A 127,386-nucleotide genomic window follows, 5' to 3' on the forward strand; every position below is an offset into this window, starting at 1 on the left:
AATGCTGTAGATAAGCCCCCCCCCTGTGTATCCTAAAAGATAAGAAAAAGAGGTTAGATTATTATACTCACCCTGGGGCGGTCCCGGGCCGGTCCGATGGGTGTCGTGATCCGGTCCGACAGAATGCTGTAGATAAGCCCCTGATGCCGGTGGGCTTAGCTCACCCTCGATTTTGGGAGTGACAGGTTCCCTTTAAGTGCAACAGTATAAAGTGCTTGGCAGTTAGACAATGGCAGTTGGGCAGGAGACAGGTAAGGTGCATAAGTTTTTCAAACAATCATGCTTCTTGGTCAATCATACCACATTATGCATTGATCATATCTATCTGCTTCTTATTTGTTTTTACTTTTGCTTTCTCACAACTCGCCCGCCCTTTAACACATTCTATACATTCTCTCCATATCCACCCCTCCCTTCTCCCCTCTCCCATGTATAACTTTGAGGCTCTACTGACATTTCTTACCCACTCCAAACCAGCCACTACCTCCATGCAGCACTCAAAACGTTCATACAAATCATCCCACCACCTGCTCTTTGTTTTTTCTCCTTCTACTAGTTGCAGGAGACATCTCCCCCAACCCTGGGCCTCCCTTCCCCAGCATACATTACTTTCCTCCAGCTGCATATAGAAATCATGCTAATTTTATTAACATTCAGTGCATGCCTTCTCCTATCGCTTTCCACTGTGCTCTCTGGAATGCACGGTCTGTGTGTAATAAACTAACTTACATTCACGATCTTTTCCTCTCTGATTCCCTTAACCTTCTGGCTATTACAGAAACCTGGATCCAGCACTCAGACACCACCGCCGCTGCCGCTTTCTTGTTTGGTGGGCTGAAATTTTCACATACCACCAGACCTGAGAACAGACAGGGTGGAGGTATTGGTTTGCTCCTTTAATCACAATGTGCCTTCCAGGTCATCCCGCCAACCCCCCCCCCGTTCCCTCACATTTCCTTCCCTTGAAGTCCACACCGTCAAACTCTTTAAGTCCTTCTCCTTGCGAGTGGCAGTTGTTTATTGCCCTCCAGGCTCCTGCCGCCTGTTTCTAGACCACTTTGCCACCTGGCTTACTCACTTTCTTTCCTGTGACATCCCCACCCTCATCATGGGAGACTTTAAAGGGACTGTCACCCCCTCCAGCCGTTAGAAACTAAAAGAGCCACCTTGTGCAGCAGTAATGCTGCATTCTGACAAGGTGGCTCTTTTAGTTATTGGTGCAGTCAAAGCAGAAATAAAGCGTTTTATAATTTCGCAAAAATACCGGTCTTTAGACAGGGAGGCAGGTCTTAACCCCCCTGCTGCAAACGCCACACTTCCGTCACTCAAAGCTTCTTCGGCGCCGCCCCCTCCGTGTTGTTTTCCAATCAAATCTGGCGCCTGCGCTGTTTAGTTCTGCCAGGGGCAGGCGCAGTGAGCGCTACCCGTCTGACCTCAGATGCAGTCTCGCAGACTGCGCCTGTGCGGCCACCCAGCTTGTGAATCCCAGCCCCGCAGTGTGTTATGCTTTATTCACAGTGCGGGGCTAGGATTCACTGTCAAGAATGGTCTCCTCACCCGGGACACCCCCACTTACCACACTTATCGGAATACACGTACCATTAATACCCAGCAGCTTATGGACAATCTCCACACATCTGTAGCCCCAATCTCCTCCCTCTCCTGTCCAGACTTAGCATTGTCACAGTTCAATATTACACTAAAGAATGCCCTAGATCAGGGGTCCCCAACCTGTAGCTCGGGAGCCACATGTGGCTCGCGGTCCCATGAATTGTGGCTCGCGGTTGTCTGCCAGCTTGGTGCATTATCTCCATATCTAGCAAGCGGGTATGAAGAGCACATTTGAAAATGGTGAATTTTGTGAGCAGCTCTACACGAAACAGCAGATCTGCATGCACATATACTCGTCTTAGGGGTTTAGAGATAATTTAAGTATGGTTCGCTGGAGACTGGATGACAAACCTGTCAGCGGAGGTTTTTGAAACTACAGGCCCCCATCACCAATCTCAGTGGTGAGGATCTGGCCACTTATTTCCTAGAAAAAAATCAACCACATCCATCAGGATATCTCAGCCCAATCTCCTCAGTGCCTGGATCCTTTTCCCTGCCGCACCTCAAGCTCACTAGACATCTTTGAGCCTGTTTCAGAAGAAGTTTCCAATCTCCTCACTTCTGCTCAGCCTACAACCTGCAAACAGTGACCCCATTCCTTCATATCTCCTGCAGTCTCTTTCACCAGTGGTCACCACTCACCTGACTAAAATATTTAACCTCTTTCTTCAGGTATCTTTCCCTCCTCATTTAAACTTGCCATCATGACCCCTTTACTTAAAAAGCCATCCCTGGACCAGAACTGCACTGCTGACTACAGACCTGTCTCTAACCTTTCCTTCATCTCTAAACTCCTGGAACGCTTGGTCCACTCCCGTGTAATCCGCTATCTCTCAGATAACTCTCTTCTCGACCCCTTACAATCTGGTTTCCGCTCTTTACACACCACTGAAACTGCCCTCACTAAAGTCTCTAATGATCTAATAACATCTAAATCCAAAGGTCATTGCTCTCTGCTTATTCTCCTGGATCTCTCTGCCGCATTTGACACTGTGGATCACCAGCTCCTTCTCACTATGCTCCGCTCCATAGGCCTCAAGGACACAGCCCTCTCCTAGTTCTCCTCCTACCTCTCTGACCGCTCCTTCACTGTATCTTTTGCTGGCTCTTCTTCCTCTCCTTGTCCCCTTACTATCCGGGTTCCGCAGGACTCGGTCCTTGAATGCGGCAGCCAGGGTCATATTTCTGTCCAGCCGCTTCACCGATGCCTCCATCTTGTGCCAGTCATTACACTGGCTACCCATTCGCTACAGGGTCCAGTATAAACTCATCTCTCTCACCCACAAAGCTCTCCATAGTTCTGCACCGCATTATATCTCATCTCTATCGCCCTACACGTGCCCTCCATTCTACAAATGACCTAAGACTAACATCCCCCGTAATCCGAACCTCGCACCTCCGTTTCCAAGACTTCTCTCGTGCTGCACCAGCTCTGGAATGCACTTCCCCAGACGATCAGACTGATACCTAGCCCCGACCTATTCAAGCGCGCTTTAAAAACCCATCTCTTCAAACAAGCCTACCACATCAACTACTCAGTAAACTAAGTTTGCCCTGTTCCCTCCTTCCAAATATTATTCTGAAACTGCACCCTACTATTCATCTGTCTCCACACCCTCCATGCACATGATAATTGCACTTGATACTTGACTATTGCACTTAAACACATGGGCTGATGACCGGATCATGCAGCTTTATATGAAAATCCCTATTTATTATAATTGCCAGACCTGAAATAACAAGCACTTTTCACCTATTGTGTCCCCCCATTTCCTTGTAGATTGTAAGCTTGCGAGCAGGGACATCACCACAATTGTCACTGTTTAAATTGTTCTAACTTGTACTGAATTTATTGTCTGTACATGTCCCCACTTAATTGTAAAATGCTGCGGAATATGTTGGTGCTATATAAATAAAAAATTATGTAGAGGGGCATCCAGGAATTGGTGTGAGGGGAACATGGGGTATGTAGAGGGGCATCCAGGGGGCTGGTGTGAGGGGGACATGGGGTATGTAGAGGGGGCATCCAGGGGGCTATGTGGCTGGTATGAGGGGGCATGAGATATGGATATGTAGAGGGGCAACCAGGGGGCCTTGTGAGAGGGCATGGGGTATATAGAGGGGTATCCAGAGGGCTTTTGTGAGGAGGTATGGGGTATGCTCATCTACATACCCTATGCCCCCTCACACCAGCCCCCTGAATGCCCCTCTACATACCCCATTACCCCTCACACCAGATGGGATTTGTATCTCTTCTAGCTCATAGCTCCCTCCCTCCTTTCAGCTGTCCAGTGAATCTGTTCCACTTCCGCAGTCCTTTGTAAGCGATCAATGGGTGGAGCTGTAGTGGTTCCAGTAGGGTTCTCCACTTCGCCGAGACCTGCTCCCCCATAGTCGCTCCACTTTGCAGTCTTGCAGTGTTCCCTCTTATTGCTGTTTTTTTGCTTTTTTTCCTTCTCTGCGTGCCGGCCAATCAGTTTACTTTTTTATCTCAGCCAAAGTTTACGCCAATGCCCCAAGTGCAGCACCTTCGTTATGCAAGCCCCCCTCCGCTGCCCAGGATTTGAGCACACCATCTCTTCCTGAAAGGGTCTCTGATCTTGCCAAGGTGTCCCAATCTTTGCTGTCTGTGATACATCGATTGGAGGTGCTGGAGGAAGGTTTCACTGGTCAACAGAGGATGGGGACGAAGCTGAGGCCCTGGAACTGCTGTGGGAGGCGGTTGCAGTGGGGGCTGCCATTTTCCATATGCCTGCCTTCATTCCCAAGCTGCAACTTGACCTCTAGCGTCCAGACTTTCAGAAAATGGCTGTGGAGGCAGATCGAGATCCGCGGCAATGGACACTAGAGGCTGAATTGCAGCCTGGCAATGCAGGCAGGCAAAAGGAAAATGCCACTGCGACCTTTCTCTCCCCCCCCCCCTCCCTCTCCTGCAGGTCAAGGGCCTCAACTTTGCCCCCACCCTCCGTGGATCTGTGAAACTTGCATCCTGCATCACTGCTCCACCACCGCAATCTCCCTCGGTAAGTTTTTTTTTTTTTTTTTAAAGATTCAGATTATAAGATGCACCCTATTTTCGCCCCAATTTGGGGGAAAAAAAGTGTGTCTTAGGCCGGGTTCACATTGTGTTAACAGCAACCCGTTCAACACATACGTTAATGGGCTGCTGTTAACGCAAGTGCCGACATTCCATCGCGCTAGCGCAGATAGAGCTAGCAGATGCTCTATCTGCGCTAGCAGTGACTGACCCGGAAAAGCTGCAGCCCGCGTCTCAGGGTCCGTCACTCAATGACAGCACATCGCTAGCGCACGCTCATTGTGCGATGCATCCGACATAGGAATTAATGGCGGCGTTAACGGACTGCGTTACACCGCGTTATGCCACAGTGTAACGTAGTCCATCTAACGGACACCATTAACACAATGTGAACTCGGCCTTAGGGTATATGCACATGTTGCAGATTTGCCTGTGGAATTTTCCGTGCAGTTTCTGCATATCTTGGCAGAAAACCCAGTTAAAAATCCATGTGGATTTGATGCATTTTTTATGCTGATTTTCATGCGGCTCTGTGTGCGTTTTTGTAAGCTAAATAAATATCTATTATTTAACCCCCCAAAAAATTGTGATGTCATTTCTTGTCCAACCTCTTCATTTACATACTCCATTGAAGAATAATGTTTACACACACAGACCATTAATAGATATATAGATAATACCAAGCCCGATGTTTAGTAATAAACATAATAGAGAGTTAAACAACGACACACACACGCACACTTGTGAGAAAGTCACATGAGTCTCGCACCTCAATATCTGGCACTGCCGCCAGTAATCGGGACCGGAGCGTTCAGGTGCATAGAAATACATGTAGCCGCACACTCCAGACCCAAGTACCGACGTCAGTACCGGGTATTGGGGTGCGAGACTCATGCGAATTTCTAGCAAGTGTGACCCCGGCCAAAAACGAAATATCTGTTTAACCCCTTCAAGACCCAGCCTATTTTGACCTTAAAGACCTTGCCGTTTTTTGCAATTCTGACCAGTGTCCCTTTATGAGGTAATAACTCAGGAACGCTTCAACGGATCCTAGCGGTTCTGAGATTGTTTTTTCGTGACATATTGGGCTTCATGTTAGTGGTAAATTTAGGTCAATAAATTCTGCATTTATTTGTGATAAACACGGAAATTTGGCGAAAATTTTGAAAATTTCGCAATTTTCACATTTTGAATTTTTATTCTGTTAAACCAGAGAGATATGTGACACAAAATAGTTAATAAATAACATTTCCCACATGTTTACTTTACATCAGCACAATTTTGGAAACAAAATTTTTTTTTGTTAGGAAGTTATAAGGGTTAAAATTCGACCAGCGATTTGTCATTTTTACAACGAAATTTACAAAACCATTTTTTTTAGGGACCACCTCACATTTGAAGTCAGTTTGAGGGGTCTATATGGCTGAAAATACCCAAAAGTGACACCATTCTAAAAACTGCACCCCTCAAGGTACTCAAAACCACATTCAAGAAGTTTATTAACCCTTCAGGTGCTTCACAGCAGCAGAAGCAACATGGAAGGAAAAAATGAACATTTAACTTTTTAGTCACAAAAATTATCTTTTAGCAACAATTTTTTTATTTTCCCAATGGTAAAAGGAGAAACTGAACCACGAAAGTTGTTGTCCAATTTGTCCTGAGTACGCTGATACCTCATATGTGGGGGTAAACCACTGTTTTGGCGCACGGCAGGGCTTGGAAGGGAAGGAGCGCCATTTGACTTTTTGAATCAAAAATTGGCTCCACTCTTTAGCGGACACCATGTCACGTTTGGAGAGCCCCCGTGTGCCTAAAAATTGGAGCTCCCCCACAAGTGACCCCATTTTGGAAACTAGACGCCCCAAGGAACTTATCTAGATGCATAGTGAGCACTTTGAACCCCCAGGTGCTTCACAAATTGATCCGTAAAAATGAAAAAGTACTTTTTTTTCACAAAAAAATTCTTTTAGCCTCAATTTTTTCATTTTCACATGGGCAACAGGATAAAATGGATCCTAAAATGTGTTGGGCAATTTCTCCTGAGTACACCAATACCTCACATGTGGAGGTAAACCACTGTTTGGGCACATGGTAAGGCTCGGAAGGGAAGGAGCGCCATTTGACTTTTTGAATGAAAAATTATTTCCATCGTTAGCGGACACCATGTCGCGTTTGGATAGCTCCTGTGTGCCTAAACATTGGCGCTCCCCCACAAGTGACCCCATTTTGGAAACTAGACCCCCCAAGGAACTAATTTAGATGCCTAGTGAGCACTTTAAACCCTCAGGTGCTTCACAAATTGATCTGTAAAAATGAAAAAGTACTTTTTTTTCACAAAAAAATTCTTTTCGCCTCAATTTTTTCATTTTCACATGGGCAGTAGGATAAAATGGATCATAAAATTTGTTGGGCAATTTCTCCCGAGTACGCCGATACCTCATATGTGGGGGTAAACCACTGTTTGGGCACTCGGCAGGGCTCGGAAGAGAAGGCGCGCCATTTGACTTTTTGAATGGAAAATTAGCTCCAATTGTTAGCGGACACCATGTCGCGTTTGGAGAGCCCCTGTGTGCCTAAACATTGGAGCTCCCGCACAAGTGACCCCATTTTGGAAACTAGACCCCCCAAGGAACTTATCTAGATGCATATTGAGCACTTTAAACCCCCAGGTGCTTCACAGAAGTTTATAACGCAGAGCCATGAAAATAAAAAATAATTTTTCTTTCCTCAAAAATGATTTTTTAGCCTGGAATTTCCTATTTTGCCAAGGATAATAGGAGAAATTGGACCCCAAATATTGTTGTCCAGTTTGTCCTGAGTACGCTGATACCCCATATGTGGGGGTAAACCACTGTTTGGGCGCACGGCAGGGCTCGGAAGGGATGGCACGCCATTTGGCTTTTTAAATGGAAAATTAGCTCCAATCATTAGCGGACACCATGTCACGTTTGGAGAGCCCCTGTGTGCCTAAACATTGGAGATCCCCCAGAAATGACACCATTTTAGAAACTAGACCCCCAAAGGAACTAATCTAGATGTGTGGTGAGGACTTTGAACCCCCAAGTGCTTCACAGAAGTTTATAACGCAGAGCCATGAAAAAAAAAAAAAAAATTATTTTCTCAAAAATGATCTTTTAGCCTGCAATTTTTTATTTTCCCAAGGGTAACAGGAGAAATTTGACCCCAAAAGTTGTTGTCCAGTTTCTCCTGAGTACGCTGATACCCCATATGTGGGGGTAAATCACTGTTTGGGCACATGCCGGGGCTCGGAAGTGAAGTAGTGACGTTTTGAAATGCAGACTTTGATGGAATGCTCTGTGGGCGTCACGTTGCGTTTGCAGAGCCCCTGATGTGGCTTAACAGTAGAAACCCCCCACAAGTGACCCCATTTTGGAAACTAGACCCCCAAAGGAACTTATCTAGATGTGTGGTGAGCACTTTGAACCCCCAAGTGCTTCATAGAAGTTTATAATGCAGAGCCGTGAAAATAATAAATACGTTTTCTTTCCTCAAAAATAATTATTTAGCCCAGAATTTTTTATTTTCCCAAGGGTTACAGGAGAAATTGGACCCCAAAAGTTGTTGTCCAGTTTCTCCTGAGTACGCTGATACCCCATATGTGGGGGTAAACCACTGTTTGGGCACACGTCGGGGCTCAGAAGGGAAGTAGTGACTTTTGAAATGCAGACTTTGATGGAATGGTCTGCGGGTGTCACGTTGCGTTTGCAGAGCCCCTGGTGTGCCTAAACAGTAGAAACCCCCCACAAGTGACCCCATTTTAGAAACTAGACCCCCCAAGGAACTTATCTAGATATGTGGTGAGCACTTTGAACCCCCAAGTGCTTCACAGACGTTTACAACACAGATCCGTGAAAATAAAAAATCATTTTTCTTTCCTCAAAAATTATGTTTTAGCAAGCATTTTTTTAGATTCACAAGGGTAACAGGAGAAATTGGACCCCAGTAATTGTTGCGCAGTTTGTCCTGAGTATGCTGGTACCCCATATGTGGGGGTAAACCACTGTTTGGGCACACGTCAGGGCTCGGAAGTGAGGGAGCACCATTTGACTTTTTGAATACGAGATTGGCTGGAATCAATGGTGGCGCCATGTTGCGTTTGGAGACCCCTGATGTGCCTAAACAGTGGTAACCCCTCAATTCTAACTCCAACACTAACCCCAACACACCCCTAACCCTAATCCCAACTGTAGCCATAATCCTAATCACAACCCTAACCCCAACACACCCCTAACCACAACACTAATTCCAACCCTAACCCTAAGGCTATGTGCCCACGTTGCGGATTCGTGTGAGATATTTCCGCACCATTTTTGAAAAATCTGCGGGTAAAAGGCACTGTGTTTTACCTGCGGATTTTCCGCGGATTTCCAGTGTTTTTTGTGCGGATTTCACCTGCGGATTCCTATTGAGGAACAGGTGTAAAACGCTGCGGAATCCGCACAAAGAATTCACATGCTGCGGAAAATACAACGCAGCGTTCCCGCGCGGTATTTTCCGCATCACGGGCACAGCGGATTTGGTTTTTCATATGTTTACATGGTACTGTAAACCTGATGGAACACTGCTGCGAATCCGCAGCCAAATCCGCACCGTGTGCACATAGCCTAATTCTAAAGGTATGTGCACACGCTGCGGAAAACGCTGCGGATCCGCAGCAGTTTCCCATGAGTGTACAGTTCAATGTAAACCTATGGGAAACAAAAATCGCTGTACACATGCTGCGGAAAAACTGCACGGAAACGCAGCGGTTTACATTCCGCAGCATGTCACTTCTTTGTGCGGATTCCGCAGCGGTTTTACAACTGCTCCAATAGAAAATCGCAATTGTAAAACCGCAGTGAAATGCGCAGAAAAAAACGCGGTAAATCCGCCATAAATCCGCAGCGGTTTAGCACTGCGGATTTATCAAATCCGCAGCGGAAAAATCCGCAGAGGACCAGAATACGTGTGCACATTCCTAACCCTAACCCTACCCCTAACCCTACCCCTAACCCTAGCCCTAACCCTAACCCTACCCCTAACCCTACCCCTACCCCTAACCCTACCCCTACCCCTAACCCTAACCCTACCCCTAACCCTACCCCTAACCCTAACCCTACCCCTAACCCTAACCCTATTCTAACATTAGTGGAAAAAAAAAAATTTCTTTATTTTTTTATTGTCCCTACCTATGGGGGTGACAAAGGGGGGGGGTCATTTATTATTTTTTTTATTTTGATCACTGAGATAGATTATATCTCAGTGATCAAAATGCACTTTGGAACGAATCTGCCGGCCGGCAGATTCGGCGGGCGCACTGCACATGCGCCCGCCATTTTGGAAGATGGCGGCGCCCGGGAGAAGACGGACGGGACCACGGCTGGATCGGTAAGTATGATAGGGTGGGGGGGGACCACGGGGGGGGGGATCGGAGCACGGGGGGGGGGATCGGAGCACGGGGGGGGGAATCGGAGCGCGGGAGGGGTGGAACGGAGCGCGGGGGGCGTGGAACGGAGCACGGGGGGGCTGGAATGGAGCACGGGGGGGTGGAACGGAGCACGGGGGGGGGTGGATCGGAGTGCAGGGGGGGTGATTGGAGCACGGGGGGGTGATTGGAGCACGGGGGGAGCGGACACGAGCACGGGGGGAGCGGAGCACAGGGCGGAGGGGAGCCGGAGCAGTGTACCGGCCAGATCGGGGGGGTGGGGGGGCGATCGGAGGGGTGGGGTGGGGGCACACTAGTATTTCCAGCCATGGCCGATGATATTTCAGCATCGGCCATGGCTGGATTGTAATATTTCACCCGTTATAATGGGTGAAATATTACAAATCGCTCTGATTGGCAGTTTCACTTTCAACAGCCAATCAGAGCGATCGTAGCCACGAGGGGGTGAAGCCACCCCCCCTGGGCTAAACTACCACTCCCCCTGTCCCTGCAGATCGGGTGAAATGGGAGTTAACCCTTTCACCCGATCTGCAGGGACGCGATCTTTCCATGACGCCGCATAGGCGTCATGGGTCGGATTGGCACCGACTTTCATGACGCCTACGTGGCGTCAAAGGTCGGGAAGGGGTTAAAAAAAAAAAATGGTGTGGGCTCCAGCACAATTTGCATGAGAGGGAAAGCCAGTGACTGGGGGCTGATGTTTATAGCCTGTGAAGGGGTTAATACCCATGGGTTTTCCCAGGGAATGAATCTCAGCCCGCAGCTGTATATTTAGCCTTTACTGGCTATTAAAATAGGGGACCCCCCCCCAAAAAAAAAAAAAAAAAAAACCTGAGGTCCCCCTTTAATATCCAGAAAATGCTATGCAGACAGCTGCGGGCTGATATTCATTCCCAACAAACACCAACTCGCAGCCACCCTAGAAATGGCACATCTCTAAGATGCACCAATTCTGCCACTTAGCCTCGCTCTACCCACTGTCCTGTAGCGGTGGCATATGGGGTAATACAGGGCCGGCTCCAGGTTTTTGAGGGCCCCGGGTGAAAGAGCCTCTGTGGGCCCCCCCACCCTTTAACACATACCACAATTCATGATCGCATATAACACAGCCATGTGGGATATAACACAGCCACATAGGATATAACACAGCCATGTAGTATATAACAGCCCACAATGCATATAACACAGCCTCGTAGTATATAGCACAGCCCACGTAGTATACAGAACAGCCATGTAGTATATAACAGCCCACAATGCATATAACACGGCCCACGTATTATATAGAACAGCCACGTAGTATATAGCACGGCCCACGTAGTATACAGCACAGCCCCCCTCCCCCCCAAGAATGGCCCCATAGTCCTGTACTGACTGTTATTGTTGCAAAAAAAAAACACTCCTCACCTCTCAACGTGCCCGCGCTGCTCCAGGCTCGGCGGCTGCCGCTGCACTGCCTGACACACAGCGAGTGCGCGATGACGTCATTGCGCACCCGCAGCGGCAGTGTTAGAGGCAGAGTGGGAAATGATGGGAGAGGGAGCATCAGGTGACGCGCTCTCCTCCATCATTTGCTTTGAACTTTACCAGCAGACGCCGGTATAGTTAAGTGTGGCGGCGGGGGAGTTGGCGCTGGCGACAGGCAGGCCCCCTTGCCTCACAGAAGCCCCATAGCGGCTGCGAGATGTGCCGCTAGCTGAGGGCCCCTAACACCGGCCCTGAATGGGCCCCCTTGTCTCGCCAGGGCCCCGGCACTTACCCGGGTGCTGACGCCGGCCATGGGGTAATAGGGGTTGATGCCTCCTTTGAATTGTAAGGTGATTTAAAGCCGGCTCTGTAATGAGAGCCTTCAATAGTTGTGAAAGGGTTAAATAAACACCCCCCCCCCCACCCCCCCCCGAATAAAGTATTTTATTCCCTTAATAACCGCCAATGTCTTTTAACTGACCTGAGATATAAGAGAATAGCATCCCCTGACAGGTGACAACCCAGCAGCTATCGGCTGTACACTATAGCTGACAACTTGCTGCATCAGCCACGATCAGTGTTAACCCACTGTTTAACCCCTTAGATGCTGCTGTCAATAGTGACTACATCATATAAATGGTTAACAGGGTGTGGGTCTTCCTATTTATTCTAATTGATGTCCTCAGATCATGATTGTGTGGTCCGGATGTTTGCCATGGCAATTCATGACCAAATGGTGGCCTAAGGGTATGTGTCCACGTTCAGGCTTGCTTCAGGCTTTGGTCAGGATTTTATGCAGGTAAAATCCTGACCAAAACTGCACGTGAGGTCACTGGCAGGTCACCTCCGGTGTTCTTGCGTGTTTTGCTCATTGTAACAACATGCTGCGTTCTGAAAAATCGTGCCGTATGTGCGTTTTCACGGCTATGCCGCATGCGTTTTTTCCTGCATAGTGGAGACGGGATTTCATTAACCCCTTAAGCCCATATGACGTGCTATCCCGTCAAGGTGCCCTGGGACTTAATTCCCAGTGACGGGATAGTACGTCATATGCGATCGGCCGCGCTCACGGGGGGAGTGCGGTCGGGTGTCAGCTGCCTGTCGCAGCTGACATCCGGCACTGTGTGCCAGGAGCAGTCATGGACCGCTCCCGACACATTAACCCCCGGCACACCGCAATCAAACATGATCGCGGTATAGGGAAGCATCGCGCAGGGAGGGGGCTCCCTGCGGGCTTCCCTGAGACCCCCGCAGCAACGCGATGTGATCGCGTTGCTGCGAGGGTCTCCTTACCTCCCTCCCTGAAGCAGGCCCGGATCCAAGATGGCCGTGTCATCCGGGTCCTGCAGGGAGGTGGCTTACCAAATGCCTGGTGCTTGGTAAGCCTGCAGCCCTGTAAGTCAGAACGCTCATCTGACAGAGTGCTGTGCAAACTGTCAGATCAGAGATCTGTGATGTCTCCCGAGCCTCCATACAGCATCATCAGCAAAAAAGTAAAGTTACAGTCCTGAGAATAAAGCGATGCCAAAATAATTATTTTTTCTATAAAATAGTTTTTATCGTATAAAAGCGCCAAAACATAAAAAAGATATAAATGAGGTATCGCTGTAATCGTACTGACCCGAAGAATAAAACTGCTTTATCCATTTTACCAAACGCGGAACAGTATAAACGCCTCCCCCAAAAGAAATTCATGAATAGCTGGTTTTTGGTCATTCTGCCTCGCAAAAATCGGAATAAAAAGCGATCAAAAACTGTCAGGTGTCAGAAAATGTTACCAATAAAAACGTCAACTCGTCCCGCAAAAAACAAGACCTCACATGACTCTGTGGACCAAAATATGGAAAAATTATAGGTCTCAAAATGTGGAGACGCAAAAACGTTTTTGCTATAAAAAGCGTCTTTTAGTGTGTGACAGCTGCCAATCATAAAAATCTGCTATAAAAAAAGCTATAAAAGTAAATCAAACCCCCTTAGTTAGGGAAAAATAATAAAATTAAAAAAAAATGTATTTCCATTTTCCCGTTAGGGTTAGGGTTGGGGCTAAAGTTAGGGTTTGGATTACATTTACGGTTGGGATTAGGGTTTGGATTAGAGTTAGGGGTGTGGTTAGGGTTACTGTTAGGATTAGGGTTAGGGGTGTGTTTGGATTAGGGTTTCAGTTAGAATTGGGGGTTTCCATTGTTTAGGCACATCAGGGGCTCTCCAAACGCGACATGGCATCCGATCTCAATTCCAGCCAATTCTGCGTTGAAAAAGTAAAACAGTACTACTTCCCTTCCGAGCTCTCCTGTGCGCCCAAACAGGGGTTTACCCCAACATATGGGGTATCAGCGTACTCGGGACAAATTGGACAACAACTTTTGGGGTCCAAGTTCTCTTGTTACCCTTGGGAAAATAAAAAATTTGGAGGGCTCAAAATCATTTTTGTGGGGAAAAAAAAGATTTTTTTATTTTCACGGCTCTGCGTTGTAAACTGAAGTGAAACACTTGGAAGTTCAAAGTTCTCACAACACATCTAGATAAGTTCCTTGGGAGGTCTACTTTCCAAAATGGTGTCACTTGTGGGGTGTTTCTACTGTTTGGGTACATCAGGGGCTCTGCAAATGCAACGTGACGCCTGCAGACCAATCCATCTAAGTCTGCATTCCAAATGGCGCTCCTTCCCTTCCGAGCTCTGCCATGTGCCCAAACAGTGGTTCCCCCCCACATATGGGGTATCAGCATACTCAGGACATATTGGACAACAACTTTTGGGGTCCAATTTATTCTGTTACCCTTGTGAAAGAACAAAACTGGGGGCTAAAAAATCATTTTTGTGAAAAAAAAAAAATAAATAATTTTTATTTTCACGGCTCTGCGTTATAAACTGTAGTGAAACAATTGGGGGTTCAAAGCTCTCAAAACACATCTAGATAAGTTCCTTAAGGGGTCTACTTTCCAAAATGATGTCACTTGTGGGGGGTTTCAATGTTTAGGCACATCAGGGGCTCTCAAAACGCAACATGGCGTCCCATCTCAATTCCAGTCAATTTTACATTGAAAAGTCAAATGGCGCTCCTTCCCTTCTAAGCTCTGCCATGCGCCCAAACAGTGGTTTACCCCCACATATGGGGTATCGGCTTTTCAGGACAAATTGCACAACAACTTTTGGGGTCCAATTTCTTCTCTTACCCTTGGGAAAATAAAAAATTGGGGGCGAAAAGGTCATTTTTCCATTCGCCACGACAGCACCCACGAGAGAGAGGGGATCCGCCCCTAGGAACAGGAAACCTACAGAGAGATAAAAGGGGCGGCCCCCCCTCGCTCCTCAGTTGGTTTCCTGTTCCTAGATGGAAACCCTCAGAGAGAATCTCTGCATCTTTGAGAAGAGGAAAGCTCGTCTGGACTGCCGCCTGTACGTCTCTGCTGAGCGGCAGGGGCTCCAGAGCGAGTATCAGAGACGGGGGAATGTTCCTGCTGGCTCCCCCCTCTCCTGATTACGTCAGAATGGATGTCCGGAACAACAGTCTCCCTGCTGGGAGAAGGTTGTAGCGCTCCTCCGCAGAATGGCCGGTGAGTACCTGTGTTGCGGTCCCCTCCCAGAGGCTCCGGTGTGCGGTATGGCGATGTCTGCAGGACGCCTTTCTCCATGGCGGTGGGTTCAGCCGCATGGGAAGCGCACATGTGCGGTATGGTCGGCATCCCGAAAGTAGTTCGTTGAACTTCCGGGGGCGCGGGGTCAGACTGGCGTTTCCTGTATGGACGCCATTGAAGAAAGAAGAAAAGGAAAAAAAAAAAAAGCTGCGGTGGACGCTATGTCTGAGGCCCTTAATGCAAGAGGTAAAAAAAAAGGAAAGTGTGTGTCCTCCGGCGCTATAAATTACAGCGCAGCTGTGCAGGGGGTGTGTCAGAATGTCTTCCCACGAGGAGGTTTGTGAGCACCCTGTGAAGGAGGTAGTTGCACCTAGTGTCACTGTTAGGAAAAAAGGCAGTGGATTATCCAAAGTGAGCGACTCGACTGACAGGTCAGGAAGGAGGTCGTCTCATGGCACACCCCAGGCCGAACAAAGGAGCCGAAACCCGGTATACAAGTATACTTCAGGGTGAGTGGTTGTTTAAGCTTCATGGAAGCTTATGTGGGTCTCCCCTCCTTATGTTTTAATAGGCGAAGAGGACTGAGAAGACCAAGCACAAGCAATGTGCAATATGTACTAAGCCCTTACCTGACTCTTATACTAAAAAACTGTGTCAGGCTTGTATAGAGAACACCCTGCGGCAGGAGGAGTCCGTTAGAATGAATGACATACAACTTATGATTCGGGAGGAACTTCAGAGTTTGAAGGGAAGCAGTCCATCCATAAATATTGGAAGGAGAATTAGCAGAGCATCCTCGCCTAAAGCCGACACGTCGGAAAAAAGTGGGGAGGTTGAGTCAGATATGTCTCAATTATCGGGGTCATCAGATGAGGAGGACTATGTCTGCTTTCCTACGGATGGCATAAATAACCTGGTTAAGTCCGTAAGGAGTACCATGGGGGTTTCAGAATCAAAAGAACCCCAGACCCAGCAGGAGGTGATGTTCACGGGTCTTTCTCAAAGAAAGGGCCATGTGTTTCCAGTAAACAAGGCTATAAAAGACCTGGTCAAGAAAGAATGGAGTAAAGGTCTGAAGGGTTTTGTGCCAGTGTCCTGTAAAAGACGCTACCCCTTTGACGATGAGGACTTGGCCACCTGGGCTAAAGTACCGAAAGTTGATGCAGCTGTAGCATCTACCGCTCGCCGCTCCTCTTTGCCAGTAGAGGATGCGGGTTCTTTGTCCGACCCAATGGACAGAAAATCTGATGCGCTTCTAAAAAGATCATGGGAAGCCTGTGTTACTGCATTTAAGCCAGCAATTTCAGCTACATGTACTAGTAGATCCATGTTGGTCTGGCTGGAACAACTGGATCAGAATATCAGGAGTGGCGTCTCCAGAGAGAAGTTACGGGCCTCCATTCCATTGATTAAGGGGGCTGCGGCATTTACAGTGGGGCAAAAAAGTATTTAGTCAGTCAGCAATAGTGCAAGTTCCACCACTTAAAAAGATGAGAGGCGTCTGTAATTTACATCATAGGTAGACATCAACTATGGGAGACAAACTGAGAAAAAAAAATCCAGAAAATCACATTGTCTGTTTTTTTAACATTTTATTTGCATATTATGGTGGAAAATAAGTATTTGGTCAGAAACAAAATTTCATCTCAATACTTTGACCTCTGTCATTGCCAACAAAGGATATATTACAAACGTTTTCTGTAAGTCTTCACAAGGTTGCCACACACTGTTGTTGGTATGTTGGCCCATTCCTCCATGCAGATCTCCTCTAGAGCAGTGATGTTTATGGCTTTTCGCTTGGCAACACGGCCTTTCAACTCCCTCCAAAGGTTTTCTATAGGGTTGAGATCTGGAGACTGGCTAGGCCACTCCAGGACCTTGAAATGCTTCTTACGAAGCCACTCCTTCGTTGCCCTGGCGGTGTGCTTTGGATCATTGTCATGTTGAAAGACCCAGCCACGTTTCATCTTCAATGCCCTTGCTGATGGAAGGAGGTTTGCACTCAAAATCTCACGATACATGGCCCCATTCATTCTTTCATGTACCCGGATCAGTCGTCCTGGCCCCTTTGCAGAGAAACAGCCCCAAAGCATGTTTCCACCACCATGCTTTACAGTAGGTATGGTGTTTGATGGATGCAACTCAGTATTCTTTTTCCTCCAAACACGACAAGTTGTGTTTCTACCAAACAGTTCCAGTTTGGTTTTATCAGACCATAGGACATTCTCCCAAAACTCCTCTGGATCATCCAAATGCTCTCTAGCAAACTTCAGACTGGCCCGGACATGTACTGGCTTAAGCAGTGGAACACGTCTGGCACTGCAGGATCTGAGTCCATGGTGGCGTAGTGTGTTACTTATGGTAGGCCTTGTTACATTGGTCCCAGCTCTCTGCAGTTCATTCACTAGGTCCCCCCGTGTGGTTCTGGGATTTTTGCTCACCGTTCTTGTGATCATTCTGACCCCACGGGGTGGGATTTTGCGTGGAGCCCCAGATCGAGGGAGATTATCAGTGGTCTTGTATGTCTTCCATTTTCTAATTATTGCTCCTACTGTTGATTTCTTCACTCCAAGCTGGTTGGCTATTGCAGATTCAGTCTTCCCAGCCTGGTGCAGGGCTACAATTTTGTTTCTGGTGTCCTTTGACAGCTCTTTGGTCTTCACCATAGTGGAGTTTGGAGTCAGACTGTTTGAGGGTGTGCACAGGTGTCTTTTTATACTGATAACAAGTTTAAACAGGTGCCATTACTACAGGTAATGAGTGGAGGAAAGAGGAGACTCTTAAAGAAGAAGTTACAGGTCTGTGAGAGCCAGAAATCTTGATTGTTTGTTTCTGACCAAATACTTATTTTCCAACATAATATGCAAATAAAATCTTAAAAAAACAGACAATGTGATTTTCCGGATTTTTTTGTCTCCCATAGTTGAGGTCTACCTATGATGTAAATTACAGACGCCTCTCATCTTTTTAAGTGGTGGAACTTGCACTATTGCTGACTGACTAAATACTTTTTTGCCCCACTGTATATCCGATGCCTCAATAGACTCTCTCCGCCTGGCGGCTAGATCAGCTAGCCTCTCTAATACGGCTCGTCGGGCATTATGGCTAAAGAACTGGAAGGGAGATGCCCAGTCCAGGTCTAAGTTGTGTGCCATACCCTGCCAGGGTGAGTACCTCTTTGGATCTGTCCTGGATGACATACTAAAGCGGGCGAAAGGAAAAAGGGGTTTCCTAATCCCTTTATTCCTTCCTACAGAAGGGCGTTCAGGAAGCCACCATTTGGAAGGAAAGGAGGCTTTAAGGACCGCTGGAGTAACAGGGAGTTCAGGCAGAAGGGCAATTTGTTCAACAAGCGCCCCTTCAGACCAGCGGATAAGTTCCGAGAGCCCTATTCCACCGGTGGGCGGTAGACTACTACAATTTCTTGAGCAGTGGAAAGAGATAACGGCCAATACATGGGCCTTAAATTTAATTTTGTCAGGTCTCACCTTAGACCTCATCCGGAGGCCTCCGGATTCTTTGCTTCTCAGCTCCCTAAAATCCAGGCTACAGCAAGAGGCACTGGAAACTGAAATCAAGTCTCTTTTGTCCAAACGAGTACTAATAAAAGTTCCATCATCTGAAATAGGAAAGGGCTTTTACTCTCTATTTCTAGTAACTAAGCCTGATGGGTCCTTTAGGACTATATTAAATTTGAGGAAATTGAACACCTTCATAAGACCTAAAGCCTTTAAAATGGAGTCCATTCGGTCAGCCATTAAAAATTTATTTCCCAACTGTTACATGGTGGTGCTAGATCTTAAGGATGCTTACTACTATCTGCCTATACACCAGTTACACCAGCAGTTTCTTAGGGTAGCAGTTGTAATAGATGGTCAGGTGTGTTATCTGTAATACTGGGCAATGCCCTTTGGCCTATCCATGGCTCCGAGGGTCTTTACTAAATTATTGTTGGAAGTAATGTCATTTTTACGGTTAAGAGACACATTAGTCATCCCGTATCTAGATGATCTACTAATAGTGGGAAGAGACTCCCTACAGTGTGAACAGAGATTAGAGGAGGTAGTTTTTTTCCTTACAATCTAGTAACATAGTAACATAGTTAGTAAGGCCGAAAAAAGACATTTGTCCATCCAGTTCAGCCTATATTCCATCATAATAAATCCCCAGATCTACGTCCTTCTACAGAACCTAATAATTGTATGATACAATATTGTTCTGCTCCAGGAAGACATCCAGGCCTCTCTTGAACCCCTCGACTGAGTTTGCCATCACCACCTCCTCAGGCAAGCAATTCCAGATTCTCACTGCCCTAACAGTAAAGAATCCTCTTCTATGTTGGTGGAAAAACCTTCTCTCCTCCAGACGCAAAGAATGCCCCCTTGTGCCCGTCACCTTCCTTGGTATAAACAGATCCTCAGTGAGATATTTGTATTGTCCCCTTATATACTTATACATGGTTATTAGATCGCCCCTCAGTCGTCTTTTTTCTAGACTAAATAATCCTAATTTCGCTAATCTATCTGGGTATTGTAGTTCTCCCATCCCCTTTATTAATTTTGTTGCCCTCCTTTGGCAATCCAACTCTCTTGGTTGGATTATTAATTGGGAGAAATCCAGACTCCGGCCTGTTAGATGTCAGAAGTTCCTTGGTCTCCTTTTGGATTCGGTTGATCAAGTATGTTGGCTGCCAGATAGTAAAAAGACCTCCATTATTGATAAAGTAAACTTAGCAATAAATAGGCGTAGTATGACCTTGAGAAGCGCCATGTCATTGTTGGGGTCTTTAACTTCTTGTATTCCTGCAGTTGAGTGGGCACAATTTAATTCCAGGCAGCTACAGAAATTTGTATTACAAGAGAGTATTAAAGATCAGGGACGTTTAGATCAGATAGTTTTTCTTCCGTCAGAAGTGGTACACTCCCTTACATGGTGGTTAGATTGGGGAAATCTGTCAAAAGGAGTCCTATGGGTACTCTCCTTCAAATATAGTCACCACGGATGCCAATCCTGAAGGTTGGGGAGCACATTTTCGAGATCTGTGGGTTCAGGGTCTCTGGTCCAGATCAGAATATAGTGATTCTTCTAATGTTAAAGAATTAAGAGCTATATATTATTCCCTGCTCCACTTTCTTCCTCAGCTGCGAGGCTCTGACACAAAGGTCTTCTCCGACAACACCTCTGCGGTGGCCTATCTAAACCGTCAAGGAGGTAAACGGTCAGACACTCTTATGAAGGTGGCATCAGACATCATACTATTAGCCGAAGGTCATCTGTTGTCCTTGTCAGCGGTACACATAAGAGTGATAGACAACTGTCAGGCCGATTTCCTCAGTCATATTCTTCATCAAGGAGAATGGATGCTCAACAGGAAGATTTTCAAAATGATAACAACTCGTTGGGGCATGCCTCAAATAGACTTGTTCTCAACAAGATCCAATCGTCAGGTCAGAATGTTTGCCTCCCTATGCAGGCTAGACAATCCAGACATACTAGATTCCCTTCAGGTACCATGGACATTCGACCTGGCATACGCATTTCCCCCATGGAATCTTTTGCCCATGGTGATAAGGAAGATAAGAGAGGAAGGGGCAAGAGTTCTGTTAATAGCCCCCTTTTGGCCCAAGAGGCCATGGTTTTCATGGCTCAGAGCCATGTCAATTACAGACCCGTGGATTCTGCCTCTGACCGACAACATGCTGTCTCAAGGTCCGTTTTTCCATCCTCAGGTGAAGGGCATGAACTTAACTGCCTGGAATTTGAAAGGCAATTACTAAGCAGGAGAGGGTTTTCTAGTGGGTTGATAGATACCCTTATGAAGAGTAGAAAGCCTTCTACCACTAAAATTTATGTTAAGGTCTGGAAAAAATTTCTTCAGTTTCACACTACACAAATTTCTTCAGAGGTACCTATATTTTCAATACTGGAGTTTTTGCAAAAAGGTCTAGAATTGGGACTTTCAGTTAATACTTTGAAAGTTCAGGTTTCAGCGTTGGGAGCCCTTTTCAGTTATGATATCGCAGGTGATAGATGGATATCCCGTTTTATATCAGCATGTCAACGGTCGAAACCAATAAATATACCACAGGTGCCCCAGTGGGATCTATCTTTGGTCCTGGATGCATTGACACAAAGCCCGTTTGAGCCTATTCATGCAGCCTCATTAAAGAACATCTCGTTAAAAGCGATATTGTTAGTAGCATTGGTATCAGCTAGAACAGGGGTCCCCAACTCCAGTCCTCAAGGCCCACCAACATGTCATGTTTTCAGGATTTCCTTAGTCTTGCCCAGGTAATAATTGCATCACCTGTGCAATGCAAAGGAAATCCTGAAAACATGACCTGTTGGTGGGCCTTGAGGACTGGAGTTGGGGACCCCTGAGCTAGAAGAGTGAGTGATCTGCAGGCATTGTCAATCGATCCTCCATACCCATCTATAACACCTGATAGAATAGTTTTCAAAACAGACCCATGTTACCTACCTAAGGTGGCCACTAGTTTTCATAGATCCCAGGAGATCTTATTACCTACCTTTTATAAGACCACTCATCTCCAGAGGAAGTAAGACTTCATACCCTAGACGTAAAAAGGACTATTCTGGCCTATTTAGAGCGAACTAGGGACTGGAGGAAGAGTAGGACCCTGTTTGTGTCTTTTCAGGGTAAAACCAAAGGATCCAGAGTCACGAAGGGGAAGTTATCTCGTTGGATCAGAGAAGCCATAGTCTTGGCTTATAGAGCCAAAGGAAGAGATCCTCCAATGCATGTGGGGGCGCATTCTACAAGGGCCTTGTCGACTTCCTGGGCAGAAAGGGCAAACGTGCCCATAGAGCTTATATGTAAGGCCGCAACTTGGGCTTCGCCGGGCACCTTTTATAGGCACTATAGATTAGACCTATCAGCTGCTTCTGATCTAACCTTTGGGGTCTCGGTTCTTGACGCAGTTAACCAACCCAATCTATAGTCTCTGAAAATCTCTCGTGGGTGCTGTCGTGGCGAATGGAAAATACCGGATTACTCACCGGTAATGCTCTTTTATAGAGCCCACGACAGCACCCATTCACATCCCTCCCTTTTCTTTGTATAGTTGCACGTGGTGCTTTTTTGGTGAGGTGTAAATATTAGAAAGATATAGTATAAGGTTGTAAATATGTATATATGCCTAAAGCCTGTTAACTAAAACCTGGCGGCGGTTCCTCCTATTCTCTGTAAAACAACTGAGGAGTGAGGGGGGCCGCCCCTTTTATCTCTCTGTAGGTTTCCTGTTCCTAGGGGCGGATCCCCTCTCTCTCATGGGTGCTGTCGTGGGCTCTATAAAAGAGCATTACCGGTGAGTAATCCGGTATTTTGTGAAAAAATACTTTTTATTTTTACGGCTCTGCATTATAAACTTCTGTAAAGCACTTGGTGGGTCAAAGTGCTCACCACACATCTAGATAAGTTCCTTAGGGGGTCTACTTTCCAAAATGGTGTCACTTGTGGGGGGTTTCAATGTTTAGGCACATCATGGGCTCTCCAAACGCGACATGGTGTCCCATCTCAATTCCAGTCAATTTTGCATTGAAAAGTCAAATGGTGCTCCTTCGCTTCCGGGCTCTGTCATGCGCCCAAACAGTGGTTTACCCCCACATATGGGATATCGGCATACTCAGGACAAATTGTACAACAACTTTTGGGGTCCATTTTCTCCTGTTACCCTTGGTAAAATAAAACAAATTGGAGCTGAAGTAATTTTTTTGTGAAAAAAAAGTTAAATGTTCATTTTTATTTAAACATTCCAAAAATTCCTGTAAAACACCTGAAGGGTTAATAAACTTCTTGAATGTGGTTTTGAGCACCTTGAGGGGTTGAGTTTTTAGAATGGTGTCACACTTAGCTATTTTCTATCATATAGACCCCTCAAAATTACTTCAAATGTGATGTGGTCCCTAAAAAATATTGGTGTTGTAAATGAGAAATTGCTGGTCAACTTTTAACCCTTAACTCCCTAACCAAAAAATTTTGGTTCCAAAATTGTGCTGATAATAAGTAACATTTCCCACATGTCTACTTTACAAGTATTTTGTGTGACATATCTCTGTGATTTAAGGGCATAAAAATTCAAAGTTGGAAAATTACAAAATTTGCCAAATTTCCATTCAAAAACGCAGCGTTTCCTGAACGTGGAAACATACCCTTAGAGTCTGACAGCTATAGTAATCTGTTCAGAAGTTAGAGGAATTTAGTTGGTAAAAATACACATTTTCATTTCTCATGTCACTTGGATTAATTCCTGAAAATCACCTGAAAGGTTAATAAGCTACCTGACAGCAGTTTTCAATGTTAGGGGGTGCTTTTTTTTAAAAATGGTATTACTTTTGGGGGTTTCCCAATATAGGGGTCACTTCAAACATGGAAAGGACTCTAAAAAAATAAATTTTGTAAATTTCCTTAAATGAAAAATTACTGCTACATTTTTAAACCTCCTAAAATGCTAACAAAATTTAAAAAAAATTACAAATGGTGCTGATGTAATGCAGACATGAGGGAAATGTTATTAATTAATATTTTTGTGTGTTATGACTATTTTGATTAAAGGGATAATCATTCAAAATTTAAAAATTGCCATTTTTTTTTTTACATTTTTCTCAAATTTCTGTTTTTTTTTTGTTTTGTTTTTTTTACAAATAAACACAAAACATATCGACCTAAATTTACCATTATCACAAAGTATAATGTGTCACGAAAAAACAATCTCAGAATCACTGGGATATGTTGAAGCATTCCAGAGTTATTACCACGCTAGATGGTGGCCCGATTCTAACGCATCGGGTATTCTAGAATATGCATGTTCACGTAGTATATTGCACAGTCACGTAGTATACAGCACAGAGCTACGTAGTATATTGCCCAGCCACGTATGTCACAGGTTAAAAAATAAGCAATAAACATATACTCTCCTTCCGAGGGCCCCTTGTAGTTCGGTCACATGACCGTGACGTCATGGCAGGTCCTAGGCGCAAAGGGCCTGTGATGACGTCACGGTCACATGACCGTGAAGTCATGGCAGGTCCTTCTCCCATACCATCCTTGGCATCGGAAGCTGCCGGAGGTCACCGGAGCGTTGCGAAAGGTGAGTATATAATGATTTGTTGTTTTTTATTTTATTTTTAACATTAGATGTTTTTACTATTGGTGCGAGAACGACCTGCCATGACGTCACGGTCATGTGACCGAACTACAAGGGGCCCTCGGAAGGTGAGTATATGTTTGTTTATTTTTTAACCTGTGACATACGTGGCTGGGCAATATACTACGTGACTGGCCAATATACTACGTGGCTCTGTGCTGTATACTATGTCACTGGGCACTATACTACGTGGCTGGGCAATATTACGTGGACATGCATATTCTAGAATACCCGATGCGTTAGAATCGGGCCACCATCTAGTTGACTAATATTTCTTGTGCACTACACTACGGATTTGATGCAATTCCGCAAGTCCAAAAACGCTGCAGATTCACATCAAAATCCACAACGGGTGTACATAGCCTTACAATCCAAAAAAAACCTGTAATTTTTGAGCAGCCCCTGGTGTTCTGAACGCTCCACGAGGTTTGTCTGTTTCCCTTCTGATGCACTCCGTCAGTGCCGATTACATAGAAGATCCAAAAAGCAGATACCCTCCAGTTACTCTTCTGGTTCTCCCTGGACTTCCACATTTTCCAGGTTGACATCTGTCTGTTGCTCTTCATCGTTCGAGCCACAGACTTCTCAGGCTTCTGACTAAGTTGGACTCTGATATAGACTCTGACAGGGCCATCAAAGCTTCAGGATATGGTGAACAATCTGATCCTGGTAGTCAACCAGACTCTCGAGGTCAAGGAAGATGATGTGCATCCCACAGAGCATTGGTATCCTTTAAAAAGGCAAAACGTACCCCTCTGTTGTTTTCTTACCACAAAGAGTTTGAAACAATTTCATCCAGGGAATGGAGCCATCTGAAAGGGCATTTTCAAAGTAGGCTAATAGAAATCCTATTTCCCTTCCTCTTAATGGACTAGGCCAGGGATGGGCAGCCTTTTTCCAGCTGTGGGCCATTTTACTATCATTCAGGGTCCTCACAAACTTATCACCTTTAGGCTGTGTGCCCACTTTGCGTTTTTATGTGTTTCTGCCACAGTGAAAACGCTTAAAATACGCATTCCCATGCAATCCTATGGGATTCCGCAGTTGCTGTGCCCATGCTGCGGATTTTCCCACTGCGGAATGTCCCCATTCGGACATTCCTTTGCTAACTGGCAGCCACATCATCCAGATCCACCATGTTGCTGCACATTGGCTAGTTTCAGCATGTAATGACAATTTGGTCACTGTATTTAACTCATTGCACTCCTCTTCCATTTCTGACACACTGAAGAACCAAATTTTGAAAATGTTCAAACCACTTTTCCACGGCAGTAATAAAATTCTGGATGTTACAATTATGTGTTGCCAGAAACAAAATGGAGAAAATGACACTGGGCTTTTTGCAATTGCCAATGCAGTGGCATTAGCGAAAGGTGTAGATTTAACCCCTTAGTGACGGAGCCAATTTGGTACTTAATGACAGGGCCAATTTTTACAATTCTGACCACTGTCACTTTATGAGGTTATAACTCTGGAACGCTTTAACGGATCCCGCTGATTCTGAGATTGGTTTGGTTTTTTTGTGACATATTGTACTTCATGTTAGTGGTAACATTTCTTCGATATTACTTGTAAAATTTTGCAATTTTCAAACTTAGAATTTTTATGCCCTTAAATCAGAGAGATATGTTACACAACATGGTTAATAACATTTCCCACATGTCTACTTTATATCAGCACAATTTTGGAAACAATTTTTTTTTCTTTTTGTTAGGAAGTGATAAGGGTTAAAGGGAACATGTCACCTCAAACTGGCGGGATATTAAAATTAGTTTTTATTGGTCAGATGAGCGACGTATCCTCGTCATCTCTCCACCCCGTCTGTCCCTGTTTTCCACAATATATTAGTGAATGAGAGTATGCGTGTGCCATGCAGTCTTCGGTGGCACATGCGCAGTATGCTTTGCCCTACTGTGGGCAAAGCCGAAAAGCATTATATTATAAGATAATATCTAGAGTGACAACAGTTATGGATATACATCAAACAGTGAGTAAAACGTACAATGCCACAAATGAATTATACCAATCATTAAGGCAACGTTCACATTAGCATTTCCCGACGCTGCGTCGGGAAACGCTGCGGCAACGCATGCGTCATGCGCCCCTATATTTAACATGGGGGGCGCATGGACATGCGTTGTGCTGCGTTGTGCGACGCATGCGGTTTTTTTGCCGCAAGCGTTGGGCGCAGAAAATGCAACAAGTTGCATTTTTCTTGCGTCCAAATTTCGGCAAAAAAGGACGCATGCGTCGCAAAACGCAGCGTTTTTGCGTGCGTTTTGGTGCGTTTTTATTTGCGTTGTGCGTTGCGTCGCCGACGCAGCGGCGCACAACGCAAATCTGAACGTAGCCTAAGCAGGCACATTAAAATATGTTGCTAGATGGTAAAGTGGCAGATGAGACAACAAGCAGAGGTGGGAGGTTGCACTATTAGAGTCTATTGCAGCAGATGAGACAACAAGCAGAGGAGGGAGGTTGTACCATCAGTCTATTGCAGCAGATGTGACAACAAGCAGAGGTGTCATGAAGCTGCAGTGCAATACAGCGCAACCTTCACCAGGGGGAGTTTAATAGGTACGCGAGACTGCACACACTGAGAAGCTGAACAGATGCCACCTAGTGGCAAGAGAGTAGTCAGAAAAAGCCGAGTCAGGGCACAAGATAACACATCCGTACAAAAAGGATTAAAACAGAAAGGATAGTCAGGACTTAGCAAGAGATCAGTAAACCAGGGCGAGCAAAATACAGTACAATAGGGACAAATCAAGACAGAGTCAATAGCCAAGCCAGGAGATCAGAATCAGAGAATCAATCAGAACAGACAAACGCAGGGAAAGGGCAGACAGAGGGGGATAACAGACACTGGACAATTCAGGGTTCACAGCAGGACAAACCAAGGGTTTCCAGAGTCAGGTTCACAAGCCGAAGACAGAACTATAACTGACACTGCCAGCAAGATTCATGGGAGCTAAATAGCAAACCCGAACCCAGAATGAGGCAGAGCAAAGTTAACCCTTGATATGATCTGTCCAAAAAAAGGGCAGACGTTCATGCTATGTTCCCGGTGATCCCAGATGTCTCTTGGAGATGTGCAACAGAAAAGGGGACATATGTCCATATCTGGTGGGAATGCCCGCCTATAAAGAAACTGTGGACGTTAGTCTTTGATCTTTATAATTATCTATTCGCAAAATACAGCCCACGGTGGAACTAGCCCTTTTGTCTCTGTGAGACCTATCGATCTCTGGGTTTAAGAGGAGTCTTCGCAGACATTTTCTCACAGCAGTCAGGAACTTGATCCCCCGATATTGGAAGCAGGATCGCTACCCCTCAAGCTCCGATTTTGTTGCGGAACTGAATGATATTTACAGAATAGAACAATTGATAATCCAGTCCACTGGGGATCCCGAAAAATTTTATAACGTTTGGGCTCCATGGATTGTATTCAGGGAGACCTCAGAGCTGGACACGTGGCTATCCAGGTCCTAACCTACATTTGAAACCGCTCCACATGCGTCCATAATGTGGATGCTGCCCCTTTGCCCCAACTTGCCACCATGGCTTGAAATCAATGTCAACAATATATTGGCTTCTCCACTGCTGCATGGGGACTGGGACCCACCCAGGGGAGGGACCGCATTCCCCGTACTTATCGCACCCTTCTATTTTTACCCGCATTCCCCTCTTTCCCCCTCCTTTCTTCTTTTCTTTAACTTTCTTTCTAACTGCCTTTTCTATTTAGTGACGTTCTCTATTAAAATAAATGACTCAGTATAGTGAGTAATGAATAGTTTTCTTCGTTGTTGTTTACTTGTTACAACAATGAAAGTTATTATTACTATATCGAAAGTGATGGCATTGGCCAATAGCACTCGGAAACCGCTGGGACTTTACCTTCATGTCTGAATTATGGGTTGTATCCTAATGTTTCAACCAACTGTGTTTCAACGTTGTTCCATTTCTGTATTGTTCATTTGCTTCAATAAACTTGATTTATACAAAAAAAGGGCAGACACTAATAAACTCTGGAACGGATCGTGACAGTACCCTCCTCTCAAGGGAAGGCCACCGGACCCCCAGGTTTCCCAGGATAACGTGCATGAAATGCCCGGATCAATCGATCAGCATGGACAGATAGCACCGGTACCCAAGATCGATCCTCAAGACCATAACCCCTCCAATGGACCAAATACTGAAGTAAACTACGGACCATACGAGAATCCACGATCCGTTCAACTTCAAACTCGGTCTGACCATCCACAGAGACAGGAGGTGGAGGGGATGGAGGTCCAGCGAAAGATGGTACAAAGGACTTAAGAAGGGATTTATGGAACACATTGGGGATCCAAAGTGACTGAGGAAGGCGTAAACGAAAGGCAACTGGATTCGCCACCTCAGTGATCTCATAAGGACCGATAAACCTAGGACCAAGCTTGGCAGAAGCAATCTTTAGATGAACGTTCTTGGTAGACAACCACACTTCATCTCCTACCAGAAATATAGGTCCTACAGACCGTCGCTTATCAGCAAAAAGTTTGTTTGCCCTAAGCCTTCCCAATGTTCTTCTGGACCTCCCTCCACACCTCCCCCAACTGTTGCACTGCCGTATCAGCCCCTGGACATCCTGAATCCAGCCTAAAAAATTCACCAAAATGGGGGTGAAAACCGTAGTTACAGAAGAATGGAGAGGTGCCCGTGGACTGGTTAATCCGATTATTAAATGCAAATTCTGCCACGGGCAACGAAGAACACCAATCATCCTGCTGAGACGTAGCAAGACACCTCAAAATCTGTTCAAGTGACTGATTGCTTACCATCCTGAGACCAATGGGCAGACGGAGAGAACCAGAGGAGAAGGTCAAACAAATACCCAATCTTTTACAAAATGCCCTCCAAAATTTCGACACAAATTGTACCCCTCTATTAGAAACCACACTCAAAGGCATGCCATGCAGCCGTACCACATGCTCAACAAACAATCTAGATAGTGTCTCAGCATTAGGCAATCCTGCCAGAGGTACAAAATGCGCTTGCTTACTGAATCTGTCAACTACTACCCAGATTACAGTTTTGCCATTGGAGGGAGGGAGATCAGTGATAAAATCCATGGACAAATGAGTCCAAGGTCTATCCAGAATTGGCAATGGCATCAATTCCCTGGCTGGCCGGTTATGGGAGCTCTTAGCACGGGCACAGGTATCACAAGCAGACACAAACACAATGATATCAGAGTTCATGGAGGGCCACCAAAACAGCCTAGCAATAGCTTTCCGGGTGGCAGAGATCCCCGGGTGACCACTAAGAGCAGAATTATGGAACTCACGGAGAATCCTCAATCAGTAGTGAACTGGGACAAAAAGCTTATTGTCAGGCAAAGAGGGAGGAGCAAGAGACAGCCTCTCAAATCTCCTGCTCCAATTCAGAGGATACCCCCGCAACAACCACCCCGTGCTGAAGAATGGAGGAAGGAAGTTCGGGGGGTGATATCAAATCAAAACTGCGAGATAAGGCATCAGCCTTGACATTCTTGGAACCAGGCCGAAAAGTGATTGAAAAATGAAAACGAGAGAAAAAAAGCGACCACCTAGCCTGTCTAGGAGTTAACCGTTTGGCAGTTTCAATATAAGACAAGTTCTTGTGATCAGTAATCACCGTGATCCGATGAACCGCCCCCTCCAAAAAATTCCTCCATTCTTCAAAAGCCAATTTTATAGCCAATAACTCCCGGTTCCCAACATCATAGTTCCTCTCAGCAGAAGAAAACTTATGGGAGAAAAAGGCACATGGTCTCAAGTTGGTCAAAGTAACGGGTCCATGAGACGACACCGCCCCTACTCCCACCTCTGATGCATTCACCTCTACAATGAATGGTTTAGATGGATCGGGCTGACCTAATACAGCAGCAGACATAAAACACTTTTTTAATGTAATAAATGCTTCAACTGCCAAGGATGACCAAACTTTGAGATCAGCCCCCTTCCGAGTGAGATCGGTGAGTGGCTTGACTACCTGAGAGAACCCCTTGATGAATTTCCGGTAATAATTGGCAAAACCCAAAAAACGCTGCAACCCTTTGAGGTCTATGGGTTACACCTAATCAACAATGGCCTGTACCTTTCCGGGATCCATCCGAAACCCATTCGCAGAAAGGATGATCCCCAGAAAAGAAAGCTCCTGGATGCAAAGCAAACATTTCTCTGGTTTATCGAACAAAGAATTTCCCCCTAACCTGTAAAAAACAGCGCGTAAATGACCAATGTGAGATTCCTTGTCAGGCGAGAAAACAAGGATATCAACCATAAAGTGCCCGATAAAATCAGAAAAAACATCATTTATGAAGTTCTGAAAAACCGCGGGCGCGTTCTTGAGACCAAAGAGCATGAAAAAATTTTCAAACAGGCCCTCGGAGGTGAGAAATGCCATTTTCCACTCATCCCCTTCCTGAATGCGGATAAGGTTATATTCTCCCCTAAGATCGAGTTTGGAAAACCACTTAGCCCCAGACATTTGGTTATAGAGATCAGGAATGAGTGGGAGAGGGTAGGTATCTCTCACCGTAATTTTATTTAGTTCCTGGAAATCGAGGCATGGACGTAAACCACCATCTTTTTTCTTGATAAAAAAAAATCCCGTGGCCACAGGTGAGACAGAGGGACGGATGTGACCTTTGCGTAGACTATCTGATATAGTTTTTCATAGCAGTACGTTCTGGGCCAGAAAGATTGTACAAACGGGCTTTGGGCAATTTAGAACCCGGAATAAGATTGATGGTACAATCATAAGGACGATGGGGTGGTAAGACCTCAGCCTCTTTTTCGGAGAACACATCACCAAAGTCCTTTAAGTACTCCGGAATACCTTCCGGACACACAGACAGCAGAAAGACAACCATTGAAACAATTAGGACCCCATTTAACAATATCGCAAGATCCCCAGTCTATAACAGGATTATGCCTCTGCAACCAGGGGAACCCCAACACCAGTCCTGCAGGAAGATTATTCATAACATAACATGAAATTCGTTCCTGGTGCAAGGAACCCACCATGAGGAGGAACTCAGAGACAAATTTAAGGACATTTTGAGCCAACGGTGTCTTATCAATGGAAACTATATGGATGGGAGTCTCTAGCCTAACTGTCCCTAACTTTAACTTGGACACCAGACTATAGTCAATGAAGTTCATGGAAGATCCACAGTCCACAAATGCTGAAGTGGATGCAAAAACACCTCCATAACCCAGTTCCACCTCTAGCAAAACTTTTTGAAATGACGAAAATGGTACCTGAGAGTCTGGATGACCTAGACAATCACCCAATCTCAGCAGCTTGTTACTTAATGGACAAGAGAGGCAGTCTTTCTTCCAATGTCCTGGATTTCCACAATAAAAACATAATTTCCCATCACGTCGCCGTTTCCTCTCCTCCTTGAAATTGATGGCACCAACTTCCATAGTCTCCTCAGACTTGACAGGCAAAATAGGAATCTCACGCTGGATAATTCTCTCCCGTATTCTCTGGTCCATACGAATGGCCTCCACCAGGGAACTGGGTGGCGTATGAAGGGCCAGTGTGTCCTTGAGATGATCAGAAAGTCCTCTCTCAAACAGGCATCTCAGAGCAGAGTCACCCCAGGACACCTCAACGGACCACCGCCTAAACTCAGAACAATACTGTTCAGCAGTGAGTTCATTCTGGGAGAGACTCCTGATCATGTCCTCTGCAACCCTGACCCGGTTTGTCATAAATAAGTCCCAAAGAATCTATCCACAGACACACGTTCAGGGGCAGAAACAGGAAAAGAGAAAGCCCATGATTGAGGTCCCTCCCGCAGTAAGGAAATAATTATCCCCACCCGCTGACTCATCTCCAGAAGATTGAGGTCTAAGAGAAAAAAAAGCTTACAACTCTCCTTAAAGGGACACTGTCACCTGAATTTGGAGGGAACAATCTTCAGCCATGGAGGCGGGGTTTTTGGGTGTTTGATTCACCCTTGCCTTACCCGCTGGCTGCAATATTGGATTGAAGTTCATTCTCTGTCCTCCATAGTACACGCCTGCGCAAGGCAAGATTAACTTGTGCAGGCATGTACTACGGAGGACAGAGAATGAACATCAATCCAATATTGCAGCCAGCATGTAGCCAGCGGGTAAGGAAAGTCACCAGGTAGACTAACACTATGAGAGGTGTCTCCCTGCATGGTCATAACAATCTCAGTCAGTTTTTTCTGTAAATGTGTATGAGACGTGACAAGGGACTGATGTTTCATAGAAAAATCCAGCACCATCTGTGTCAGACTGGACACTTGATCCGCCAAGTTATGCAGTGGATCCATGACCAGAGGGGAAAAAAATGCAAAATCCCATTTAAATGGATGGTCAGTTATAATGTCATGCAGCTACAGTGCAGTACAGTGCACCCTACACTAGGGGGAGTTTTATAGGGACGCGAGACTGCACACACTGAGTAGCTGAACAGATGCCACCTAGTGGCAAAAGAGTAGTCAGAAAAGCCGAGTCAGGATACAAGATAACACGTCAGTACAAAAAGGATTAAAACAGAAAGGATAGTCAGGACGTAGCAAGAGATCAGTAAACCAGGGCGAGCGAAATACGGTACAAAAGGGACAAATCAAGACAGAGTCAATAGCCAAGCCAGGAGGTCAGAATCAGAATCAATCAGAACAGATAAACGCAGGGAAAGGGCAGACAGAGGGGGATAACAGACACAGGACAAGTCAGGGTTCACAACAGGACAAACCAAGGGTTTCCAGAGTCAGGTTCACAAGCCGAAGACAGAACTATAACTGACACTGCCAGCAAGATTCATGGGAGCTAAATAGCAAACCCGAACCCAGAATGAGTCAGAGCAAAGTTAACCCTTGACATGATCCGCCCAAAAAAGGGCAGACACAAATAAACCCTGGAACTGATCATGACACCCTCACTACTTTCAAGACCACACTCGCCACAGCTAAACAAACCTACTTCTCATCTCATATCCTCCCTCTCTCACAACCCTAAACAGTTATTCAACACCTTCAATACTCTCCTCCGTCCCCCAGCACCTCCTCCCTCCCCACTTATCTCAGGTGAAGACTTTGCCTAATTTTTCAAGCGGAAGATTGATAACATCAGAGACAGTTTTGGTCAACAACGCCCAGAGCCCTTCCTCCCGACTTCCCAGCCCTCCACCTCCAAAAGCAACTCCACCATTACAGAAGATCAACTCTCCACTCTCAAGATAGCATCTCACCATCTGTGCACTCCATCCCACTTCATCCCAAACCTCACCACATTCTTCATCCCAACCCTAACCCATCTCTTCAACCTATCACTAACAATTGGTGTTTTCCCCTCAAGCTTTAAACATGCCTCCATCACACCTATCCTTAAAAAGCCCTCTCTTGACCCATCCTCTATATAGCTATCGCCCTATATCACTTCTCCCCTATGCCTCCAAACTACTGGAACAACACGTCTACCTTGAACTGTCCTCCCATGTCTCTTCTTGCTCCCTCTTTGACCGCTTACAATCTGGCTTCCGGTTACACCATTCCACTGAAACTGCCCTAAGTAAGGTCACCAATGACCTCTTAACGGCCAAGAGCAAGCTCACTACTCTGTCCTCCTCCTCGACCTTTCGGCTGCCTTTGACACAGTGGACCACTCCCTATTATTACAGACCCTCTCATCCCTTGGCATCACAGACTTAGCCCTATCCTGGATCTCATCATACCTAACAGACCGGACATTCAGCGTCTCCCACTCACCACCTCCTCACCTCGCCCCCTATCTGTCGGAGTCCCACAAGGTTCAGTCCTAGGGCCCCTGCTCTTCTCCATTTACACCTTTGGCCTGGGACAGCTCATAGAATCTCATGGCTTTCAGTATCACCTCTATGCTGATGACACAGATCTACATCTCTGGACCAGATATCACCTCCCTACTATCCAGAATCCCTCAATGTCTGTCCACGATTTCATCCTTCTTCTCCGCTAGATTTCTGAAACTTAACATGGACAAAACAGAATTCATCATCTTTCCCCCATCTCACGCGACCCCCCCTAACAAACCTATCCATTACAGCAGGGGTCCCCAAACTACGGCCAGCGGGCCGCATCCGGCCCCCGGAGGCCTTTTATCCGGCCCCTGCCGCAATTCACATGTTCCTCTCGCTTCTGAGTGCCTGGCGCTATGCAGAAGCGAGAGTTCGGCGCTCATCTTCCAGACAGACTCCAGACCTAGATGAGCACGTCGCACGTAGTGACGCGTGATGTGCGCATCTAGGCCTGACGAACAGCAAGGAGCGCGGGAGCGGCTACGCTACAGTGCACTGCTAGGTAATGTATAGTTTTCTTTGTTTTTTAAGCGGGGATGGGGGAGAGCATGGGAGCTGGACCTATATGGGGAAGACAGAGCATGGAGCTAGACCTATATGGGGGAACACAGAGCATGGGAGCTGGACCTATATGGGGGAACACAGAGCATGGGAGCTGGACCTATATGTGGGAACACAGAGCATGGGAGCTGGACCTATATGGGGGAACACAGAGCATGGGAGCTGGACCTATATGGGGGAACACAGAGCATCGGAGCTAGACCTATATGGGGGAACTCGGCATGGGAGCTGGACCTATATGGGGGAACTCAGAGCATGGGAGCTGGACCTATATGGGGGAACACAGCATGGGAGCTGGACCTATATGGGGGAAGACAGAGCATGGAGCTGCACCTATATGGGGGAACACAGCATGGGAGCTGGACCTATATGGGGGAACACAGCATGGGAGCTAGACCTATATGGGGGAACTCAGCATGGGAGCTGGACCTATATGGGGGAACTCAGAGCATGGGAGCTGGACCTATATGGGGGAACACAGAGCATGGGAGCTGGACCTATATGGGGGAACACAGAGCATGGGAGCTGGACCTATATGGGGAACACAGCATGGGAGCTGGACCTATATGAGGGAACACAGCATGGGAGCTGGACCTATATGGGGGAACACAGAGCATGGGAGCTGGACCTATATGGGGAACACAGAGCATGGGAGCTGGACCTATATGGGGGAACACAGAGCATGGGAGCTGGACCTATATGGGGGAACACAGAGCATGGGAGCTGGACCTATATGGGGAACACAGCATGGGAGCTGGACCTATATGGGGGAACACAGCATGGGAGCTGGACCTATATGGGGGAACACAGAGCATGGGAGCTGGACCTATATGGGGAACACAGAGCATGGGAGCTGGACCTATATGGGGGAACACAGAGCATGGGAGCTGGACCTATATGGGGGAACACAGAGCATGGGAGCTGGACCTATATGGAGGTGATTGTTGGTATATTGTTTTTGTAGGACTGTATATATATCTATTGGTATTTTACGAATAGCAATTTGGAATCCCTAGGAAACAATGATGTCAAGAAAGAGAAAAATTGACTCGGAGTGTAGGATATTCAAAGAACAGTGGACTTATGATTACTTTTTCATGCAGTACAAGGAAAGAGCTGTGTGTTTGATATGTCAGAATATAGTGGCTGTGTTTAAAGAATACAATTTGCGTCGACACTATCAAACTCAACATAAAGATAAATATTATTGTTTGGTTTGAGATGTAAGAAAAGATAAAATATTAAAACTGAAACATTCATTGACAACTCAGCAAAATACTTTTGTGAAGCAGAAGCAGCTAAACATTTCATCACTGCGAGCAAGTTTTGAAGTTGCCAAGCTAATAGCGTGCACTGGCAGGCCATTCGTGGAGGGAGAATTTGTTAAAGAGTGCCTTCTTTCTGTCGCCAAAGAGATGTGTCCAGAAAAGTCAGACTTGTTTAGTACAGTTAGTCTTTCAGGAGCTACAATTACACGAAGGATTGAAGAAATGGGAGACAATTTGCATCAGCATTTGCAAAACTCTGCAAGAAAACTTTCCTATTTTTCCTTGGCACTTGACGAGAGCAATGATTCTGCACAAGTTCTAATTTTCATTCGTGGGACGAATGACAATTTTGAAGTCACAGAAGAGCTTGCTGCACTGCAAAGCATCAAAGGAACAACTACAGGAGAGGATATCTATGAAAAGCTTTCCCAAACTGTGAAGGATTTGGAGCTAGACTGGGCTAAACTAGCCAGTGTGACAACTGATGGTGCGCCTAGCATGGTGGAAAGGAGTAATTGCTCGCATTAAACAAGAGATGGACAAATGTAACCATTCTCATCCAATAGCCATACACTGCCTCATCCACCAACAAGCGCTATGTAGTAAATCACTGAAGTGGGACTCTTATGAAAATTGTGGTATCTTGTGTTAACTTCATTAGAGCTAATGCACTAAACCACAGACAATGCCAGGAATTTCTGTCTGAGCTAAATGTTGCCTATGAAGATGTTCTGTACCACACAGAAGTCCGTTGGCTGAGTCGAGGCAGAGTTTTGAGACATTTTTATGACTTGCTTCCACAGATTACAGATTTTATGCTGTCAAAAAACAAAAGTACCAGAGCTCAGTGATGCAGAATGGAAATGGCACCTCGCCTTTCTGACAGATGTAACAGAGCTATTCAACAGTTTAAATGTGCAACTTCAAGGAAAAGGGAAGCTCATCTGTGATATGCTCTCACATGTGAAAGCATTTGAAGTCAAATTAGGCCTCCTTATCAAACAAGTGAAGAAGGAAAATTTCTGCCATCTCCCCTTAACTGAAAATCTGTTAGCAGAAAAACCCATGGTTGCATTTCCAAAAGAAACATGTGTGAATTCACTGGAAAAATTGCAAAAGGAGTTCCAATTCAGATTTAAAGAGCTTCATCTCCATGAATAGGACATACAGCTTTTCCGTAAAACATTTTCTATTGACATTGAAAATGTGGATGCAATTTACCAAATGGAACTGGCTGAACTGCAGAATTGTGACTCTGAAAGACGCATTCAAGTCAAGCAGCTTGTCTAACTTCTATGCATCTCTCCCCTCTGAGACCTATCCTAATCTCAGGAATCATGCACTCAAAATGGCAACCATCTTTGGCAGCACTTATGTTTGTGAACAGACTTTTTCCTGAATGAAACATCTGAAATCTCCAACCAGATCTAGACTAACTGATGTGCACTTGCATCACTTGTTACGGCTAGCAGTGACAAATATGGAACCAGACATTGACCACCTCATCAGTCAAAAGCAGGCCCATAGTCCCCATTGAAATGGTGAGTATGTTGATTTAAATTTACTAGTTCTTTATTTTGAATATTGTATTTGTTCCCTGTATGCTTTTTTACTTTAAAATGAGATATGTGTAGTGTACATAGGGATTTTCACAGTTTTTTTATAGTCCGGCCCTCCAACGGTCTGAGGGACAGTGAACTAGCCCCCTGTGTAAAAAGTTTGGGGAGCCCTGCATTACAGTAAATGGCTGCCCACTCTTCCCAGTCCCACAAGCTCGCTGCCTCGGGGTAATCCTTGACGCTGATCTCTCCTTCAAACCACATATCCAAGCCCTTTCCACTTCCTGCCGACTTCAACTCAAAAATATTTCACAAAACCGTACATTCCTCGACCAAGAATCTGCAAAAACCCTAGTCCATGCCCTCATCATCTCTCGCCTTGACTACTGCAACCTCCTGCTCTGTGGCCTCTCCTCTAACACTCTCGCACCCCTCCAATCTATTCTAAACTCTGCTGCCCGACTAATCCACCTGTCCCCCCGCTATTCCCCGGCCTCTCCCCTCTGTCAATCCCTTCACTGGCTCCCCATTGCCCAGAGACTCCAGTACAAAACCCTAACCATGACGTACAAAGCCATCCAAAACCTGTCTCCTCCATACATCTGTGACGTCGTCTCCCGGTACTTACCTACACGCAACCTACGATCCTCACAAGATCTCCTCTACTTGCCTCTTATCTCCTCTTCCCACAATCGTATACAAGATTTCTCTCGCGTATCACCCCTACTCTGGAACCCTCTACCACAACACATCAGACTCTCGCGTACCATCGAAACCTTCAAAAAGAGCCTGAAGACCCACCTCTTCCGACAAGCCTACAACCTGTAGTAACCACCGATCGACCAAACCGCTGCATGACCAGCTCTATCCTCGCCTACTGTATTCTCACCCATCCCTTGTAGATTGTGACCCTTTGCAGGTAGGGTCCTCTCTCCTCCTGTAAAAGTTATGACTTGTATTGTTTAAGATTATTGTACTTGTTTTTATTATGTATACCCCTCCTCACATGTAAAGCGCCATGGAATAAATGGCGCTATAACAATAAATAATAATAATAACAACAGATAACAGACTGTATAATTTTTGTTTGTTTTTTAATTTTGGAATAAAAAAAAATGGTTGAAAAGTTCCAGGGGGCCAAATACTTTCGCAAGGCACTATAACAGACTGATCTAAATGTGGCCTTGATTTTTTTGGGCCCAACAAGTTGGCTATGACTCAAAAAATGAAAAAGGAGTACTAAAATTGTAAGATATTTGGAACAATTATATGCAATGCGTGTGACGTACCACTCACAGTGATAAATCTAAGAACTAACTATTTTTAGACCAGCTACAGATTTTTGGGGAAGCAAAATGGTGCCCAAAAATGTAAGACACTACAAAATATTGCATAGTACCCCAAAAAAACAATTTTTTTTGGTACACTCACATCTGATAACTGGGACAAAAAAAAATTACAATTCTTAGATTTGCACGCTCTTCAGTTACAATACCAGGCTGTAGTCTGCAGCGTGACCAAGCAAATAAATGTAGAACAAAAGGGGGCTATGGATTGCTTTACAATAAAAGGTGCAGGTTTCTTTTCCAAAAAAAAAAAATTATTTGCATTTTACATAGTAATAATGGCTCCTTTGCGCTCTCTAGATAGTAAAATTTCCCCTAGAAAATATTAACGCCCTGTGCTAGTACCCTCCACATTTTGTCCCTTAAAAGAAATAATGCCCCATATGCAACTTTGATGGTCACAATACTGAGTGCCCCTATAACAATAAGGCCGGCTTCACACTCAGCGTATGAAAATACGGTCCGTATATTACGGCCGTAATACGCTGAAATGTCCCGAAAATAGTGGTCCGTAGCTCCTCCGTAGGCAGGGTGTGTCAGCGTTTTTTGCGCATGGCATCCTCCGTATGTAATCCGTATGGCATCCGTACTGCATGGTTTTCTCGCAGGCTTGCAAAACCAACATACCGCTATAGAAATGATCCATGTGTCCCAAAAAGAAAAAAATATATATATATACTGTCTATATATATATATATGTCATTAGACACATATATGTATATATATTAATATTTATTCCAGCGCTATACAGCTTGAAAGCCGGTAATTCAATTACCGGCTTTTTCTTTCTCCTTCCTAAAAGCCGACATGATTTGAGACATGGTTTACATACAGTAAACCATGTCTTCTCTCCATTTTTTTGCAGATTCCACACTACTAATGTCAGTAGAGTGTATCTGCAAAATTTGGCCGTTCTAGCTCTTAAAATAAAGGGTTAAATGGCGGAAAAAATTGGCGTGGGCTCCCGCGCAATTTTCTCCGCCAGAGTAGTAAAGCCAGTAGCTGAGGGCAGATATTAATAGCCTGGAGAGGGTCCATGGTTATTGGCCCCCCCCTGGCTAAAAATATCTGCCCCCAGCCACCCCAGAAAAGGCACATCTGGAAGATGCGCCTATTCTGGCACTTGGCCACTCTCTTCCCATTCCCGTGTAGCGGTGGGATATGGGGTAATGAAGGGTTAATGCCACCTTGCTATTGTAAGGTGACATTAAGCCTAATTAATAATGAAGAGGCGTCAATTATGACACCTATCCATTATTAATCCAATTGAATGAAAGGTTTAAATAAAACACAAACACATTATTTAAAATTATTTTAATGAAATAAAAACAATGGTTGTTGGAGTATTTTATTCTACGCCCAATCCAATCACTGAAGACCCTCGTTCTGTGAAAGAAAAAACATAATAAACCAACAATATACTTACCCTCCGCAGATCTGTAACGTCCAACGATGTAAATCCTTCTGAAGGGGTTAAAACATTTTGCAGCAAGGAGCTTTGCTAATGCAGGCTGCTCCTCGCTGCAAAACCCCGGGGAATGAGTCTAAATATAGATCAATGAGCTATATTTAGCTTCATTTGCGGTGAGGCGCCCTCTGCTGGATGTTCATAGATCGTGGGAAATTTCCTAGAAAGCGGCAAGCCGCAATGTTTCACCGGCAGGATGGAGAAACATGGACCATGTATCTCCATCCTGCCTGGTGTAGAATGGAGACAGGTGGCAGAATGGAGATAAGGGGCAGATTGGAGACACGGGGCAGAATGGAGACACGGGGGCAGGATTGAAGACAAGGGGCAGAATGGAGACACGGGGAAAAATGGAGAAACGGGACAAGAATGGAGATGCAGGGGGCACGAATGGAGATGGGGCAGAATGGAGACACTGAGGAAGAATGGAGACAGGGGGCATAATGGAGACGGGGGCAGGATTTGAGATGAGGGGAAGAATGGAGGCGGGGCAGAATGGAGACATGGGGGAAGAAAGACAGGGCAGACTAGATACAGGGGGCAGAATGGAGACATGGGGGCAGGATTGGAGACACGGGCAGAATGTAGACACGGGGACAGAATGGAGACATGGGGCAGAATGGAGACACGAGGGGAAGAATGGAGACATGGGCAGAATGGAGACACGGGCAGAATGGAGACATGGGGCAGAATGGAGACACGAGGGGAAGAATGGAGACACGGGGCGGGATTCTAGACATGAGGGGAAGAATGGAGACAGGTGGCAGAAAGAAGACTTGGGGCAGAATGGAGACACGGGCACACTGGAGACGGGGCAGAATGGAGACATGGGCAGAATGGAGACACGGGGGCAGGATTGGAGACAGGATGGAGACGTGCAGGATTGGAGACGGGGCAGGATGGAGACATGGTGCAGGATGGATAACTTGATTATATAAAACTTGTGCACAGCCTAAGAATAAGTGGTGCTCAGGTAGGTTCCAACACCATGACCATATGTAACAAAACCTGGCACTCAACTTCTATGTCTGAAGAAATATTTTATTTATCAGCAACGAAACGTTTCGGTCCCAAAACAACTGGACCTTCATCAGTCACTGAAAGTGTAAGATAAGTAATGTACAAAATAACGTAAAAACTAAGAATTGAACAAAAATAAAGTATATACAATGATAGACATCCAATATATGGCAAATATGGCAACTCAGTTACTAAAAGATACAACAGTATAGAACCGCCCACTATTGGCACAATACTACTCCGGTTGGTAAGTGGTTAATCTACGAAAGGTGAGGAGGTGGTTACATACCGTGCTTTGTAGCGTTTTTTTTATAAGAGATGTGCCCGTATGGACAGGAAGTTTCTGTAATGAAAGATTAAGTATGAGAGTGGTGGGTCGAGAGAGTAGTGGTGTTGAGGGAATGACACATACCAGTATAACTGTAGGGAGATAGTCCGTATGGCTGCATGGGCAGCATCCTATCAGAATGTATAACGCAGGGAGTTAGATAGAAAGCAAACCCTTGCATGACCCCGTGAAATACAGTGCCTACAAGTAGTATTCAACCCCCTGCAGATTTAGCAGGTTTAATAAGATGCAAATAAGTTAGAGCCTTCAAACTTCAAACAAGAGCAGGATTTATTAACAGATGCATAAATCTTACAAACCAAAAAGTTTTGTTGCTCAGTTAAATTTTTATAAATTTTAAACATATAAGTGTGGGTCAATTATTATTCAACCCCCTAGGTTTAATATTTTGTGGAATAACCTTTGTTTGCAATTACAGCTAATAATCGTCTTTTATAAGACCTGATCAGGCCGGCACAGGTCTCTGGAGTTATCTTGGCCCACTCCTCCATGCAGATCTTCTCCAAGTTATCTAGGTTCTTTGGGTGTCTCATGTGGACTTTAATCTTGAGCTCCTTCCACAAGTTTTCAATTGGGTTAAGGTCAGGAGACTGACTAGGCCACTGCAACACCTTGATTTTTTGCCTCTTGAACCAGGCCTTGGTTTTCTTGGCTGTGTGCTTTGGGTTGTTGTCTTGTTGGAAGATGAAATGACGACCCATCTTAAGATCCTTGATGGAGGAGCGGAGGTTCTTGGCCAAAATCTCCAGGTAGGCCGTGCTATCCATCTTCCCATGGATGCGGACCAGATGGCCAGGACCCTTGGCTGAGAAACAGCCCCACAGCATGATGCTGCCACCACCATGCTTGACTGTAGGGATGGTATTCTTGGGGTCGTATGCAGTGCCATCCAGTCTCCAAACGTCACGTGTGTGGTTGGCACCAAAGATCTCGATCTTGGTCTCATCAGACCAGAGAACCTTGAACCAGTCAGTCTCAGAGTCCTCCAAGTGATCATGAGCAAACTGTAGACAAGCCTTGACATGACGGTTTGAAAGTAAAGGTACCTTATGGGCTCGTCTGGAACGGAGACCATTGCGGTGGAGTACGTTACTTATGGTATTGACTGAAACCAATGTCCCCACTGCCATGAGATCTTCCCGGAGCTCCTTCCTTGTTGTCCTTGGGTTAGCCTTGACTCTTCGGACAAGCCTGGCCTCGGCACGGGAGGAAACTTCCAAAGGCTGTTCAGGCCGTGGAAGGCTAACAGTAGTTCCATAAGCCTTCCACTTCCGGATGATGCTCCCAACAGTGGAGACAGGTAGGCCCAACTCCTTGAAAAGGGTTTTGTACCCCTTGCCAGCCTTGTGACCCTCCACGATCTTGTCTCTGATGGCCTTGGAATGCTCCTTTGTCTTTCCCATGTTGACCATGTATGAGAGCTGTTCACAAGTTTGGGGAGGGTCTTAAATAGTCAGAAAAGGCTGGAAAAAGAGATAATTAATCCAAACATGTGAAGCTCATTGTTCTTTGTGCCTGAACTACTTCTTAATACTTTAGGGGAACCAAACAGAATTCTGGTGGGTTGAGGGGTTGAATAATAAATGACCCTCTGAAAAGACTTTTCACAATTTAAAAAAAAAATAAACAAAGAAATAACATTCTTTTTTGCTGCAGTGCATTTCACACTTCCAGGCTGATCTACAGTCCAAATGTCACTATGCCAAGTTAATTCCAAATGTGTAAACCTGCTAAATCTGCAGGGGGTTGAATACTACTTGTAGGCACTGTATGTGATATGTGCGTACACCTTACCGTGCAGGGATGGCCGTAACGACGCGGTGTCCACCGCTACTCAAACGTCCTTGACAGAGAGAACGCCATTGTCAGTGCTTGGTCTCAGCGGTATATAAGCCGCCGACCGGAAGTGGGCGTGTCCGGCGCGCAATGCCACGAGGCCTGGTACGTCACCACCAATATGGTGGTGCGTTCCAGGGAGCAGCTCATGCGTGTCATACTGGGGGGTATGTCCAATAGACGGAGGTGTGTCCATAGTGCCGGTCTAGGAAGGAATGTATCCTGCATGTGCTGACACAGACATCGGTCCAGGACGCATCCAAGAAATGGTAGTGCGTACCAGGAAACGATGTCAGGAACATGACAATGATAGGTGTACTGAATAGGAAAAAGTGCTACCCTGTAAAAGGTGGTAAAAATAAGACAATGATTGTATAATCCCACATAAATCTATAGCATGTCGTAATGTAACTTGTGTGGGAACATGTAGTGAAGTACTGGAAACGGGTCGCATATGGATCAGAGAACACCTAAATGGAGAACATATATACAACAAATATTGTGGAACTTAGTGGGAGGACGTGCCTGGAGGCGATATTACATTCACTTATGCTGAGATAGTGCCGGTGAATAGAGGGTGAGCCGTCATGCTAAAGTGAGTGCCACATGGGAGGGTTCTCGGTCCAAGAATCAATACAGGCGATTCTAGAATAAGCAAACAAAGGGAACAATTAGCATACATATAACACAAGTAAAATCACTAGGTAATAGATGGTACAGTAATTTAAATAAATGCCAACAGATCATAGTCCCTGTTTAACCCTTTAGGTGTAAGGGTATCCAAGGTGTGTATCCAGAATGCCTCTCGCTTCTTTAGAAGCGCAATTCTGTCACCCCCCCCCCCCCCCCCCCCCGTCGTTGTGGTGGAATAGAATCGATCACTTGGTATCTCAATTGTGAAATGGTGTGACCATGAGTAGAGAAATGATGGGGAACTGGTAGAAGGAGATTATTGCAGCGGATCACCCGTGATGGTGATCAGGGGAAAAGGGTCCCTTTCGTGCATGTCTATCACCCGGTTACCTCCATCCTCCACAAACATATTAGAAAGCACTGGCCATTACTCTCAACGGCATAACCCACAGTACCGGAATTTAAACTTCCCTTCTTGCCATGTTACAAAAGACCACATAATCTTAGGGATACGCTGGTTAAAGCGGATTTTGGTACCACGCAGACAATGAAATCTAGATTCCTGTCACATCCTAGAATGGGGACATTCCCGTGTCTACACTGTGCACAGTGTCGGAATGTGCAAAAAGGCCATACTTTTCAACACCCACACACAGGTAAAAGCTTCGAGATCAAAAATTATTACACATGCCTATCATCGTTCGTAATCTATCTCATTAAATGCCCATGCGGCCTATTATATATCGGGGAAACGACCCAACCGGTGCGAGATAGGATATCGAAGCACAAATCTACCATCCGCTGCAATAATCTCCTTCTACCAGTTCCCCATCATTTCTCTACTCATGGTCACACCATTTCACAATTGAGATACCAAGTGATCGATTCTATTCCACCACAACGACGGGGGGGTGACAGAATTGCGCTTCTGAAGAAGCGACAGGCATTCTGGATACACACCTTGGATACCCTTACACCTAAAGGGTTAAACAGGGACTATGATCTGTTGGCATTTATTTAAATTACTGTACCATCTATTACCTAGTGATTTTACTTGTGTTATATGTATGCTAATTGTTCCCTTTGTTTGCTTATTCTAGAATCGCCTGTATTGATTCTTGGACCGAGAACCCTCCCATGTGGCACTCACTTTAGCATGACGGCTCACCCTCTATTCACCGGCACTATCTCAGCATAAGTGAATGTAATATCGCCTCCAGGCACGTCCTCCCACTAAGTTCCACAATATTTGTTGTATATATGTTCTCCATTTAGGTGTTCTCTGATCCATATGCGACCCGTTTCCAGTACTTCACTACATGTTCCCACACAAGTTACATTACGACATGCTATAGATTTATGTGGGATTATACAATCATTGTCTTATTTTTACCACCTTTTGCAGGGTAGCACTTTTTCCTATCCAGTACACCTATCATTGTCATGTTCCTGACATCGTTTCCTGGTACGCACTACCATTTCTTGGATGCGTCCTGGACCGATGTCTGTGTCAGCACATGCAGGATACATTCCTTCCTAGACCGGCACTATGGACACACCTCCGTCTATTGGACATACCCCCCAGTATGACACGCATGAGCTGCTCCCTGGAACGCACCACCATATTGGTGGTGACGTACCAGGCCTCGTGGCATTGCGCGCCGGACACGCCCACTTCCGGTCGGCGGCTTATATACCGCTGAGACCAAGCACTGACAATGGCGTTCTCTCTGTCAAGGATGTTTGACTAGCGGTGGACACCACGTCGTTACGGCCATCCCTGCACGGTAAGGTGTACGCACATATCACATATTTCACGGGGTCATGTAAGGGTTTGCTTTCTATCTAACTCCCTGCGTTTTACATTCTGATAGGATGCTGCCCATGCAGCCATACAGACTATCTCCCTACAGTTATACTCGTATGTGTCATTCCCTCAACACCACTACTCTCTCGACCCACCACTCTCATACTTAATCTTTCATTACAGAAACTTCCTGCCCATACGGGCACATCTCTTATAAAAAAACGCTACAAAGCACGATATGTAACCACCTCCTCACCTTTCATAGATTAACCACTTACCAACCGGAGTAGTATTGTGCCAATAGTGGGCGGTTCTATACTGTTGTTGTATCTTTTAGTAACTGAGTTGCCATATTTGCCATACATTGGATGTCTATCATTGTATATACTTTATTTTTGTTCAATTCTTAGTTTTTACGTTATTTTGTATATTACTTATCTTACACTTTCAGTGACTGATGAAGGTCCAGTTTGTTTGGGACCGAAACGTTTCGTTGCTGATAAATAAAATATTTCTTCAGACATAGAAGTTGAGTGCCAGGTTTTGTTACATATGGTGCAGGATGGAGACAGATGGGGCAGGATCATGGGACAGATGGGGCAGGATCATGGGGCAGGATGGAGACATGGTGTAGGATCATGGGGTAGGATGGATACGAAGGAGACAAATGGGGCAGGATCATGGGACAGATAGGGCAGAATCATGGGGCAGGATGGGGAGATCATATGGTACATCAAATGGGGGCAGGATACGTGAACACATGGCTGGAGCCAGGAATGAGACAAACGGGGGCCAGGATGGGGGATATTATTACCATAGAGGCTAATTAAGGGATATTATTACTGCAGTGATGTATTTATTTTATTATTTGAGGATACTGTTTTAAATGGGGGGGGGGGTCCTGTTACTGTGCAGAGCAACACTGTCGCTTTTTTTCTTCATCTGTTGTAGTTTAGAATTTGGGGGGAAAAAAAGTAATGTGTTCTGCAAGCGGAGCTCTAGATAACTGTTATTTCCTGCAGAGATGAGCCCTGGCTGGATGAAGTGACGGCGGTTTGTGCTGGATGAAGATTACAAGCAAAGATGAAGGACTTCACCTAGATATGTCACTGGTCAGTGTGTTACCTGTACACTGATGCTACACACTGTATACTATATACAGCGGTCCTGTGTACAATGTCACCAGTGATCACGGTATTACCTTTACATTATACACAATATACAGAGCTCCTGTGTATAATGTCACCGGTGATCACTGTACCCAGACACTGCATACTAAGTACAGATCTCCTGTGAATAATGGCACTTACGGTGATATTAGTATTGTGTTTTTTTTTTAATTACTAATCAGTATTGTAGTATTCAGTTTCTATGTGATGTAGATATGTTATCCGACCATTGTGTGGCGGAATTTGTTCCTTGTATGTGCTATTATTTGGTCGCTATGTGGTGGTAATATGTAGTTTGGACATGGTGTGGTGGTATTTGTTCCTTGTATGTGCTATTTGGTCACTGTGTGGTGCTAATATGGTGGCTGGTCACAGTGCGGTGGTATTTGTTCCTTGTATGTGGTATTATTCAGTCACTGTGGTGGTAATATGTGGTCTGGTCATGGTACGGTGGTATTTGTCCCCTGTATGTTGTATTACTAGTCATTTTAAAAATTGAAAAATAAATAAAAATATACCTAAATATTATTGGATATTTTAACAAATGTTTAATAGGTTAGAGTAGAGTAGGGCCCGACCTTGTCGTGGTGGCGGCGGCTTAAAAAATCTTTTGACAGTGGATAGTTCGAGGGGTAGACGCGGGGCGGGGTTGGAGCCTGGGTGGAGTCTCAGGGGGCCACGAAAATTTTGTAAGGTATGGGGCCCCGAAATTCCTAGTGGCAGCCATGGTCACAACACATGCATGAAGAGCCTGTGTGTTGTGACTGTCACACAGCCGCGACACATATAGCTGCGGCACCAGATCCCTGATTATCAGAGCACTCCAGGTATCCAAGTTTCCAATACAGCTTCTTCGGTAAGTGCTATAGTTGCCAAATTGGGAGGGAGCCGAAAATATTTGCTCATGTCTAGTCAGCAGCCGATCATATGACTACTCTTTAGGCTTCTCTCAATTCTCTTCTATTGAGAGAAGACAAACCTTTCTAGTCCACACATGCACATAGCAAACGTGGACGCATGCCCATCTGATAACACCAGTGATATTGAAGTCTCATGACAACAGGCGCTGCCTGCCATGGTTTGGCAGTCTGCAGTCACATAAAGTGACTGCAGACATTTATTCCAAACTTTTTTTTTTACTTTATAATAATAAATTGCTTATTATTAAATTATTAAAGCACCACTCCAGCAGGGTTTTTTTCACCGCAGGAGTGGTGCTTTAAGTGCAAGTCCCCTGCCCCGGTCATATACTCATCCCGTATTCACCGTTTTTTTGGGCACAGCTCCACTGCTGTAGCTTCATCTTGAGAGCGCAGCTTCTGACTAGCCAGAAGTTAACAGCTACGTCACAAGAGCTCAATGTAAATCTATGAAAGCGAGAATAAGGTCAGAACGAGGTTCCCATAGACTTACATTAGTGATCTCCACGCCACTCCATGAAACACTGGAGCAGCGGACAGGTCACAAACTGCAGGACACAGACCAGAGAAGCAGTGAAAACAGATCAAAATGCTGTAAGGTATCAGACAGTTGGTAGAGGTCTTGGATTTTAAGGATTACTACGGCAGTGAAATGAAAAAAAAAGTGCTGGAGTGGTACTATAAATGTGATGCCACTCATGTTTACTATATGGGGGCTTTTTATACTAATACTTGTAAAAGACCCAGCTGGTAACTATAAAAAGCCCCTGACCTCCCCATCATCATCCCCCCAGACAGCATTATTACATGCAATGGAGTGCATTTAACACTAGGACTACTGGTATAATAGTCCTAGTCCAGGCAGTGAGTCAGGACCAGGACGTGTCTGAGAGAAATCCAAGGTGAGCACTAGGACCCAGCATGCCTGTCCTGATCCAATCCATGCTTGCACAAAGTGAAGCAAACTGCTACTGTGCTAACCAGCTTGCAGAGTCAGACAGGAGCAGGCATTTTGCTGCTCTCCACCTGTGCTGTGTTCTGCCTCATCACAGCAGTGGCAATGGCACCTGGTGGGCCCCTTCATGTGACGGGGCCCGGTCTACAGCCACCTCTGCGCCCGCAGTAGCTATGCTACTGCTCAGGCCACTTCCTCTCCCGTGATTTTGGTTGTCCATGCGGGGGGAAATGATTTTTGCTCTTTCTATCTAGCCAAGCTACTCACCATGACGCGTTCGGACATTGATAAATTTCACGGCTTCTTCCCGGAGCTAACTCTGGTCTGAGGTAATTTCCCACATTGCATGGCAAGGTGCGAGGGATGCGGTGGCTATGGAGTGTTCTAGGCGCACGCTAAATGCGCGCGTGTCTGGCTTTATACATTTTAAAGCCAGAGTGGTTATCAGGCATCGTCAGTTGGAAGACAATTCCGATTTGATGTTGCCTGATGGTGTTCATCTCACAGAAATTGGTTTGGACATTTTTCTCTCTGGCTTCAGGTCAGTATAGAGCAGGCCTTGTACCAAATGGGTGGGGGTCGGAGCGCAGTATAAATTACTTTGCTCCTCCTCGGCGGTTAAGTTGTTATTTTATAACAGTTTTGATGTGTACGAAGTCGGACTTGAGCCGGAAGTCCGGCTGGCATATTGATACTACCAGTTCTTATGGCAAATGGTGCCTTATCGTGCTCTTTGATATTCACGTGCTTTGCTTGTCCCTATCGCTGTGACCGACCTTCACCCATTAAAAGTAAATTGTTGGTTTAAATATGTGTATTGTTGTTTTTCATGGTACCCCACAGGAAGAAGCATGGTTTGGTGGCTCTCATCAGTCTGAAGGGCACTTCAATCATTTATTTGATGCACTCTGACTGGTACGCCCTGTTCACAAGGGGTTAAAGTTTTGTGTCCCAATATTCTTGCATTATTCATATCCCCTCCCTTCCTGTTGGTTATTAGGGCCAACTTCCTCTGTATTCTCCTCCCTTTATGCCCCATCTTCCTGCCTCTCTCCTCACAACTGTGGGACCCGGAGGCTGTGTTGTCCCACCTTCCCTCACTTATTTTATTTTACAGTATTTTCATTGACATGTTGTTGGTGTTTAAGTCACAGCGGCGGTCAAGTTGTTATTTTATAAGAGTTTTGATGTATAAAAAGTCGGACTTGAGCCGGAAGTCCGGCTGGCATATTGATTCATACCAGTTCTTATGGCCAATGGTGCTCTATCGATGATCTTTAATATTCACGTGCTGTGCACGCCCCTATCGCTATGACCGACCTTCACCCACTAAAAGTATATTGCTGGTTTAAATATGTATATTATCGTTTTCAAGGGACACCATGGGAAGAAGCATGGTTCGGTGGGTCTCACCAGTTTTTAACCCCTGAAGCTTAGTCAGAAGGTGACTAATAGAAAAAACATATATCCCACATCTCAGTATATAGTGTGAGGTGACGTATGCACACTCTCCAAGCTTCTATTTCTATGAGTTTCATCGTCCTCACTAAAGGCGACTCATCAAGAGACTATTAAATATTGACCTATATTCAAGTGAGACTAGACAAAGAAAGCACTAAAATCATTTATCATGTTATCCGAAACAGTCAGAAAACTAAACATATATAGTCAGATCCCAGACTTCAAATTATATACTTCGTCAGTTTATAAGCCACTTAAGTGTCAGGAATAGATAGTTTGTGAAAATACAGTGCATACCACTCAGGGAACACTTAACCCCTTTCTGACATATGACATACTATCTCGTCGAGGTGGGGTGGGCCCATATGACCACCAACGGGATAGTACGTCATACGCGATCGGCCGCGCTCACGGGGGGAGCGTGGCCGGGTGTCAGCTGACTATTGAAGCTGACATCCGGCACTATGTGCCAGGAGCGGTCATGGACCGCTCCCGGCACATTAACCCCCAGCACACCGCGATCAAACATGATCGTAGTGTACCGGTGGTATAGGGAAGCATCGTGCAGGGAGGGGGCTCCCTGCGGGCTTCCCTGAGACGATCGGTACAAGGCGATGTACTCACCTTGTACCGAGCATCTCCTCCCTGCAGGCCCCGGATCCAAAATGGCCGCGGGGCTACTTCCGGGTCCTGCAGGGACTACTTCCGGGTCCTGAGCAGGCTCCTGTAAGCAAGGAGCAGGGCACGCCACATCACTGATCTGACACAGTGCTCTGCAAAGTGCCCCTGGGACAAAGTAAAAAAAATTTTTTTAGATGTGTAAAAAAAAAAAATCCTAAATAAATTAAAAAAAACATATATATTGTTCCCATAAATACATTTCTTCATCTAAATAAAAAAAAAACAATAAAAGTACACATATTTAGTATCGCCGCGTCCGTAACGACCCGACCTATAAAACTGGCCCACTAGTTAACCCCTTCACTGAACACCGTAAAAAAAAAACGAGGCAAAAAACGCTTTATTATCATACCGCCGAACAAAAAGTGGAATAACACACGATCAGAAAGATGGATATAAATAACCATGGTACCGCTGAAAACATCATCTTATCCTGCAAAAAACGAGCCACCATACAGCATCATCAGTGAAAAAATTAAAAAGTTACAGTCCTCAGAATAAAGCGATGCAAAAATAATTATTTTTTCTGTAAGTTTTTATCGTATAAAAAGCGCCAAAACATAAAAAGATGTAAATGAGGTATTGCTGTAATCGTACTGACCTGAAGAATAAAACTGCTTTATCCATTTTACCAAACGCGAAACAGTATAAACGGTAAAAAAAAAAAAAATTCATGAAGAGCTGGTTTTTGGTCATTCTGCCTCACGAAAATCAGAATAAAAAGCGATCAAAAAAGTCACATGCCCGAAAATGTTACCAATAAAATTGTCAACTCGTCCCGCAAAAAACAAGACTTCACATGACTCTGTGGACCAAAATATGGAAAAATTATAGCTTTCAAAATGTGGTAACGCAAAAAATATTTTTTGCAATAAAATGCATCTTTTAGTGTGTGACGGCTGCCAATCATAAAAATCCGCTAGAAAACCCGCTTTAAAAGTAAATCAAACCCCCCTTCATCACCCCCTTAGTTAGGGAAACATAGAAAAATTAAAATAAATGTATTTATTTCCATTTTCCTAATAGGGTTAGAGCTAGAGTTGGGCTTAGGGTTGGGGCTGGGGTTAGGGCTAGGGTTGGAGTTAGGGTTGGGGCTAGGGTTAGGGCTACAGTTAGGGTTGGGGCTAAAGTTAGGGTTAGGGCTGGAGCTAAAGTTAGGGTTGGGGCTAAAGTTAGGGTTGGGGCTAAAGTTAGTGTTTCGATTACATTTACGGTTGGGATTAGGGTTAGGGGTGTGTCAGAGTTAGGGGTGTGGTTAGGGCTATGGTTGGGATTAGGGTTAGGGGTGTGTTTGGGATAGGGTTTCAGTTAGAATTTGGGGTTTCCACTGTTTAGGCACATCAGGGCTCTCCAAACGCGACATGGCGTCCGATCTCAATTCCAGCCAATTCTGCGCTGAAAAAGTAAAACAGTGGTCCTTCCCTTACGAGCTCTCCCGTGCGCCCAAACAGGGGTTTACCCCAACATATGGGGTATCAGCATAGTCAGGACAAATTGGACAACAACTATTGGGGTCCAATTTCTCTTGTTACCCTTGGGAAAATACAAATTTGGGGGGCTAAAAAAACATTTTTGTGGGAAAAAAATTATTTTTTATTTTCAAGACTGCGTTATATACTGTAGTGAAACACTTGGGGGTTCAAAGCTGTCAAAACACATCTAGATAAGTTACTTGGGGGGTCTAGTTTCCAAAATGGTGTCATTTGTGGGGGGTTTCTGCTGTTTAGATGCATCAGGGGCTCTGCAAATGTAACGTGACGCCTGCAGACCAATCCATCTAAGTCTGCATTCCAAATGGCACTCCTTCCCTTCCGAGCTCTGCCATGCGCCCAAACGGTGGTTTACCCCCACATGTGGGGTATCGGCCTACTCAGAACAAATGGCACAACAACTTTTGGGGTCCAATTTTTTCTCTTACCCTTGGAAAAATAAAAATTTTGGGGGCTAAAAAAACATTTTTGTGGGAAAAAATTAATTTTTATTTTCACGACTCTGCGTTATAAACTGTAGTGAAACACTTAGGGGTTCAAAGCTGTCAAAACACATCTAGATAAGTTCCTTGGGGGGTCTAGTTTCCAAAATGGTGTCATTCGTGGGGGGTTTAGGTGCATCAGGGGCTCTGCAAATGCAACGTGACGCCTGCAGACCAATCCATCTAAGTCTGCATTCCAAATGGCGCTCCTTCCCTTCCGAGCTCTGCCATGCGCCCAAACGGTGGTTCCCCCCCACATATGGGGTATCAGCGTCCTCAGGACAAATTGGACAACAACTTTTGCAGTCCAATTTCTCTCGTTACCCTTGGGAAAATAAAAACTGTGGGGGGGGGGGGGGGGGGCTAAAAAAACATTTCTGTGGGAAAAAAATGTATTTTCATTTTCACGACTGCGTTATAAACTGTAGTGAAACACTTGGAGGTTCAAAGCTGTCAAAACACATCTAGATAAGTTCCTTAGGGGGTCTAGTTTCCAAAATGGTGTCACTTGTGGAGGGTTTCTACTGTTTAGGTGCATCAGGGGCTCTGCAAATGCAACGTGACACCTGCAGACCAATCCATCTAAGTCTGCATTCCAAATGGCGCTCCTTCCCTTCCGAGCTCTGCCATGCGCCCAAACGGTGGTTGCGCCCAAACGGTGGTTCCCCCCACATATGGGGTATCAGCGTACTCAGGACGAATTGGACAGCAACTTTTGGGGTCCAATGTCTCCTGTTACCCTTGGAAAAATACAAAACTGGAGGCTAAAAAAAAAATTTTTGTGGAAAAAAAATGATTTTTCATTTTCACGGCTCTGCGTTAAAAAGTGTAGTGAAATACTTGGGGGTTCAAAGCTGTCAAAACACAGCTAGATAAGTTCCTTAGGGGGGTCTACTTTCCAAAATGGTGTCACTTGTGGGGGGTTTCAATATTTAGGCACATCAGGGGCTCTCCAAGCGCAACATGGCGTCCCATCTCAATTCCAGTCAATTTTGCATTGAAAAGTCAAACGGCGCTCCTTTCTTCCGAGCTCTGCCATGCGCCCAAACAGTGGTTTACCCCCACATGTGGGGTATCGGCATACTCAGAACAAATGGCACAAAAACGTTTGGGGTCCAATTTCTTCTCTCACCCTTGGGAAAATAAAAAATTGGGGGCGAAAAGATCATATTTGTGAACAAATATGATTTTTTATTTTTACGGCTCTGCATTATAAACTTCTCTGAAGCACTTGGTGGGTTAAAGTGCTCACCACACATCTTGATAAGTTCCTTAGGGGGGTCTACCTTCCAAAATGGTGTCACTTGTGGGGGGTTTCAATGTTTAGGCACATCAGGGGCTCTCCAAACGCAACATGGCGTCCCATCTCAATTCCAGTCAATTTTGCATTGAAAAGTCAAACGGCGCTCCTTCCCTTCCGAGCTCTGCCATTCGCCCAAACAGTGGTTAACCCCCACATGCGGGGTATTGGCGTACTCAGAACAATTGGCACTATAACTTTTGGGGTCCAATTTCTTCTCTTACCCTTGGGAAAATAAAACAAATTGGAGCTGAAGTAAATTTTGTGTGAAAAAAAGTTAAATGTTAATTTTTTTTCAACATTCCAAAAATTCCTGTAAAACACCCGAAGGGTTAATAAACTTCTTGAATGTGGTTTTGAGCACCTTGAGGGGTGCAGTTTTTAGAATGGTGTCACACTTGGTTATTTTCTATCATATAGACCCCTCAAAATGACTTCAAATGTGATGTTGTCCCTAAAAAATATTGGTGTTGTAAAAATGAGAAATTGCTGGTCAACTTTTAACCCTTATAACTCCGTAACAAAAAAAATGTTTGTTTCCAAAATTGTGCTGATGTAAAGTAGACATGTGGGAAATGTTACTTACCGTATATACTCGAGTATAAGCCGAGATTTTCAGCCCAAATTTTTGGGCTGAAAGTGCCCCCCTCGGCTTATACTCGAGTCACGGTAGCGGTGGGGTCGGCGGGTGAGGGCGCTGAGGTATACTTACCTAGTCCCAGCGATCCTCGCGCTGTCCCTGCCGTCCCACGGGCTTCGGCGCTGCAGTTTCTTCCTCTCTTCAGCGGTCACGTGGGACCGCTTATTACAGAAATGAATAAGCGGCTCCACCTCCCATAGGGGCGGAGCCGCTTATTCATTTCTCTAATCAGCGGTGCCTGTGACCGCTGATAGAGAAAGAAGCTGCGGCACCGAAGACAGGAGGGGACAGCGCGAGGATCGCCAGGACTAGGTGAGTATAGCATATTCACCTGTCCTCGTTCCAGCCGCCGGGCGCCGATCCATCTTCCCGGCCGGCGCCTCCATCTTCCCGGCGTCTCTGCTCTCTGACTGTTCAGGCAGAGGGCGCGATGACGCATATAGTGTGCGCGGCGCCCTCTGCCTGATCAGTCAGAGCAGAGACGCCGGGAAGATGGAGGCGCCGGAACGAGACGCCGGGAGCTGCAATCAAGGGAGGTGAGTATGTGTTTTTTTTTCTTTATTGCGGCAGCGGCGGCACAAATTTATGTGGAACATCTATGGGGCACAGTGAACGGTGCAGGGCACCGTATATGGCACAGCACAGCTATGGGGCACAGTGAACGGTGCAGAGCACCGTATATGGCACAGCACAGCTATGGGGCACAGTGAACGGTGCAGAGCACCGTATATGGCACAGCACAGCTATGTATGGGGCACAGTGAACGGTGCAGAGCACCGTATATGGCACAGCACAGCTATGGGGCACAGTGAACGGTGCAGAGCACCGTATATGGCACAGCACAGCTATGGGGCACAGTGAACGGTGCAGATCACCGTATATGGCACAGCACAGCTATGGGGCACAGTGAACGGTGCAGAGCACCGTATATGGCACAGCACAGCTATGGGGCACAGTGAACGGTGCAGAGCACCGTATATGGCACAGCACAGCTATGGGGCACAGTGAACGGTGCAGAGCACCGTATATGGCACAGCACAGCTATGTATGGGGCACAGTGAACGGTGCAGAGCACCGTATATGGCACAGCTATGGGGCACAGTGAACGGTGCAGAGCACCGTATATGGCACATCTATGGGGCACAATGAACGGTGCAGAGCACCGTATATGGCACAGCTAGGGGGCACAATGAACGGTGCAGAGCACTATATGGTTCACACCTATGGGGAAATATGAACGGTGCAGAGCACTATATGGCACAGCTATGGGGAAATAATGATCTATTTTTATTTTTGAAATTCACCGGTAAATGCTGCATTTCCACCCTAGGCTTATACTCGAGTCAATAAGTTTTCCCAGTTTTTTGTGGCAAAATTAGGGGGGTCGGCTTATACTCGGGTCGGCTTATACTCGAGTATATACGGTAATTATTTTACATGACATATCTGTGATTTAAGGGCATAAAAATTCAAAGTTGGAAAATTGCAAAATTTTCGCCAAATTTCCGTTTTTTCACAAATAAACGCAAGTTAAATCAAAGAAATTTTACCACTATCACGAAGTACAATATGTCACGAGAAAACAATGTCAGAATCGCCAAGATCCGTTGAAGCGTTCAAGAGTTATAAATTGGCCTGTTCATTAACGTGCAAACCACAATTGGGGGTAAAGGGTTAACTTCCAGAGATAGGTTCTATATTCATACTAAACTGCACAGATCTCCAAGACATTATGATTGCAAATATTCCTAGTCTTTATAATGATATTGCACTCATTCCACAACTGACTGTAAAAAAGATATAGAGTGCTCTCAGTGGGAGAAACAAAATAGGAATCTTGTGGGTGTGATAACTTTTAATGGCTAACAAAATATAGTGCATTTTCTACTGGCTAACATGGTACCAAACTACTTTTTTTGTTATGACTGACTTTAGCATGGCCATTAGTTAGAAGCTGCAAATCATCGTTGGAGCAGGAAAGTGGTGCATATTGGGCCGTCTGAAAACTGAGTTTAGTCTAGGACAATTTGTCTGCACTACTAATTGACTGCTGTTACAATACCAAACAAGGGCAGTCCCTACAGGAGGAAAAACACAATAATTATTCCTGACTGACTGCCACTGGAGTGGCTTATAAACTTACAAAGTATATTTGAAGTCTGGGGTCTGCCTATATATGGCTAGTTTTCTGACTGTTTCGGACATGATACAGCATTTTAGTTTTTTTTTTCATCTAGTCTGGCTTGAATATAGGTCAATATTAAATAAAGTCTTTTGATGAGTTGACTTTGTTGAGGATGACAAAACTCGCAGAACTGAGAGGCTTGGAGAGTGAGTATGTATACATCACCTCACCCTATATACTCAAAGTGGGGTAAATGTTTTTCCTATTAGTCATCTTCTGGGGGTGAATTATGGGTAGAGATTTACACTTGGAGTTAATAAAGTTTAGTCTTCTCCTTTTGTCAGCAAACATGAGGAATGACAAGAGACAACCCCTTTAAGAAGATACAATTTCGGTTATTATTAGGCTGGTTTCACAATTGCGGTTGTGTCCGCAGCGTTTCTGACACATACATACGCATGCGTCAGGCGTCCCTATCTTTAACATGGTGTACGCAGGTACATGCGTTCGCATGCGTTCGCCTGCATTTGCTTATGCATGCGCCTTTTTGCTGTGTGCGGGGGGGCGCATCTAACGCACCATGTTGCAATTTTTGAGGCGGCAAATTTCCATCAAATATGTGCAGTCATGAGTATGCGGATGAGTGCGTAACAAAAACGCATTACTCTCTATCGAAACACATGCGTACGCGTGTCCTTGCGAAGGCATGCGTTCGATGCACTTGCATACTTCAGACTGCGCATGTCCAGGAACTGATTGAGACATGCCCATTGAGACACACCCTCCTGGAAATATTGAATGCATGCGTACAAAAAACACATACGCAGACAAAAAAGGCATATTAACGCATGCACACGCTTTTTTTGCCGTCATGCGTAAGCTGATGCAGATAAAAAATGCTGCGTTATAATGCGTTTTTGCATGCGTTTGCGGACAATACGCTGCAGACTCAACCGCAAATGTGAAACTAGCCTTATTCCATGGCGCTTTACATGTGAAAAGGGGCAAATATAGACAAGTACAATAAACATGAGTAAATGAGCAAAAACAAGGCACTAACAGATACAGAAGGAGAGATGACCCTGCCCGCGAGGGCTCACAGTCTACAGGGGATGGGTGAGGATACACTATGAGAGGGTAGAGCTGGTCGTGCGGAGGTTCAGTAGATTGAGGATCGCTGCAGGCTGTAGGCTTGTCGGAAGTTAATAAGGGGACAATACAAATATCTTTCTGAGGATCACCAAGTAAGGTGACGGTTACAAGGGGGCATTCACTGCCTCTGGAGGAGAGAAGGTTTTTCCAGCAACATAGAAGAGGATTCTTTACTGTTAGGGCAGTGAGAATCTGGAATTCCTTGCCTGAGGAGGTGGTGATGTCTTCCTGGAACGTAACAATATTGAATCTTACAGTTATTAGGTTCTTTAGAAGGACGTAGATCTGGGGATTTATTCTGATGGTATATAGGCTGAACTGGATGGACAAATGTCTTTTTTCGGAATTGCTAGCTATGTTACTATATTAATGCCTCACATATATTCAAGGCCATGTATGGATTTGATGTGCCTGGTTTAGCAATATTTTCTCCTCTATTATTTCTGTAGACCAACGACTCCAAAATTCTGAACATAAAAAATGGCTTCTACGCTATGTGACATCTCTAATGTTTATTAACAGTTGATTTCCAAGTAAAATATTTACCACATTAAGAAAATGAAAAAAGCTTCTCTTCTGTGTGGCTGCTCCAATGTCTAACAAGATGCACTTTCCGGTTAAAATATTTCCCACATTATGACCAAGAAAAAGGCTTCTACCCTGTGTGGGTTCTCTGGTGGCCATAAAGATCCGATTTCTGGCTAAAACATTTCCCACATTCTGAACAGGAAAAAGGTTTCTCCCCAGTGTGGGTTCTCTGGTGTACATCGAGAACCGATTTCCGGTTAAAACATTTCCCACATTCTGAACAAGAAAAGGGCTTCTCCCCTGTGTGAGTTCTCTGGTGGCTATCAAGAACTGATTTCCAATTAAAACATTTCCCACATTATGACCAAGAAAAAGGCTTCTACCCTGTGTGGGTTCTCTGGTGGCTATTAAGATTTTTTTTCCATTTAAAACATTTCCCACATTCTGAACATGAAAAAGGCTTCTCCCCCGTGTGGGTTCTCTGGTGGCCATAAAGATCCGATTTCTGGCTAAAACATTTCCCACATTCTGAACAGGAAAAAGGTTTCTCCCCAGTGTGGGTTCTCTGGTGTACATCGAGAACCGATTTCCGGTTAAAACATTTCCCACATTCTGAACAAGAAAAGGGCTTCTCCCCTGTGTGAGTTCTCTGGTGGCTATCAAGAACTGATTTCCAATTAAAACATTTCCCACATTCTGAACAAGAAAAGGGCTTCTCCCCTGTGTGAGTTCTCTGGTGGGCAACAAAATCTGATTTCTGTAAAAAACATTTCTCACATTCTGAACACGAAAAAGGTTTCGCTCCTGTGTGAATTCTCTGGTGAGAAACAAGCATTGATTTCTGTTTAAAACATTTCCCACAATTTAAACATGAAAAAGGCTTCTCCCCTGTGTGAGATCTTTGGTGTATAACAAGATTACATTTCTGGATAAAACATTTCCCACATTCTGAACATGAAAAAGGCTTCTCCCCTGTGTGAGTTCTCTGGTGTTTATCAAAATGTGATTTCTGTGCAAAACATTTCTCACATTCTGAACATGAAAAAGGTTTCGCCCCTGTGTGAGTTCTCTGGTGGATAACAAAATTTGATTTCTGTGCAAAACATTTCTCACATTCTGAACATGAAAAAGGTTTCACTCCTGTGTGGATTTTCTGGTGAGTAACAAGCTTTGATTTCTGTTTAAAACATTTCCCACATTGTAAACATGAAAAAGGCTTCTCCCCTGTGTGAGTTCTTTGGTGTATAACAAGATTATATTTTTGGGTAAAACATTTCCCACATTCTGAACATGAAAATGACTTCTTTGCTTTAGGAGCAGTTTGTTTTTTAATGCCTCTTTTGAGACTTTGATTTTCCTTGGTAGTCAATAATAAATCAGAAGATGGGACCTGTTTCATAGGATCAGATGACAGATCTTTGCTGTGAATAGATGATGGTATATCTGGCGTGATAGCAATCACTTCAGTTGTATCTTGTAGGATCTCAAGATCATCAGATTTAAAAATTGAAGATGTCAGCTGTCCCACTGATCTCCTGTCCCTCTTATCTGCCAAGATAAAAAAAATAATTATGTTTTAATAACATTTCTACTTAAACTGTCCATAAAAATGGCAAGCTATGTAAAAAAAACTTTAATTATTTACAAAGACAATGACAGTTCACAGTCTAATAGAAAACCTTATTGGATGAACCAGTAGTGCGTGGTGTTCAACTGTTTGTTCATTCTGCCTCCCAAATATTGAATAAAAAAAAAACAATCAATGTTATGTAGGGGAAAATAATACAAATTCTCATCTCACAAAAGACAAGTCTCCACTCAGGTCCATCATCTTTCAACGGAAAACATCTTTCAATGGAGGTTACATGGTTTCTATAAAGCAATCCAGCAAAATCTGCTCTCACTTCTGAGTCTTGCAGTGCGCAAACAACATTTAGGATCCCTGTATTTAGCAATATTATAAAGAAGAACCCATTTAATTTATTGTGTGTGTCTCCTGGAGCACAATCTGGGCACTATGTATTGGGTAATAAAATGGCAAATGTGTAATTTTCACTGTTCCACATCCACTACGTGTTAATTTCCAGAAAGTGGCTGTGGAGTCAAAATATTCACTCCTCCTATAGATTATAACCCTGAGCGAATTAATTCATAAAATGAAATCACATTATGGGGTTTTTGACTATTCTGGTTTTCTGTCATTTAGTTATATTAGCGCTTCTGCATTTGGTGTGTCCAATCTCATCTGAGATCTGTTCCTGCTGTCCAGCTGGAGTAATCTACTCCATACTTCAGCCAATTGGAAAGTACCACCCCCTACTAAAGCTCAAAGCATATTGCCGGAATCTGCCAGATACAACTCTGTTCTCCTCTGGTTCAGTCCTCAGTGCTCATCTTGCAGCTTGTGTATTTGTTTCCTGCTGCGACCATGGCCCATTTACTGACTACTCTTGTGCCTTGTGATCCTGTATTCTGTCCTTCAGGTTCTGACCCAGCTACCTGACTATTCTTCTTGCCATATAACACCATATAATAGCAGGTAACACCATGGTCCAAGCCTAGGGGTCCCAGTGTAAGTTCAGATCCATGTAAGGGTGTTAAAGGGCGATGAGCAAGGCAATCCTTGATATGGGAAGCAGAGAAGATCATGCCAAGCATTTTCATGGTGGACATCTTTTAAGCTGCCTGGTGGTCACTTACAGTGCTCCCAATACATTGTGTCTGCAAACTATTCCAGCAAGATCTGCATTCAAACAAATAGCTAAATAGCGCTCCTTCCCTTCTGAACACTGCCATGTGCCCGGACAGTAGTGCACAACCCTGTATAGGGTATTGTGCAAAGTTGGAAAATAATTTGTAAGATCCATTTGTTTCCTATTATGCTTTGTGAATAATTTCAAAGTTATCACCACATAAAGTGACACACATCAGATTTTAAAAATGGGGCCTGATTAGGAACACAAAACTGGCTGCGGGAAGAGGTTAAATCAGACTATTTTGGACACTAACTATTGTAGTTGAAAACTGTGACTACAGACAATAACAGATCTACTGAAATTATCAAACTCAACAGTCTTCATCAGTAATAAATGAGTATCTAGTGGTGAAACCTCTCTAGGGTAATTAGTGTAAGAGTTTCAGTGACTTCACAATCTAAACTATCGTAAGGTTCAATATTTTCTGTCAGATGAGATTCAAGAAGAAATATTACACATTTAGAGAGAACAGTATATAATAGTGCAGACCTGAGATGTCTTAAAGGGAACCTGTCAGCAGGATTGTGCTCAGTAACCTACAGACACTGTCGGGTCGGCGTCAATATACTGATTACAATAAATACCTTGGTTGATGAAATCCATCTTGTGGTTGTTGCTTAATCTGTATTTGTAGTTTTCAGTTAATGAGATTCTCATGCTTTGGGGTGGGGCTGTGGGCGGCCTGTGGGTGGGTCTGTGGAAGGGGCTTTATGTGGTGCTCTGATTACATATGCATCTGTATTGGCTGATCCCTCAGTGACCTGCCCCCCATTTTTACATAATGCATATGATAGCATTGATGTTATTATTGATAATGCTTATAATATTGTGGCTATTGCGAGGCTTAGAAAAAAAATTACATCCAGCAAAATGTCATCGGCAGTGGTGGCACCTGCACAGTAGCATCTATAAGTAACAGATGCTACTGGACAGGCACTGCCGATGTCATTTTGCTGGATGTAATTTTTTTTTCTAAGCCTCACAATAGCCACCATATTATAGGCATTATCAACAATAATATCAATGCTATTATATGCATTACGTAAAATAGGGGGCAGGTCACTGAAGGATCAGTCATTAGCCAATACAGATGAATATGGAAGCAGAGAACTACATAAAACCCGCCCACAGCCCTACCCCAGAGCACGAGAATCTCATTAACTAAAAACTACAAATAAAGATTAAACAACAACCACAAGACGGATTTCATCACCAGGTATCAATATAATCAGTATAAAGGCGCTAACCTGACCCGACACTGTCAGCAGGTTACTGTGCACAATCCTGCTGACAGGTTCACTTTAAATTTAGATCTTAGGCATTTGGAGGAGGCGATGGAGAGCTTTTTGTTAAGACTATCAGGGAGTTACAGACTCACATAAGTGAGGCAGGCCGATTCCACCACTCTCAAACTATCATACAGAATGAACAGGTAAAAAAAGACAGAGCTAAAAAATTATGTAACATCCCCAACAACAACATAAATATGAGGGGAGAACTCTAACAGTAAACCAGAGTTGTGTTCATTTATGGTGGACTATTGAAGCTACTGTGAGTCCTGACCAAAACAGTAGAGAAAGTATTAGTACTCCTCATTTCAGTATGTGGGTTTTGTGCAGTAATCAGAATTCCTTATGATCGAAAACATAATAGAATTCATGACGTGGAACCAGGGCTCGAGCCATGCCAACACATCTCATGCAGGTATGAATTAATGTACATTACAGCCATCAGCCACGCACATTTTAGAGATATATCATGGCACAGGTGTAATGTTTTTATGTAGTTTATCACAATCCTCCTCTAAATTAGTTAGTTTTAATACAAACTGAAAAGTCAGGAAAAAGGGAAACTCTGTTGTTATTGCACAGAAATTCACACTTGGCCTCACGGCACATTTAATGTTGTCGATCATAAAAGTGAAGTTTGGTTTCAAAATATTTTATTGAAATTTTAACAAACAAGCAAATCAAATGGGAGGGATGGAAAGTAGAGGGGGGAGGGAGGGAGGAGAGGGAAAAGAGGGAAAGAAAATAAATAGAATAAAGTACAATCAAACATATTGTTGGTATCATTAGTACTTTAAGAGAAACACTAAACATCTTGGTGTATAACCAAGAAAGGAAATTAGAGCAATTTGGAAACATGGATCAAATTTATAACTTTATAATTATTGAATGGAGCATGAACTTGTCTGACTCTTCACGTAATCGGGGTAGGGAATATCTGATCCCATCTAGACCATTTTTTTGTGAATTTTGTAAATTGGTTATTTGATATTGCAAATTGAGATTCATGTGATCTGTGTTGGGAAATTCTTAGTATTATATCTTACTGTTTTTTACCACTAGGCATATGTGGATTATAATTAATTTCAGATTATGGTCTAGTTGTTCAAGCCCTAATGATAGTAGGGCAGTTTGAGGTCGTAAAGTGTAGGGAGCGTTGATGAGTTTGCTAAGAATATCATTGGAAATTTTTGTCCAAACAGAATTTACCGTTGGGCAACTCCAGAAAACATGCATCATGTCGCCTCTTTGGCCGCATCCTCTCCAACATTGGGAGGAATTTATGGATCTAATGTGTGCTAGTTTGCTTGGAGTGTAATACCATCGCGACAACACCTTAAAATGGGTTTCTTGGAGGGACATAGAGAGAGTTGATTGATAGGAAATGGTTATGGCCTCTTCCCAGTCTTCGATGTTATGTGAGTTTTTTAGGTCTTGTTCCCATTTTATCATTGGAGGGCTTTTGGAGAGATTGAAGTCAAAATTAAAGTTATTGTAGATAAATTTATGACTCCAAAATATATGGTGTCCAATGTTGTTTAATAATTTAATTGATGATTCTGAGAGTTTTGGTTTATCCCCTATGAAAGACCCGATGTTCTTTTTGAGGATCAGGAATTCCATAAAGGAGGATGGGTGAATGCCAAACTTGTTTTTCAGGGTTTGAAAGCTCACAAATGTCTGACCCGTGTAAATGTCCCCTATTTTTTTAATTTTTGAGTCTGCCCATAGCTTAGGCAGAGTTTGGTTGATTATAGAGTATACCAGTGAGATGGGCATTTATTTTAAAATATCTGATTGTTTTAAGCCTTTTTTTTTATGGGATAATTTATGCCAAGCCTTAGCCACCGCCTGGAAGAGGGGGTGTGTTACAGAGTCTGGTAGGTTATCAAATAAAGCTTTGTAGATGATTGATCTTGGATGGCAATTACGATTTATTGCTATCTCTAAGTCCAGCCATACTGGAGGGTCTGAGTTTTGGAGCCAGTGTAAACTTTGTTTTATTAGTAGGGAGTAGTAGTGTGCTTTAAGATTTGGAATATTGATCCCTCCATTGATTTTCTTTTTGTAAAGGGTTTGTGTGGCTGTTCTTGGTTTCTTGGAATTCCAGATAAAAGCATTGATCTGTGCCTGTAGGTGGGTAAAGCCAATGTCTGAGATTGGTAAGGGTATACATCTGAGGATGTAAAGAAGTTTCGGTACAATGAATAACCCCATTGTAAGGGTTTTACCCCACCATGATAGTGTATTATCTCTATGAGCAATATTCTCTTTGTTTATTATCTCACTTAATAGCTTAAAGTTAGATTTTATTGTCCCTTTCATAGTCTTGTTTATTAAGATACCTAAATATGTAAACTCTTTCTCACACCAGTTCAATAAAGTTGAGTTTTTTATGACTTGAATTTGATCTTTGTTTAGGCCCATGGACAAGATATTGGACTTGGCTTCGTTTATTTTGAAATTTGAAAGTGAAGAGAATCTTTTAATATTTAATAGAGTCTCGGGGATTGAAATTTCTGGGTTTGATAAGGTTAATATTATGTCATCCGCAAATAATGTTATTTTGTGATGCCGTGTGTAGGGGGAGATACCCGTAATTTTATTGTTGCATCTAATCAGTTCGGCCAAGGGTTCTATGACTAAGTTGAACAGAATGGGTGAAAGGGGACACCCCTGTCTGGTGCCATTTTTGATACTGAAGGGACCTGAGATTTGGCAGTTACAGCAGATGCTGGCTCTAGGCTCTGAGAATAGGGCCATAATATGGGATACCATAGAATCGTCAAACCCAAATTTAGCTAGGCTTGCCCTCAGAAAGTCCCAGTCGACTCTGTCGAAAGCCTTCTCGGCGTCAAGTGATAGTAAGGCTAAGGGTATTTTGTTTTGCCTCGCCCAACTCATGATGTCAATGATCCTCCTAGTCGCATCTGCTGGTTGCCTTCCTTTTATAAATCCCATCTGATTGTTGGGTATTAGTCTTGGTAGAATTAGACTAATCCTGTCCGCCAAAATTTTGGAGTAGATCTTTATGTCTACGTTTATAAGGGAAATAGGTCTGAAGTTTTCCATGGCTTCAGGGTCTCCTTTAGATTTAGGAATTACCGATACCGTAGCCATCAACATCTCCGGGGGAAAAGAGCCTCCCTGGAAAATATAGTTAAAAACTTCAGCCAAGTGTGGTGAGAGAACATTTGAGAAGGCTTTAAAATAGGCGTTTGTGAACCCATCAGGGCCAGGAGATTTGTGAAGACTGATTTCCTTGATTACACTCTCTATCTCAGCAGGTGTAATTGGGGCTTTAAGGGATATGAGTTCGTCTGGTGTTAAAGTGGGTAGATTAATTTGCGACAGGAATGTTTTGATTTTGTCAATTTTATCTTTTTTATTTAAGGGGTCATTCTGTTTGGGATTGATATTATAGAGTTTTGAATAGAATTTTGCGAATTCATTCGCTATTTCTTGTGGGTGCGAGGTTTTACCCTTCTCATCCAATTTGTTGATTCTGCTAATCCTGTTGCTAATCCTTTTCTTTTTGATTTTGTTGGCCATAAACTTAGTTGGTCTATTGTGGGAAGTGTAATACTTATAGTTAGACATTTTCACAATGGCATCATATGGTGAGAATAATAACTCTCTAAGCTCAGCTCTCAGTTTAGTTAGTTCAGTCTGAAAACTTTGGGGGGGTGTGGTATATTTTAGTGACTTGTTTTCCAATTCGCGAATTTTGTTTGATAAGTTCTGGATCTTTTTTCTTGACTCTTTTTTCTCCTTAGAGGCTATACCCATTATCACTCCCCTGATTACTGCCTTATGGGCACACCAGTTATTGCAGGGGTTTGTCATGTCTGATTTATTGTCGTCAAAGTAATAAGTGATGGCTTTATGGATTGTTAGTTTATTTACTGGGTTATGTAAGATTTTTGCGCTACACCTCCAAAGTTTAGCGTTTAGTAGAGGGGGACCTATCATAATTTTCCCGGCGACTGGGGCATGATCAGAAATTGTTCTGTCACCAATTGAAATTCCTTTAAATTTGGTCAAGGAAAATATGTCAGTGAGAATCAAATCAATTCGTGAGGCTGTTTGGTGCACATCTGAAAAATGTGTGAACTCTCTGGAGTTTGAGTTAAGGCATCTGAAGGTGTCGAACACCTCGTTCTTGTCCAACCATACATTAAGACAATCTGCACTTGGCCTATTTTTTGAAGATGAGTCTAGCTATTTGTCTGGCGTAATGTTAAAATCACCCAACAGAAACAAATTCCCTCTTTTGACTTCTTCAATTTTCTTCATGACCTTGTTCAAAAAAGGGATCTGACCTATGTTTGGGGCATAGATGTTAGCGAATGTACATTCCTGGTCATTTATTTTACAGGTCAAGATGTGATATCGACCTCTTTTGTCTTTGTACTCGCCTAGTGCTTCGAATGGGGTAGAGCTCTCTACCATTGTTATTACACCTGCTTTCTTTTTTGTATTGCATGCCTCAAAAATGTGTTGAAATTTGTGGTGTGTGAAGTATGGATGGTTACCCTCAAGAAATTTAGATTCCTGTATGCATATAATATTAGCCTTATATTTGATCAGTTCTTTCCAGAGGGCATGCCGTTTCCTTGGATTGTTAAGACCCCTAACATTATAAGAAACTACGTTCAGCTCCATTGTTTTATATAAATAGCTGAAAGAAACACAGTAGTGAAGTTTGCTCAAAAGGGTAGGGTATTATAAACAGTTACAGCTATAACAATACTCAATACTCAACAATATAACCGACTTTCTGCAAAGAAAAGATAATTAACAATATGAAACAATTGCTCAGGTAGACCAGAAGAGATACTACCACCTCTCAGCGGGGAACTCCTGTGGAAGGAAAAAAGAGATAACATCCTAAAAGCGGATAATCAGAACCAAACTTCCCCCATTTATAGTAATAAGACCTTTGGGAACAGTTTTGTCTCACTCTTTAGCGTTGGTGAAAGTTTCTTTTATCGAATGGATGAAGTCCATTCCTTCTCCAGGAGAATGAATTGGGATGGTTCGTCCTTTAAAGATCACCAACAGTTTTAAGGGAAAGCACCATTTGTAGGGTATTTTTTCCTCTCTGAGAATAGAGGTAACTCTGCTGAACTCTTTTCGGCCTTCTAGTGTCTCTTTAGAGAGGTCTGGGAAAACTTTCAAATCCTTATACGGTTCAGGGAAGAATTTATTTTTTCTCAGGTAGTTTAGAATTTTTTCTTTAGTTTGGTAGAAGTGGATTCTCAAGATGGTGTCTCTTGGAACATCCGATGCAATTCTGGAAGGTCGAGGGAGTCTGTGTACCCTATCTATAATGAGGTCGGAGGGTGTCAAGTCCAGGATAGTTGTTTTGAAGATATCTTGAATGTGGTTTGAGAGATCTTCTTGGGTTATTGTTTCCGGTAGTCCTCTGATCTTTATATTATTTAGTCGCCCCCTGTCTTCGATATCCGCCATTTTTACTCTCAACTTATGGACTTCCGCTGAAATATATTCCAGGTCAACTGACGATTCCGCAGCTCCTCTTTCTAATTTCTGGATCCTGTTCTCATGGTTTGTCAGTTGTTTTTCGACTTTGTCGCAAAATATCACAAATTGTTCATTGGCGCTGTCGATTTTTTGGTTCTGCAGTTCAAATCTTTTATCTAGCATTATACCTATCTTGTCAAGGATATCTGCTGGGATATCTTGATTCTGCAGGTTTGTAGCAGACTGAGTTCTTTTAGGGCTCTCTCTTCTGGCTCTTTGTTTGTCTGGACTTTGGTTAGGGCTATAGTCATTTAAGGAGTCTTCTGATTCACATAGATCTTTTATGTCCTCATATTTTTCACCAGATGTTCCTGACGTACTTCTTTTAGAAGAGAAAGTGGAGTCCATTTTGTCTGATGAGTTGGGATTTCCATCCATTTTTATTTTCCTATTTATTTCTGGACGATGATTTAAGTCTCTTGGAGGGGACCTAGATTTGACAAGACTGATAAGATTCGCTTGTTCCCTATGCGGTTTGTAACTGCCGTAGAGTTTATTCTGCTTTGCAGTACTTTGGGATTTTGGTGAGTATTGGTGTTGAGTTCCTCCTTTTGTTTTTGAAAAGCTCATAGTGACTGAACTTGATAGTTTGATTGTTGTAACGTATAGACTGTTAATAATCTAATGTCTCTATCCACTTAGGCTGCAGTTGTCCTGCTCTCTGTGTTTTTCCACGAGCGGTATTGGACAGCTTCTCTAGTTAAACCCAGAGCTGTGTGAGATGTGTTCCTTGCTGCTTAGGCAGGGTTTTGGCATCACAGTGTGAGATAAACGTGTCTTCCCCAATGAGTATCACAGGTGGGGGCCGTCATTTACACTCTGTCCCCAGGGGATTATATGATTTGAAACCGGGTTATCCGGTGTGGGAGCCGCCGCTGCTGCTGTACTTGTAGCGGCCTTAGTATGGCTCAGGGGCACTTATGTACGTGCCTGCAGGAGGGACGGAGTCTTCTAACTGTGCGGTAGAGCTGAAGTGGATATAACTCAGAGGCGTCAGGATCTGCAGCCGCAGGCGTGACGCTGCTTCTACTAAAGTATATGGGGTCTGCTCGTCGAGTGCACAGGGGGGGCCGTCACTTACACTCTGTCCCCAGAAGAGAATATGGTTTTGATACCGGGATAACCGGTGTGGGAGCCGCCGCTGTTGCTGTATTTGAAGTGGCCTTAGTGTGGCTCGGTGGCACTTATATACGTGCCTGCAGGAGGGAGAGAGACCTCCAACTGTGCGGTGGTGCTATAGTGGATAGAACGCAGAAGCATCAGAATCTGCAGCAGCAGGCGCGATGCTGCTTCTACTGATGTATGTGAAGCCTGCTCGCCGAGTGCTGGGTCCGGGGGCTCTTACCTCCTGTGTACGGAGGCTCCGGCAATGTCTGCGGCTCCGTTCGGGTGCTCTCTGGATCCCTGGTGTCGCTCTGATGATGGGAGCCTTCCGGTAAATTAGCCTTAAAGAGGAAATTAATGTCACGGCCTCTGTGTTGCACCAGCGTTGTAGGCCTCAGCCCAGTTTAGGCTTCTAAAGTCCCCAAATTAGAAAATAAACGTCCAGAAAGGGGTTAAGCTGTGTCCTGGACCTTTCCCACACAGTTTAGGGGCTGGATGGCTTGATTAAAGTAGCTTATTAAGTCGGATTGGGATGTTTATCCCTAGAGCTCCAGAACCTACGTCCTCATGCTTCAGGCATAGGCCACGCCCCCTATAAAAGTGAAGTTTGGCCAGAAAGACTGGACCTCGTCTTGTAGGGACCATATGAGCACATTCAGCAGCACAGAAGGGAGAGAAGGTAGATTCATCCAATAAGATATCAGGGATCTAGGAAGCCAACAGCATCACGTCCCTTCTGCTTTCACTTACAAACCCATCAAAATACTTTTCTTCAAGTGATTTTCTGACTTGTCAGCACATTCTGCGTACGCTGTCATTTGGTTTTGTAGTTTACAGATCTGGGCAGTTAACGGTCAGAGTCTTGTAATCCCAGAGGGTAGGTGGATCTTCTAGGTGGTAAGTTCTATAGAAAAGGGCTTTCAATGCCCAAAGGCATTTGAACAGTTTCTGGTGGAGTAGAATATTGTAGTCGGGAAGCAAAATGGTGAATCTGTGACTTCTCTGCATTTAGTGGTTACTACTCACCTGGGTAGTCATACGTAGGAATCTCCTCTTTACACCACTCATCACCCCTCACATATGTCTCTGTAACATTAATATGGGTCAGATCTTCACTCTGAAACAAATATTGTAAAAGTCACAGACAGATTGAGAAGTCACATCTATGATAAGCTCTAATCCTTCCATCTCCAACATTCTTATAACACAAATATGCTAAACAGGGCTACTTTACATCCCTTGTATCTTCCTTATCCCAGAACCCCAAACAGTTGTTCAACACTTTTAACTCCCTCTTCCGCCCACCACTGCCCCCTCCGACTTCCCTAATCTCTGCCAAGGACTTTGCCACATACTTCAAAAATAATATAGACTAAACAAGGCAAGTCTTTGTTGTCCAACCACCACAACCCCTGTATATGCCAGACCAATGCCCTAACCCCATAACTTCCCTCTCCAAAATCACTTGCTCATCTTCTCACCAAATCACACCTCACCACCTGTGCGCTTGACCCCATCCCATTCTACCTCCTCCTCAACCTCACCACTACACTAATCCCATCCCTAACGCCTCTCTTCAACCTATCACTAACTTCTGGTAACTTCTCCTCTGCTTTCAAACATGCCACAATAATAATAATATAATAATAATCTTTTATTTTTATATAGCGCTAACAAATTCCGCAGCGCTTTACATTTAGCACACATTATCATCACTGTCCCAGATGGGGCTCACAATCTAAATTCCCTATCAGTATGTCTTTGGAATGTGGGAGGAAACCGGAGTGCCCGGAGGAAACCCACACAAACACGGAGAGAACATACAAACTCTTTGCAGATGTTGTCCTTGGTGGGGTTTGAACCCAGGACTCCAGCGCTGCAAGGCTGCTGTGCTAACCACTACGCCACCGTGCCGCCCTCACATCTATCCTCAAAAAGCCATCCCTTAACCCGAGCGCTATGTCCACCTAAAGCCCCATATCTTTGCTCCCATTTATCTCTAAACTCCTTGTGCAGCACGTCCATGCTGAACTTTCCTCTCACTTTGCATCTAATTTGCTCTTCGACAACCTACAATCTGGCTTCCGTCCCCACCATTCCAGAGACTGCCCTGACCAAACTTACTAACAACTTACTTACAGCCAGAGCTAACAGACAATTCTCTATACTCCTCCTTCTAGACCTGTCCTCTGCCTTTGACACAGTTGACCACTGCCTCCAACTACAGATCCTCTCTTCCTTTGATGTCAAAGACCTTGCCCTATCCTGGATCTCCTCAAACCTCACCAACTGCATATTTAGCGTTTCCTACTCCCATACTACTTCTTCATTTCGCCCCCTCTCTGTTGGTGTCCCTCAAGGCTCTGTCCTAGGACCCCTTCTCTTCTCAATCTATACCTTTGACCTGGGACAACTCATAAAGTCCAATGGCTTCCAGTACCCTCTATATGCTGATGACACTCAGATCTACCTCTAGCCCAGATGTCGCCTCTCTTTTCTCCATAATCCCAGAGTGTCTATCAGCCATATCCTCCTTCTTCTCTTGTTTCCTCAAACTCAATGTGGATAAATCTGAATTAATTATCTTTCCTCCATCTCGCATACCTTCCCTACCTGATCTATCTATCACAATAAATTAATTCACACTCTCCCCTGTCCCCAAAATCCGCTGCCTCGGAGTAACCCTTGACTCTGCCCTGTCCTTCAAACCGCACATCCAAACTCTTGCTACCACAAAAATATTTACAGAATCCGTCCTTTCCTCAACCCTCACTCTTCCAAAATGCTTGTGCATGCCCTAATCATCTCCCGCCTCGACTACTGCAACATCCTCCTCTGTAGCCTACCTTTTAACACTCTCACACCCCACCAATCCATCCTTAATTCTGATTCCTGACTAATTAATCTCTCTGCTCACTACACTCCTGCTTCTTAAATAATAAGAAATACCGCTCTACAAGTGCCTGAAAAAATAACTGCTACCCTAATAAACTATTATCATAAATAGCCACAAACACTATTTTGTGCACACTATCAGTTTGTGTGCCGTACAGTTTTCCCTATGGGTAGTATAATAACCAATCACCCCTTAAAATACGCCTAAATGTGCTTTGATTTAGATATACAAATATAGATATTGTGTTCGATGTGGTTTAGGGGGTGAGCGCACACCTTCCGGTGCTAGCCGCTGCAGGCAGAGAGGTGCCGCTACTCCATGCATATCATTGATACTGGGTGTTATATTATATTCATCCAGGGTTATAAACTGGTCCCCTTTGGCTTGTGTGTTGCTATTGTTGGGTTATTTGGAGTCGAGGATTTTGAAAGCACTCCTTGGGGTAGATTGTCTCTATAGAATTTTCTAATTTTTTTGTTAATTTTGTATTTTTCCTTCTCCCTTAGTCTCTGTAAAATATTGTCGGCAAGATTTTGATTCTCCTGTGTAAGTTTACATGCTTTGAGCTCCTCAAAGGTTTTTATTATTTGTTGGCGTGTTATCTAGGTTTGACATACGTTTATCAAGTATACTAGAGATTAATCACTCCCCATCCCCCTCCCCTTCTTAGCCTAGGGCCTGCAATAAGTGTGGAGTCTAGCCACATATATTTTAAACACAATTTTATATTCTTATTTGATTTTATTTATAATAAAGCTACAGTTTTTAGGCAGCACACATGGATATTTTATCTAAGTTATATATATTTCTTTTGGTCATATTACAATAGTTTTAAGATATGGATATAGTTTTTAGGTTTCCCAAGATGTTTCCATTCTATAAATAAATTCTAGAAATCGGGTACATTTGAAATGGAGATCTCTTGGTGAAATGCATTTATTGAAAAGCCAATAATTCCCTATGAAAGGAATGGTGGATGACACAATAATGTTTGTGGGAGGTAGCTGCGAGCGAATACAAAGACCGTGTAGGACACACAGCGGTGCATTCAGAGTGCCTATATATGGAGCAAAGAACATGGGGCGGTAACCCTGATGAAGGAGTGTGTTACACTTTGAAACGCGTTGGTTAGTTTTTGCCTCAGTGAGGCTCCGTAGGCCAGTGACATCACACGCTGCTTGTCAGTGTCGGCCATTTTTCTTTCTGTGTAACCAGAGACGCCACCGGCCGGGACGTCTCAGGCTCTGCACGGAGTAGCGGCACCTCTCTGCCTGCAGCGGCTAGCACCGGAAGGTGCACGCTCACCCCCTAGACCACATCAAACACGAACTAATAACATCCTCCTGCCTTTAGCGAGTACCATTGAGTGTAGGTTCACTACCTTTACCACCTAGAACGGGAACAGCTCCGCAGCAACTCACTAAGTGCCCTCTGCAAACTTCATTTTCCATAAGGGGGAACCTGCCTGCTAATCCCTAACATAGTAACATAGTAACATAGTTAGTAAGGCCGAAAAAAGACATTTGTCCATCCAGTTCAGCTTATATTCCATCATAATAAATCCCCAGATCTACGTCCTTCTACAGAACCTAATAATTGTATGATACAATATTGTTCTGCTCCAGGAAGACATCCAGGCCTCTCTTGAACCCCTCGACTGAGTTCGCCATCACCACCTCCTCAGGCAAGCAATTCCAGATTCTCACTGCCCTAACAGTAAAGAATCCTCTTCTATGTTGGTGGAAAAACCTTCTCTCCTCCAGACGCAAAGAATGCCCCCTTGTGCCCGTCACCTTCCTTGGTATAAACAGATCCTCAGCGAGATATTTGTATTGTCCCCTTATATACTTATACATGGTTATTAGATCGCCCCTCAGTCGTCTTTTTTCTAGACTAAATAATCCTAATTTCGCTAATCTATCTGGGTATTGTAGTTCTCCCATCCCCTCAACATAGAGAATCACACTTTGGGATCCAAAAGGTATGTAAACCTGGGAACGTGCAATATCTATATTTGTATATCTAAATAAAAGCACATTTAGGCGTATTTTAAGGAATGATTGGTTATTACACTACCCATAGGGCAAACTGCACGGCACACATACTGATAGTGTGCACAAAGTAGTGTTGATATATGATAATAGTTTATTAGGGTAGCAGTTATTTTTTTAGGCACTTGTAGCGCGGTATTACTTATTATTTATCCAGCTTATTTTAATTTATTGGCAGAACAGGCACAGCGTCTGTCTGAAATACCAGCAGCACTTGTGTATTCGAAGTTGTAGCGCCAATGTGTTTTATTATTATTTTATACTTGACCTACAAAGCCATCCATAACCTTTCTCCTCCGTATATTTCCGAACTAATCTCTCAATATCTTCCCTCGCATAATCTCCTGTCCTCCCAAGACCTCCTTCTCTCCCCACGCTTATTTGCTCGTCACCTAATCGCCTAAGACTTCTCCCGAATATCCCCCATCCTCTGGAATTCTGTGCCCCAACATGTCCGGTTATCCGCCACATTTGTATCCTTCAAACGGAACCTGAAAACCCACCTCTTCAAGAAAGCTTGTAGCCTGTAATGACCACACGGCCACCTCAACACCATCGGAGCTACTACAACCACCGACCTACTGTCTTCTTCCCCATAATCCTGTAGAATGTAAGTCCTCTTCCCTCTGTATCAGTCTGTCATTGTTAGTTTGTTTACTGTAAGTGATTTTTGTATTTTGATGTAATCCCTTCTCACGTACAGCACCATGGAATTAACGGTGCTATAAAAATAAATAAAATATAAAACATAGAATACTGGTGGATAAAACAAGACGGGGCACAAGACCTTCACAGGCGTCTACACATCATAGGGAGAACTCATGACACCTTCTCTCCATCTACCTGATGATTCTGAGGAACATCGGGATCTTCTTGTTTACAGTCCTGTGGAAGAAGAGGACGGGGACATCTCTCTGGTGTTGTCCTCTTACTGGATAGATCTGGAGGAAACACATACAGGGACTGAATTCATTCTTTACATACAGATAATTACACTGGTCTACAAAAAAAATGTTTCTGGCATGGACTTTACAAACAATTTTAGACTAATTTGAGGGAGCTGAATTCAAATCTGATCTTATAATTTCTCTATCATATCACGTTTTTGCGCTACATGTATATAGCCCATTTTCAAGAATTCCATGATAAATATAAGTAGTGTATGAAAAGTGTCGGTTTATACGATTCACTAAGGTAAATTTAGTTTTCATCTAGTCTCCCAATAAATGTAGGAATATCTTTTTCTTTGAACATGCATAATTCCCATTTGGTATGATAACACCCTTGTTTTCTGTGCTACTGGGACAGTAGAGCTACAGCAGAGCATTGGGTGAAAACTGAATGGCCTCAGCGACAGAGTTTGGCATCTGGCGATAAGAATGTCATCCATGATCCTCTAGTGGATAGGAAGGACATTGTCTTTCCTCCCTTACACATAAAACTTGGATTGATGACGCAGTTCGTCAAAGCTCTCAATCACAGTGGAGAATGCTTTAACTATATATGTTCAACTTTTCCTGGTCTTAGTGAAGAGAAGAAAAAGGCTGGAATATTTGATGGACCTCATGTAAGAACACTTACTAGAGACCCGAATTTTATCACATCAATGAATGAGACAGAAGAAAGGGCTTGGAATGCATTTTGTAATGTGGTGCAGAATTTTCTAGGGAATAAGAAAGCAGACAACTATGAAGAGATTGTGGAAGAGCTATGTTGTGAATTCTGTTGTCGGGCTCCCTCCTGTGGTCATGAATGGTACTTCGGCTGGTTCTGTCCATGGACTTCCTCTGGTGGGTGTTTCTGAGTTTCCTTCCACAGGTGACGAGGTTAATTCGTTAGCTGCTGCTCTATTTAAAGGGACTCTGTCACCTGAATTTGGCGGGACTGGTTTTGGGTCATATGGGCGGAGTTTTCGGGTGTTTGATTCACCCTTTCCTTACCCGTTGGCTGCATGCTGGCTGCAATATTGGATTGAAGTTCATTCTCTGTCCTCCATAGTACACGCCTGCGCAAAGCAATCTTGCCTTGCGCAGGCGTGTACTATGGAGGACAGAGAATGAACTTCAATCCAATATTGCAGCCAGCATGCAGCCAGCGAGTAAGGAAAGGGTGAATCAAACACCCGAAAACCACACCCATATGACCCAAAACCAGTCCCGCCAAATTCAGGTGACAGGTTCCCTTTAACTCCACTTAGATCTTTGCTCCATGCCACCTGTCAATGTTCCAGTATTGGTCTAGTTCACTCCTGGATCGTTCTTGTGACCTGTCTTCCCATCAGGAGCTAAGTTCCAGCTTGTATTCCTTTGGTTTGCTATTTTTCTGTCCAGCTTGCTATTTAATTTGTTGTCTTGCTTGCTGGAAGCTCTGGGACGCAGAGTCGGTGCGGAGGGTCTTTTTGCGCCCTCTGCGTGGTCTTTTTGTAGGTTTTTGTGCTGACCGCAAAGTAACCTTTCCTATCCTCGGTCTGTTCAGTAAGTCGGGCCTCACTTTGCTAAATCTATTTCATCTCTGTGTTTGTATTTTCATCTTTACTCACAGTCATTATATGTGGGGGGCTGCCTTTTCCTTTGGGGAATTTCTCTGAGGCAAGGTAGGCTTTATTTTTCTATCTTCAGGGCTAGCTAGTTTCTTAGGCTGTGCCGAGTTGCATTGGGAGCGTTAGGCGCAATCCACGGCTATTTCTAGTGTGTTTGATAGGTTTAGGGATTGCGGTCAGCAGAGTTCCCACGTCCCAGAGCTCGTCCTTTATCATCAGTAACTATCAGGTCATTCCGTGTGCTCTTAACCACCAGGTCTATTATTGTCCTGACCACCAGGTCATAACAGTACAGGTGGCCCAAAGTACTAATGCATCTCAATAGAGGGATAAGAGAAGTTCTGAGACCATTTTTTTTTTCTTTGCAGTGTGTTTTGTCTCCCTTTTCCCCTTTACCTCTGGGTGGTTCAGGACACTGGTGTAAACATGGACATTCAAGGTCTGTCCTCTTGGATGGATAATCACACTACAAGGATACAAAACATTCAAGATTTTGTGGTTCAAAATCCGATGTCAGAGCCTAGGATTCCAATTCCTGATTTGTTTTTTGGTGATAGATCTAAGTTCTTGAATTTCAAAAATAATTGTAAATTGTTTCTTGCCTTGAAACCTCGCTCCTCAGGTGACCCTGTTCAACAAGTAAAGATCATTATTTCTTTGTTACGTGGTGACCCTCAAGACTGGGCATTTTCCCTTGCGCCAGGAGATCCGGCATTGCGTGATCTTGATGCGTTTTTCCTGGCGCTTGGATTGCTTTATGACGAACCTAATTCAGTGGATCAGGCAGAGAAAATCTTGCTGGCTCTGTGTCAGGGTCAGGATGAAGCGGAGATATATTGTCAGAAGTTTAGAAAGTGGTCTGTGCTCACTCAGTGGAATGAATGTGCCCTGGCAGCAATCTTCAGAAAGGGTCTCTCTGAAGCCCTTAAGGATGTCATGGTGGGGTTTCCCATGCCTGCTGGTCTGAATGAGTCTATGTCCTTGGCCATTCAGATCGATCGACGCTTGCGTGAGCATAAAGCTGTGCACCATTTGGCGGTACTATCTGAGCATGGGCCTGAGCCTATGCAATGTGATAGGACTTTGACCAGAGCTGAACGGCAAGAACACAGACGTCGGAATGGGCTATGTTTTTACTGTGGTGATTCCACTCATGCTATCTCCGATTGTCCTAAGCGCACTAAGCGGTTCGCTAGGTCTGCCACCATTGGTACGGTACAGTCTAAATTTCTATTGTCTGTTACTCTGATTTGCTCTTTGTCATCCTATTCTGTTATGGCATTTGTGGATTCAGGCGCTGCCCTGAATTTGATGGACTTGGAGTATACTAGGCGCTGTGGTTTTTTCTTGGAGCCCTTGCAGTATCCTATTCCATTGAGAGGAATTGATGCTACGCCTTTGGCCAATAATAAGCCTCAGTATTGGACCCAATTGACCTTGTGCATGGCTCCTGCACATCAGGAGGATATCCGCTTTCTGGTGTTGCATAATCTGCATGATGTGGTCGTTTTGGGGTTGCCATGGCTACAGGTTCATAATCCAGTATTGGACTGGAAATCTATGTCTGTGTCCAGCTGGGGTTGCCAGGGGGTACATGGTGATGTTCCATTTTTGTCTATTTCGTCTTCCACTCCTTCTGAAGTTCCAGAGCTTTTGTCGGATTATCGGGATGTATTTGATGAGCCCAAAGCCAATGCCCTACCTCCTCATAGGGATTGCGATTGTGCAATTAATTTGATTCCTGGTAGTAAGTTTCCTAAGGGCCGATTGTTCAATTTATCTGTGCCAGAACACGCCGCTATGCGGAGTTATATAAAGGAATCCTTGGAGAAAGGCCATATTCGCCCGTCATCATCACCGATAGGAGCAGGGTTCTTTTTTGTGGCCAAGAAGGATGGTTCTTTGAGACCTTGTATTGATTACCGCCTTCTTAATAAAATTACAGTCAAATTTCAGTATCCTTTGCCGTTGCTGTCTGATTTGTTTGCTCGTATTAAAGGGGCTAGTTGGTTCACCAAGATAGATCTTCGAGGGGCGTATAATCTTGTGCGTATTAAACAAGGCGATGAATGGAAAACAGCATTTAATACGCCCGAGGGCCATTTTGAGTACCTGGTTATGCCATTCGGGCTTTCCAATGCTCCATCAGTATTTCAGTCCTTTATGCATGACATCTTCCGAGAGTACCTGGATAAATTCCTGATTGTGTATTTGGATGATATTTTGGTCTTTTCGGATGATTGGGAGTCTCATGTGAAGCAGGTCAGAATGGTGTTCCAGGTCCTTCGTGCGAATTCCTTGTTTGTGAAGGGGTCAAAGTGTCTCTTTGGAGTTCAGAAGGTTTCATTTTTGGGGTTCATTTTTTCCCCTTCTACTATCGAGATGGACCCTGTTAAAGTCCAGGCCATTTACGATTGGACTCAGCCGACATCTGTGAAGAGCCTGCAAAAGTTCCTGGGCTTTGCTAATTTTTATCGGCGCTTCATCGCTAATTTTTCTACTGTTGCTAAACCGTTGACTGATTTGACCAAGAAGGGTGCTGATGTGGTCAATTGGTCTTCTGCGGCTGTAGAGGCTTTTCAGGAGTTGAAGCGTCGTTTTTCTTCTGCCCCTGTGTTGTGCCAGCCAGATGTTTCGCTTCCGTTTCAGGTTGAGGTTGATGCTTCTGAGATTGGAGCAGGGGCTGTTTTGTCGCAAAGAAGTTCTGATGGCTCGGTGATGAAGCCATGTGTTTTCTTTTCTAGAAAGTTTTCGCCTGCTGAGCGTAACTATGATGTTGGTAATCGTGAATTGTTGGCCATGAAGTGGGCATTCGAGGAGTGGCGTCATTGGCTGGAAGGAGCCAAGCATCGCGTGGTGGTCTTGACTGATCACAAGAATTTGACTTATCTTGAGTCTGCCAAACGGTTGAATCCGAGACAGGCTCGATGGTCGTTATTTTTCTCCCGCTTTGATTTTGTGGTTTCGTACCTTCCGGGCTCTAAGAATGTGAAGGCTGATGCCCTGTCAAGGAGTTTTGTGCCTGACTCTCTGGGTGTTCCTGAGCCGGCGGGTATTCTCAAAGAGGGGGTAATTTTGTCTGCCATCTCCCCTGATTTGCGGTGGGTGCTGCAAAAATTTCAGGTTGATAGACCTGACCGTTGCCCAGCGGCGAAACTGTTTGTCCCTGATAGATGGACTAGTAGAGTTATCTCTGAGATTCATTGTTCAGTGTTGGCTGGGCATCCTGGAATCTTTGGTACCAGAGATTTGGTGGCCGTCTTTGTCGCGGGATGTGCGTTCTTTTGTGCAGTCCTGTGGGACTTGTGCTCAGGCTAAGCCCTGCTGTTCTCGTGCCAGTGGGTTGCTTTTGCCCTTGCCGGTCCAGAAGAGGCCCTGGATGCATATTTCTATGGATTTTATTTCGGATCTCCCCGTCTCTCAAAAGATGTCGGTCATTTGGGTGGTTTGTGATCGCTTTTCTAAGATGGTCCATTTGGTACTTTTGTCTAAATATCCTTCCTCCTCTGATTTGGTGCCATTATTTTTCCAGCATGTGGTTTGTTTACATGGTATCCCGGAGAACATCGTTTCTGACAGAAATTCCCAGTTTGTTTCAAGGTTTTGGCGATCCTTTTGTGCTAGGATGGGCATTGATTTGTCTTTTTCCTCGGCTTTCCATCCTCAGACAAATGGCCAAACCGAACGAACTAATCAAACTTTGGAAACATATCTGAGATGCTTTGTTTCTGCTGATCAGGATGATTGGGTGTCCTTTTTGCCGTTGGCTGAGTTCGCCCTTAATAATCGGGCCAGCTCGGCTACTTTGGTTTCGCCGTTTTTCTGCAATTCTGGTTTCCATCCTCGTTTCTCTTCAGGGCAGGTTGAGTCTTCAGACTGTCCTGGTGTAGATACTGTGGTGGATAGGTTGCAGCAGATTTGGACTCATGTGGTGGATAATTTGACATTGTCCCAGGAGAAGGCTCAACGTTTCGCTAACCGCCGGCGCTGTGTGGGTCCCCGACTTCGTGTTGGGGATTTGGTTTGGTTGTCGTCTCGTTATGTTCCTATGAAGGTTTCCTCTCCTAAGTTTAAGCCTCGTTTCATTGGTCCATATAAGATTTCTGAGGTTATCAATCCTGTGTCATTTCGTTTTGCCCTTCCTGCTTCTTTTGCCATCCATAATGTGTTCCATGGGTCGTTATTGCGGAGATACGTGGCGCCTGTGGTTCTATCCGTTGATCCTCCTGCCCCGGTGTTAGTTGAGGGGGAGTTGGAGTATGTGGTGGAGAAGATTTTGGATTCTCGTATTTCGAGACGGAAACTCCAGTACCTGGTCAAGTGGAAGGGTTATGGTAAGGAAGATAATTCATGGGTTTTTGCCTCTGATGTTCATGCTGCCGATCTGGTTCGTGCCTTTCATTTGGCTCATCCTGGTCGGCCTGGGGGCTCTGGTGAGGGTTCAGTGACCCCTCCTCAAGGGGGGGGGGTACTGTTGTGAATTCTGTTGTCGGGCTCCCTCCTGTGGTCATGAATGGTACTTCGGCTGGTTCTGTCCATGGACTTCCTCTGGTGGGTGTTTCTGAGTTTCCTTCAACAGGTGACGAGGTTAATTCGTTAGCTGCTGCTCTATTTAACTCCACTTAGATCTTTGCTCCATGCCACCTGTCAATGTTCCAGTATTGGTCTAGTTCACTCCTGGATCGTTCTTGTGACCTGTCTTCCCATCAGAAGCTAAGTTCCAGCTTGTATTTCTTTGGTTTGCTATTTTTCTGTCCAGCTTGCTATTTAATTTGTTGTCTTGCTTGCTGGAAGCTCTGGGACGCAGAGGGAGCGCCTCCACACCGTGAGTCGGTGCGGAGGGTCTTTTTGAACCCTCTGCGTGGTTTTTTTGTAGGTTTTTGTGCTGACCGCAAAGTAACCTTTCCTATCCTCGGTCTGTTCACTAAGTCGGGCCTCACTTTGCTAAATCTATTTCATCTCTGTGTTTGTATTTTCATCTTTACTCACAGTCATTATATGTGGGGGGCTGCCTTTTCCTTTGGGGAATTTCTCTGAGGCAAGGTAGGCTTTATTTTTCTATCTTCAGGGCTAGCTAGTTTCTTAGGCTGTGCCGAGTTGCATAGGGAGCATTAGGCGCAATCCACGGCTATTTCTAGTGTGTTTGATAGGTTTAGGGATTGCGGTCAGCAGAGTTCCCACGTCCCAGATCTCGTCCTTTATCATCAGTAACTATCAGGTCATTCCGTGTGCTCTTAACCACCAGGTCTATTATTGTCCTGACCACCAGGTCAAAACAGAGCTACCAATGAGTCTGTGAAATCTTAGATGTGGAATGAGTATCAATATTCACTATTTACACAGCCATTTGGACTTTTTTCCAGAGAACCTTGGGGATATGAGCGAGGAACAAGGGGAGCGTTTTCATCAGAACATTAAAACAATGGAAGAACAGTATCACGGCCGGTGGGACTCACATATGATGGCTGACTATTGCTGGAGCTTGATGACAACCCAGAAGCTGTACATCACAGATCAGCCAAGAAAAGAAAGTTCAAATAACTGCCATTTGTCATTCATCTGTGTGCCATATATATGTGTTTTTATATTTTGTAGTTTAATTCTGTAAGTATATTTGATTTGCTGTACATAGACTTTGTAATCTTTCTTATTCCTTGATTAAAAATATACAATGTAGTATCGAAAATCATGTGTTTTTATCATAAAACATTAGATAGGAGTAATTTTCATCAAAAATTTAAAATATCTCGAAATCCTGATGTGATAGCCAAAAACGGAGTTCATACTCGTAATCAGCAGCCCTAATTGACTTAAAATATGTTTTAAAACCTTTTGCCAGAAAAATTGCGTTGGCCAGTGTTATAGGCCGTGTTTATTTAGTTCTGTGTATTACCTGGTGATGTGAGAGGCTGGGGATCCTCCATCATGACGTCCTTGTAGAGCTCTTTGTTTCCTAAATACTCCCACTCCTCCATGGTGAAATAGATGGCGACATCCTGACACCTTATAGGAACCTGATACATAAAATGATACCGTCATACCCCGATCCCTTCATAGCGTTACTGTATAATGTCCCAGCATTCCTAGCAGTGTCACCTCTCCAGTCAGCAGCTCAATCATCTTGTAGGTGAGTTGTAGGATCTTCTGGTCATTGACTTCCCCATATACAGGGGGGTGAGGTGGAGGCCCCGTGATTGGGCTCTGGGGTCCTCCCCATCCCTCAAACACAGGGTCCTGACAGCGCTCACTAGAGGTCTTCTTCACTACTGTGTAATCCTGTTTATGGAGAGACACATTAATAAATCTCACTACAGACATTTCCAGAGTCCTCACCTCTCCAGTTCTGTCCATCTGTTATTCCCATAGATAAGAATGATGTAATGTGACGTCATCAGAATCTCTCACCTCTCCAGTAAGCCGGAAGAGGATCTCTAGGGTGAGGTGTAATATCCTCTCCGCCATCTTGTCTCTGTCCATATCCATCTTTGATGGGTAAGTCAAGAAAATACTCTTATATAGAAGATCTTCACTGAGAGGATCCGATATTGTAGAGACCTGTATGAGAAAAAGATGAGCCGATGTAACCCCATAAATATCCTGTGTAATAATACAATTACTGGAGATAATAAGGGAAACATATGAGGAGATTTATTATTTTACAGTATTTAGTTTTCATCTTTACATCTACTAATAAAATCTATATATTTAGGCCACAGACAACAAGCAGTTTCTCCCTCGGAATCGGCGGCTGAATACGTTTCTCATAGACTCATCTTCCGTAACGCTAATTCTCATCTCATTTACCGACACTGGAATCGGCATTAGCAATACTGCAGGAGATATTCATTACATGTGACATGAAAAAAAACTACTTCATGATGAGGACGACATCTTCATCTTCTACTAAGGCTCTAGAAACATATTTGGCCAGAGACCATCACTGACTCCATCACCACCGGCCGTCTATATGAAGGTTTCCCGTCTTCCCCGCACTGTAATCTTCTATCACGTTAGATCTCAAGTCTGATTCACACACAGAAGTTTAAATTGGCTCCAACAATTCTTGTTAAAAGAAAAAAACATGGAAAAAGCAGAAGGCACATTATAATAGTTTTTAACAAAAAATGTTTAACCCTTTTGAGCACCAGAGCATAGATGTACACCGCAAGGACAGCACAGGTGCGGCTGCAACAAAACCCCTGGCAGTTTATCCACTTACTCTTGTGAAAAGCAAACATGGCATCTAAGAAGGTGTGACAGAGTCCAGCTGATTGCCCCTCCACCCCCAAGTACTCGATAGTATGGGGCTGAGTTACTGCGGTACTTACATGCCTAATAATGGTATCTGGGCCTGCAATGTACGAGCGTTTAGGCTAAGTGCACACGTTGCGGATTGGGGTGCAGAATTTTCTGCACAAAATCTGCATCTCCTGGCAGAAAACGCAGGTGCAGATTTGATGCGTTTTTTTAAGCGGATTTTGTGCGTTTTTTACCCCTGCTGATTTTTATAATGGAAGGGTGCTGAAACGCTGCAGATCCGCACAAAAGTAGTGACATGCTCCTTCTTTTGATCCGTAGCGTTTTCCATGCGGAATTTTCCGCACCATTAGCACAGCATTTTTTTTTTCCTATTGATTGGAACTGTACTGTACTGTAAATCACTTTGCGGATCTGCAGCATTTCTGCGCGGAACAAAATGCAGCGGATCCGCAGTAAATCCGCATCGTGTGCACATAGCCTTATTAGGCTGTGGCAGTGGTAGCATCCAATAAGTTACCTTTTAACGCCCCCATACACATTAGACCAGTGGTCCCCAACCTTTCTGACCTTGAGAGCCACATTCAGTTAGAGAGAGGGTCGCGAGCCCCATCTAGCTCCCACCCCCTTCAAAGCAGTGTCAACCAAAGCCCCCATTACAGGTATAATGATAACCAAAGCTTTTGCACAGAAATCACTACAAAGCAGTAAACAGATCCAGGGGTTCCCACAATACCCTCCATTCAGTATTTTCCCATCAAGGACTCCCGACACACTGTCACATCCAGCTTTGAGCACCTCCTCTAACAGTACCATCTTCTAGCGTACCATACCTAAAACATCTCTAAACCCCTAGGATATATTATTGAACAACAACAAAAAAAGATTTGTGATGTCATTACTGTCCAACCTCCTCTTTTACATTTGTCCAACCCACACTCCATTAAACACACAGACAGATCTATGGATAGATAGAAGGAATGAGATGGATAGCTAGATGTACATATAGATAGATCTATAGATGCATACATCTATCTATTCATATATCTATAGATATATCTGGATAGATATATCTATGGATAGATGTATGGATAGTGTAGGGTATGTGTCCACGGGCCGGATTACATCCGGATTAGCTGCGGATTGGATGCTACGTTCAATCCGCAGTGTCCAGATGTTAACGCATAGTGGAGGGGATTTTATGAAATCCCGTCTCCACTCTGCATGCGAAAACGCGTCCAGCGGCCCTGCATTTACGGACATGCGGCGCGTCTTTTTAGAACGCAGCATGTCTGTTTACCTTGTGGCGATTCTCCATAGCCGCAAGGTAAATCACAGGGTCCTATGTATGGGGTGAGGAGATTCCGGATGTGTGCAATGAACACATCCGGATTTACAGCGCGTACAGAAGGGGGCGGCGCTTTGGGCAATCTGGCCCATGGACACATAGCCTATAGATATATGGATAGATATATCTATAGATATATCTATCTATATATCTATAGATAGAAGATCCATAGATATATAATAGCAAGGCCGATGTTTATTAATGAACGTTTAATTTAAAAAAAAAAAAAAACGAGAAAAGAAAAAATGGCATGGGCTCCCGTGAAATTTTCTGTGCCAAGGCGAGAAAGCCGATGGCCAGGGCCAATATTTTGTTGCCTGGGAAGGGGGTAATACCCATGGCCCCTTCCCAGGCTATGAATGTCAGCCCGCAGCTGTCTGCGTAGCCTTTACTGGCTATTAAAATAGTGGGACCCCCCCAAAAAAATGACTTGGGGTCCCCCTATATTTTATAGCCAGAAAGGCTACGCAGACAGCTGCGGACTGATATTCATTGCCTAGAGAGAGGCCATGGATATTGGCCCCCCACCGGCTACAAATACCAGCCCACAGCCACCCCCAAAATAGCGCATCTGTAAGATGCGCCAATTCCGGCACTTAGCCCCCTCTTCCCACTCCTGTGTAGCGCTGGGATATGGGGTAATAAGGGGTTAATGTCACCTTGCTATTATAAGGTGACATTAAGCCCTGTTAATAATAGAGAGGCGTTAATAAGACGCCTATCCATTACTAATCCTATAGTAGTGAAAGAGTTAAAAAATAAAATAAAGACACAGCCAGAAAAAGTATTTTAATATTCTTAAATTCACCATACTTACCATACTTGATCGCCTGCAAAAAATTAAAAATAATAAACCAACCTTATACTCCCTTTCCGCCGTAGTCCAATTAATAACGAATGTCCCACGACGATCTCCCCTATAGAACAGTGACATCGGGTGATGTCACTGTTCTATAGGACCTCCAGTGACATACTGACAGGAGACAATGGCTCCTGCAGTGCATCACTTAAGAGGTTACCTGAGTTCAGGGTCTCACTTTATGGCAAAGCTGCTTGAGAATTTTCCCACACAGCAGTGCCATAAGTGAGAGCAGGGACTATTTCTCACAGAAGCGGAGGAGTACATTGCGGAAAGATACCTTCCGTCATTGTATTTCTGGAGCCCCTGGAGAGCGGTCACATCAGCTGATGTGGCTGCTCTCCACGGGAGATCGCCGTGGGATACTCGTTTTAATTGGATATCTGCGGACCCAGGGAATAGATTGTTTATTATTTTAATATTTTTTACAGGTGATCAATGGCTTCGGGGATCAAGGTGATGGGGAGTATGTACTTTATGTTGCATTTTGTATGTTGCATGGTGTATGTTGCATTTTGTATGTTGCATGGTGTATGTTGCATTTTGTATGTTACTTGTTGTATGTTGCATGTACTGTATGTATGTTGTATGTACTGTATGTTGCATGTTATATGGTGTGTGTTGTATGTTGCATGGTGTATGTTGCATGGTGCATGTTGCATGTAATATGTTATGCTATATGTACTGTATGTTGCATGGTGTATGTTATGTTGTATGCATTATATGTTGTATGTACTGTACATGTGTATGTTTTTTTGTTGTTGTTTTTTTTTACATTCAACACATTAGCCGGATGATTTGACTACTACTGTCATCATTGGCTAATGTGTCAGTCACTCTAGCAGGCATAGTCCGATGGGACTTGTAGTACCATCGGACGATGCCTGCACACACACAGACACCAAAGACCCCCGCACACACCCGGACAGCCCCGCACACACCCGAAAAGCCCCGCACACAGTCACCGCTCACACTCCACCCACACACTTCCCTCCTCCTGAACTGCAGCGTTTCTCAGACACACATCTACAGCAAAACTGGAAATCCGTTTTACATCTGCGGCTTTGCTGTGGATGTGCCCAACTCAATGCAAGTCTATGGGTGCAGAAACGCTGCAGTTCTGCACAAAAGTGACATGCTGTGGGGAAAAAAAAGCTGCATTTCAGTGCATCAAGTCTGCAGTGCCCATAGACTTACATTGGTTGTGCACTACACTGTGAATTTGATGCAATTCCATGTGGCAAGAAACGCTGCGGATCTGCAATCAAATCCGCAAAGTGTGCAGACAGCCAATGACCAGTAAATGTGCATCCAGATCTGCACTTCTGTGCGGGGCTACTCACAAAATTCACCATTTTGAGTTGTGCTCTTCATACAGTTTGCTAAACATGGAGCTAATGCACCAAGCTGGCAGTCGCGAATCACAATTCATGGGACCGCGAGCCACATGTGGCTCCTGAGCTACAGGTTGGGGACCCCTGCATTAGACTAAAGTTACATGAAAGCACTGATTTCGGTGGGTTCGGGTGACTATATAATGTATTTGGGGGCCTCCCGACAGATGATGTCAGGGCAGAGAAGGATCGGGCATCCTGAACCTCACAGGCTAATCCGTTTGTTCTTCCTGTAGATAATCCTGCGCTAGACGAGTCTGGAGGCGATTCTCTCATACAGACCACAGGAAAGCTGGAATATTTGTGTGTATGGGGGAGTCGGGAGAGATAGCCGTCTGCCAAATGACCGTTCAGCCAACATTTATCTCATGTGTATGGGGCCGTTAGTATTACACTGACAGGCAGTGATGATACCCGGCACTACAGTAGTACAGTGCATCACCGGAGCCATCAGAGGCTTGTATGTTGTATGATCACACTAATCAGAACTGTTAAAAAAAGGTTTACGGTATGTGACACCCTGCCAATTTTGCATTTTTTCCCACATACAAAGAATGGAGAAGTCTGGAATTTTTAGCGTAGGTACCCTTCAACTGTGAGAGACAGAATCTAAAAATAATCCAGAAAATCACATTGTATGTTTTCTAAATAATTAAATTGCATTTTACTGCATGAAATAAGTATTTCATCACCTACCAATCAGCAAGAATGTTGCCTCTGAGAGACCTGTTAGTTTTTCTATATGAAGCCTCCTACTCTGCACCCATTACCTGTATTAATTGCACCTGTTTAAACTCGTTACCTGTATAAAAGACACCTGTCCACACAATCACACTCCCAACCTCTCCGCAATGGCTAAGACCAAAGAGCTGTCTAAGGGTATGTGCACATGTTGCGGATTTGGCCCTGCAGATCCGCAGCAGTTTTCAATGCATTGTACAGTACCATGAAAACCTATGGAAAACCAAATCCGCAGTGCACATGCTGCAGAAAATTTTGCTCGGAAAAGCTGCGGTGTATTTTCCGCAGCATGTCAATTCTTTGTGCGGATTCCGCAGCGTTTTACACCTGTTCCATAATAGCAATCCGCAGGTGAAACACTGTAAATCCGCAGGTAAAACGCAGTGCGTTTTTCAGAATTCGCGTGGAAAAATCCGCAAGTGTATCTGCAAAGTGTGCACATAGCCTAAGGACTAGTGATGAGCGAATATACTCATTGCATGGGTTTTCCCGAGCACGCTCGGGTGGTCTCCGAGTATCTGTGACTGCTCGGAGATTTAGTTTTCCTTGCCGCAGCTGCATAATTGCGGCTACTTGACAGCTTGATTACATGTGAGAATGCCCTAGCAACCAGGCAACCCCCACATGTACTCAGCCTGGCTAGCAGCCATAAATCATGCACCTGCGTCAACAAAAACTAAATCTCTGAGCAGTCACAAATACTCGGAGACCACCCGAGCGTGCTCTGGGAAACCCAAGCAACGAGTATACTCGCTCACCACTACTAAGGACACCAGGGACAAAATTGTAGACTCGCACAAGGCTGGGATGAGCTACAGAACAATAGGCAACAGGTGTTGGCACAATTATTAGAAAAATGGAAGGAATACAAGAAGACTACCAATCTTCTTCAACCTGGGGCTCCATGCAAGATCTCGCCTCGTGGGGTAACGATGATTCTGAGAAAGGTCAGGAGTCAGGCCAGAACTACACAGGAAGACTTGGTCAATGACTTGAAGAAATCTGGGACCACAGCCTCAAATAATACCGTTAGTAATACACTACATCGTCATGGATTAAAATCTTGCATGGCACGCAAGGTTCCCCTGCCAGCAGGCCACGTCCAGGCCCATTTGAAGGTCACCAATGACCATCTGGATGAACCAGAGGAGGCATGGGAGAAGGTCATGTGGTCAGATGAGACCAAAAGAGTACTTTTTGGTATCAACTCCATACGCTATGTGATGAGGAACAAGAAGGATTTTGGCCAACAACCTCCTTCCCTCAGTAAGAGTATTGAAGATGAGTCAAGGCTGGGTCGTCGAGCAGGACAATGACCCGAAACAAACAGACATGGCATCTAAGGAGTGGCTGTTAAAGAAAATTTCAAGGTCCTGGTGTACCCTAGCCAGTCTCCAGACCTGAACCCAACAGAAAATGTTTGGAGGGAGCTGAAACTCAATGTTGCCAAGCAACAGCTCCGAAAACTGAAATATCTGGAGAAGATCTGTATGGAGGAGTGGGACAAACATCCTGTTTTTGTATTATATCAAATACTTATTTCATGTTATAAAATTCAAATTAATTATCTAACCCCTTTACCCCCAAGGGTGGTTTGCACATTAATGATCGGGCCAATTTTTACAATTCTGACCACTGTCCCTTTATGAGGTTATAACTCTGGAACGCTTCAACGGATCCTGGTGATTCTGACACTGTTTTCTCGTTACATATTGTACTTTATGACGGTGGTAACATTTCTTTGATATGACTTGCATTTGTTTGTGAAAACAATTAAAATTTGGTGAACCTTTTGAAAACTTTGCAATTTCCCAACTTTGGATTTTCATGCCATTAAATCACACAGATATGTCACAAAAAATACATAATAAGTAACATTTCCTACATGTCTACTTTACATCAGCACAATTTTGGAACCAAAATTTTTTTTTTGCTAGGGAGTTATAAGGGTTAGAAGTTGACCAGGGATTTCTCATTTTTACAACACCATTTTTTTAGGGACCACATTACATTTGATGTCACTTTGAGGGGTCTATATGATAGAAAACACCCAAAAGTGACACCATTCTAAAAACTGCACCCCTCAAGGTGCTCAAAGGCACATTCAATAAGTTTATTAACCCTTCAGGTGCTTCACAGGAATTTTTGGAATGTTTAAAAAAAATGAACATTTAACTTTTTTTTTTCACAAAAAATTTATTTCAGATCCAATGTGTTTTATTTTACCAAGGGTAACAGGAGAAATTGGGCAGCAAAAGGTGTTGTACAATTTGTCCTGAGTGCGCTGATACCCCATATGTGGGGGTAAACCACTGTTTGGGCGCATGGCAGAGCTTGGAAGGAAAGGAGTGCAGTTTGACTTTTCAGTGCAAAATTGGCTGGAATTGAGATTGGACGCCATGTTGCGTTTGGAGAGCCTCTGATGTGCCTAAATAGTGGAAACCCCCCACAAGTGACACCATTTTGGAAAGTAGACCCCTTAAGGAACTTATCTAGATGTGTTGAGCACTTTGAACCCCCAAATGCTTCACAGAAGTTTAGAATGTAAAAAAATCATTTTTTTTCACAAAAATGATCTTTTCGCCCCCAATTTTTTATTTTCCCAAAAGTAGCAGAGGAAATTGGACCTCAAAAGTTGTTTTTCAATTTGTCCTGAGTACGCCGATACCCCATATGTTGGGAGGAACCATCGTTTGGCTGCATGTCAGAGCTCGGAAGGGAAGGAGTGCGATTTGACTTTTCAAAGCAAAATTGGCTGGAATGGAGATCGGACACCATATTGCGATTGGAGAGCCCCTGATGTGCCTAAACAGTGGAAACCCCCCAAAAGTGACACAATTTTGGAAAGTAGACCCCCTAAGGAACTTATCTAGATGTGTGGTGAGCACTTTGAACCCCCAAGTGTTTCACTGTTTAGGCGCATGGCAGAGCTCAAAAGGGAAGGAGCGCCGTTTTGAAATGCAGAATTTGATGGAATGGTCTGTGGGCATCACGTTGTGTTTACAGAGCCCCTGCTGTACCTGTACCCTGTACAGTACCCTGTACAGAGTACCCTGCTGTAACAGTAGAAACCCCCCACAAGTGACCCTATTTTGGAAACTAGACCCCCGATGGAACTTATCTAGATGTGTTGTGAGAACTTTGAACCCTCAAGTGTTTCACTAAAGTTTATAACGTAGAGCCATGAAAATAAAAAATATTTTTTTTTCACAAAAATGATTTTTTTAGCCCCCAATTTTTATTTTTCCAAGGATAACTATGTAACTATAACAGGTGACATTGGACCCAAAAAGTTGTCCAATTTATCCTAAGTACACCGATACCCCATACGTGGGCGAAAACTACTGTTTGGACACCTGTTAGGGCTCGGAAGGGAAGTAGTGACGTTTGGAAGTCTGGAATGCAGACTTTGATGGAATGGTCTGTGGGCGTCATGTTCTGTTTGCAAAGCCCATGATGTGCCTAAACAGTAGAAAAAAAAACACAAGTGACATTATTTTGGAAACTACACCCCCCACGGAACTTATCTAGATGTGTTGTGAGAACTTTAAACCCCCAAGTGTTTCTCTAAAGTTTAAAATGCAGAGCCGTGAAAATAAACAATCTGTCACGCCGTAAGCAGCGTTAAAGGGGCAGGAGGGCGTACTGGGACCCGCACCTGTCCCTACCACTTTAATGGGGCCCTGGCTCTCCCTTATCTCGGGGGTACATATGATGGTTACGAGGCCCGAGCCGCCAGCGTATCCCTGTCTCCTGTGCAGGCCCTATAGGTGGCCCCCTCTCCCCCCCAGGGAGGAGAACTGCACCAGTGTATAAACACAACAATAAACAGGGTATACAGACAAGGTAACTAAAAGTCTCAAACTCACCAAATGCTCACACAACCACAGAGGGTACACATAGAAGGGAAGAGAAGGAGAAAACTAGGAAGGAAAACAGGTTTAACAAGCAACCAAAACAGCAGACACCAATCTCTGTAATAAACCTCCAAGCTCCAAATATCACTCTCCTTCAACCACCAAGCCAGGCAGCAGAACTGATCACTGACACTAGCTGTAGTCAAGGCTGGGTCTATATAGAGGAGGAGATTACAAAAATCCACTTCAGCTGAGAGACCCAGCTCACAGCAACTTAGCAAATAAGGTTAACTCCTGCACTGCTGGCACAAAGCAGCCAGGTCAAAATACAGGAGAAGAGCTTCTGTTCACTGTGTGTGAACGAGGCCCAGAGCATTGGGGTTCTCTGGAACCTCTCTGTCGCGGTTGCCCCGTGACAGTACCCCCCTTCTACGAGGGACCTCCAGAACCTCAGGACCAGGTTTCTCAGGATGAGCTGTATGAAATGCCCGAACCAATCTAACCGCATGGACATTGGTAGCGGGTACCCTTGTCCTCTCCTCAGGACCGTACCCTCTCCAGTGTACCAGATATTGTAGGGACCGACAAACTAAACGAGAATCCATAACCCTGGAAATCTGGAATTCCAGATTTCCATCAGCAAGGACCGAAGATGGAGGTGAAGGGGACGGATTGGATGATGCCACAACCTTCTTGAGTAAGGAGCGATGAAAAACATTATGGATCTTAAATGACTGAGGCAAAGCCAGCCGAAAAGCAACAGAATTCACGACGGCCACAATCCTATAAGGGCCAATGAACCTAGGGCCCAATTTCCACGAAGGAACTCTCAGCTTAATATTTTTCGAGGACAACCAAACCCAATCACCCACACACAGGTCCGAACCTTCCACACGTCTCCAATCAGCTGCATTCTTATACCTGGAACCCATCCTCTTTAATTTATCAAGAACCCCTTGCCAAACGGACGTAATGGATGAAGAAAACCTCTCCTCTTCAGGCACAACTGAGGAATCCTTCCTATTAAAAGAACTGAATTGAGGATGAAAACCATATGCCCCGAAAAATGGGGACTTACCAGTGGACTCATGAGTACGGTTGTTTATAGCAAACTCAGCCAATGGTAAGTATTTAACCCAGTCCTCCTGATTTTCTGAAATGAAACACCTGAGATAAGTTTCAAGATTTTGATTTACACGTTCTGTTTGACCATTAGATTGAGGATGAAAAGCTGAAGAAAATGACAAATGAATCCGCAACCGGCTGCAAAAAGCCCTCCAAAACTTAGAAATAAACTGCACCCCACCGTCTGATACAATACATGAAGGAACACCATGCAATCTCACAACCTCCTTGATAAAGATCTGTGCCAGAGTCTTGGCATTAGGTAACGCGGGAAAAGCAATAAAATGGGACATTTTGCTAAATCTGTCAACTACGACTAAAATAACTGCATTACCCTCAGAAACCGGTAAGTCAGTGATGAAGTTTATTGACAAATGGGTCCAAGGTCTATTGGGAATCTCCAGAGGTTGGGGAGACCCAGACGGGCGAGTACGAGGCGTCTTGGAACGCGCACACACTGCAGGCAGCGACATATTCCTGTACATCATGATTTACCCCAGACCACCAAAAATGCCGAGTCAGAAGGTCCAAGGTAACCTTAATTCCAGGGTGTCCGGCCAGAACCGAAACATGATGTTCATTGATGACCCTAAGACGAAGATTAGGAGGAATGTACAGTTTACCTAAAGGACAGGCTGCTGGGGCGTCCCCCTGCGCCTCTACCACCTCTCTCTCAAGATCAGAATTAATTGCGACGACAATTACACAATTCTGCAGTATAGGACCTGGCTCACACTTATCCCCACCCCCTGGAAAACAACGGGATAACGCATCGGCCTTGACATTCTTGCTTCCTGGCCTATACGTAATGTAGAAATTGAACCTGGCGAAGAACAGAGACCACCTAGCTTGCCTAGGTGTGAGACGCCTCGCAGATTCTAAATACAACAGATTTTTGTGATCTGTGATCACCATGACTGGGTGAAGTGCTCCCTCCAAAAAATGGCGCCATTCTTCAAATGCCCATTTAATTGCCAACAGTTCCCTGTTACCAATATCATAATTCCTCTCAGTAGGAGATAATTTTTTCGAGAAAAATGCACATGGACGCCACTTACTCGGAGAAATCCCCTGTGACAATACAGCTCCCACCCCCACCTCAGAGGCATCCACCTCTACCACAAATGGCTGCATGATGTCAGGCTGTATTAGTATGGGTGCAGTAGAAAAACACTTCTTCAAAGTCTCAAAAGCCTGACCGGCCGCACTGGACCAGGCAGAGAAGTCTGTGCCTCTCTTGGTCATATCTGTTAAAGGTTTGGCTACTACTGAAAAGTCTTTAATAAATTTGCGATAGTAGTTTGCAAAACCTAAAAACCTCTGTAAAGCCTTAAGGTCCTCAGGACGCTCCCACTCCAGGACCGCTTTGACCTTAGCCGGATCCATACGAAATCCTGTGGAGGATAAGAAATAACTCAAGAACGGAATCTCTTTGACCGCGAACATACATTTCTCAAGTTTGGCAAACAGTTTATTGTCCCCGCGCACCTGAAGGACCTGCCGAACATGATCCTGATGGGACTCGAGGTCAGGGAAATAAATTAAGATGTCATCGAGATATACCACCACAAACCTACCTATCAGATGACTAAGTATATCATTGACAAAGCGTTGGAACACCGCAGGAGCACCACACAATCCAAAAGGCATGGCCAAGTTCTCGTAATGTCCCTCTGGAGTATTAAACGCCGTTTTCCATTCATCCCCCTCCTTCATCCGAATGAGATTATATGCACCCCTGAGGTCTAATTTGGAGAACCACTTATCCCCCACGATTTGATTAAAGAGGTCCGGAATAAGAGGGAGCGGGAAAGAATCCCGGGCCGTAATTTGATTCAATTCACGGAAGTCTAAGCATGGGCGTAAACCCCCGTCCTTCTTCTGTACAAAGAAGAACCCAGCAGCAATAGGTGATGTCGAGGGTCTGATATGACCCTTGGCCAGACTCTCCATGACATAGTCCTTCATGGCCTGTCTCTCTGGGGCAGAGATGTTGTATAGCCCCAGAGAAGTTGTAAACCTGAGAACTCAACCCGTCCAGCCGAGTGCCCAGGCAATGTTCCTGACAAAACTCACTCCATCTAGTAATCTCCCGAGTCTGCCAGTCTAACACCGGGTTGTGTAACGTGAGCCATGGTAAACCGAGAACTACAGGTGACGGCAAACCCCCCAACACATAACAATCTATTGACTCAGAGTGCAACGCCCCTATTTGTAGGCTCACCCCACGGACGATCTGAGTGAAAGTCCCCTGGCTCAAAGGTGCAGAGTCAATAGCAATTATAGGTATGGGTCTAGACAACTCTTGAGTCTTAAGCCCATGTGCCTGAACAAACCTAGCATCAATTAAATTAAACCCTGCCCCAGAGTCCAGAAAGGCAGAGATATTCAGCCTACTTTCACCAAGACGAATCTCAGCTGGTAGGAAAAATTGTGGTTTACCTAAGGAGGAAACTAGTACAGCTGAGTTGCCAACCTCCCCGCAACCCGGGCTCAATAGTTTTCCGGCGGTTGTTTTTTAGAAGGACACACATTCACATAATGACCCCTTCTGCCACAAAAAAAACATGCACCTCCCTTACGCCGTACCACCGCAGCCCCCTTAGAACGAGATGCGCCACCTAACTGCATAGGTTCTCCTAGAGACTCAGAATCTGTTGAGTCCAAATCTGAATTACCCTTGAAAAGCGGCGATTCATTAAGTCTCTGGCGCAGGCGGCGGTCCACAAGGATCGCAAGAGACATAGCTGCCTCCAGTGTGGTTGGTGTCTCCTGTAGGGCGAAGGCATCTTTTATTTTATCAGATACGCCCTGATAAAATTGACTGCGGAGTGCAGGGTCAGTCCACAATGTGTCAGTAGCCCATCTCCGAAACTCAGCAGTACTCCTCTACTGGCCGGTCTCCCTGCGTAAGATGACGTATTGTGGACTCAGCGAGGGAGACGCGATCAGGATCATCATACACTTGACCTAAGGCTTGAAAAAACTCCTCCACAGTCCGTAACGGCAAAGCGTCAGCGGGAAGTGAAAAAGCCCAGGCCTGAGGGTCACTTTGTAGGAGCGATACTACAATTCCAACCCTCTGCTCCTCTGAACCTGAAGTGTGAGGACGCAACCTAAAATACAATTTACAGGCCTCCCTGAAAGTAACAAATTTGTCGTGCCCCCCAGAGAACCTGTCAGGTAACGCAATTTTAGGCTCCAACATAGCTTGTGGAGGTGTAGCAACCCCTGCAGTGGCCACTGGAGTGCGCTGTACAACCGCCGAGCGGAGGTCAGCCACCTCTAGACTGAGCTGCTGTAATTGTCCAGGTGAAGCAGCAATGGGGTCCATATTGGACCAAGAAAATTTTTAGGGTCAGTGATACTGTCACGCCGTAAGCGGCGTTAAAGGGGCAGGAGGGTGTACTGGGACCCGAACCTGTCCCTACCCCTTTAATGGGGCCATGGCTCTCCCTTATCTCGGGGGTACATATGATGGCTAGGAAGCCCGAGCCGCCAGCGTATCCCTGTCTCCTGTGCAGGCCCTATAAGTGGCCCCCTCTCTCCCCCCCCCAGGGAGGAGAACTGCACCAGTGTATAAACACAACAATAAACAGGGTATACAGACAAGGTAACTAAAAGTCTCAAACTCACCAAATGCTCACACAACCACAGAGGGTACACATAGAAGGGAAGAGAAGGAGAAAACTAGGAAGGAAAACAGGTTTAACAAGTAACCAAAACAGCAGACATTAATCTCTGTAATAAACCTCCAAATATCACTCTCCTTCAACCACCAAGCCAGGCAGCAGAACTGATCACTGACACTAGCTGTAGTCAAGGCTGGGTCTATATAGAGGAGGAGATTACAAAAATCCACTTCAGCTGAGAGACCCAGCTCACAGCAACTTAGCAAATAAGGTTAACTCCTGCACTGCTGGCACAAAGCAGCCAGGTCAAAATACAGGAGAAGAGCTTCTGTTCACTGTGTGTGAATAAGGCCCAGAGCGCTGCGGTTCTCTGGAACCTCTCTGTCGCGCTACCCCCATGACACAATCATTTTTTTCTTCAACAAAAATGATTTTTTATCCCCCAAATTTTTATTTTCCCAAGGGTAACAAGAGAAATTGGACAGCAAAAGTTGTTTTAAAATTTGTCCCGAGTACGCTGATACCCCATATGTGGCGGCAAACCACTGTTTGGGCGCACAACAGAGATCCAAAGGGAAGGAGCACCATTTTACTTTTTCAACGCGGAATTGGCTGGAATTGAGATCGGCCACCATGTTGCGTTTGGATAGCCCCTGATGTGCCTAGACAGTGGAAACCCCCCAATTCTAACTCCAACCCTAACCCCAACACACCCCTAGCCCTAATGCCAACCCTAACCATAACCACGCCCCAACCCAAACACACCCTTAACCCTAACCACAACTCTAACCCCAACACACCCCTAACCCCTACACACCCCTAACCCTAATCCCAACCCTAATCCCAGCTGTAAATGTAATCCTAACTTTAGCCCCAACCCTAACCCTAATGGGAAAATGGAAATAAATACATTTTTTATTTTATTTTTCCCTAACTAAGGGGGTGATAAAGGGGGGTTTTAATTACTATTAATAGTGGGGTTTTATATTGTGTTTTTAAGTTTGCCAGCTGTCACATGCTTAACCCCTCTGTGACCTTAGACGTACTATCCCGTCGAGGTGCCCTGGGCTTATCTGACCCTGGACGGGATAGTACGTCATAGCCGATCGGCCGCGCTCACGGGGGGAGCGCGGCCGATCGCGGCCGGGTGTCAGCTGCTTATCGCAGCTGACATCCGGCACTATGTGCCAGGAGCGGTCACGGACCGCCCCCGGCACATTAACCCCTGGCACACCGCGATCAAAGATGATCGCGATGTGCCGGCGGTACAGGGAAGCACCGCGCAGGGAGGGGGCTCCCTGCGGGCTTCCCTGAGCCCCCCGCAGCAACGCGATGTGATCGCGTTGCTGCGAGGGTCTCCTCACCTCCCTCCCTGCTCGAGCCCCGGATCCAAGATGGCCACGGATCCGGGTCCTGCAGGGAGGGAGGTGGCTTCACAGAGCCTGCTCAGAGCAGGCACTGTGAAGCAGCCTGCACTCCTATCAGATCAGTGATCTGACAGAGTGCTGTGCAAACTGTCAGATCACTGATCTGTGATGTCCCCCCCTGGGACAAAGTAAAAAAGTAAAAAAAAAAATTTCCAAATGTGTAAAAAAAATAAAAAAAAATATTCCAAAATAATGAAAAAAAAAAAAAAATATTATTCCCATAAATACATTTCTTCATCTAAATAAAAAAAAAAAACCAATAAAAGTACACATATTTAGTATCGCCGCGTCCGTAACGGCCCGACCTATAAAACTGGCCCACTAGTTAACCCCTTCAGTAAACACCGTAAGAAAAAAAAAAAAAAAACGAGGCAAAAAACAACGCTTTATTATCATACCGCCGAACAAAAAGTGGAATAACACGCGATCAAAAGGACAGATATAAATAACCATGGTACCGCTGAAAGCGTCATATTGTCCCGCAAAAAAAGAGCCGCCATACAGCATCATCAGCAAAAAAATAAAAAAGTTATAGTCCTGAGAATAAAGCGATGCAAAAATAATTATTTTTTCTGTAAAATAGTTTTTATCGTATAAAAGCACCAAACCATAAAAAAATTATATAAATGAGGTATCGCTGTAATCGTACTGACCCGAAGAATAAAACTGATTTATCAATTTTACCAAACGCGGAACGGTATAAACGCCTCCCCCAATAGAAATTCATGAATAGCTGGCTTTTGGTCATTCTTCCTCACAAAAATCGGAATAAAAAGCGATAAAAAAATGTCACGTGCCCAAAAATGTTTTCAATAAAAACGTCAACTCGTCCCGCAAAAAACAAGACCTCACATGACTCTGTGGACCAAAATATGGAAAAATTATAGCTCTCAAAATGTGGTATTGCAAAAAATATTTTTTGCAATAAAAAGGGTCTTTCAGTGTGTGACGGCTGCCAATCATAAAAATCCGCTAAAAAACTCGCTATAAAAGTAAATCAAACCCCCCTTCATCACCCCCTTAGTTAGGGAAAAATAAAAAAAAATGTATTTATTTCCATTTTCCCATTAGGGCTAGGGTTAGGGCTAGGGTTAGGGCTAGGGCTAGGGTTAGGGCTAGGGTTAGGGCTAGGGTTAGGGCTAGGGTTAGGGTTAGGGCTAGGGTTAGGGCTAGGGTTAGGGCTAGGGTTAGGGCTAGGGTTAGGGCTAGGGCTAGGGCTAGGGCTAGGGTTAGGGCTAGGGCTAGGGCTAGGGTTAGGGCTAGGGTTAGGGCTAGGGTTAGGGTTAGGGCTAGGGTTAGGGCTAGGATTAGGGTTAGGGTTAGGGTTGGGGCTACAGTTAGGGTTGGGGCTAAAGTTAGGGTTAGGGTTTAGATTACATTTACAGTTGGGAATAGGGTTGGGATTAGGGTTAGGGGTGTGTCAGGGTTAGAGGTGTGGTTAGGGTTACCGTTGGAATTAGGGTTAGGGGTGTGTTTAGATTAGGGTTTCAGTTATAATTGGGGGGTTTCCACTGTTTCGGCACATCAGGGGCTCTCCAAACACGACATGGCGTCCGATCTCAATTCCAGCCAATTCTGCGTTGAAAAAGTAAAACAGTGCTCCTTCCCTTCCGAGCTCTCCTGTGTGCCCAAACAGGGGTTTACCCCAACATATGGGGTATCAGCGTACTCAGGACAAATTGGACAACAACTTTTGTGGACCAATTTCTCCTGTTACCCTTGGGAAAATACAAAACTGGGGGCTAAAAAATAATTTTTGTGGGAAAACAAAAAGATTTTTTATTTTCACGGCTCTGCGTTATAAACTGTAGTGAAACACTTGGGGGTTCAAAGTTCTCACAACACATCTAGATAAGTTCATTGAGGGGTCTAGTTTCCAATATGGGGTCACTTGTGGGGGGTTTCTACTGTTTAGGTACATTAGGGGCTCTGCAAACGCAATGTGACGCCTGCAGACCAATCCATCTAAGTCTGCATTCCAAATGATGCTCCTTCCCTTCCGAGCCCTCCCATGCGCCCAAACGGTGGTTCCCCCCCACATATCGGGTATCAGCGTACTCAGGACAAATTGGACAACAACTTTTGTGGACCAATTTCTCCTGTTACCCTTGGGAAAATACAAAACTGGGGGCTAAAAAATAATTTTTGTGGGAAAACAAAAAGATTTTTTATTTTCACGGCTCTGCGTTATAAACTGTAGTGAAACACTTGGGGGTTCAAAGTTCTCACAACACATCTAGATAAGTTCATTGAGGGGTCTAGTTTCCAATATGGGGTCACTTGTGGGGGGTTTCTACTGTTTAGGTACATTAGGGGCTCTGCAAACGCAATGTGACGCCTGCAGACCAATCCATCTAAGTCTGCATTCCAAATGATGCTCCTTCCCTTCCGAGCCCTCCCATGCGCCCAAACGGTGGTTCCCCCCCACATATCGGGTATCAGCGTACTCAGGACAAATTGGACAACAACATTTAGGGTCCAATTTCTCCTGCTAACCTTGGAAAAATACAAAACTGGGGGCTAAAATATAATTTTTGTGGAAAAAAAAATATTTTTTATTTGCATGGCTCTGCGTTATAAACTGTAGTGAAATACTTGGGGGTTCAAAGCTCTCACAACACATCAAGATGAGTTCCTTAGGGGGTCTACTTTCCAAAATGGTGTCACTTGTGGGGGGTTTCTACTGTTTAGGTACATTAGGGGCTCTGCAAACGCAATGTGACGCCTGCAGACCATTCCATCTAAGTCTGCATTCCAAATGGCGCTCCTTCCCTTCCGAACCCTCCCATGCGCCCAAACGGTGGTTCCCCCCCACATATGGGGTATCAGCGTACTCAGGACAAATTGGACAACAACTTTTGTGGTCCAATTTCTCCTCTTACCCTAGGGAAAATACAAAACTGGGGGCTAAAAAATAATTTTTGTGGGAAAAAAATTTTGTTTTATTTTTATGGCTCTGCATTATAAACTTCTGTGAAGCCCTTGGTGGGTCAAAGTGCTCACCACACATCCAGATAAGTTCCTTAGGGGGTCTACTTTCCAAAATGGTGTCACTTGTGGGGGGTTTCAATGTTTAGGCACATCAGTGGCTCTCCAAACGCAACATGGCGTCCCATCTCAATTCCTGTCAATTTTGCATTGAAAAGTCAAACGGCGCTCCTTCCCTTCCGAGCTCTCCCATGCGCCCAAACAGTGGTTTACTGCCACATATGGGGTATCAGCGTACTCGGGACAAATTGGACAACAACTTTTGAGGTCCAATTTCTTCTCTTACCCTTGGAAAAATAAAAAATTGGGGGCAAAAATATAATTTTTGTGAAAAAATATGATTTTTTATTTTTACGGTTCTGCATTATAAACTTCTGTGAAGCACTTGGTGGGTCAAAGTGCTCACCACACCTCTAGATAAGTTCCTTAGGGGGTCTACTTTCCAAAATGGTGTCACTTGTGGGGGGTTTCAATGTTTAGGCACATCAGTGGCTCTCCAAACGCAACATGGCGTCCCATCTCAATTTCTGTCAATTTTGCATTGAAAAGTCAAACTGCGCTCCTTCCCTTCCGAGCTCTCCCATGCGCCCAAACAGTGGTTTACTGCCACATATGGGGTATCAGCGTACTCAGGACAAATTGGACAACAACTTTTGAGGTCCAATTTCTTCTCTTACCCTTGGAAAAATAAAAAATTGGGGGCAAAAATATAATTTTTGTGAAAAAATATGATTTTTTATTTTTACGGTTCTGCATTATAAACTTCTGTGAAGCACTTGGTGGGTCAAAGTGCTCACCACACATCCAGATAAGTTCCTTAGGGGGTCTACTTTCCAAAATGGTGTCACTTGTGGGGGGTTTCAATGTTTAGGCACATCAGTGGCTCTCCAAACGCAACATGGCGTCCCATCTCAATTCCTGTCAAGTTTGCATTGAAAAGTCAAATAGCGCTCCTTCCCTTCCGAGCTCTCCCATGCGCCCAAACAGTGGTTTACTGCCACATATGGGGTATCAGCGTACTCAGGACAAATTGGACAACAACTTTTTGGGTCCAATTTCTCCTGTTACCCTTGGTAAAATAAAACAAATTGGAGCTGAAGTAAATTTTTTGTGTAAAAAAGTTAAATGTTCATTTTTATTTAAACATTCCAAAAATTCCTATTAAACACCTGAAGGGTTAATAAACTTCTTGAATGTGGTTTTGAGCACCTTGAGGGGTGCAGTTTTTAGAATGGTGTCACACTTGGGCATTTTCTATCATATAGACCCCTCAAAATGACTTCAAATGAGACGTGGTCCCTAAAAAAAAATGGTGTTGTAAAAATGAGAAATTGCTGGTCAACTTTTAACCCTTATAACTCCCTAACAAAAAAAAAAATTGGTTCCAAAATTATGCTGATGTAAAGGAGACATGTGGGAAATGTTACTTATTAAGTATTTTGTGTGACATATCTCTGTGATTTAATTGCATAAAAATTCAAAGTTTGAAAATTGCGAAATTTTCAAAATTTTCGCCAAATTTCCGTTTTTTTCACAAATAAACGCAGGTACTATCAAAGAAATTTTACCACTATCATGAAGTACAATATGTCACGAGAAAACAATGTCAGAATCACCAGGATCCGTTGAAGCGTTTCGGAGTTATAACCTCATAAAGGGACAGTGGTCAGAATTGTAAAAATTGGCCTGGTCATTAACGTGCAAACCACCCTTGGGGGTAAAGGGGTTAAAGACGCTTTTTATTGCAAAAAATATAGTTCTTACCGATAACGGTATTTCTGAGCCCATGATGGCACCACGGAGAGAGGGGATCCGCCCACCAAGGACAGGAAACCTACAGATAAAGAGGGCGGTACCACTCTCCCGCATCAGTTGTTTACTAGAGAACAATGGGAGACTATGGAACAGCTTATTAGTTTCAATATTACTTAACTTAATTGAGATACCGCGTGACCTGTCATAAATAAACTATGGCACTATATTAACATGCACACCCATGAGTGAAGGGAGGGAATGTACGAGTGCCGTCATGGGCTCAGAGAAATACCGTTATCGGTAAGAACTATATTTTTCTCTGTCGCCCATGACGGCACCATGGAGAGATTTCGTAGATTTGTACATTCAGGGAGGGACCACCGCTTCCAGAACCCTTTACCGAAAGTAAGGTCCGAAGAGGAGATAAGGTCCAATCTATAGTGCCTATAGAATGTGGAAGGTGATGACCAAATAGCAGCTCTACATATCTGGTCAATCGAAGCTCCGGCCTTCTCCGCCCAAGAAGCTGCCACTGCTGAGTGAGCCTTGACCTCCACTGGAACAGACATTCCACTTGATGAGTATGATAGGCTGATAGCATCTGTGATCCATCTCGCCAGAGTAGCTTTGGAGGCCTTTTTCCCCTTCCAGGGATCCTGAAAGCACACAAAAAGAGAGACATCCTCCCTACTCTCTCTGGTGGCTTCTAAGTACTGTATGAAGCATCTCCTGACATCTAGTGTATGCAATGATTCCTCCTCCCTATTTTTAGGGTTAAGACAAAAGGAGGGTAGAGATATCTCTTGAGTTCTGCGGAACCGGGATGCTACCTTCGGGAGGTATGCTGGATCTATTTTGAGAGTAACACTATCCTCTAAAAACCGTGTATAAGGAGGGTTAGCAGATAGTGCCTGTATGTTGCTTATTCTACGAGTAGATGAGAGGGCGACGAGCAGGGATGTTTTGAGGGATAGGAGTTTTAATGGGATATCCTCTAAGGGTTCGAAGGCGGTTTAGACAGGGTTTTAAGGACCGAAAATAAATCCCATTGAAGGGAACTTTACTGGAAGTGGCCTCGAACTACCTGCTGCCCTGATGAACATGGAAACCCACCGATTCATAAAGTGATGTTTTAAGGGACAGATTCCCAGAGAAGCCTCTGACCGGGGTTCAAAAGGAGGTTTGGATAGGGATATAATATCCAAGTTTAAATTCCAAGGAGGAGTAAACCGAGAGGTGATGGGTCTAGACCTGGCCAACGCTTTGATGAACCTGGATATCCCCGATACCCAGCCGGATCGTAATTGTACAGGGCTCTTAAAGCCAAGACCTGAACTTTTAAAGTATTTGTGGCTAGTCCCTGTTCCAATTCCTTGCAGAAACTCTAAGACAGTTGTTATTGGAAACTCCCTCTTCTAACTTGGAACCTGAAAGGAAGTTCCTCCAGGTATCCCTCCCCCAGAAGTTTGGTGGTTCCTATATGGTCTTCTCTACTCCTGGAAACATTCACGATCAATATTATGGCTAATATTCTGAGGAGTTGCACCAGAGTAGTCTGGGTGACCAGCCTTTTGACCATTGCCACATATTAGGGCTCAGAGTATCCCCGACCACCTGCTCTATATTTCCACGAGGAGGGGAGTTGGAGAAGCAACATGTGCCTGTTCAGACTGGATTACCCAGTCATGCACCGCGGTGTCTGCTTGCGTCATAAGGGCGCGCTCTCACCCCGCACATGCGCACTAGCCTCCGGTCCTGGACTGCGGGAAGATCAAACCAATAACAGTTAGTACATGGATAATGGAAGAGCATTAGGATGTACACACATTACTCATCCAGGAGATCACGTCTATTCCGAATCCTTAGGAGTCTAAACCCTAAACAAGAGTCAGGTGTTATTGCAACTAAGGAATACACAATCCGGCAGGTAATATTTTCTAACATTAGCAGAGTTGGCCTTCTCATTAGAAACGTTGAAAGGGAAACGTGGATCATCACTCCTATTTTACTGACATTACACGCATATACATATTTTAAGTGGCAAGCTTGTCAGTATTATCTATCCACCCAGACAGCCATGGAGGGAGTAGCCATACGTATATATATATGGCTAGAAAAAAGCAGGATTCTTCCCACCAGAGAGGAGCTGATTCGCCACAAGGTGCCAAAGGCAGACATGCCGTCCCTGGTAACCATAATACAATAGACTTATGGGACGAGAATCTGTCTACTGGATGTTAATCAAGGAAACCAGCCCGATTGTCGCATGTGGAATTGGGAAGGATTTTTTCCTTCCACCTCTTGGTATTTTCCGCTCCCAGGACAGTAGTCTGTCTCTTTATAGGTTGAGAAAAACTGTTCCATACGGAAGAACTGCTAATTTACTCAGACAATTAAAGCAAAGCTGCTTGCTAAGCCCTGTTGTAAAGAATGAATCACCAGAAGTTACAACTGGGTACAAAACCACTAGGACTCTATAAGCCAGGGTTGGGGCCCAAGACAAAAATGTGAAATGGTAGACCAATGATATGCCTTGAGCGTGGCTGCATGCCTAAATCAGAAGGTCTAACCCAGAGCCAACTGAAGTACTAGAAAGCACAGAGGCACTATGATACTAATGATACCCCCTGAGCACAGGGGCACTGAAGTAATATAATAATAATAATCTTTATTTTTATATAGCGCTAACATATTAGCTGCGCTTTACATATTAACATATACACATACACATTAACATATAACATATTATAACTGCGCTTTACAGTCATTATCATCGCTGTCCCCGTTGGGGCTCACAATCTAAATTCCCTATCAGTATGTCTTTGGAATGTGGGAGGAAACCGGAGTACCCGGAGGAAACCCACGCAAACACGGAGAGAACATACAAACTCTTTGCAGATGTTGTCCTTAGTGGGGCTTGAACCCAGGACTCCAGCGCTGCAAGGCTGCTGTGCAATCCACTGCGCCACCGTGCATGCAAGATGACCGAAAGCACACATTTTGATGCATGGAGGCGCTATTGATGCAATGTGAAGCAAAAAAGCACAATGAAGCACCACAATGCAATACGATGCAATACAAAGCATAAAGGCAATATGAAGCACTATGATGCGACATGATATAATATGATGCAACATGATGCACAGTGTCATGATCCCAATGGCAGGGAATCACAAAAGGACAAGCACAAAAAAGAAAACAAACTCTAGGGTGATGGAAACTGAGCTGACCGCGATCCTGAACCTCAACACACAACTAGCTGTAGCCGAGGAACGTGCCTACGATGATTCTAGACGTCTCGCGCCAGCCGAAGAACTAACTTTCCCTATTAGAAGAAACACAGACCTCTCTTGCCTCCAGAGAAACACCCCACAGAAATAGCAGCCCCCCACATGTAATGACGGTGAAATGAGAGGAAAGCACATACGTAGTTATGAAAACAGATTCAGCAAAATGAGGCCCGCTAAAGCTAGATAGCAGAGGATACAAAAGTGAACTGCGCGGTCAGCGAAAAACCCTACAAAAAAACATCCTGAAATTACTTGAACTCATGCTCCAACTCATGGAACATGAGGAGTAATATCAGCCCACTAGAGCAACCAGCAAAAAGGAATCACATATCTGCAAGCTGGACTAAGACAAAAATTAAGCAAAACGTGGAACAGGAAAATCAAAAACTTAGCTTGTCCTGAAGAATACAGAAGCGGGAAGCAGAGGTAACAAGACACACTGATTACATTCATAGCCGGCGAGGAAATGACAAGAAAGCCAGGTTAAATAGGAAACTCCCATATCCTGATAGAACAGGTGGACACCAGAGACCGCAGAGAACACAAGTCACCCAGTACCATCTGTAACCACCAGAGGGAGCCCAAAAACAGAATCCACAACAGCACAGAGGCACTGTCAACTATGATGCACAGAGGTAATAAGAAACACTAAAATACAACATGATGCACAGAGGCACTATGATGCAATATGATACAGAGGCACTCGATATGATGTATAGAGGCACTAAGATGCAACATGATGCACAGAGGCACTCAATATGATGCAATATGAAGCAGAGGTACACGATATGATGCATAAAGGCACTATAATGCAACATGATGCACAGCGCACTCAATATGATGCATAGAGGCACAGCTGCAACATGAAGCACGGAGGCACTTAATATGATGCATAAAGGCACCATGATGCAACAAGATGCATAGAGGCTCTCAGTATGATGCATAGAGGCACAATAATGCAACATGAAGCACAGAGGCACCCAGTATGAAGCATAGATGCACCATGGTACAATATGACACCCAGAGGCACTCAGTATGATGCATAGAGGCACCATGATGCAATACAACGCGCAGAGGCACTCAATACGATGCCTAGAGGTACCCTGGTGCAACATGATACATAGAGGCATGCCATATAATGCATAAAAGCACTATGATGCAATATGATACACAGAGACATGCCATGTAATGCATAGAGGCGCCAAGATGCAATATTATGCACAGAGGCACCTAGTATAATGCATAGAGGCGCTATGATGCCATATGATGCACAGAGGCACTCAGTAAGATGCACAGAGGCACCATGCTGCAACATGATGCAGGCACGCAACATAAGGCATAGAGGCACCATGATGCAATATGATACGTAGAGGCATGTAATATAATGCATAGAAGCACTATGATGTGACATGATACAGAGACACGCGATATAATGCATAGAAGCAATATGATACACAGACACGCAATATAATGCATTGAGGCACCGTGACACACAGGAGCACTCGGTTAGATGCATAGAGGCTCTAAGATGCAATATGACCCACAGAGTCACTCGATACGATGCACAGAGGAATCATAATGCCACGTGTTGCAGTCAATATAATGCATAAAAGTATCAACATGCCATATGATGTCCAGCCACACACAATATAAAGCATAGAGCTACAGTGATGCTTGAAGATGTCAAACCGGCCCATAGTTAAAAGCAAAAGAACAATCTCTCAGAGATACGGATAAGCCTCCACTTTGAATAGTATATCTCATTTGTCAGACTGATACCACCCAAAGGAGTTAACTAATGAGCCTCAGCTGAAGGGCAGTCTTCATGGAGACAAAGTGCTTCATTAACACTATATGTCCTCCCAAGGCGTAGAGTAGTTAAGTTGCAAAGAAAAGTGAGACACCTGTTTATCAGACCCCCCAAAAAAAAGAAAACCATGCTTCCAAAGGTCACTTTGAAGTCCAATCATAAGGCTCTGCGCGGACAAGACATGCAACTAACTTAAGCCAAATCATGAGATGTAGCCTGGACATATGGCCTTATTATAGCCTAGAGGTCCAAGGTCTGGCTGTGTATATGTGAAAACATAACTCGCTTATGAAGCTCTAGCACAACTTAGCACAAAGGCATGAGCTATCAACAGAACATTCCGCCATGCACTTACCTGTGCTGGCTCCATATCTGCTAAAAAACAGAGGGAGCTGATAACGCCGAGAGCCCATCATGAGGGGAAGCGGCGTCCCATCAGGAATGCTGTATTGCTGTCAATGATTTTCTCTCCCCCATGAGGTCCAGGCCTGGCAACCGAAGTAGCGGTGGCTTGCCAGTCGGCGTTGGCGCAGAGTGCCTCCACTGCGGGCAGAAGCGTTCCACCCAGGAGTCTTCACTGGTCTCTGTGGCTGAGGGACTCAACCCCCCCAGCCCCCCCCCCCACCCCCCCGGAGGGTTTCAGCCCCGGGCTCAGCTCCGGTGCTTCTCTGGAGAAGATTCTGGGAGAGGCAGCATGCGGCTTTTTTTTTTTTTTTTTTTCACGCTGCACACCTGGGGCCCCGGCTTTAGCAGATTGCAGGCTTACGCTTCAGGGGGGAGAGCGCCACTCTCCTCTTAACCACAGAGGGACCCCCCTGTATGTTTATCGCTGCTGCGGCATCTTTTTTTTTTTTTATGGCTAGTGCTGCGGTTTGCGCTGCAGCTCCTTTAACAACTGATTACTGAAGCAGCCTCTTTTTATGCGGCGGCGATTCCCGACGCTTGATTCAATTATGCGCCTGCGCAGAAGCGCCTCTTCCAGCGCCTGTGCAGGAACGCTGTCTGCCGGCACCTGCGGACTGTGCCATTATCGCTCTTTCCACCAGCTCGCGCACGCGCAGTTTGCTCAACAAGGTGCCGCACAAGACCCGCTGCCCCCGGAGCTCCTGGTCTCTTTGCAGCCTGCCCTAACGCGCGGTCCCTGCACGCCGGTCGGCTATGCAGTGTGCAGGGTGACGCTTCCAAAGGGAGAGCCGCGCCGCTCCTCCCGCAACCACAGAGGGACCCCCCTGGATGTTGCCACTGCTGCATCTTACCTGGGGTGGTGACCGCGAACTCCATGTCACCTCCCCCACACACCCTGAAGGCCTACTAGCCCTAGCGGTGGTGCCTCGGGTCACCACACCAGCCGAGGCAGAGGGACCCCAGCTGCCTGAGTCGGACTGATTGGCCCCGGAATCCCACGACGATCTTCCTTCTGGTAAGTCTGTAGGTCTCCCATCAAGGACAGGAAACCAACTGATGCGGAAGAGTGGTACCGCCCTTTTTATCTGTAGGTTTCCTGTCCTTGGTGGGCGGATCCCCTCTCTCCGTGGTGCCATCATGGGCGACAGACAAAAATAAGTTTTTGCATCACCACATTTTGAGACCTATAATTCAGGTTTTTATTAGTACCATTTTCGGACACATGACATTTTTTGATCCTTTTTATTAAGATTTTTGGGAGGCAGAATGAACAAAAACCAGCAATTCATGTATTTTTTTGGGGTGGGGCATTTATACCGTTCCACGAGTGGTAAAATTGATAAGGCAGTTTTATTCTTCGCGTCAGTACGATTACAGCAATACCTCATTCATATCATTTTTTTATCTTTTGGTGCTTTTATACAATAAACTATTTTATATAAAAAATAATTGTTTTTGCATCACTTTATTCTGAGAGCTATAAATTTTTTATTTTTTCGCTGATGGTGCTGTATGGCAGCTAATTTTTTGCGGGACAAGATGACATTTTCAGCGGTACCATGGTGATTTATATCCCTCTTTTTGATCGAGTGTTATTCCACTTTTGGATCGGCGGTAGGATGATAAGCATTGTTTTTTGCTTCGTTTTTTTTTTTTACGGTGTTCACTGAAGGGGTTAACTAGTGGAACAGCTTTATAGGTTGGAGGTTGGGTCTTTACGGACGCGGCAATAATAAATATATGTCCTTTTATTTATTTAATTATTTTTTTTTACATAAGGAAATGTATTTATTGGAACAATATACAGTGGGGCAAAAAAGTATTTAGTCAGTCAGCAATAGTGCAAGTTCCGCCACTTAAAAAGATGAGAGGCGTCTGTAATTTACATCATAGGTAGACCTCAACTATGGGAGACAAACTGAGAAAAAAAAATCCAGAAAATCACATTGTCTGTTTTTTTATCATTTTTTTTTTGCATATTATGGTGGAAAATAAGTATTTGGTCAGAAACAAACAATCAAGATTTCTGGCTCTCACAGACCTGTAACTTCTTCTTTAAGAGTCTCCTCTTTCCTCCACTCATTACCTGTAGTAATGGCACCTGTTTAAACTTGTTATCAGTATAAAAAGACACCTGTGCACACCCTCAAACAGTCTGACTCCAAACTCCACTATGGTGAAGACCAAAGAGCTGTCAAAGGACACCAGAAACAAAATTGTAGCCCTGCACCAGGCTGGGAAGACTGAATCTGCAATAGCCAACCAGCTTGGAGTGAAGAAATCAACAGTAGGAGCAATAATTAGAAAATGGAAGACATACAAGACCACTGATAATCTCCCTCAAATCTGGGGCTACACGCAAAATCCCACCCCGTGGGGTCAGAATGATCACAAGAACGGTGAGCAAAAATCCCAGAACCACGCGGGGGGACCTAGTCAACGAACTGCAGAGAGCTGGGACCAATGTAACAAGGCCTACCATAAGTAACACACTACGCCACCATGGACTCAGATCCTGCAGTGCCAGACGTGTCCCACTGCTTAAGCCAGTACATGTCCGGGCTCGTCTGAAGTTTGCTAGAGAGCTTTTGGATGATCCAGAGGAGTTTTGGGAGAATGTCCTATGGTCTGATGAAACCAAACTGGAACTGTTTGGTAGAAACACAACTTGTCGTGTTTGGAGGAAAAAGAATACTGAGTTGCATCCATCAAACACCATACCTACTGTAAAGCATGGTGGTGGAAACATCATGCTTTGGGGCTGTTTCTCTGCAAAGGGGCCAGGACGACTGATCCGGGTACATGAAAGAATGAATGGGGCCATGTATCGTGAGATTTTGAGTGCAAACCTCCTTCCATCAGCAAGGGCATTTAAGATGAAACGTGGCTGGGTCTTTCAACATGACAATGATCCAAAGCACACCGCCAGGGCAACAAAGGAGTGGCTTCGTAAGAAGCATTTCAAGGTCCTGGAGTGGCCTAGCCAGTCCCCAGATCTCAACCCTATAGAAAACCTTTGGAGGGAGTTGAAAGTCCGTGTTGCCAAGCGAAAAGCCAAAAACATCACTGCTCTAGAGGAGATCTGCATGGAGGAATGGGCCAACATACCAACAAGTGTGTGGCAACCTTGTGAAGACTTACAGAAAACGTTTGACCTCTGTCATTGCCAACAAAGGATATATTACAAAGTATTGAGATGAAATTTTGTTTCTGACCAAATACTTATTTTCCACCATAATATGCAAATAAAATGTTAAAAAAACAGACAATGTGATTTTCTGGATTTTTTTTTCTCAGTTTGTCTCCCATAGTTGAGGTCTACCTATGATGTAAATTACAGACGCCTCTCATCTTTTTAAGTGGTGGAACTTGCACTATTGCTGACTGACTAAATACTTTTTTGCCCCACTGTAGATATATATCTTTTTTGATTTAGGAATTTAAAAAAATATATTTTTACACGTTAATTTTTTTTTTTTTTTTTTACTTTGACCCAGGGTGGGACATCACTATACATTGTCAGATCGCTGATCTGACACTTTGCATAACACTGTGTCAGATCAGCGATCTGACAGGCAGTGCAGGAGGCTTGCCGACACCTGCTCTCAGCAGGCACTGACAAGACCCCTCCCTGCAGAACCTGGAAGGACCCTGCGGCCATCTTGGATCCGGGGCCTGCAGGAAGGAGAACGGTGGATAACCTCGGAACAACGCAATCACATCGCTTTGTTCTGAGGATCTTAGGGAAGCACGCAGGGAGCCCCCTCCCTGTGCGACGCTTCCCTGTTATGAACTGGTGGTTTAGGAGCAACATGGAACGAGCTCTGAAGGAGGTGGTATCTGTACTGACCGCAAACCCTGAACCTAGCAGCGCAACTATAAATAGCCGTGGGGGGTACCTGACACTCCCTAGACCCCTCGGCACAGCCTAAGATCTAACTTCCCCTAAAGACAGAAACAGGAAACCTATCTTGCCTCAGAGAAAATCCCCAAAGGAAAGATAGCCCCCCACAAATATTGACGGTGAGAGGAGGGGAAAATAACATACGCAGAAATGAAATCAGATTTTAGCATAGGAGGCCATACTAGCTAGATAGATAGGACAGGACAGGATACTGTGCGGTCAGTATAAAAACTACAAAAAATCCACACAGAGTTTACAAAAATCTCCACACCTGACTAAAGGTGTGGAGGGTAAATCTGCTTCCCAGAGCTTCCAGCTAACAGAATAAATCCATACTGACAAGCTGGACAAAACATAAAATGCACAGAACAATTAAGTCCACAACATGTGGACAGAAAAGAGCAAAGCAAGGACTTATCTTTGCTGAACTGGTCAGGATATCAGGGAAATCCAAGCAGAGATGTGAATCCAACCAGGAACCATTGACAAGTGGCACAAGCTGAAAAGCCAGGCTAAATAGCCGAGCAGAATAGACAATTAGTGGAAGCAGCTGCAGACTGCTAAATCCAAGGAGCAGCCATTCCACTTAAAACCACCGGAGAGAGCCCAAGAGCGGAATTCACAACAGTACCCCCCCTTTGAGGAGGGGTCACCGAACCCTCACCAGAGCCCCCAGGCCAATCAGGACGAGCCAAGTGAAAAGCACAAACCAAATCGGCGGCATGGACATCGGAGGCAACAACCCAAGAATTATCCTCCTGGCCATAACCCTTCCACTTGACAAGATACTGAAGCCTCCGCCTCGAAAAACGAGAATCCAAAATTTTCTCAACCTCATATTCCAACTCTCCCTCAACCAACACCGGGGCAGGAGGATCAACCGAGGGAACAACAGGCACCACATATCTCCGTAACAAAGATCTATGGAAAACATTATGAATGGCAAAAGAGGCTGGAAGAGCCAAACAAAAAGACACCGGATTAATAATTTCAGAAATCTTATAAGGACCAATAAACCGAGGCTTAAACTTAGGGGAAGAAACCTTCATAGGAACATGACGAGAAGACAACCAAACTAAATCCCCCACACAAAGCCGGGGACCAACACACTGACGGCGGTTAGCAAAACGTTGAGCCTTTTCCTGAGACAACGTCAAATTGTCCACCACATGAGTCCAAATCTGCTGCAGCCTGTCAACCACAGAATCCACACCAGGACAATCAGAAGGCTCAACCTGCCCCAAAGAAAAACGAGGATGAAAACCAAAATTACAAAAGAAAGGTGAGACCAAAGTAGCCGAACTAGCCCTATTATTAAGGGCAAACTCGGCCAACGGCAAGAAAGCCACCCAATCATCCTGATCAGCAGACACAAAGCATCTCAAATAGGTTTCCAAGGTCTGATTAGTTCGCTCAGTTTGGCCATTAGTCTGAGGATGAAACGCCGCAGAAGAAGACAAATCAATGCCCATCCTAGCACAAAAGGCCCGCCAAAACCTAGAAACAAACTGAGAACCTCTGTCAGACACAATATTCTCTGGAATGCCATGCAAACGAACCACATGCTGAAAAAACAATGGAACCAAATCTGAGGAGGAAGGCAACTTGGGCAAAGGTACCAGATGGACCATTTTAGAGAACCCGTCACAAACCACCCAGATAACAGACATCTTCTGGGAAACAGGAAGATCCGAAATAAAATCCATGGAAATATGCGTCCAGGGCCTCTCAGGGATCGGCAAAGGCAAAAGCAACCCACTGGCGCGGGAACAGCAAGGCTTGGCCCGGGTGCAAGTCCCACAGGACTGCACAAAAGTACGCACATCCCGCGACAAGGAAGGCCACCAAAAGGACCTAGCAACCAAATCTCTAGTACCAAAAATCCCAGGATGACCGGCCAACACTGAACAATGAACCTCAGAAATTACCTTACTTGTCCATCTATCAGGAACAAACAGCTTCCCCAAAGGACAGCGGTCAGGTTTATCAGCCTGAAATTCCTGAAGCACCCGCCGCAAATCAGGGGAGATGGCAGAAAGAATCACCCCTTCCTTAAGAATGCCAACCGGCTCAAGGACTCCAGGAGAGTCAGGCAAAAAACTCCTAGAGAGGGCATCAGCCTTAACATTCTTAGATCCCGGAAGATACGAGACCACAAAATCAAAACGGGAGAAAAACAGGGACCATCGAGCCTGTCTAGGGTTCAGGCGCTTGGCCGACTCGAGGTAAATCAGATTCTTATGATCAGTCAAGACCACAACGCGGTGCTTAGCTCCCTCAAGCCAATGTCGCCACTCCTCAAATGCCCACTTCATAGCCAACAACTCACGATTGCCGACGTCATAATTGCGCTCCGCAGGCGAAAAACTTTCTGGAAAAAAAAGCATACGGTTTCATCAAAGAACCATCAGAATTCCTCTGAGACCAATCGTCCCCTGCCCCAATCTCAGAAGCATCAACCTCAACCTGAAAAGGAAGAGAAACATCCGGCTGACGCAACACAGGGGCAGAAGTAAATCGGCGTTTAAGCTCCTGAAAGGCCTCCACAGCCGCAGAGGACCAATTTGTCACATCAGCGCCTTTCTTCGTCAAATCGGTAAGGGGTTTAACCAGACTGGAAAAGTTAGCAATGAAACAGCGATAGAAATTAGCAAAGCCCAAAAATTTCTGAAGGCTCTTCACAGATGTGGGTTGAATCCAGTCATGAATGGCTTGGACCTTAACAGGATCCATTTCCATAGACGAGGGAGAAAAAATAAAACCCAAAAAAGAGACCTTCTGAACTCCGAATAGGCACTTAGACCCCTTCACAAACAAAGCATTATCAAGAAGGATCTGGAATACCATCCTGACCTGCTTCACATGAGACTCCCAATCATCGGAAAAAATCAAAATATCATCCAAATATACAACCATGAATTTATCAAGATAATTGCGGAAAATATCATGCATGAAGGATTGGAACACAGATGGAGTATTAGAGAGCCCGAATGGCATCACAAGGTATTCAAAATGGCCTTCGGGCGTATTAAATGCAGTTTTCCATTCGTCACCCTGTTTAATACAAACAAGATTATATGCCCCTCGAAGGTAAATCTTAGTAAACCAACTAGCCCCCTTAATCCGAGCAAACAAATCAGAAAGCAAAGGCAAGGGGTATTGGAATTTGACCGTGATCTTATTAAGAAGACGACAATCTATACAGGGTCTCAAGGAGCCATCCTTCTTAGCAACAAAAAAGAAACCCGCTCCCAATGGTGATGAAGACGGCCAAATATGCCCCTTCTCCAAAGACTCCTTAACATAACTCCGCATGGCGGCATGCTCTGGCACAGACAGATTGAAAAGTCGGCCCTTAGGGAACTTGCAGCCAGGAATCAAGTCAATAGCACAATCACAGTCCCTGTGCGGTGGAAGGGAACTGGACTTGGGCTCATCAAATACATCCTGGAAATCCGACAAAAACTCAGGGACCTCAGAAGAGGGGGAAGAGGAAATTGACATCAAAGGAACGTCACTATGTACCCCTTGACAACCCCAACTAGTCACAGACATAGTTTTCCAATCCAGCACCGGATTATGTTCCTGTAACCATGGAAAACCCAGTACAACAACATCATGCAGGTTATGCAACACCAGAAAACGGCAATCTTCCTGATGTGCTGGAGCCATGTACATGGTCATCTGCGTCCAGTACTGAGGTTTATCCTTGGCCAATGGTGTAGCATCAATGCCCCTCAAAGGAATAGGGCTTTGCAAAGGCTGCAAGGAAAAGCCACAGCGCCTGGCGAATTCTAAGTCCATTAAGTTCAGGGCAGCGCCTGAATCCACAAATGCCATGACAGAAAAGGACGATAATGAGCAAATCAGGGTCACAGATAAGAGAAATTTAGGCTGTACAGTACTGATGGTAAAGGTACCGTCACACTGGACGATATCACTAGCGATCCGTGACGTTGCAGCGTCCTGGCTAGCGATATCGTCCAGTGTGACACGCAGCAGCGATCAGGCCCCTGCTGTGATATCGCTGGTCGGGGCAGAAAGGCCAGGACTTTATTTCATCGCTGGCTCTCCCGCTGACATCGCTGAATCGGCGTGTGTGACGCCGATTCAGCGATGTCTTCGCTGGTAACCAGGGTAAACATCGGGTTACTAAGCGCAGGGCCGCGCTTAGTAACCCGATGTTTACCCTGGTTACCATCGTTAAAGTAAAAAAAACAACCACTACATACTTACTTACCGCTGTCTGTCCCCGGTGCTGTGCTTCTCTGCTCTGGCTGTGAGCGCCGGGCAGCCGGAAAGCAGAGCGGTGACGTCACCGCTGTGCTTTCCGGCCGCTGTGCTCACAGCCAGAGCAGAGAAGCAGAGCGCCGGGGACAGACAGCGGTAGGTAAGTATGTAGTGGTTGTTTTTTTTTCTTTAACGATGGTAACCAGAGTAAACATCGGGTTACTAAGCGCGGCCCTGCGCTTAGTAACCCGATGTTTACCCTGGTTACCGGCATCGTTGGTCGCTGGAGAGCGGTCTGTGTGACAGCTCTCAAGCGACCAAACAGCGACGCTGCAGCGATCCGGATCGTTGTCGGTATCGCTGCAGCGTCGCTTAGTGTGATGGTACCTTAACAGACCTAGCGACCCTCTTAGTACGCTTAGGGCAATCAGAAATAACATGAGCAGAATCACCACAGTAAAAACACAGCCTATTCTGACGTCTGAATTCCTGCCGTTCTGTTCTAGTCAAAATCCTATCACATTGCATAGGCTCAGGACTCTGCTCAGAGGACACTGCCATATGGTGCACAGCTTTGCGGTCGCGCAGACGCTGATCAATCTGAATGGCTAGAGACATAGATTCACTCAAACCAGCAGGCGTAGGGAAGCCCACCATAACATCTTTAAGGGCTTCAGAAAGACCTTTTCTGAAAATTGCAGCCAGAGCCTCCTCATTCCATTTAGTGAGCACAGACCATTTTCTAAATTTCTGGCAGTATAATTCTGCCGCTTCCTGACCTTGACACAGGGCCAACAGGGTTTTTTCTGCATGATCCACAGAATTAGGTTCGTCATACAATAATCCGAGCGCTTGAAAAAATGTGTCTACATTCAGCAATGCCGGATCCCCTGATTCAAGGGAAAATGCCCAGTCCTGAGGGTCACCACGCAGCAAGGATATGATGATTTTAACTTGCTGAATGGAATCACCAGAAGAACGGGGTTTTAAAGCAAAAAACAATTTGCAGTTATTTTTAGAGTTCAAAAACTTGGATCTGTCCCCAAAAAACAAACCAGGAGTAGGAATTCTAGGCTCCAAAGCCGGAGTCTGGACAACATAATCTGTACTCTTGCAGCAAGTTGATCCACACGAGAAAACAAACCCTGAACATCCATGCCAGCGCCAAAATCCTGAACCACCCAGAGGTCAAGAGGAAAAAAAAGACAAAACAGAGTGCAAAAAAAAATGGCTCATAATTTCTTTTTCCTTCTTTTGAGATGCATTTAATTCATTTTTGGCCACTTGTACTGTTATGAACTGGTGGTTTAGGAGCAACATGGAACGAGCTCTGAAGGAGGTGGTATCTGTACTGACCACAAACCCTGAACCTAGCAGCGCAACTATAAATAGCCGTGGGGGGTACCTGACACTCCCTAGACCCCTCGGCACAGCCTAAGATCTAACTTCCCCTAAAGACAGAAACAGGAAACCTATCTTGCCTCAGAGAAAATCCCCAAAGGAAAGATAGCCCCCCACAAATATTGACGGTGAGAGGAGGGGAAAATAACATACGCAGAAATGAAATCAGATTTTAGCATAGGAGGCCATACTAGCTAGATAGATAGGACAGGACAGGATACTGTGCGGTCAGTATAAAAACTACAAAAAATCCACACAGAGTTTACAAAAATCTCCACACCTGACTAAAGGTGTGGAGGGTAAATCTGCTTCCCAGAGCTTCCAGCTAACAGAATAAATCCATACTGACAAGCTGGACAAAACATAAAATGCACAGAACAATTAAGTCCACAACATGTGGACAGAAAAGAGCAAAGCAAGGACTTATCTTTGCTGAACTGGTCAGGATATCAGGGAAATCCAAGCAGAGATGTGAATCCAACCAGGAACCATTGACAAGTGGCACAAGCTGAAGAAAAGAGCCAGGCTAAATAGCCGAGCAGAATAGACAATTAGTGGAAGCAGCTGCAGACTGCTAAATCCAAGGAGCAGCCATTCCACTTAAAACCACCGGAGGGAGCCCAAGAGCGGAATTCACAACACTTCCCTATGCCACCGGAACACTGCGATCTCGTTTGATAGCAAAAACTACAACAGGAGGAAAAAAAGGAGGAAAAAACCTCCACTACGATCTCGTTTGATAGCAATGTTCCGGGGGTTAAAGTGTTGAGAGCAGTCCGTGACCGCTTGTGGCACATAGTGCCAGATTTCAGCGGTGATAATCATGTGACACCCGGCCGTTCTCCTCCCGTGAGCACGGCTGATCGCATATGACGTACTATCCCGTCGATGGTCATACGGGCCCAGGTCACCTCGACAGGATAGTACATCCGATGTGAGAAAGGAGTTAAAAATCATTCTATCTGATTTTCTGTTTTTTTATTGTTAGATTCTGTCTCTCACAGTTGAAGTATTCCTACAATAAAAATTACAGACCTCTCCATTCTTTGTAGGTGAAAAAACTTGCAAAATCAGCAATGTATCAAATACTTATTTTCCTACTGTTTCCTAAGAAAATTTGTTCTCCAAGAATCAAAAAGCACTCTTTCCCTGCCATGTCTCGCTGTGTGGGTATGAAGTGCTGTACGGGTTCAAATCCCACCAAGGACAACATCTGCAAGGAGTTTGTATGTTCTTCCAGTGTTTGCATGGGTTTGCTCCGGGTACTCCGGTTTCTTCCCACAGTCCAAAGACATACTGATAGGGAATGTAGATTGTGAGCCCCATTGGGGACAGCGATGATAATGTGTGTAAACTGCAAAGCGCTGAGGAATATGTTAGTGCTATATAAAAATAAAGATTATTATTTATTACAGTCACATATGGGGTAGTGCCACATTCATCTGAAATTGTGTGATAAATTTTGGTGCCATTTGTACCTATATCTGCTTGTAAAAAGGTAGATATGGGGCTAAAACAATATTTTGTGCCCAAATGTAATAATTTTTTCTTCATCGCACAATGGTATAAAATTCTGGGACAAAGATGAACTAACTGAGAGGTGGAGTTTGTAAAATGGTGTCACCTATTGGGGGTTCTGCTGTTCTGGGACTCTGATAATGTGACATGGCCGCCTCAACCCATAACAACAAAATATGCACTGTAATATGGTGCTAGTTCCCTTCCAAGCTTTGCACTGTGCCTCAAAAGTAGCGCTCGACCACTAATGGGGTATTGGCGCCACTCTGGAGAAATTGGGTAACAAATCTTTGTTGTTTTCTCCTATTATCCCTTTTGAAAATTACAAACTTGGGGACAGAGCAACATTTTAGTGGAAAAAAATGGTCATATCTCATTTACTCAGCTCAAGGTTATACAATTCTGTGAATCGCCGAAAGGTTAAAAAATACTCACTGCTCCCCTAGATGAATTCCTCCAGAGGTGTGGTTTATAAAATGGGGTCACTTGTGGGGGTTTCTGCTGTTTTGGCATGTCAGGGGCTCTTCAAATGTGACATGACGTCTTCAATCAATTCCAACCAAAATGGCGTCCCTTCCCTTCCGAACCTATCGGCGTACTCAGGAGACATTGCACAACACATTGTATGCTGTAATTTCTCCTGTTACCTTTATGTAAATGCAACATTTGGGGCTAAAGTAACATTTTTGTGAGGAAAAAAAGTAAAATTTTCATTATTTCCATCCACATTGCTTAACTTCCTGTCACTGTATCCGAATTCAGATATGGTCCTGGTCAGAAAGGAGAATACAGGGAGCAAAAGGGTTAATAGGACTTACAGGAGGAACCGGCCCTGAAAACAGAAGATCCAGCTAGTGTCTGCCACACATATGGCTGCTCTGTGCACACAGGACCTGTGATGAGGTCACAGGAGGGGAGGAGTCAGGGGTCACATGATCAGGGGCCTTAGTGTATACAATATATGGAATGAAGTGGTGGTTCCAGCTCCTTAACCCCACGAGGGTGGTTTGCACGTTAATGACCGGGCCAATTTTTACAATTCTGACCACTGTCCCTTTATGAGGTTATAACTCTGGAACGCTTTAACGGATCCCGGTGATTCTGACAATGTTTTCTCGTGACATATTGTACTTCATGGTAGTGGTAAAATTTATTCGATATATCTTGCGTTTATTTGTGAAAAAAACGGAAATTTGGCGAAAATGTAGAACATTTCGCAATTTTCCAACTTTAAATTTTTATGCCCTTAAATCACAGAGATATGTCACACAAAATACTTAATAATTAACATTTCCCACATGTCTACTTTACATCAGCACAATTTTGGAACCAAAATTTTTTTTTGTTAGGGAGTTATAAGGGTTAAAAGTTGACCAGCAATTTCTCATTTTTACAACACCATTTTTTTTTAGGGACCACATCTCATTTGAAGTCATTTTGAGGGGTCTATATGATAGAAAATACCCAAGTGTGACACCATTCTAAAAACTGCACCCCTCAAGGTGCTCAAAACCACATTCAAGAAGTTTATTAACCCTTCAGGGGTTTCACAGGAATTTTTGGAATGTTTAAATAAAAATGAATATTTAACTTTTTTTTCACACAAAATTTATTTCAGCTCCAATTTGTTTTATTTTCCCAACGGTAACAGGATAAAATGGATGCCAAACGTTGTTGTACAATCTGTCCTGAGTACGCTGATACCCCATATGTGGGGGTAAACCACTGTTTGGGCGCATGGCAGAGCTCGGAAGGAAAGGAGCGCCATTTGACTTTTCAATGCAAAATTGACAGGAATTGAGATGGGACGCCATGTTGCGTTTGGAGAGCCCCTCATGTGCCTAAACATTGAAACCCCCCACAAGTGACACCATTTTGGAAAGTAGACCCCTTAAGGAACTTATCTAGATGTGTGGTGAGCACTTTGACCCAACAAGTGCTTCACAGAAGTTTATAATGCAGAGCCGTAAAAATAAAAAATCATATTTTTTCACAAAAATGATCTTTTCGCCCCCAATTTTTTATTTTCCCAAGAGTAAGAGAAGAAATTGGACCTCAAAAATTGTTGTCCAATTTGTCCTGAGTACGCTGATACCCCATATATGAGTGTAAACCATTGTTTGGGCGTATGGCAGAGCTCGGAAGGGAAGGAGCGCCATTTTACTTTTCAATGCAAAATTGACTGGAATTGAGATGGGATGCCATGTTGCGTTTGGAGAGCCCCTGATGTGCCTAAACATTGAAATCCCCACAAGTGACACCATTTTGGAAAGTAGACCCCTTAAGGAACATATCTAGATGTGTGGTGAGCACTTTGACCCAACAAGTGCTTCACAGAAGTTTATAATGCACAGCCGTAAAAATAAAAAATCTTATTTTTTCACAAAAATGATCTTTTCGCCCCTAATTTTTTATTTTCCCAAGGGTAAGAGAAAAAATTAGACCACAAAAGTTGTTGTGCAATTTGTCCTGAGTGCGACGATACCCCATATGTGGGGGTAAACCACTTTTTGGGCGCATAGCAGAGCTCGGAAGGGAAGGAGCGCCATTTGACTTTTCAATGCAAAATTGACTGGAATTAAGATGGGACGCCATGTTGGTTTGGAGAGCCCCTGATGTGCCTAAACATTAAAACCCCCCACAAGTGACACCATTTTGGAAACTAGACCCCCTAAGGAACTTATCTAGATGTGTTTTGAGAGCTTTGAACCCCCAAGTGTTTCACTACAGTTTATAATGCAGAGCCGTGAAAATAATTTTTTCTTTTTCGCAAAAATTATTTTTTAGCCCCCAGTTTTGTATTTTCACAAGGTTAACAGAATAAATTGGACCCCAAAAGTTGTTGTCTGTTGTGAATTCTGTGGCTGAATTCACTCCTGTGGTCACAAGTGGTACTGCAGCTTCTGAGCTTCCTTCCTCAGGTGTTCTGGTGAGCTCATTAGCTGCTTCGTTACTTAACTCCACCTGATGCTGCTATCCTTGCTCCTAGTCAATGTTCCAGTGTTGGATCTGAGCTTCTCCTGATTGTTCCTGTGACCTGCTGCTCTGTATAGCTAAGTGCTTTTTTGCTATTTTGTTGCCTTTTTTCTGTCCAGCTTGTCTTTTGTTTTGCTGGAAGCTCTGAGACGCAAAGGGTGTACCGCCGTGCCGTTAGTCCGGCACGGTGGGTCTTTTTTGCCCCCTTTGCGTGGGTTTTGCTTTAGGGTTTTTTGTAGACTGCAAAGTTCGCTTTACTGTCCTCGCTCTGTCTAAGAATATCGGGCCCCACTTTGCTGAATCTATTTCATCCCTACGTTTTGTCTTTTCATCTTACAGTCATTATATTTGGGGGGCTGCCTTTTCCTTTGGGGTATTTCTCTGGGGGCAAGTCAGGCCTATTTTTCTATCTTCAGGCTAGCTAGTTTCTTAGGCTGTGCCGAGTTGCATAGGTAGTGGTTAGGCGCAATCCACAGCCACTTTTAGTTGTGTTTAGGATAGGATCAGGTGTGCAGTCTACAGAGTTTCCACGTCTCAGAGCTCGTTCTTTTGTTTTTGGGTATTTGTCAGATCACTGTGTGCGCTCTGATCGCTAGGCACACTGTGTCTCTGGATTGCCTTCATTACACTTTTCATTAGCAGACATAACAGTACTAGGAGCCAACTAATGATTCTCAATAGAGGGAAAGAAAAAGTTCTGACATCATTTTTTTTTCTTCTCTGCTCTGTGTTCACTTTTTTTTTTTTTTTTCCCCTAGACATTTGGGTGTTTCTGGACACAGGTGTGGACATGGATTTTCAGGGTCTAGGCTCTTAAGGATGTCATGGTGGGATTTCCTATGCCTGCTGGTTTGAATGAGTCTTTGTCTTTAGCCATTCAGATCGGTAGACGCTTGCGCGAGCGTAAATCTGTGCACCATTTGGCGGTATTGCCTGAGGTTAAACCTGAGCCTATGCAGTGCGATAGGACTATGACCAGAGTGGAACGGCAGGAATACAGACGTCTGAATGGGCTATGTTTCTACTGTGGTGATTCCACTCATGCTATTTCTGATTGTCCTAAGCGCACTAAGCGGTCCGCTAGGTCTGCCGTCATTGGTACTGTACAGTCCAAATTCCTTCTGTCCATTACCTTGATATGCTCTTTGTCGTCGTTTTCTGTCATGGCGTTTGTGGATTCAGGCGCTGCCCTAAATCTGATGGATTTGGATTATGCTAAACGTTGTGGGTTTTTCTTGGAGCCTTTGCGGTGTCCTATTCCATTGAGAGGAATTGATGCTACACCTTTGGCCAAGAATAAACCTCAGTACTGGGCCCAGCTGACCATGTGCATGGCTCCTGCACATCAGGAAGTTATTCGCTTTCTGGTGTTGCATAATCTGCATGATGTGGTCGTGTTGGGGTTGCCATGGCTACAAACCCATAATCCAGTATTGGATTGGAATTCCATGTCGGTATCCAGCTGGGGTTGTCAGGGGGTATATGGTGATGTTCCATTTTTGTCGATTTCGTCATCCACCCCTTCTGAGGTCCCAGAGTTCTTGTCTGATTATCAGGATGTATTTGGAGAGCCCAAGTCCGATGCCCTACCTCCGCATAGGGATTGTGATTGTGCTATCAATTTGATTCCTGGTAGTAAATTCCCTAAAGGTCGATTATTTAATTTATCCGTGCCCGAACACGCCGCTATGCGCAGTTATGTGAAGGAATCCCTAGAGAAGGGACATATTCGCCCATCGTCATCACCACTGGGAGCAGGGTTCTTCTTTGTAGCTAAGAAGGATGGTTCGCTGAGACCGTGTATTGATTACCGCCTTCTTAATAAGATCACTGTTAAATTTCAGTATCCCTTGCCATTGTTATCTGACTTGTTTGCTCGGATTAAGGGGGCTAGTTGGTTCACTAAGATAGATCTTCGTGGTGCGTATAATCTGGTGAGAATCAGGCAAGGAGATGAATGGAAAACTGCATTCAATACGCCCGAGGGTCATTTTGAGTATCTAGTGATGCCGTTCGGACTTGCCAATGCTCCATCAGTGTTTCAATCCTTTATGCATGACATCTTCCGTGAGTACCTGGATAAATTCCTGATTGTTTACTTGGATGACATTTTGATCTTCTCAGATGATTGGGAGTCTCATGTGAAGCAGGTCAGAATGGTTTTTCAGGTCCTGCGTGCTAACTCTTTGTTTGTGAAGGGATCAAAGTGTCTCTTCGGTGTGCAGAAAGTTTCATTTTTGGGATTCATCTTTTCCCCTTCTACTATCGAGATGGATCCAGTTAAGGTCCAAGCCATCCAGGATTGGATTCAGCCGACATCTCTGAAAAGTCTGCAAAAGTTCCTGGGCTTTGCTAATTTTTATCGTCGCTTCATCTGTAATTTTTCTAGCATTGCCAAACCATTGACCGATTTGACCAAGAAGGGTGCTGATTTGGTCAATTGGTCTTCTGCTGCTGTGGAAGCTTTTCAGGAGTTGAAGCGTCGTTTTTGTTCTGCCCCTGTGTTGTGTCAGCCAGATGTTTCTCTTCCGTTCCAGGTCGAGGTTGATGCTTCTGAGATTGGAGCAGGGGCGGTTTTGTCACAGAGAGGTTCTGATTGCTCAGTGATGAAACCATGTGCTTTCTTTTCCAGGAAGTTTTCGCCCGCTGAGCGTAATTATGATGTGGGCAACCGAGAGTTGCTGGCCATGAAGTGGGCATTCGAGGAGTGGCGTCATTGGCTTGAAGGAGCTAAGCATCGCGTGGTGGTATTGACTGATCATAAGAACTTGACTTATCTCGAGTCTGCCAAGCGCTTGAATCCTAGACAGGCCCGTTGGTCGTTATTTTTTGCCCGCTTCGACTTTGTGATTTCGTACCTTCCGGGCTCTAAAAATGTGAAGGCGGATGCTCTGTCTAGGAGTTTTGTGCCCGACTCTCCGGGTTTATCTGAGCCAGCGGGTATCCTCAAGGAAGGAGTCATTGTGTCTGCCATCTCCCCTGATTTGCGGCGGGTGCTGCAAAAATTTCAGGCGAATAAACCTGATCGTTGTCCAGCGGAGAAACTGTTCGTCCCTGATAGGTGGACTAATAAACTTATCTCTGAACTTCATTGTTCGGTGTTGGCTGGTCATCCTGGAATCTTTGGTACCAGAGAGTTAGTGGCTAGATCCTTCTGGTGGCCATCTCTGTCACGGGATGTACGTACTTTTGTGCAGTCCTGTGGGATTTGTGCTAGGGCTAAGCCCTCCTGTTCTCGTGCCAGTGGGTTGCTTTTGCCCTTGCCGGTCCCAAAGAGGCCTTGGACACATATTTCGATGGATTTCATTTCTGACCTTCCCGTTTCTCAAAAGATGTCAGTCATTTGGGTGGTCTGTGATCGCTTTTCTAAAATGGTCCATCTGGTGCCCTTGGCTAAATTGCCTTCCTCCTCTGATTTGGTACCTTTGTTCTTTCAGCATGTGGTTCGGTTGCATGGCATTCCTGAGAATATTGTTTCTGACAGAGGTTCCCAGTTTGTTTCAAGGTTCTGGCGAGCCTTTTGTGGTAGGATGGGCATTGACCTATCCTTTTCCTCGGCTTTCCATCCTCAGACTAATGGCCAGACCGAACGAACCAATCAGACCTTGGAAACATATCTGAGATGTTTTGTTTCTGCAGACCAGGATGATTGGGTGTCCTTTTTGCCGTTGGCTGAGTTCGCCCTTAATAATCGGGCCAGCTCGGCTACCTTGGTTTCTCCATTTTTCTGCAATTCTGGGTTCCATCCTCGTTTCTCTTCAGGACAGGTTGAGTCTTCGGACTGTCCTGGTGTGGATTCTGTGGTGGACAGGTTGCAGCAGATCTGGACTCAGGTAGTGGACAATTTGACCTTGTCCCAGGAGAAGGCTCAACTTTTCGCTAATCGCAGACGCCGTGTGGGTCCCCGACTTCGTGTTGGGGATCTGGTTTGGTTATCTTCTCGTCATATTCCTATGAAGGTTTCCTCTCCTAAATTTAAACCTCGTTTTATTGGTCCGTATGGGATTTCTGAGGTTCTCAATCCTGTGTCTTTTCGTCTGACCCTCCCAGACTCCTTTTCCATTCATAATGTATTCCATAGGTCATTGTTGCGGAGATACGTGGCACCTATGGTTCCATCTGTTGAGCCTCCTGCCCCGGTTTTGGTGGAGGGGGAATTGGAGTATATTGTGGAGAAGATTTTGGATTCTCGCGTTTCTAGACGGAAACTCCAGTATCTGGTTAAATGGAAGGGTTATGCTCAGGAAGATAATTCCTGGGTTTTTGCCTCTGATGTTCATGCTCCCGATCTTGTTCGTGCCTTTCATGCGGCTCATCCTGGTAGGCCTGGGGGCTCTGGTGAGGGTTCGGTGACCGCTCCTCAAGGGGGGGGTACTGTTGTGAATTCTGTGGCTGAATT

At 44.6% G+C, this 127,386-nt stretch overlaps 1 protein-coding gene across 1 annotated transcript; it reads right to left on the reverse strand.

The window, feature by feature from the left end:
• Positions 1-56,924: 56,924 nt before the first annotated feature.
• Positions 56,925-120,897, reverse strand: LOC138663645 (oocyte zinc finger protein XlCOF22-like). Its single transcript, XM_069749925.1, has 7 exons — positions 120,830-120,897; positions 83,476-83,625; positions 83,167-83,346; positions 82,964-83,084; positions 75,375-75,472; positions 70,611-70,701; positions 56,925-60,436 (listed from the first exon to the last, which is right to left on the reverse strand). The coding sequence occupies exons 2-7, from the start codon at positions 83,551-83,553 to the stop codon at positions 59,268-59,270; spliced, it is 1,737 nt and encodes a 578-aa protein (XP_069606026.1). The 5' UTR covers positions 83,554-83,625; positions 120,830-120,897; the 3' UTR covers positions 56,925-59,267.
• Positions 120,898-127,386: the final 6,489 nt, after the last annotated feature.

This window comes from Ranitomeya imitator, chromosome 2 (assembly GCF_032444005.1).
Source record: "Ranitomeya imitator isolate aRanImi1 chromosome 2, aRanImi1.pri, whole genome shotgun sequence".
Lineage (NCBI taxonomy): Eukaryota > Metazoa > Chordata > Amphibia > Anura > Dendrobatidae > Ranitomeya > Ranitomeya imitator.

What these genes read in the sequence shown, in the direction of transcription:
- LOC138663645 (XM_069749925.1), bottom strand. Translation starts at nt 83,553, where the DNA reads ATGGATATGGACAGAGACAAGATGGCGGAGAGGATATTACACCTCACC. An exon ending in CCAGCCTCTCACATCACCAG is followed by an intron (nt 75,473 to 82,963) that starts GTAATACACAGA and finishes TGTTTCCTCCAG; the next exon opens with ATCTATCCAGTAAGAGGACA. An exon ending in ATGTTCCTCAGAATCATCAG is followed by an intron (nt 70,702 to 75,374) that starts GTAGATGGAGAG and finishes TATTTGTTTCAG; the next exon opens with AGTGAAGATCTGACCCATAT.